The 144179-nt window shown below is 40.3% G+C and overlaps 8 protein-coding genes and 1 long non-coding RNA gene across 15 annotated transcripts in view; 3 read left to right on the top strand and 6 right to left on the bottom strand.

The window, feature by feature from the left end:
* Positions 1–589: 589 nt before the first annotated feature.
* Positions 590–10399, top strand: LOC111843069 (uncharacterized). Its single transcript, XM_072718448.1, has 11 exons — positions 590–1301; positions 3252–3316; positions 4734–4885; positions 5998–6098; positions 6319–6380; positions 6487–6626; positions 7133–7257; positions 7514–7572; positions 9446–9588; positions 9684–9793; positions 10117–10399. Exons 1-11 carry the CDS (start codon positions 705–707, stop codon positions 10231–10233), a joined length of 1671 nt encoding a protein of 556 aa, XP_072574549.1. The 5' UTR covers positions 590–704; the 3' UTR covers positions 10234–10399.
* A 14988-nt stretch (positions 10400–25387) lies between these two features.
* Positions 25388–29646, top strand: LOC111843070 (uncharacterized). Its single transcript, XM_072718447.1, has 9 exons — positions 25388–25492; positions 25862–25926; positions 26002–26171; positions 26315–26829; positions 27199–27263; positions 27339–27508; positions 28844–28908; positions 29017–29162; positions 29266–29646. The coding sequence occupies exons 1-7, from the start codon at positions 25415–25417 to the stop codon at positions 28849–28851; spliced, it is 1071 nt and encodes a 356-aa protein (XP_072574548.1). The 5' UTR covers positions 25388–25414; the 3' UTR covers positions 28852–28908; positions 29017–29162; positions 29266–29646.
* Positions 29647–46489: 16843 nt separating this feature from the next.
* LOC111843068 (uncharacterized) lies at positions 46490–52079 on the bottom strand. The gene is made up of 6 exons (XM_072697590.1): positions 51997–52079; positions 50508–50575; positions 49721–50412; positions 48850–48911; positions 48575–48735; positions 46490–47200 (listed from the first exon to the last, which is right to left on the bottom strand). Exons 2-6 carry the CDS (start codon positions 50572–50574, stop codon positions 47106–47108), a joined length of 1077 nt encoding a protein of 358 aa, XP_072553691.1. The 5' UTR covers position 50575; positions 51997–52079; the 3' UTR covers positions 46490–47105.
* A 9118-nt stretch (positions 52080–61197) lies between these two features.
* Positions 61198–74358, bottom strand: LOC111845343 (uncharacterized). Of its 2 annotated transcripts, XM_072697589.1 has the most exons (16): positions 74253–74358; positions 71686–71753; positions 69866–71593; positions 69546–69781; positions 68877–68938; positions 68608–68762; positions 67490–68499; positions 66825–66886; positions 66550–66710; positions 65809–66440; positions 65144–65205; positions 64869–65029; positions 64212–64759; positions 63547–63608; positions 63268–63428; positions 61198–61916 (listed from the first exon to the last, which is right to left on the bottom strand). In XM_072697589.1, exons 2-16 carry the CDS (start codon positions 71750–71752, stop codon positions 61822–61824), a joined length of 5202 nt encoding a protein of 1733 aa, XP_072553690.1. In that variant the 5' UTR covers position 71753; positions 74253–74358; the 3' UTR covers positions 61198–61821. The 2 variants fall into 2 exon arrangements, with proteins under 2 accessions (XP_072553690.1, XP_072553689.1); XM_072697588.1 differs by having other exon boundaries at positions 69546–71593.
* A 5431-nt stretch (positions 74359–79789) lies between these two features.
* LOC111845363 (uncharacterized) lies at positions 79790–87950 on the bottom strand. 4 transcript variants are annotated; one of them, XM_072697585.1, is made up of 7 exons: positions 87864–87950; positions 87646–87701; positions 85222–85289; positions 82098–85129; positions 81424–81485; positions 81137–81297; positions 79790–80670 (listed from the first exon to the last, which is right to left on the bottom strand). In XM_072697585.1, exons 3-7 carry the CDS (start codon positions 85286–85288, stop codon positions 80576–80578), a joined length of 3417 nt encoding a protein of 1138 aa, XP_072553686.1. In that variant the 5' UTR covers position 85289; positions 87646–87701; positions 87864–87950; the 3' UTR covers positions 79790–80575. The 4 variants fall into 4 exon arrangements, with proteins under 4 accessions (XP_072553686.1, XP_072553687.1, XP_072553688.1 ...); XM_072697586.1 differs by lacking the exon at positions 87646–87701 and having other exon boundaries at positions 82098–82893; positions 82927–85129; positions 87864–87948; XM_072697587.1 differs by lacking the exon at positions 87646–87701 and having other exon boundaries at positions 82098–82893; positions 82960–85129; positions 87864–87948.
* Positions 87951–94965: 7015 nt separating this feature from the next.
* On the bottom strand, positions 94966–104484 carry LOC111845364 (uncharacterized). The gene is made up of 6 exons (XM_072718467.1): positions 104403–104484; positions 102565–102632; positions 97589–102471; positions 96908–96969; positions 96621–96781; positions 94966–96172 (listed from the first exon to the last, which is right to left on the bottom strand). The coding sequence occupies exons 1-6, from the start codon at positions 104411–104413 to the stop codon at positions 96078–96080; spliced, it is 5280 nt and encodes a 1759-aa protein (XP_072574568.1). The 5' UTR covers positions 104414–104484; the 3' UTR covers positions 94966–96077.
* A 6003-nt stretch (positions 104485–110487) lies between these two features.
* On the bottom strand, positions 110488–128622 carry LOC111845372 (uncharacterized). The gene is made up of 6 exons (XM_072697581.1): positions 128610–128622; positions 128230–128294; positions 115206–126400; positions 114769–114833; positions 111697–111842; positions 110488–111586 (listed from the first exon to the last, which is right to left on the bottom strand). Exons 2-6 carry the CDS (start codon positions 128273–128275, stop codon positions 111465–111467), a joined length of 11574 nt encoding a protein of 3857 aa, XP_072553682.1. The 5' UTR covers positions 128276–128294; positions 128610–128622; the 3' UTR covers positions 110488–111464.
* A 1131-nt stretch (positions 128623–129753) lies between these two features.
* LOC140577664 (uncharacterized) lies at positions 129754–135038 on the bottom strand. Its single transcript, XR_011981801.1, has 3 exons — positions 134171–135038; positions 133899–133952; positions 129754–133325 (listed from the first exon to the last, which is right to left on the bottom strand). It is a non-coding gene; the product is annotated as an uncharacterized lncRNA (long non-coding RNA).
* Positions 135039–138812: 3774 nt separating this feature from the next.
* LOC111845344 (uncharacterized) overlaps positions 138813–144179 on the top strand; it is a 9103-nt gene continuing 3736 nt past the window's right edge. The window contains exons 1-7 of one of the 3 annotated variants that reach the window (XM_072697582.1): positions 138813–140146; positions 141035–141066; positions 141184–141309; positions 141705–141762; positions 141876–141995; positions 142929–142985; positions 143984–144118. In XM_072697582.1, coding sequence (XP_072553683.1) covers positions 139746–140146; positions 141035–141066; positions 141184–141309; positions 141705–141762; positions 141876–141995; positions 142929–142985; positions 143984–144118 — 929 coding nt within the window. In that variant the 5' untranslated portion in view covers positions 138813–139745. The remainder of the gene's footprint in view (positions 140147–141034; positions 141067–141183; positions 141310–141704; positions 141763–141875; positions 141996–142928; positions 142986–143983; positions 144119–144179) is intronic. The other 2 variants (XM_072697583.1, XM_023814698.2) reach the window with 2 other exon arrangements.

Below are 144179 nucleotides of genomic sequence, written 5' to 3'. Positions count from 1 at the left end.
ACATTACTGGAAGCACCCTACCACAAAATATCACAAGACCGACAGTTACAAATTTCACTGCAATCATACGACCCAACCCTACCACAAAAACTACAGTCATGAGCTCAACTGCAATTACACCACCCAAGACCAGCACAGACATAACTATTACAAACACTACTGTAGTCACACTAGCCCACAGTAACACAGAAAGAGCAGTCACAAATACTGCTGTAGTTTCCTTACCTAAAAGTACCACCCAACATGTGGTTAAAAATATTACTGAATTCACCCTGTCCAATAATGCCACTTACAATATCATTAAAAACACTACTGTAGTCACACTACGACACAGTATGACAGAAAGACCAATCACAAATGCTGCGGTAGTTTCTTTACCTAAAAGCACCCTCCGACCGATGGTTAAAAACATTACCACATCCACCCTGTCCAAGAATACCACAGATATTATGGCCAAAAACATTACTGGAAGCACCCTACCACAAAATGTCACAAGACCTATAGTTACAAATTTCACTGCAATCATACGACCTGACCCTACCACAAAAACTACAGTCATGAGCTCAACTGCAATTACACCACCCAAGACCAGCACAGACATAACTATTACAAACACTACTGTTGTCACACTATCGCACATTATCAGAGGTACACCAGTGCCAAATATTGCTGTAGTCACCTTTCCCAAACCTATCACCCAAATTATGACTAAAAACATTACTGCGCTTTCCCTATCAAGTAATATTACAGGAACTATGGTTAGAAATATTACTGCAGAGACCCTATGCAAGAATGTCACAAACCCTACAGTAAGAAATTTAACTGCAGTCACTCCATCAAATGCTACCACAAAACCTACAAGTGTTCCTATAATCACTCCACCCAACCCTACCACGAAAACTGTAGTTATAAACTCTTCTGCAATCACACCACCCAAGAACAGTACAGAAACAACAATTACAAGCGCTAGTTTAGTCACACTACCCCACATTGTCACAGAATCAGTAGTCACAAATACTGCTGTAGTCTCCTTACCCAAATCACTCACCCAAACTACAGTCACAAATACTCCATTCAGCTTATCCTATAATTTCACTGAAACTACAGTTACAAACGTCTCATTCACCCATACAAAAACCTTGAAAACATCAACAACACAGCCTGGGGAAACAACTCCATCTCCACCAGGTTTAACAAGATCTGTGATGCTACAATTCAGACTTAATGAAACATTCACAGCTGACCATTTGAATTCATCTTCACTGAAGTACCAAAACATTGTGAGGAGGATCACACGTGAAGTGAGTGTATTTGTTTTTGTTTTGTTTTTTTAACAAATCTGTTTTATGAATAGCAAATACATCAATTGACCAAATGACTGAGTTTCCAATTATATTTAGCTTTTGATGTTGCTTTGATTGCAAAAACCACTTTTTTACATAGCTGCTGTATTTTTTATACATTTTGCACATAGAGCCATGGAAAAAATTTAGAGACCACATTATATTTTCAAGAAAATCTGCATTTTTTTTTTCCTGGTTTAACCGTGGTTCTGCTGGCAGAAGGCTACGCTGAGCATCAGGATGCTTCCAGGTTCAAAATTTGTAAGACAGCAGTACACAAAATTAAGGTGAAGCAGGAGACACAGGGACCAACCAGAAACCAGGCAGGTAAAGGGCAGAAGCGACTTTCTAATGCTAGAGATGACTATTAACTCATCTCACAGTTTCTCATGAATCACAGGATGACATCATGTGACCATAAAATTGAATGGGAAACATTAAATGCAGGTGTGAAGTGCACTGCTACGATGGGTCAGATCAGGTTCCTAGAAGCAGGACTGAAATTCCCATAGAGCAAGGAAGGAGCCCTTCATTAATGAGAAACAGAGAAGAACCAGGCTACAGTTTGCAAATAAAATACACTATATTGCCAAAAGTATTGGGGCACCCCTCCAAATCATTCAGTATCCCACGGTCAACTGTTAGTGGTATTATGACAACGTGAAAGTAATTGGTAGGCCACGTGACATCACAGAGCGGGGACAACGCATGCTGAGGTGCACAGTGTGCAGAAGTCTCCAACTGTCTGCAGAGTCAATAGCTACAGACCTCCAAACTTTGTGTGGTGTTCAAATTAGCTCAAGAACAGTGCATAGAGAACTTCATGGAATGGGTTTCCATGGCCGAGCAACTGCATCCAAGCCTTACATCACCAAGTGCAATGTAAAGCGTCAGATGCAGTGGTGTTAAGTATGCCGTCACTGGACTCTAGAGCAGTGGAGAGGTGTTCTCTGGAGTGACAAATCACACTTCTCTGTCTGGCAATCCGACGGACGAGTCTGGGTTTGGCGGTTGCCAGGAGAACGGTACTTGCCTGACTGCATTGTGCCAAGTGTACATTTTGGTGGAGGGGGGATTATGGTGTGGGTTGTTTTTCAGGGGTTAGGCTTGGCCACTTAGTTCCAGTGAAAGGAACTCTTAATGCTGCAGCACTTAAAGCCATATTGGACAATTTCACGCTCCCAACTTTGTGGGAACAGTTTGGGGATGGCCCCTTCCTGTTCCAACATGACTGCACACCAGTGCACAAAGCAAGGTCCATAAGGACATGGATGAGTGAGTCTGGTGTGGAGGAACTTGACTGGCCTGTACAGAGCCCTGACCTCAACCCGACAGAACACCTTGGGGATGAATGCGAGCCAGGCCTTCTCGTCCAACATCAGTGACTGACCTCACAAATGCTCTCCTGGAAGAATGGTCAAAAATTCCCATAAATACACTCATAAACCTTGTGGACAGCCTTCCCAGAAGAGTTGAAGCTGTTATACCTGCAAAGGGTGGGCCAACCCCATATTAAAGCCTATGTATTAAGATATTAAGAATGGGATGTCATTAAAGTTCATGTGTGTGTAAAGGCAAGTGTCCCAATACTTTTGGCAATATAGTGTGTGTACTGTATGTATATATATTATTCACAGATACAGACCCATAGATTGAGAAATGAGTGAAACAAAAAATTGTCCTGTGGTCGATATCAATTTTTTCCATGGCTGTGTATATTCACTTCGACTCTATGTAACCATTTAGTGTGACGATGATATTAGAAACCTTTTCTGGAATTCTCTTAAGTGTAATGAAGTAGCAGAATGAGCAGGCAAATATAAATCAAATGTAACTTTTTCAAACTATAGTTTCTGTAGCATTATTGGATTCATACTGTATGTTAACCATATGAATTTTTATTCTTAGGTCGACAAATTATATTCACTGCATTTTCCCACAATCTACATCAAATCAAGTGTTCAAAGTTTCAGGTAGTGTGTGTGTCTGTGTGAATGTTGTGCATATGCTAAATACATATACACACACTAACAGTCACATTTTTTTGCACACACTGAGATTTTCTACATTTGCATGCTACTCACTTAACATTTACTAAAAATACACTCAATGGGCCTCATTCACCAATATTTTGTTAAGGTAAATGCAAACACACAAATGTTATTTAGTAGCGTAACCAGTGGATATAAAGCCCCCAAGAAAGCTGATATATGGAGAGATATCACCTTCTCTGTGAATGCTGTGTGCCAAATAAATCTAAATGATCTTCAAACATGCGTTCCCTTCTCAGAGCAGGATTGGCAAGCTGTTCAAGAAGTAACAAATGGCATTTTGATGGCAAGGTCAATGTGCAGAAACAGACCAATTTATAATCATGATCGCCGTTATTACCATGAAAATAATTTTTACATAAAATTAAATTATTTTTCATATTTTACTTTTATAAATTATTCAAATACTATCATTTTATGAACTGTAGAATGAACAAAACTGCTATAACCGATTATTTTGAACAAACTATCATTAAATGTGCGTATGAATGGTCTTGAGTGTGCATAGATTCTGAGTGTGCTAAAAACAAATTCAGATAAGAAAAAATTGGTGAATGTCAGAATCTTCGTAAAAAGGTGCGTACGTGGGGTTTAAAAAACAAATTTGTTTGTAAGAACGGTTGGTGAATGAGGCCCAATACTCTTTGATAGCAATGACATTTACAGTATGTTCACAATTTAAGTACCTTTATTACCATGAAAATATATCTTTAATTTATCAAAGTAACCTCCTCTAGTATAACAGCAGGGAAAATTCAAGGCATTCTTTCTACAAGGGACATTAAATACTGCTGTTTCATGGAATGCCATCACACACAACCGGTTAATAGGATGTCAGACATGCACTGTTACATACTCTTTCCTTGTCATAAAGGAAACTTGTTTTGTTTGACTTATCTTTTCATTTATTGTTGTTCACTCAACTTTGCAATGCTTAACAAGAATAAAAATCTGCAGTTTATGAATTAAATGGAAAATTGGTAAAATCTGTGGTGTACAAACACTTATGACTGGTAGTATTGCATATCAGACAGAGCTAGGCAGTGTATAATAACCAAGCCGTTATAATGTGTAACTGTCATATTTAAGACTGTATACACCAGAATACAGATTGTTAAAAACCTTGCCCATTGATGAATTTCATAATGTTTTTTGATTATTTATCTTCCTAGAAGACAGAGAAAGCACTCTGCACCCACCCATTGGCTATTTTACAAACAAACAATGCTGGCACGATCGTACAGGGGACTCACCCGTAAAGGGATAGCGCTTCAGGACGGACTTGTTCTCTCACTCTGTCTTGCTGGTCTGGTTCAGCCACCTCTCTCTGTCTTTCCAGAAACGACTCAATAGTAACACACATGGATCTCGTCTTCAGAGACAGCAAAGAGGCAGTGGTCAGTGAAGCAGCCATCCCCAGGCTTCTGCTGATGGCCTTGGCCAACAACACTGTTAATCTTAGCGTCATCCCGGATTCTGTACAGACGATGGGTAATAATGACATGGGAGGAGATGGACAAAAACACATCAAAATGCATTTTGATACAAAATACAGTGTTTCAAAATAAACTACAAAATACAGCCACCAAGCAACGTATCAAATTAAATTACAGCATTTTGTATTTTAAAAATGCAAAAATACATTTCACATACTTCTATTCTCATATAGCAGCTGGCTCCTTCATAAGCATACTGACTCAAATGGCCAAGCATAAGAGCAACATTTTTTCACGGCTTAACGAGACACAATACAAATATGAAACCAAACAAAAGATAAAGTATTCTGAAGTGTCTTAAATATATCCCAAATATTCACATGAACATAATGGAAAGTGAACTAAATGAAAAAGTAATAATAACAAACTCAGAAAGAATTCCTTTTTTGTAATTTAATTGACAAAACTGCTTCATTTTTTGCACCACAGACTACAGATGCAAATAAACCAAAACAACAAAATTTAAAATTAAAAATTATAAACGAATTTTAAATGCTTCATTCACCACCATCTTAAAAACTTCAAACACAAATAGTCTGAAAGGAGCTTGTAAGTCTTTCAATTGAACACAAGAGAATAACTATTGTCTCTAATGACCATTCATTAAAATGACTGAAAAAACTAAACTTCCTCCATGTGTATGCACAAACGTTTTGTACACATAACATTGTCATCCATACATTATGGAGAAATTATTTAGTGTATTTTCAAAATACAAAATACCGAATACTAAAATATTTTGATATACATTACATAATAATTTTTAATGAAGTCAAATACAAAATAAAATTTTGTATTTAAAATATGTATTTTAATACATGTTTTCGAAATACTGCCCATCCCTGGAGATGGGCCTGCATCCATATCAAAAGAAGTGTTGAAATAGGCTTGGAACTAGTCAGAATATATTCTGCTTAATCAACAGTTCATATAAAGTTAGTGTTATTTAATATTTGTGTGCTTCACTTGGATTTGTATAAATATCAGATAACACTTTCTACATATTAAAAATTCAGACACCAATATGTTAAGTAATTTTTAAAAGTAATTTTTGACCTGTACAAATTTGTGAATATGCTTAACTTGTACACTTTCGTATTCTGACAGAGAAGATCTCAGTTTCCCTCTGCCTCATTCTCTCCTATACATCTGTCTTGGATACAAAATCCTCATCATACAAATGGATTAGCACTAAACTATACAAATGGGTGAGTGTTGTAGTGAATAGTGCTACCTTTTTATATCTGATTCAGCTCCATTAGCTTTTTCACCCCTATCATCTATTAGCTCTGTGGTCTGTATCTCTTTGTGGGCTATTTAAAAAAAAATATCTGTTCTTAGCTGTCTGCGGTCTTTTATTTTCCGTGAATGTGAATAAGCCATGATGAGGAGATTAATGTAATTTGATTGTATCTTTCCATGAACTAGCTTGAAGCGGTATTCTATGAACTGGTTATGACTCAGAGTATGCAGTCAAACATGACATTATGGTATGTATCTGCTTTGTTATTTTGTGCAAATGATCCTTTATAGAAAAAGAGTAGTGACCTTCAACACGTTGTGCCACATATATAATCAAATTTGCCTCTCTCTTAGGAATGAAGATGGATGGGTGGGTGTGCTTGTGGAATTTCATTACAACACAAGGTTTCTTATAAGCAGTGATGTTCTGACTGCTGCTGTCCTCAAATCCAGGAGCCCTTTTCTATATCTAAAGCACACGCTTTCAGTAAATGGTCAGTCTATAGACACACGTGTACAGAATCTGTAAACTGACGTATCACATCAGTATCACATACGCATACCTATAAATGCACATACACGCACCATTTATCATTTGTAAATCAACCCTTTGTAACCAAATCTCAAGAATTTACTATCAAAGATAATTTATATTCTGATGTAAATATAATCAAGTAAACCAAGCTTTATATTATCTTCAGATGTGGAGCATGATAATGAGTTTGTGGTGCAGGGAATTTCCACATTATGTTTGCACAGCTGTTACAGTATTGATGCTGATCACTTAGTGTCTGCGCAGGTGTGTAATTTTAAATGTTACTCTTATGTCTTATAGGGTTACTCTTATGGTTATAATGTTACTCTCATGGTTATATGGTTTCTGAATTAGTTACAGGAGTTCCTGTGTCGATGGCGTTCATCTTACACATGTGCTCATGTGCGGATACTATTCGCTTTGTGTAGGAGTTAGGATGTCAATTTTGCTCATCTGTTGATGCAGGTGTTGAGGCGCAGGTTGATTACTTCAACCTGTCTATGACGATAACCAGCCTAACTTTCACAGAGGATCTTTCTGAGCGAGGATCTGACCTCTTTCTTGTTTACAGCTCTTACATACGTGTATCTGTAAGTGAATTTCTATACACAAAATCACTACAAATGCAAATGAACAGCTCATGCACCTATCGTAAATTCAAATTAGAAAAAGAAGGTATCTATATCCCAACTTTGACATCCTTAATCCCTACCCAGCCCTAACCTTAACCATAAGTAAGCAAACAAAACAAAATTCACAACTGAGTTGTGCTCCTCCCCCCCCCCCCACACACAAAATGAAACAAAGATCATTCATGGCATAATTCTATTCCTCTGGCTTTTTCAGGTGAGAAAGCTCTATGAAGACATTGAAGGATTTATCGATATCTATGTTACCAACATGACGTAAGTGGTGTACAAACCATTGCCGCAGCAACACATGTGAAATATATATGCTTTGCTTGCCACATAATTCAGCTCATGCAATACCAGAAATCAGACACTGCATTTAACACTACAACACGTGAAGTACATTGGCTGACATACTTTCATTTCAATTCAGTTTATTTTTATATAGTGCCTTTCACAACAGAATTGATCCAAGGTGCTTTACTTGGATGTTTTGTGATACAACATCGCTAAGAGAGCATAATACAAAAATGGGAAAAACGAAACACAAAGAAATGACAGAAATAGAGCCAGATGGTTTTTAAAGTCTTAAAGTATTGCTATTTATTAGTGATGCACCAACTGGTATTAATTGTTAATCCTTCATTTGGAGGTATACCACAAAGGCTTTCTGTTTCCATGTCATTAACAATTAAAAATACAAAACTTTTCGAAATATCAAACTATACTACTTATTCACGTGCTTCTAAGTTTTGTAATATTTCTAGTGTATCATTAATTTCTATTTTATTTATGAAAACAAGGCTAGATCTCTAGTTTAATAAATGCAACATTCTACATTCAGACCTGGTAGTTGTTTTGTTGTCCATTTTCATTTTTTCTTTTGTTAGTACTTATTAACAAGGAATCAGTTTCATTTACGGTAATGAGAAAAAAACAGGTTTTTCTTTTTAAATTTTCTTCCTGCTTTTGGAAGGATAACTTCAGCTTCCTTATAGGGTTCATAGATTAGTATCGAATGCAGTCTTATACAGATGAAACAGTTACATTTGAATAATTTATAATTATCGTTTAATTATATTAAAATATTTATAACATAAAATAATATATTAAATTATTAATGTAAATTATTTCTTTCTATCACCATTTTGCTGTTATCCAATATTCATGTATTTAAAGAGAGAAAAGTTTGTGGACTGAAATATCACACATCAAAAAATTATTTAATCATTAATGTGAAATGTGTATTTAGAGTGATGTGTGTGTTTTAATTTGAATAATCATCTACCAGTTACTGAGAGATGTTGCAAGACATGCTGTTATCCACTGGTCCCTTATTTCCATGAACACATTCTCTGCACATTGGTCATACCAAAGAGAGGAACCAAACATAAGAGAGGAACCCAAAAAAAAGTATGGAGAAAAAAACTTCTGGGGGTCCAAGGTCAACTGGCATCCCAACCCCCCCCCCCCCCCCCCCGGGCATACTAATGTTATTGAAAAAGAAGGAGTGTTTTTTCTTCACTAAACAACTTACTTTATCATTGTGGTAAGATACTTTAACAATTGAACATAAGTGAAATCATAGCCCCTGCCCTCTCAGATGTCATTTGCCACGATTGTCCTACAGCTGGGTTTTCGGCCCTGGGCATTAAATACGCTAAACTTTTGCCGTGCAAAGACGACAAATTTAGGTGACACCTGACATATGGAAACGAACTGCAATTTACAGATCTGACACAAGCTGCAGACAGCAGTTGAGACACAGCTCATGTAAGATGTGGTCCACATGTATAAAGGCTGCAGACATCTCCCAGACTTCTCTGCTTCAGGGAAGCTGGAAACTCAAGGGAGGGGCTGCAGCAGGATTAACCCATGTACACTGGAATGAAGTAAATACAGAAAAGTACACAGCAGTGCCTTTTTAAACTGTGCCTGAGGCTGTTGTTTTTTTGTGCATTATAAATGACATGGACTGTTACTCCACAACACGCTAGGTATGAGTTTTGGAAGCAAATAACAGTAAATTAGATCTCTTAGAACAGTTAGTCATAACAAATTACAATTATTTGAAATAATTTTACCCATACAAAAAATGCTGTGCATGTCATAGACCTGCTTTTTCCCCCCCCTTTCCCCCTCTCTGCAGCGCTGGGTCAGTAGCAGTAAAGATGGCTGTGGATTTTCAGAAGGGAAGAATTTCTTTGCCCTCAGTTTTACAGGTTCTCAAGTTGGGTTTGTCCCAGCTGGAGATGGACGGCCTCACGGTGGACCCAGACTCCTTGAACCTTGGTACTGAATATCTGCAGGGCGAATGTCACTAGTACAGTTAGCAGTGTAGCATTTTGCTAACACCTCTTCCATATTTCTGTAAACGTCCACCTCAGAGCACCCTACGTTAGCTCCTGCTGAAGAGATGCCATTACCAGGGTATGCCGATGCCCTTATTGTCATTTGTGGCCTGGCTGTCGTTCTTATTCCTGTAGTGACATATGTGGTAAGTATTAAGGAGGGTGATTGTCTGACCTCGTCCACTATTAAACACTAAATTTTAACATCAGCTACATAAATAATAGATCCAGACACCAAAAATTGAACAGATACTTAACCAGAAAACCTTTTCATCTAATCCTCTAATTCACCCATGATGTCTCCATCATTTGCTCCCACTCTTAAAGAATCTTTACTCATCTAACAAACCATGGTATTTACCAAAGACGCCCCATAACCCTAGTTCGTTATAAGCGCATAGAATGACAAAATACACGGATAAATGGAGAAATACATGAAAACAAAACTATTCTCCTACTCTTGTTTCAGGGTTTGAAGACTGCAGTGTGGAGAAGGTTAAAGGGGTCCCCTTTTAACTCTCAAACCTACACTGTGGCTGACACACCGAGTGGAGTCTCGACAAGCTACACTGGCGTAATTATATAAGCTAAATGATTTGTTGTGAAGGAGCTGCATGTGGGTGCACCAGCTAGCGTGATGTCACAGAAAATTCCACTTCAGTGGCAGTGGAGACATACAGCTTTGTGAATGAATATTCATTGTCTATGAAATCATACTTAAAATTTGAACATTAAAGTATTTTCTCTGTGAAGCAGAATGAAGTTTTAAAAGTTATTTAATTTGTGCACAATGTTACTGGTGAAAAGATCCGCACATATGATGATTCAAAAGTACTATGAGTTTATGGATTCTGTTTGGCACATCAAGATTTGAACAGTGCTCAGAAAGAAAACAGAATCCCCCAACACTGCCTAAACTGGTACAGATAAGTGTTGTTGTGCAGTGAGTATAACGCTCACGGAGTATACTTTCCTGACAGCTGGCCCTACCCATCCTTAGTGGGGTAGTCCTACCAGGGCCATCTGACCTCATTAAGAGTTGGCAGTCTTCATGGTGATGATAACACATCACTTATGTATATATACACACAACATAAATTCCCTATGAATATGTATAATTATAAAGAAAACTATTTAAAAAGACCAGTGAATCCAACATCAAACATGACATGTCTATACATTGCTTAGAACAAAGTGAACTATATATCCAAGTAACATTTATCAGTTTTGGTGGCTCTTATCTGTTATATGCTGCTTTCTCTTCAATAATTATGTAGCTTCTTTCCTGAGCTAAAGCCACAACCCAGTCCTGAAAACTGTTAGGTAACATTTATCTGGTTTTTAAAGTCTTAAAGTATTGCTATTTAGTAGTGATGCACCAACTGGTATTAATTTTTAATCCTTCATTTGGAGGTATACCACAAAGGCTTTCTGTTTCCATGTCATTAACAATTAAAAATACAGTAACTGTTAGAAATAATTTCATCAGTTAATATTAAACTATACTACTTATTCACGTGTTTCTAACTTTTGTAATATTTCTAGTGTATCATTAATTTCTATTTTATTTATGAATAGGCTAGATCTCTAGTTTAATGAATGCAACATTCTACATTCAGACCTGGTAGTTGTTTGGTTGCCCATTTTAATTTTTTCTTTTGTTAGTACTTATTAACAAGAAATCAGTTTCATTTACGGTAATGAGAAAAACAGGTTTTTCTTTTTAAATTTTCTTCCTGCTTTTGGAAGGATAACTTCAGCTTCCTTATAGGGTTCATAGATTAGTATCGAATGCAGTCTTATACAGATGAAACAGTTACATTTGAATAATTTATAATTATCGTTTAATTATATTAAAATATTTATAATATAAAATAATATATTTAATTATTAATGCAAATTATTGCTTTCTATCACCATTTTGCTGTTATCCAATATTCATGTATTTAAAGAGAGAAATGTTTGTGGACTGAAACATCACACATCAAAAAATTATTTAATCATTAATGTGAAATGTGTATTTAAAGTGATGTGTGTGTTTTAATTTGAATAATCATCTACCAGTTACTGAGAGATGTTGCAAGACATGCTGTTATCCACTGGTCCCTTATTTCCATGAACACATTCTCTGCACATTGGTCATACCAAAGAATCAAAGACAACCAGACAAAACAATACCTTCTCACCATATTTGACACTGACAAGAAAATGGCCAATTACATTTTTTAGAACGGGAAAAACTACCTGTCTATCACACATTCTTTAGAATATTTAATACTGCCCACAACTTCCTCTTAAAAACTACATCTTTCAGTTACAATTTCTCACAATCTCACTGTACATTAGCAGCTGAGGTGTTTGCCATCTTCATACCAGACTCCAAGGGACTTCTACTTCATGCCAACTAAAACAAACTGTAAGTAATTATTGTCACTGATTAATTTATTAACCATAATAATAATAATAATGATCAATTAGGATACTCCGCATATAAAACCTGCAACACCAAATGTAAAATAGGCAACATAATACATTTTAATCATAGTTTAAAATCGTATTTGAAATAATTTGAATACATATTAATTCATAATTTTTTATTTCAGGAAGGGAAAAAAATTATCGTTTCACTTTTTTTTCATTAACTCTTTCTTACAAAATACAACTTATCTTATTCCATACTTAGAAATCAGTGGGGAAGTGATACTCCATGACTTATGAAATATGAATGAAATATGACTAGTAACCCATCAGTCAATCTTCTAACAGTTGCAGTGGTGGGGGGAGAGGAGAGAGGGGACAGGCTTGACAGTAAACCATTTTTGTGAAAACATTTGTATCTGAGTTTCTAATTAATTTCTTCACATTTTTTTATTGTGAGTCATATACTATGCGGGCACTCTAATCTCAAATTACAAAAGCACAAATATAACATCTCATCTCGATATGACTTCAACATTATACACAATACTAGTAGGGAACAGTAGAGATTGAAGCATTTCAGGCTACATGGAGCTGTGAAATAATTTTGCTGGTTTGTGTTTTCATCTCCAGCTCCTTTAAAATGTCTGGGTTTTAATGTAATTCTGTGATTCGTTTATCCTATGTAATTCTTCTGAAAATAGACCTGGTATTATGGAACACAGGATAAATGAGATACAACACAAAATATTTCTTGGCAGCCTGGTGGCTCCCACATAATTCCTCTGAATCTGATTACTGGCTCTGCTGTGTGTGTCTGAAGTTTGCATATTCTCCCCAGATCAGGCAGGTTTCTTCCTGCAGTGCAAAGACATCTGGTTAGGCAAACTTATGTTCAATTAATGTGCACATGCAGCCTAAATTCTAGACCTGGAAGATGTATGAATAAAATATACCTTTAAACATCAGTGGCCTGTACTACGAAGTGGGGTTACTGGCTTATCGGGGTAACTTGTCGGATTTAAGGTAGTCTAGGCAAAATGTAAGTGAACAAATATGAAGTCCATTTAAACTGTGGTACCTTAAATCCAACAAGTTACCCCGATAAGCCAGTAACCCCGCTTCATAGTACAGGCCACAGACATTTAAAATACTTCAGCTTTAAACTTAACCAATTTAATGTAATTCTTGCATTTCTGCCTTCAGAAATGCCTGTAAATATGTATGTGCTGGACACTTCTCAACTGCGGAATCAATATATTTTAAAATTATATTTTAATTCCTGGTTACTTCATGAACTGAAACAATGTTGTAATACAAATAAGAGATAAGACACTATGTTAATTTCTAATGTCCAATAAAGCTGTTGATATTTTAGGCAACAAATAAATAATCACAAAGAAATGAATACACAAATGCCTCTGTATTGTAATTCCAGTAACTGATATCCAACGTACACCACAAGCTACATCTCTTTGGAGACAATGAAGTCGTTTATTTCTCTACTCCTCCTACTTTTTGGTGAGAATTGAGCTATTTCTTCAGTTCCAGAATATAATGTCAAATTTTTGTTTTTTTTTTGCTACTTCATGATTTTTAATGTGTTTGATTCTGGGTGGGGTTACAGGAAGCCTGACATCTATAACCATCAAATGCCAGACTGTCTCTCCAGCAGTAGATGTTGCTAGAAAAGTAACAATGGCAACCACAGAGACAACACATCCTTCATTGAACAAGCAGATCAGGATGGAGTTTGTCATATTGATGAATTTTACTTCGGATCTTAGCAACCCTTCCTCTGATGAATTCCGAAATCTTGCACAGAACATCACCACTGAGGTCCTGACAGCCTTTCCTTTTGGGCAGTATAATATTATACCATGATGGGTGGCATCAGTGTAATGGTCTGTGCCTCTCCTTCATGGTGAGAGAGGTGACACATTATGGTATGGTTCAGCTTTTGATGCATGTTTTATCATTTTCTTTGACTCCACAGATTGATACGATTTTCATCAGACAGTATCCAACATCGTTCAATAACTGCAGGATTAACCGTTTCAGGTGCTCATTAATATATCAGTATCTCCTGTCCATAAGACATTTACTTTTTCCAGCCCTTAATATATTGTTAGAAATTCTACAACATTTGAGTGATTTATCATTTCCTTTGAAATTGATTGCTTGACCCATGCCTATACTAACCCAGTTAACAGTATCTGAATGACCAAGATTGTACTCATTACTTGTAAATTGGGTTTTACAGGTATGTCTGAGAAGCTTGAAATTTTAGTTGTGTAATCACAGAACTGTATGAATATTTGTCATTTTGGGTCTTCTGTCGAAATGTATTAGTATAGTGTTATTGAATTGGTGTTTCTTTCATTAATCTGGATAATCTCACCATACAACTCTCTCCACCAAGCAAATTCTGTAGTGTTGTTCAAATTGTAAGATCAGGGGCCTCATGTATAAACGGTGTGTACGTCCGTTTCCACGCTCACGTCGAGATGTATAAAAACGAAACTTAGCGTACCACTACGCACATTCTCAAGGCAGCTCCAGACATGGCGTACGCACGTTTCTGTTCGGTTTCGTAAACGGACAGCACTTAGTGGCAAGTCATTGCTACTGTGGTTTCCCTTTTTAAACTCACAATCATGACGCTGACTTTATCCAATACACCGACATTAATTGTATGTTGTTTACAAATGTACGGCACCTGATTTTTAATCAGTTTGTAACAATTAAACGGTGCAGAATATGACCAAACTATTACAACTACCATGGCAGCTCTTGCGTTATTAGAAAACATATCTTATGGAAGAATTAGAAGAGAGCGCGTATTCAGGGATCATAGTGATCTCTTGGCCCATGATGATGACTGGCTTCTAAGTCGATTCAGATTTCCAAGAGCAATGCTTTTGGAGCTGTGTGCTGAACTGGGGCCAGCATTACAAAGGCAGACGATGAGGAATTGCGTTATACCTGATCCTTTACAAGTTCTGTCCATTCGTGGGTTCTTAGCCACAGGTGCTTTTCAGCGAGAACATGCGGACCGATCGGGTATTTCTCAGTCAACATGCCAGCTGTATTTCTCAGTCGCGCCATGCCAGCTGTATGGGACGGCATAATCCGCTTGTCAGCCAGATATACAAATTTAAATTTCCTTACACTGTGGTTGAACAGGCAAACATTAAAGCGCAATTTGCAGCAATGTCCGGTTTTCCCAATGTAATTGGAGCCATCGACTGCACGCACATTGCTATAAAGGCACCTCCAGAGAACGAATTTGCTTATGTTTATGTAAATAGAAAGCACTTTCACTCAAATTCAATTATGTGCGATTCGAACATGCGTCTCATTAATGCATGGGCGTCGCTGCCATTAAATCTGAGGGAGCGTGTCCCCCTCACATTTTATAATTATTCACTTGGATCCCCCCACATTTAACATAAAACATTAGTTTTATGCCAGTGTGTCCCTCCCCCATTCAAAATGCTTCTGACGCCCCTGCATTAATGTTGTGACTGGATGGCCTGGCTCAACCCATGATTCGTTCATTCTCAGAAACATTAGTGTTAGAAACAAACTTGAAAATGGGGTGGTACGTGATGGCTGGCTGCACGGTCAGAAGATTTTTCCCATTTTATTATTTGGCTCAATACTGTAAGCTTTGTTTGATTTAACCATTTGACAACTTAGGGGACAGTGGGTACCCACTGAAGTCGTGGCCTCTCACGTTGCTCACAAACACACAGAATGAACAGGAGCGGCATTATAATGCTGCCCCCCATTCTCGGGCAGTGGTGGAGCGCACTGTAGGGCAGCTTTAAGGCTGTTGGCGCTGCATGGACAAGACCGGTGGGGTGCTGCTATACATGCAGTCAGCAAAAAGTGTGTCGCATTGTACACGCATGTAGCGTGTTGCATGATCTGGCACAAAATTGTGGCTTGCTGGTATGAAAAGAGCTTAGGCAAGATGAATCTGACCTTGAGCCACCAAATTTTCCACCAAATGGAACAGCGTTACAACTTCAGTATCACACAGCGTATCATTTAAATGTTTTAATTCATTGGCAAAATCTTACAGCATTCACGAGTTCTTTTTGTGACTGCAGCACAGCTTCAGTCAGCACACGGTCAGTTTCTGAGGCTCGGGAATGTGTGCAGTCAGCGCCCAAAGATGTGCTCGGCCCAGCAGCACCAGTACTGCCTGTGTCGTCCTCAGCACTGGAGGCACCTCTTGTACTATTGTCTGTAAGAATAAGCAAAAGTAACACCGCATCTGCGCCCTACGTGTTATTCATAAACATGCAAGTAATTCAAACAAGTATGGTACGAGAAAAACTCACTCGCGCTGATATCGGCGTCCCCCTCCCCCGATAAAAGTGTCCCTGGTCATTGCAGCAACTCGTTGCTTAAACGGTTTGAGACCGGGAATTCCGCCACCTCCGCCTGTGCTGTTAAGACTGTTACGGTGAGTGGGCGCTCGTTTTTTCATGTCAATTTAAATGTCCGACCACTTCTTTTTAATTTCGGCCACTGTGTGAATTTCGGAACCAACACTTTTAACTGACTCCGCCACGCTGTGCCACTCCGTCAACTTTAATTTATTGCTAATGCCACTACTTAAACCACCAAATAATATCACTTTTCTTTTCTTGATTTCTGTTAACATGACGTCCACTTCGCAGTCGCTGAAATACGTCTTTTTCCCACGAGGTTTATCCGTTGTTAAGAAAAACATAGAACAAAGCGGGTATTTATAGAGATTTACATATGCAAATATATATAATTATGGGCAGGTCGGGGGGGTGGCTGTGGGCTCATTCACGTACGTAAAATTTCATGCTCATTGGGATTTATGAAGGGAATGTGTGTAACTGTGCTTATGCAAATTTTTATGCAGCTGGATTTTTTCTTGCTTATGCACATTCCTAGTTTTGTCCGTACACCATGTTTTAGTGTGAATTCTACGCATGTCTTTATACACGAGGCCCCAGGTCAAAGCTCTTTTGTTGTGTGTAGCCAGATGAGATTCTGGTTGTTGAAAGGACCACTGCAATTATGGGCTAAGTAAATTATATTTTCTTACAGGAATGATTCAGCATTGGTGGGTGTAGATGTTGACCTTCAGTTTGAAAATCCGAGCCCAAACCTGTGTCAGGTCACAACCACCCTTTTTTCCCTTGCATTTATCCCCTCCTTCTTCAGCTTTCCTGTAGATCCCTGGACAATAATGGAAAGGAGTAAGTGTCCCACTAATTCTTTATAATAATGCATTGCAATATGCTTGTGTCTCTGTGTTGTATTAATATAGCTGCTTCTAAGAAAATTATTGCTAATCAAATGTAGAGTTTACATTAAAATAGAGTATAGACAAAAGGAAAATACATAGCACACAGAAATAAGTATCTTAGAGAGGATGTTTTTCAGGGAGCAAAATGTTACATTTTAAATGCATCAATAAATGCAAGAAATAAAACGACATTTTCTTTACAGCTACAGCAACAACCAAAACTACAATGGAAGCAATTGGTAATATGACAATTGATAGAGAAACTACAACTGCAAAAAGAATTTTTTCTACAATAAAAGCAACAACAGTAGAAATAGGCCAAATGATGACTCAATTTACAAGCAAAGGAGTGACGACAGCCTTGAATGAAACGATAATTGCATCTACAGCAAAAAGTACAACTGCAGCTACAGCTGGAAAGACTGCTCGTTCTACAACTGAAGCAATGACAAATTCAAGTGAAATAACAACTGCTTCCACAACAAAAAGTACAACTGTAGCTACAGCTGGAAAGAATGCTCGTTCTACAACTGAAGCAATAACAAATTCAGGTGAAATGACAACTGCTTCTACAGCAGAAAGAACAACTGCTCCGACGGCTGGAAAGACTGCTCGTTCTACAACTGAAGCAATATCAGATTCAAGTGAAATTACACCTGCTTCTACAGCAGAAAGTACAACTGCAGCGACCGCTGGAAATACTGCTCGTTCTACAACTGAAGCAATAACAGATTCAAGTGTAATGACAACTGCTTCTACAGCAAAAAGTACAACTGCAGCGACCACTGGAAAGACTGCTCATGCTACAACTGAAGCAATAACAGATTCAAGTGAAATGACAACTGCTTCTATAGCAAGGAGTACAACTGCTGCGACCGCTGGAAATACTGCTCATTCTACAACTGAAGCAATAACAGATTCAAGTGTAATGACAACTGCTTCTGCAGCAGAAAGTACAACTGCAGCGACCAATGGAAAGACTGCTCGTTCTTCAACTGAAGCAATAACAAATTTAAGTGAAATTACACCTGCTTCTACAGCAGAAAGTACAACTGCAGCGACCGCTGGAAATAGTGCTAGTTCTACAACTGAAGCAAAAACAGAATTAAGTGAAATGACAACTGCTTCTACAGCAAAGAGTACAACTGCTCCGACGGCTGGAAAGACTGGTCGTTCTACAACTGAAGCAATAACAAATTCAAGTGAAATTACAACTGCTTCTACAGCAGAAAGTACAACAATAGCGACCGCTGGAAATACTGCTCGTTCTACAACTGAAGCAATAACAGATTCAATTGTAATGACAACTGCTTCTGCAGCAGAAAGTAAAACTGCAGCAACGGCTGGAAAGACTGCTCGTTCTACAACTGAAGCAATAACAGATTCAAGTGAAATTACAACTGCTTCTACAGCAGGAAATACATCAACAGCGACTGCTGGAAATACTGCTCGTGCTACAACTGAAGCAATAACAGATTCAAGTGAAATGACAACTGCTTCTATAGCAAAGAGTACAACTGCTGCGACCGCTGGAAATACTGCTCATTCTACAACTGAAGCAATAACAGATTCAAGTGTAATGACAACTGCTTCTGCAGCAGAAAGTACAACTGCAGCGACCAATGGAAAGACTGGTCGTTCTACAACTGAAGCAATAACAAATTCAAGTGAAATTACAACTGCTTCTACAGCAGAAAGTACAACAACAGCGACCGCTGGAAATACTGCTCGTTCTACAACTGAAGCAATAACAGATTCAAGTGTAATGACAACTGCTTCTGCAGCAGAAAGTACAACTGCAGCAACGGCTGGAAAGACTGCTCGTTCTACAACTGAAGCAATAACAGATTCAAGTGTAATGACAACTGCTTCTGCAGCAGAAAGTACAACTGCTCCGACGGCTGGAAAGACTGGTCATTCTACAACTGAAGCATTAACAAAGTTAAGTGAAATTACAACTGCTTCTACAGCAGAAGGTACAACTGCAGCGACCACTGGAAATACTGCTCGTTCTACAACTGAACCAATAACAGATTCAAGTGTAATGACAACTGCTTCTGCAGCAGAAAGTACAACTGCAGCAACGGCTGGAAAGACTGCTCGTTCTACAACTGAAGCAATAACAGATTCAAGTGTAATGACAACTGCTTCTGCAGCAGAAAGTACAACTGCAGCGACCAATGGAAAGACTGCTCGTTCTTCAACTGAAGCAATAAAAAATTTAAGTGAAATTACACCTGCTTCTACAGCAGAAAGTACAACTGCAGCGACCGCTGGAAATACTGCTCGTTCTACTACTGAAGCAAAAACAGATTTAAGTGAAATGACAACTGCTTCTACAGCAAAGAGTACAACGGCTCTGACGGCTGCAAAGACTGGTCGTTCTACAACTGAAGCAATAACAAATTCAAGTGAAATTACAACTGCTTCTACAGCAGAAAGTACAACAACAGCGACCGCTGGAAAGACTGCTCGTTCTACAACTGAAGCAATAACAGATTTAATTGAAATGACAACTGCTTCTACAGCAAAGAGTACAACTGCTCCGACAGTAGGAAAGACTGGTCGTTCAACAACTGAAGCAATAACAAATTCAAGTGAAATTACAACTGCTTTTACAGCAGAAAGTACAACAACAGCGACCGCTGGAAAGACTGCTCGTCCTACGACTGAAGCAATAACAGATTCAAGTGAAATGACAACTGCATCTACAGCAAAGAGTACAACTGCTCCGACGGCTGGAAAGACTGGTCGTTCTACAACTGAAGCAATAACAAATTCAAGTGAAATTACAACTGCTTCTACAGCAGAAAGTACAACTGCAGCGACGGCTGGAAAGACTGCTCATTCTACAACTGAAGCAATAACAGATACAAGTGAAATAACAACTGCTTCTACAACAAAAAGTACAACTGTAGCTACAGCTGGAAATACTGCTCGTTCTACAACAGAAGCAATAACAAATTCAAGTGAAATGACAACTGCTTCTGCAGCAAAGAGTACAACTGCAGTGACGGCTGGAAATACTGCTCGTTCTACAACTGAAGCAATAACAGATTCAAGTGTAATGACAACTGCTTCTGCAGCAGAAACTACAACTGCTGCGACGGCTGGAAAGACTGCTCGGTCTACAACTGAAGCAATGACAAATTCAAGTGAAATGACAACTGCTTCTACAGCAAAAAGTACAACTGTAGCTACAGCTGGAAAGAATGCTCATTCTACAACTGAAGCAATAACAAATTCAAGCAAAATGACAACTGCTTCTACAGCAGAAAGAACAACTGCTGCGACGGCTGGAAAGACTGCTCGGTCTACAACTGAAGCAATGACAAATTCAAGCGAAATGACAACTGCTTCTACAGCAGAAAGTACAACTGCAGCGACGGCTGGAAAGACTGCTCGTTCTACAACTGAAGCAATGCCATATTCAAGTGAAATAACAACTGCTTCTACAGCAAATAGTACAACTGCAGCAACGGCTGGAAAGACTGCTCGTTCTACAACTGAAGCAATGACATATTCAAGTGAAATGACAACTGCTTCTACAGCAAAAAGTACAACTGCAGCGACCACTGGAAAGACTTCTAATTTTTCAACTGAAGCAATAACAAAGTTAAGTGAAATTACAACTGCTTCTACAGCAGAAAGTACAACTGCAGCGACCGCTGGAAATACTGCTCGTACTACAACTGAAGCAATAACAGATTCAAGTGTTATGACAACTGCTTCTACAGCAGAAAGTACAACTGCTGCGACGGCTGGAAAGACTGCTCGGTCTACAACTGAAGCAATGACAAATTCAAGTGAAATGACAACTGCTTCTACAGCAGAAAGTACAACTGTAGCTACAGCTGGAAAGAATGCTCATTCTACAACTGAAGCAATAACAAATTCAAGCGAAATGACAACTGCTTCTACAGCAGAAAGTACAACTGCAGCGACGGCTGGAAAGACTGCTCGTTCTACAACTGAAGCAATGACATATTCAAGTGAAATAACAACTGCATCTACAGCTAATAGTACAACTGCAGCAACGGCTGTAAAGACTGCTCGTTCTACAACTGAAGCAATGACATATTCAAGTGAAATGACAACTGCTTCTACAGCAAAACGTACAACTGTAGCTATAGCTGTAAAGAATGCTCGTTCTTCAACTGAAGCAATGACATATTCAAGTGAAATGACAACTGCTTCTACAGCAAAAAGTACAACTGCAGCGACCACTGGAAAGACTTCTCATTTTTCAACTGAAGCAATAACAAAGTTAAGTGAAATTACAACTGCTTCTACAGCAGAAAGTACAACTGTAGCTACAGTTGGAAAGAATGCTCATTCTACAACTGAAGCAATAACAAATTCAAGCGAAATGACAACTGTTTCTAAAGCAGAAAGTACAACTGCAGCGACGGCTGGAAAGACTGCTCGTTCTACAACTGAAGCAATGACATATTCAAGTGAAATGACAACTGCTTCTACAGCAAAAAGTACAACTGTCGCTATAGCTGTAAAGAATGCTCGTTCTTCAACTGAAGCAATAACATATTCAAGTGAAATGACAACTGCTGCTACAGCAGAAAGTACAACTGCTGCGACGGCTGGAAAGACTGCTCGGTCTACAACTGAAGCAATAACATATTCAAGTGAAATGACAACTGCTTCTACAGCAGAAAGTACAACTGTAGCTACAGCTGGAAAGAATGCTCATTCTATAACTGAAGCAATAACAAATTCAAGCGAAATGACAACTGCTTCTACAGCAGAAAGTACAACTGCAGCGACGGCTGGAAAGACTGCTCGTTCTACAACTGAAGCAATGACATATTCAAGTGAAATAACAACTGCATCTACAGCTAATAGTACAACTGCAGCAACGGCTGTAAAGACTGCTCGTTCTTCAACTGAAGCAATGACATATTCAAGTGAAATGACAACTGCTTCTACAGCAAAAAGTACAACTGCAGCGACCACTGGAAAGACTGCTCATTCTTCAACTGAAGCATTAACAAAGTTAAGTGAAATTACAACTGCTTCTACAGCAGAAAGTACAACTGCAGCGACCGCTGGAAATACTGCTCGTTCTACAACTGAAGCAATGACATATTCAAGTGAAATGACAACTGCTTCTACAGCAAAGAGTACAACTGCTGCGACCGCTGGAAAGACTGCTCGTTCTACAACTGAAGCAATGACATATTCAAGTGAAATGACAACTGCTTCTACAGCAAAGAGTACAACTGCAGCGACCACTGGAAAGACTTCTCATTTTTCAACTGAAGCAATAACAAAGTTAAGTGAAATGACAACTGCTTCTACAGCAAAAAGTACAACTGCAGCGACCACTGGAAAGACTTCTCATTTTTCAACTGAAGCAATAACAAAGTTAAGTGAAATTACAACTGCTTCTACAGAAGAAAGTACAACTGCAGTGACCGCTGGAAATACTGCTCGTTCTACAACTGAAGCAATGACATATTCAAGTGTAATGACAACTGCTTCTGTAGCAGAAAGTACAACTGCAGCGACGCCTGGAAATACTGCTCATTCTTCAACTGAAGCAATAACAGATTCAAGTGAAATGACAACTGCTTCTACAGCAAAGAATACAACTGCAGCGACGGCTGGAAAGACTGCTCGTTCTACAACTGAAGCAATATCAGATTCAAGTGAAATAACAACTGCTTCTACAGCAAAGAATACAACTGCAGCGACGGCTGGAAAGACTGCTCGTTCTACAACTGAAGCAATATTAGATTCAAGTGAAATAACAACTGCTTCTACAGCAAAGAATACAACTGCAGCGACGGCTGGAAAGACTGCTCGTTCTACAACTGAAGCAATAACAAATTCAAGTGAAATGACAACTGTTTCTACAGCAAAAAGTACAACTGCAGCGACCACTGGAATGACTGCTCATTCTTCAACTGAAGCATTAACAAAGTTAAGTGAAATTACAACTGCTTCTACAGCAGAAAGTACAACTGCAGCGACCACTGGAAATACTGCTCGTTCTACAACTGAAGCAATAACTGATTCAAGTTTAATGACAACTGCTTCTGCAGCAGAAAGTACAACTGCTGCGACGGCTGGAAAGACTGCTCGGTCTACAACTGAAGCAATGACAAATTCAAGTGAAATGACAACTGCTTCTACAGCAGAAAGTACAACTGCTCCGACGGCTGGAAAGACTGCTCGTTCTACAACTGAAGCAATGACATATTCAAGTGAAATGACAACTGCTTCTACAGCAAAGAGTACAACTGCAGCGACCACTGGAATGACTGCTCATTCTTCAACTGAAGCAATAACAAATTCAAGTGAAATGACAACTGTTTCTACAGCAAAAAGTACAACTGCAGCGACCACTGGAATGACTGCTCATTCTTCAACTGAAGCATTAACAAAGTTAAGTGAAATTACAACTGCTTCTACAGCAGAAAGTACAACTGCAGCGACCACTGGAAATACTGCTCGTTCTACAACTGAAGCAATAACCGATTCAAGTTTAATGACAACTGCTTCTGCAGCAGAAAGTACAACTGCTGCGACGGCTGGAAAGACTGCTCGGTCTACAACTGAAGCAATGACAAATTCAAGTGAAATGACAACTGCTTCTACAGCAGAAAGTACAACTGCAGCGACGGCTGGAAAGACTGCTCGTTCTACAATTGAAGCAGTGACAAAGTTGAGTGAACGTACAACTGCTGCGACCCCTGGAAATACTGCTCGTTCTACAACTGAAGCAATAACTGATTCAAGTTTAATGACAACTGCTTCTGCAGCAGAAAGTACAACTGCTGCGACGGCTGGAAAGACTGTTCGGTCTACAACTGAAGCAATGACAAATTCAAGTGAAATGACAACTGCTTCTACAGCAGAAAGTACAACTGCTCCGACGGCTGGAAAGACTGCTCGTTCTACAACTGAAGCAATGACATATTCAAGTGAAATGACAACTGCTTCTACAGCAAAGAGTACAACTGCAGCGACCACTGGAATGACTGCTCATTCTTCAACTGAAGCAATAACAAATTCAAGTGAAATGACAACTGTTTCTACAGCAAAAAGTACAACTGCAGCGACCACTGGAATGACTGCTCATTCTTCAACTGAAGCATTAACAAAGTTAAGTGAAATTACAACTGCTTCTACAGCAGAAAGTACAACTGCAGCGACCACTGGAAATTCTGCTCGTTCTACAACTGAAGCAATAACCGATTCAAGTTTAATGACAACTGCTTCTGCAGCAGAAAGTACAACTGCTGCGACGGCTGGAAAGACTGCTCGGTCTACAACTGAAGCAATGACAAATTCAAGTGAAATGACAACTGCTTCTACAGCAGAAAGTACAACTGCTGCGACGGCTGGAAAGACTGCTCGGTCTACAACTGAAGCAATGACAAATTCAAGTGAAATGACAACTGCTTCTACAGCAGAAAGTACAACTGCAGCGACGGCTGGAAAGACTGCTCGTTCTACAACTGAAGCAATGACATATTCAAGTGAAATGACAACTGCTTCTACAGCAAAGAGTACAACTGCAGCGACGGCTGGAAAGACTGCTCGTTCTACAATTGAAGCAGTGACAAAGTTGAGTGAACGTACAACTGCTGCGACCCCTGGAAATACTGCTCGTTCTACAACTGAAGCAATAACAGATTCAAGTGTAATGACAACTGCTTCTACAGCAAAGAGTACTACTGCTGCGTCGGCTGGAAAGACTTCTCGTTCTACAACTGAAGCAATGACAATTTCAAGTGAAACAGCAACTGCTTCTACAGCAAAAAGTCCAATTGCAGTTACAATTGGAAAGACCGCTCATTCTACAGCCAAAGCAATGATAAATTCAAGTGAAATGACAACTGCTTCTACACCAAAGACAGAAGCTGCTGCTACCAAGAATACTTTTTCTACAACCATTGCAAAAATGGTAGCTACACGTGAAATGAAAACTACTTCCACAGAAATTGCAGCTACAGCTGTAAAGACTACTTCTTCAACAACTAATGCTGCAGTTCATCCAGAAAAAGTTTTACTTGTGTTTGCCATTATGACAACATTTACATCAGATCTTACTGATAAGAACTCAATGGTTTACAAAGTATTAGAGACTACAGTGGTTACTGAGGTAGGTCTTACCACCTTACACTGAAAAAAATAAACCTATCTTAAGGTGAAAATATCGCATGGTGAAAATGTATTTTAGTACAGTACACCTAACCTAACAAACATCATAGCCTAGTCTATAGCCTACCACATGCTTAGACCACTTACATTAGCTTACAGTGGGGGGAAATCATTGACACAAAGCCTATTTTGTAATAAAGTGTTACATGAATATGTCATGTTGTTTATTGAATAATGTACTGAAAGCCAATACATTTACCCACCCTAAAGTGAAAATATCATATGTTATATATCACAACATAGTTCCAAAACAAAACCATTGTTATTGAGTGTTGTGCATTCTATTTATTTTATTTTCTGTCATATTCAGCTTAGCAAAATTTTTGAGAAGCAATATGGTGATATTTTCATTGGGGTGATTATACTACAATTCAGGTAAGAATCCTCTGTTTCTTCCAGTAATTGTATAATACACAGTTGGTATTCAGTAACAATCAAGCTGATATTTAGGCCTGGATCTGTCTTCGTGGATTCGGAGGTGAAGCTGAACACCTCTGCATCAATATCTCCGTCAAGTGGATTTCCCACTCCAAAGGACTTGAAGGAAGTGCTGGTGGAAGCCATCACAAACAATACCATCTCTAGCTTTAACATTAGTGTTGAAAGTATATCCTCCCAAGGTATGTGTGAGTCTATGTTTGGTGTAGATATCATGGATAGCAAGATATTTGTGTCTCTCATTTCAATATTTCTGCCTTCTCAGATTTATTTATTCTTGTTTGGTTTTCAGTGCCACATTAACCATCTCCTTTTTTTAAAACAGTTTTAATACAAACTACACTGCAGCCCAGTACAGGAAGAACTACTACAGTGTCTCTTTCCACTAAAAAATCCAACATTGCCACTATTGTTCGGCGTAATGATTCCACTGTCACAGCTTCTACCAGCACTGCTAGCCTTCCAACTACAACCTCACTCACCACTACTGCCAGATTGCAGTTTTCCAAGTCACAGACTTTTGTTCAGGAATTAAATAACAACAGTTCACTGCCAAATTCAAGTGAAATGACAACTGCTTCTACACCAAAGACAGAAGCTGCTGCTACCAAGAATACTCTTTCTACAACCATTGCAAAAATGGTAGCTACACGTGAAATGAAAACTACTCCCACAGAAATTGCAGCTACAGCTGTAAAGACTACTTCTTCAACAACTAATGCTGCAGTTCGTCCAGAAAAAGTTTTACTTGTGTTTGCTATTATGACAACATTTACATCAGATCTTACTGATAAGAACTCAATGGTTTACAAAGTATTAGAGACTGCAGTGGTTACTGAGGTAGGTCTTACCACCTTACACTGAAAAAAATAAACCTATCTTAAGGTGAAAATATCGTACGGTGAAAATGTATTTTAGTACAGTACACCTAACCTAACAAACATCATAGCCTAGTCTATAGCCTACCACATGCTTAGACCACTTACATTAGCTTACAGTGGGGGGAAATCATTGACACAAAGCCTATTTTGTAATAAAGTGTTACATGAATATGGCATGTTGTTTATTGAATAATGTACTGAAAGCCAATACATTTACCCACCCTAAAGTGAAAATATCATATGTTATATATCACAACATAGTTCCAAAACAAAACCATTGTTATTGAGTGTTGTGCATTCTATTTATTTTATTTTCTGTCATATTCAGCTTAGCAAAATTTTTGAGAAGCAATATGGTGATATTTTCATTGGGGTGATTATACTACAATTCAGGTAAGAATCCTCTGTTTCTTCCAGTAATTGTATAATACACAGTTGGTATTCAGTAACAATCAAGCTGATATTTAGGCCTGGATCTGTCTTCGTGGATTCGGAGGTGAAGCTGAACACCTCTGCATCAATATCTCCGTCAAGTGGATTTCCCACTCCAAAGGACTTGAAGGAAGTGCTGGTGGAAGCCATCACAAGCAATACCATCTCTAGCTTTAACATTAGTGTTGAAAGTATATCCACCCAAGGTATGTGTGAGTCTATGTTTGGTGTAGATATCATGGATAGCAAGATATTTGTGTCTCTCATTTCAATATTTCTGCCTTCTCAGATTTATTTATTCTTGTTTTGTTTTCAGTGCCACATTAACCATCTCCTTTTTTTAAAACAGTTTTAATACAAACTACACTGCAGCCCAATACAGGAAGAACTACTACAGTGTCTCTTTCCACTAAAAAATCCAACATTGTCACTAGTGGTCGGCATAATGATTCCACTGTCACAGCTTCTACCAGCACTGCTAGCCTTCCAACTACAACCTTACTCACCACTACTGTCAGATTGAGGTTTTCCTTGTCACAAAATTTTGTTCAGGAATTAGCGAACAACAATTCACCTCAATTCCTAGAATTAGCAGCAAAGGTGACCTTGTTGGTAAGTCCAGTGTATGATGCCATGTAACAAGAATTTGCTTGGTCAATGTGTAATAGCACACAAAGTTTGGTCTTGGGTTCAGTTTGATGCAATTTCAGTATAGCAGGGAAAATAGAACTTAGAAATTATCATGAACACTGTAAACACAAACAGGCTATATGGATGGATGGATAATGAAAATACAGCTCTAGAAGAAATTAAGAGACCACAGCAAAATTTTTGTTTTACTCATTTGTCAATTTATGGGTATGCGCCTGTGTAAAATATACATTTTTTATTTTTTGTTTGCAAACTCCAGCCTGGCTCTTCCCTGCTTCTCATTGATGAAGGGCTCCTTCCTTTCTTTATGGGTCATCAGTCCTGCTTCTATGAGCCTGTTATGAACCATCCTAGCAGTGCACCTCACACCACTTAATGTTTCTCATTCTTGAAGGTCACTTGATGTCATCCTCCAATTTGAGTCACTGCCAGATAAGTTGACAGTCATCTCTGGCATTAGAAAGTCACTTACCTGGCTGGTTTTGGTCATTCCCGGTGTCTTCTGCTTCACCTCATTCTTGCGTACTGCTGTCGTATAAACTTTGAGCCGGGAAGGAGTCTGCCTCGTAGTGTAGCCTTCGGCCAGCAGAATTAGGATTAAACCAGGATTTAAAATTGTAGATTTTTTTAAAATATACAGTGGTCTCTTTATTTTTTCCAGAGCTGTATTGTCACATTAAAATAAACAGATTAGGAACTATATACTGTATACTGTATTGGCATACTTACATACAACCTGTGAATCTAAGTTGAAGTGACTCAGTCTTGACTCCAGCATTCCGTGCTGTGGTACAGTGTGTTGACATAGTTCATTTATGGAACGGATTTAAAGAGCCTACCTTTTTCTTGAATTGCATATTTTACAAGTTTAAATGTATGTTTTTCCACAGCTCAATAAAGTGTACACGGACAAATTTGGTAGTCAATATAGAGACAGTAAAGTGATTCGATTCAGGTAAGACACCGATTTAGTAAGTTCATTCTTCCAGTTAGTACACACAGACCTTGTGCCATGAAGGAGCATGTTGTGTGTATTGCTGTAACTTTGCCCCTCTCTCTTCAGTCGGGGATCAGTGGTCACAGATGTACATCTAACATTCAGCACCACAGGTGCACCACCAAGCTCATCCCAAGTAATAAATACCCTGGTAATGGCAAACAGCAGTATCAGCTCTCTCACCATACTGCCTGGCTCCATCCAAGTCATGGGTAAGTCACGGACACTGTCAGTAACTTTCCAGCATACTGAGGCAACGTTGCATTCTTTTGTTACTCTAACGTTTTTTGGTCTTTTTTCATTTTCCTTTGACAGAATTGCCAGACACTCCAGCTGCAGGAATCAGGCCTCAAGGGTCCTTGTTGCTGGCCATTGGCATTTTCCTCCTTGCCAGCAATCTCTAGATATAACTGATGTGTTCACCATGGTGTACCAAGAGCAAAGAAATGATCTTAATTCCTTCATGTATTACTGACTATGTATATTAATTTCTTTAAATATTCTGCTCTGTTACCTCTTAATACTGCACTTTAAGTAATCACTGATATGATTATTAGCCTTTCTGGGCTATTGTTAGTTTTTCTATACAGAATATTTGGAGTTATAATTTTGTGACATGATTGTAGGTTGTAGTTTTTAACAATATGACACTTAAGAGATTTGGCATTACAACAAATGAATAGTATCTGTCACTTTGTGTAGCATAATAAATTGTTTAAATCAAGCAATACAAAGTATGTCTTATAAATAGCATAAATAAACTAAGAACATAAGAAATTTACAAACGAGAGGAGGCCATTCAGCCCATCAAGCTCGTTTGGGGAGAACTTAGCTAATAGCTCAGAGTTGTTAAAATCTTATCTAGCTCTGATTTAAAGGAACCCATGGTTTTAGCTTCCACTACACTAGCAGGAAGACTATTCCATACTCTAACTACACGCTGTGTAAAGAAGTGCTTCCTCAAATTTGTTTTAAAATGCTCTCCCGCTAATTTCCACTTATGGCCACGAGTTCTAGTATTTAGACTAATATTGAAATAGTCATTTGGCTGAACAGCATCCAGACCCGTTAGAATCTTATAGACCTGAATCATAATCCCCCTTAGTCTCCTTTGCTCAAGGCTAAACAGATTCAGTTCCGCTAACCTCTCCTCATAAGACATTCCTCTAAGACCAGGAATCATTCTCGTAGCTCTTCGTTGCACCTTTTCTAAGGCAGCAATGTCCTTCTTGAGGTATGGTGACCAAACCTGCACACAGTATTCTAGGTGGGGTTTTACCAAGGAATTATATAAGTGTAACATCACCTCCCTTGACTTAAACTCCACACACCTAGAGATATAACCCAACATTCTGTTCGCCTTTTTTATTGCTTCCCCACATTGGCGAGAGTGGGATATGGAAGCATCAACATACTGTACATACCGAGATCTTTCTCGTAATCAGCTACCTTTATTTCAGTGGAACCCATAAAATATCTGTACTGTATATTTCTGCTCCCTGCATGGATTACCTTACATTTATCTGTGTTAAATTTCATCTGCCAAGTATCAGCCCATTCGTAATTAAATCCAGATCCCGTTGAAGCCTCTCTGCTGCTAGAACTGAGTTATTTGTGTTTCTTTTATTGTCACCATTTCAGCTATCATTCCTAATTCAGAGCCATTCATTTCTCCAGCATGTTAACTACATGGTAATGACATTACACCTGGAGAAACACAGTAACATTCTGTTTTTTCTGAGTAAGCACAAAAACCATGAGGCTGATTTATAATTACTCCGAAAAAGAATTTTATTAGAAAATGTTTTGTTCCAAAGGGACCTTTCCAGGACGCATGTGCATACAGCTAAGGAGCAAAGCTGCACATTTCTGTACTCCACCGATCTTTCTAAGCTTAATCAAATCTTATCATTGGCAGCTGCATTGGAGCAAGAGAAATATTACTCCCTGTCACATACAGCACCTCTTTGGAAAGACATGAATAATGTGGCTCAGAATTTCATACGTCAGTGTTTTGTTCACATTGCACAGTTGGTTTCCCTTTTGACAACACAATCCACCTCGCGGCTCCAAGACTACAAAGAGGTTTATTAAGGAAACTGAACAAAACTAGGAAGGGACACAATAAAGGGACCATGAGGGGTCAAAAAAGCAAAATGGGGAAAACAACAAATAACGACAAGAAACAATAGGATAATACAAATGGGGAGCAGATCAACATGGGGAGCAGAAATGGGCAAAGGAGCAGAGTAACAACACACATTGTAGCACAATAACCCGCTGAAGAAATGAAAGGCAGGAACTTAAATACACAAACTGAACATGATTGAACTTAATCAAGGAACTAAGAAGGAAACTAAGAAACAGAACCTAACACTAGGAATATACTGTAACAAAGACAAGTAATATATAACCAACAAGGCACAAAACAAAAGCCAAAACAGAATGCAAACCACAAACTAGGAACAAGAAAACTAATAGAAAAAAACACTCAGGAAGAAAAATCTAATAAATACAAGTAAACAGAGCAGGCTGGCTTCAAACTGATCACCAAAGGGTTTCCAGCCACACACTCAGCCCACAGAGCTATGCAGCAGTCCCGGGATTTGGGGAAACACATTAAGGACTTGAAGGACAAGAGACAGGTTGGAGAACAGGATGGCCAGCAGCACCTGCTGGCTAAACAGGGAGGGGACATAAAGGGCAGGGTTGGACATTACAGACCCTGACACAGTTAAGATTAGGAATAGGATACCCCATCAAAATGTATCAATATTTATTTTTAATGTCTTTAATGAACCTGCCAAGAACTCCATGCCTCTGTTGTTTAGCCAGCATCTCTCAGCATTCTGCTCGACTAGCAGACCTTCAGACCTGTTCTCTCAGAGCCTCCAAATCCACCCCTTGTATGTCCTCCATTAAACCAGATTAATGAGAAGCTTGGGATGTTTGGAGTGACACACACCTTGGCAGTTGATGGCTACAGCAGTAAAACTGTTGCCAGTTCGACCATGCCAGTGAAAAACAACCTTGTGATTTATGATGAAGTTTACAGGTGAGTTATTTATTTGTGTGCTCTGTTTATTGTCTTTTAATTAAATGTAATGCCTTTTTCATATTGGATCATTACGATCATCATAGCCTTGTACATATTATTTTATTCCAGACCTGCAGTGATCAACCATGGGATGTGGGACCAGCTCAGGGAGTTTTACATTTGTCTGTACATGCAAGAAAAGCTGTCAAGACACAGACACAACTTCCACAGGCCACCATACCTCCAAACAACATCAACAAGGCTGAGGTTTTTGTAATACTGAAAAAGAACTGAAATCATTAGTAATGTTTTTTTTGAGAAACTTTTACAATCTACAATTACATTCAGCTGTTGTATTTTCATACCATCTAGAAACATGCTTTGCGATCCACAGAATCTTCAAGTGGAAAGAATCTGGCCAGAGGTGAACAATCGAGTGAACTACCCATTGAAACAGGCCCTTGTACACCCGCTGGACCAAGAAGTAATCAGAATCAGCTTTATTCGCCAAGTGTGCTGGGGCACACAAGGAATTTGTTTCTGGCAGCTTGAGACTCTCTCATACACAGACAATAAGTGACACTATACAAACAAAGTACACTATACAAGAAATGCAAATGTGAAAAACTATAAATATACACACGTGGGTAACACTGTGCAGGTTTAAGGTGTGAGGCAGAGTGCAAACGGGGTAAATTTACAGAGGGCAGGTGACGCAGCTTAGCTGTTTATGAGGGTGATGGCCTGAGGGAAGAAGCTGCTCCTGTGTCTGGTGGTGTTTGTGTACAGAGTTCTGTAGCGCCTGCCAGAGGGGAGGAGCAGGAAGAGATTGTGTCCGGGGTGTGACGGATCTGCAATGATTTTGAATGATTTCCTAGTCCTTGAGCAGTACAAGTCCTGGAAGGAGGGCAGGGGGGGAACCGATGATTTTTTTCCGCTGCCTTTCCGCAGAGTGTCCAGTGTCTTCACAGAAACTGATATACAGTATATGTTCTTTTTGTATGTGTGTGTGTACAGTATGGGGGTAAGGGTTGGGTAAGGGACTGCCATTTGTTTTCTGCGTGTACGGCGTTTTTGTCCCTGTTTTGTGATTAGCGAGGGTTAGGATAGCGTTTGTCTTTTGTTTCACTTTTTTTTTGGGTTAGGGAAGTTCGTTGGTACGCGGGTAGTTAATTCACTGGATTTTGTTTATTGTTTTGGCCGGTGTCACTCCTGAAGCTCACCTTTTCCCCTGAAATACACAGTGTTATCATCTTCATCGCCTTGGGTGTTGATTATTCCCTCACCTCCTTCTCCTCTACCTCCCGACTCCCTGCTCCCCGTTCCCCGAACCTTATCACTGTTTACGCCCCGTCCCTAGACCGGGACGTAACAAAAGTAATACAAAATATCTATAATCTTGCATACAAAAACATAAAACCATAAAAGGTATTGCACCAATACTGTCAAGTTCTTTAAAGTCAAACAAAAAAATACAATGCCCTGGATGTGCATCCCACAAATCTCCATCAACTGCAAGATGCTATCCTATCAATATGGGCCAACATTTCTAAAGAATGCTTTCAGCACCTTGTTGAATCAATGCCACGTAGAATTAAGGCAGTTCTGAAGGCGAAAGGGGGTCAAACACCGTATTAGTATGGTGTTCCTAATAATCCTTTAGGTGAGCGTATATATAAAACAATATAAAACAAATTATTAAAATATACACATCAAAGAGTGTTTCACATGTAGACTTTGAACATTATTAATCTTGACCTTTCATTAAGGCAAAACAGAGAAATTAAGCACAGCAATGTTTTGATTTCACATGCTTTAACACTGCAATATCACTCACAAAATAAGTTTCCCAGTGCAGCCAATGCATCAGAGTGTTCAGTGACTCTTTGTATGTTATCAGCTCGACATTTTGGACAAAGGCTAGAATTGTTCTGCCACTCCTCAGTGCAGCTCCTGCAGCCAATAAGGCTTTGACAGCATGATCTTGGGAAAAGGGTTAATTAGTTGCAGTGATATCTCTATTAAGATAACCAAACTTTGTGTATTTTATGTAGTCTTTATTTTGTATGTAAATAGTAGCTTTTGAGTTGCAGGTAAAACAGGTTTTTAAGAAAACATTATTTAAGCAGTTACCTTTGCAGAAAACACAGGCAAAGGCATCTTTAATAGATGTTGCGTGAGCTTCTGTCAGGGAAACGGTTTGACTTTGCTAACTCCATCAGTTCCTTCATTGGAACCTCTTCAATTTTATCTAAAACATCATCAAGGCCAGTATCTTCCTGTCAACTGAAAAACAAGAAAAATTAGCTCCTACTTATTCTCAACAGGACCTAAATTGTTTGAATTATTTTTGATAATTCTCATGCAGTGTGTTTCCATACATCCCAGAAACTGGAAATAAAATGCATTGCATAACACCTACACAAAAATGTTCATCAAGTGTGAATCTTGAAACAATATGTGACTAGTTGTAATACAAAAATAAAATAAAAGTTACTCCTCACTTATCAATTTAGGAGAACTTAAATGCAAATATATAGCCATTATAATGTTGTGCAAAAAATGTTAATCCAGTTTAAGTACCTCAGTCTCCTCTTTTTACTCCCTTGTAACTGCAGAAACTCTTCTTCCTTCACCAGCAAACACTTTTCTTGCATTTTGCTTCCAAAATGCTGATCCTATGTGGAAAATAGTCAATTAGCAGTGCAAATGATTGACATGACTCAGGAGAGCACTCTATCTGGTTTTCTTAGAACAAGAATGTTTTAAGGGGTCCAAGGCTAATATGAAGTATAAGAAGGGCTGGGCAATATGGACCGAAAATCAAATCTTGATATTTTTAGCTGAACCGCAAAATACGATATATATTTCAATATTGTTTTCCCATAAAGTAATTGTCAGCTTCGGAGGTGAACGCGAGCACGGAAGCAGGCGAACGAAGCCAAAAGGTCCGGTGAAGGGTTTATTGAAGGCAAAAGGACAGGTGCAGACAACGACGGACCATACAACGATGACAGATCTGGGGAATACAGACTGAGACTCGGACTAAATACACAGGACTAGGCAACAGATAACGAGCTACAGGTGGGAACAATTAGGGCGAAACAGGAGGTAATGAGGTGGGCGTGGCACACATCGGGAGCGGACGGAGCGGGGCGTGACATAACCCCCCCCCAAAGGCGCGCCCACCGGGCGCGCCCGAGAGGAGGCGACGGACGGGACGAGGGAACAGGACCTGAAAGACAAAACAGAACGTCAACCAAACCCAGGGAACAGGACGGAGACGCAAAACACGAACAGGGACGAAAAGAAGGACAAGACCTGACAGAGGACAGGGAAGGCGGAGAGACAGGCCCAGAAGGGAGACACAGGGGGAACACCCACAGGCGACACGAAAGGGCCAGGGGTGCCAAAAGGAGGAACAAAGGGACCAGAGGGAGAAACAGGCGGGACGAACGGAACGGGAGGAGGAACAAGGGGAGCACGAAAAGGCCCAGGCGGGCGACGGGCAGCGGCCGGAGGGGCCGCAGGGGAGAGGGAGAAGGGAGCAGGAGGGGACCACCCAGGGACCAAGGGGACGGGACGAGGGAGTGACGGAGGGGACCAGGAGGGAGCAGGAGGGAACACCAGGGAAGGCAGGCAGGAGGGGGAAGCCGCGGCAGGCGGAGGCGCAGCCGAAGCCGGCGAAGGCGCCGTCCGACGCCAAGCCGGAGCAGGGGGGCCCGGAGGCGGCCGACCGGGAGCCGGAGGCGGGACCGAGGACCGGCACCCAGGGACCAGGGGGGGACCCGGCGGCGACCGCCGACCCCGAGGCGCAGGACCCGCAGGCAGCCACCGAGCCACAGCTAGGGGCCGAACGGGCGAGCCAGGGGGCATGGCGGGCGGGACCCAGGCCCGACGCCTGTGACCCCGTCCCTTACGGGACACTGACAGGCGGGGTCCTGGGCGGTGTCGGTCTGGCCGGGGTAAGGGAGAGGGAGTCAGGAGGGAGGTCGAGTCTGGGCAGACAAGTGTCTTGGCCTCCAAAGAGGCCACAGGCGGGGCAGCCGGAACCTCGGGTGTGGCCGCAGGCAGAGCGGCGGCCTCAGGCGGGGCCACGGGCAGGACTGGAACGGCAGCCTCAGGCGGGGCCGCGGGCAGGACTGGAACGGCGGCCTCAGGCGGGGCCGCGGGCAGGACTGGAACGGCGGCCTCAGGCGGGGCCGCGGGCAGGACTGGAACAGTGGCCGGCTGGACAGGTGAGCAGGGCTGGGGCGAGCGGCCCGCAGGGGGCGCCTCATTGAGCGCCACCAGCACGCGGGCAGCAGGGGACGTAACCGTGGCAACCTTAGGCAGTTCAGGTGCCGGTAGGACAGGCAGTTCAGGTGCCGGCAGGACAGGCAGTTCAGGTGCCGGCAGGACAGGCAGTTCAGGTGCCGGCAGGATGGGCGCTGCCCTCCCGTGGCCAGCAGGGGGCGCCGTCGCGGGGCAGAACCCCCCCCCAAAGGCGCGCACTCCGGGCGCGCCAGAGAGGGACGTCTCGGCGGGCGCCGTCTCCACGCGGCCAACAGGGGGCGTCTTGGCGGGCGCAGCCTCCACGCGGCCAGCAGGGGGCGCCTCGGCGGGCGCAGCCTCCACGCGGCCAGCAGGGGGCGTCTCGGCAGGCGCAGCCTCCACGCGGCCAGCAGGGGGCGCCTCGGCGGGCGCCACCAGCACGCGGCCAGCCGGGGGCGCCTCGGCGGGCGCAGCCTCCATGCGGCCAGCCACCGGGACTGCAGGTAAGCCAGGCAGGACAGGCGGTGCCGCTAACAAAGCGGCGGAAGCTGCAGCAGGCGGTGCCGCAGGCAGAGCGGCGGCAGCTGCAGCAGGGAAGACAGGCAGGACGGGCGGTGCCGCTGACGAAGCGGCGGTAGCTGCAGCAGGCGGTGCCGCAGGCAGAGCGGCGGCAGCTGCAGCAGGGAAGACAGGCAGGACTGGCAGGTCGGGCGGTGCTGCTGTCCTCGCGGCGGCTGCAGCAGGCGGAGCTGCAAGCAGCGCAGCCGCGGGCAGATCCGGAGCGGCGGCAGCAGGCAGCGCAGCCGTGGGCAGATCGGCGGCGGCAGCAGGCAGCGCAGCCGCGGGCAGATCCGAAGCGGCGGCAGGCAGCGCAGCCGCAGGCGGATCGGCGGAGGCAGCAGGCGGGGCAGCCGCGGGCAGATCCGAAGCGGCGGCAGGCAGCGCAGCCACAGGCAGATCGGCGGCGGCAGCAGGCAGCGCAGCCTCAGGCGGATCGGCGGAGGCAGCAGGCAGGAGAGGCAAAGCCGCTGGCAGATCAGCGGCATCAGCAGGCAGTGCCGCAGGCAGTGCGGCGGCATCAGCAGGCGGTGCCGCAGGCAGTGCGGCGGCATCAGCAGCCGGCGGTGCCGCGGGCAGTGCGGCGGCATCAACAGCCGGCAAGTTCGGATCGAACTGGTCCGGTGCCGCGGGCAGATCCAGAGCATGTAGGTCTGGAGCCGGCAGGAAGGGTGCTGAGCGCGTGGGCGCCCTCCCTTTCAGGGCTTTGGGAACCCGGGGAATGCCGTCTCTCGCGGCGCGTATTCCGCCTTGTCCCAGACGCTCCGGCCAATAGCAATAGGCCTCCATCGGAGGAGGCTGCTCCGGATGCGAGCTTGCCAGGCTCGTAGCGCTGGTGTCGGCGAAGGCGGGGAGGAGATAGCAAGCTCCTAGGAAGAGCGACGGAGTCTCCTCCTGTTGCTTCTCCCCACGCTCGGCGAGCCGACGTTGCAGCCGACGGAGGCATTTCCGGGCTTTACCTAGCGGGTACTCCTGCCCCGGCGGGCGCTCCTTCCGGAGCATGTCCCGGCCCCGGCTAGCCAGCTCCAGGGCTAGCGGGTCCTCCTGTACCTCGGGCTGGGCATGCCAGTACATGAAGTCCTGCAGCAGTCCGAGCCGGTGGTGCTCGGACTGCTGCTTCATGCTTTCCGAGAGATCTGTCATTCTGTCAGCTTCGGAGGTGAACGCGAGCACGGAAGCAGGCGAACGAAGCCAAAAGGTCCGGTGAAGGGTTTATTGAAGGCAAAAGGACAGGTGCAGACAACGACGGACCATACAACGATGACAGATCTGGGGAATACAGACTGAGACTCGGACTAAATACACAGGACTAGGCAACAGATAACGAGCTACAGGTGGGAACAATTAGGGCGAAACAGGAGGTAATGAGGTGGGCGTGGCACACATCGGGAGCGGACGGAGCGGGGCGTGACAGTAATAACAAATAGTTCCAAGTCAGAGCCAAATGTCCTTAACTTCACACGGCACTTTTATTTACAGACAGCTGTACATGTACATGATAAAATGGCTCAATAATGCTGATTTGTCCTACTTTACTGCTATCTATCGATCGGTGCTACCTTACTGAAAAAGTTATTGTCATTTTTATAGGCTGAAACTGAAAGTGGATAATCCAAAAAATAAATACGTAACTTGTCTACAAAACACAAACTAATGTAATGTAAGCAGGCATTGCGAGTCTGAAATACCTTTTAAGATTAAGTGTTAAAACATGTCAGGTAATTCGACATACAACATAGTAAATCAGCGTGATGCTCACAGTAAAGTGTGATTAATGTATTTCATAAATATTTAAAATGTATGAACATTGAAAACGCAGAAATAAGCCATAACTCTAACGCAAGGTAGGATAGATCCATGGGCAGTTCTACAAGCACGAGAAAAGTGGCTTGATTTCTTTGTGCGCACACGCAGTACCCAAAGGTAGGATGTTTCCATAGATTAGGATGAAATGTTAGAATACCAGCATATATTATTTTACCAACCAGGGGGGTATTTCACTAAGCAGGATTTATTGCTTAGCTGGATAACTTGTTGGATTTATGGTAATCTGGGCTAAATGGACTATATAATTGTCAACTTAAATGTAGCTCAGACTACCCTAAATCTGACAAGTTATGCGGCTATACAAGAAATCCAGCTTCGTGAAATACCCCCCAGCTCCTCTTCGCTAGCTTGCCTCGTGTCTGTGCCTGTCTCCATGTTGTTGCTGCATGCAGGACTTGTGAGTGAGTGAGTGGGAGGGGTGGGTTGTGTTCGAAGAGGGATAGGGGCGGGGCAGGGCACAGTTTTGTAAGAGACAGACAGGGTGAGGATAAATAGGCGAAGTGGAGGCGCTATGAATATAATTTTAAAGCAACAAACTATATCGATATATATGATATTGTCTCATCATATGTCTTGTATGAAAATATATCCATATATCGTAAAAATCCGACATGTCGCCCAGCCCTAAGTATAAGTAAAAATTAATTAGCATATGTCCCTGGACAATTACTCCCAATACAAATTAGTTAACTTGAAGGAAACGTGAAACTAGGCTGGATTTATATGTCTTATGCCTGAGAAAGTCATGTAAACAATAGTAAGTGTTCAACTATACCTCTGGTTCCTTCAGAGTCCAAAATTTTGTTTCCCTGGCTATCAGTGAGGATGAGTGAGTACTCTTGTTCAATGGCATCATTGACTTTACTAGTGATTCCCATGACAGAAGCCTCAAATTCAAAAAAACGCACTGTTAGCATTTCCCTCGTCTCCTACTTGCCATCCAGAAGTTCAGCGATGAAGATGTTCCTGAGTACAGATATGAAAAACATTTTTACTTTTTGGCCTCATTCCTCTAATACAGCCAGTGCATCTGTGTACGAGACATAATATAAGCATTGCATTGCTGTTGCAGATATATTATCAATATCAAATATGCTCTTCACATTTGTTCATACATGTTGCTAGGCATACTCTTTGTAGGTATTACTCGCATAACAATTTCATTTTTGCTTCAACGCAAGGGTAATTATATAACAATCTAACTGGCATTGTGCACTAGCACAAACAGTAGTTGCATATGAGCAATTAAAGTGTAATATTTTTTTTTTCACCTTTGAAATATTTTTGCAATGGTGGCTCTTGGTAGTACAGGTGCTCTTGTAGCAGAACCTGCAGCAGAGCTCGGTGGACAGTGGAAGGAGAATTGCGTGGGATTGGTGGGGGTATGTGCTATTGGCACCCTAGGGGAGTCCTCTATGCTGTCAGTGTCGTCATGCACCTTGTAATGCCCCCTTGCTATGAGGCTGAACATGCTGAAGTGGCCATCACTCTCAGGAAATATGGCTACATTGCCGTCATCGGTAATGTAGACACTGGAGCTATCAACTGTTTTACGCATTAATAGAGCAAGGTTTTTGTTTTTTTTTTAATACTTTGGCAGTTATAAAATAACGTGAATCTGTACAGTTATTTGTATCTATATGTAATTTATTACAAATGAATTACATATTTTACTTAAAAGTACAATACCTGGAATATTCTGCCGATTTTTTCGGCTGTCATATGGTCTTCTTTTAGAGTTAAACGCTTAGCTCCCCTGAACAGCACATACTGTAACTCACCATCGCCATGATTTTATCTGTTCAACCAACCATATATCTTGATTGCGAGTGCAAGACGTCAATAACTTCCAGGTCACCCAAATCGGAGAAATTAAATATCGAAATGAAGTTCTGCCTATTAACGCATAAAACCTCACTTTTTCATTTCATTTTTTTAATCTCAACCTAAAAGCAAAACTACGAAAAACAACATTTGTTTTTTGGTATCAGATTAACAAACAAGTGAAATAATGAATTGTTTTTTGAATTTCCGATTTTTGTTTCTCAATTGAATATGGAAAGAACGAATGATACACGGATTGTGTTCTGTAGGTGTTTTTTGTTTATTTTTTTGGCCTCAGTCACTCCCTCTATGTGAACTGCACGGCAAGCAAGACAAGTAAAGATGACGCCATATCTTTTTACAGTTGTCCTGCCACGTCTTATGGCAAATGGACCAAACAGATCGACTTCTGTTCTAGTGAATGGTGGCTCATCTGGGATGATTCTGTTTCTAGGCAAATCTGCCATCATCTGCTGGCCTTTCCTGCCATGGTGCCTCCGACAGGTAATACACTTGGATAGTACATGTCTGATTAAGGAGTTAGTGTTGGGAATCCAAGTTCGAAGTTCAGATAAAACCTGATTACGCCCACCATGACCTATATTTTTGTGGATCTCATGTAGAATTAGCTCAGAAACGTTACTTTTCTTGAGCAAGATAGCTGGGTGTTTGGCTTCTATGGGCATGGCAACTCGACTGAGCCTGCCACCAACACGGAGTATTCCATTCTGCAATACTGGATTTAGACTGGATATGCAACTGCCCTTCTTGATTGGTTCCTCTCTTTGTAGAGATGATAACTCCTCATGAAAATCCTTTCTTTGACAATGCCTAATGATCTCTAGCTCAGCATGATGAATATCGTCAGGTTTTTTTACAGATGATGTGCAGATGATTTTTACAGATGATGTGCTTCTTAAAGTCTATCATTTCCTTGTCTACTTCATGTTTTTCCTGAACTTTGTCCATTCCTAATGCAAAAAAGGCTACATTTCATTGGTTTCGTTTATTTATTATGCTCAACATAAGCTCCTTTTTTCTAAGAAGCCATGCCACAGCCCGTTTCAGCCGCATCCAAGAAGAAAAGTGTTCTATCAACTTTTGCATTATGTCAGGTCTTTCTTCAACAATGGTGGAATTGATCCAAATACCCTTCTTAACTTCAGGGTCTGCTGCAGTAAGCTCTCCCAGCTGATTGCAATCCTTTGGCCATTCATCAGATGGCTTGAAAAGAAAGTCAGGTCCCAAGATCCATGTCTTGTTTTGCATAAATGTGCTCACCTTCTGCCCCCTGGATGCATAATCAGCAGGATTCATGTGAGAGCGAACATACTTCCACGGACTCACCGTTGAGGTCTGTGAGATCGTCGAGACCCAATTAGCCACGAATGTAGGGAATCTGGATGTTTCATTGGCTATATACTTAAGCACAGCTGTATTATCAGTCCAAAACATGGAGTCCTCCAGTGGCATCTGTAACTCCTTTTTTAGCATGTGGTCTATACGTACTGATAAGGTAGCTGCTGTCAATTCTAAGCGAGGGATTATTGTAGGCTTTATTGGGGCAACTCTAGCTTTTCCCAAGACAAAAACACAGTGAATTTGTTTTCTGCTGTTCTGCTGAACCAGGTATGTTGCTGTTCCATAGCCTATTTCACTTGCGTCCGATAAATGGTGCAATTGAGCAGAAACGATATTTCCAAAGTTCCCAGGCTTAAAGCATCAATCCACAACCATACTCACGAAGCTGATGAAGATCTGCCACCCACTTAGACCACTGTCGGGCAAGATGTTCCGGTATGGCATCATCCCAATGAGTTTTCAACCTACATAATTCCTGTAGGATGTTTTTTGCAGGCAATAACACAGGTGATAAAATCCCCAAAGGGTCATACACTGAACTCATCATAGAAAGGATTCCTCGTCTGGTTAGAGGCTTCATCTGGATGACTACTTTAAACTTAAAACAGTCAGATTGGATACACCACTGCACCCCTAATGCTCGTTCCATAGGAATCGAGTCTTGGTCAAGATCAAGGTCTTTTATGTCGACAGCCTTCTCCTCTGGTGGAATATTCACTAATATGGCAGAACTGTTGCTTGTCCATTTAGTCAGCCAGAAACCTCCTGCCTGACAGATAGCTCTCAGGTCATGATATAAACACATAGCCAACTCAACAGAGTTGACTGATTTTAAACAGTCGTCTACATAGAAGTTGTGTAAAACCGTAACAACGGCAGCAGCATCAAACAGATATTGATTGTCTTCAGTGCATCGTCTCAGTGCATAGCTAGCACAACTCGGGGATGAGGTGGCACCAAATAAGTGCACTTCCACCCGGTACACCTCCAAACCCTGGCTGATGTCACCACTTGGCCACCACAAGAACCTAAGCAGGTCTGCATCCTCAGTGGGAACCTTTACTTGGTGGAACATGGCTTCCACATCAGCCATCATTGCCACAGGTTCTTGGTGAAATCTTGTCATGACTCCAATCAAGGTACTCGTGAGATCTGGCCCTTGAAGTTGTTGTTCATTCAGTGAAGTCCCTTGATACGAAGCCCCACAGTCAAATACTACGCGTAGTTTATGCTTCTTGGGGTGATACACCCCATGATGTGGGATATACCACACCTTTCCATCAGAACAGTTGCGTTCTTCATTGGGAACCTTCATTGCATAGCCCTTAAGCTTTGGAGAGTCATTTGAGTTTAGCATACTGCAGCTGAGCTAACAAGTGGAAACGTATGTTGAACAACATGGATGATAATTCAGAGCTTGCAACAGTGGAAAAACGGAAAATTAAGCCCACAGGTAAAGCTATGGAGGATGCGTTACAAAGGCAAATAGGTTGGAGAAGAGCAAAATTGAGTCAGCTAACAGGAAAGAGAAATGAGATACTTGCCTTAATGGATGACAACGCCAATGTGCACGTAGTAAGCACGGCATTGATTACAGAGCTCAATCAGCTGTTTGGAAAATGTTGTGATTTAAACACTTCTGTTAAAAAGCTTTTGTGTCAAGTTATGTCAGAAGACGATATGGATAATTATCAGTGGAGTTGGTTTGAGCCTAAGGCAAATTTACTCAGTGAGTTCATAAAGGATGTTGATATTTGGATTAAAGGTGTAGTTAAACGTAAGGAAGAGGCAAAAAAAAAATGAGGATGTTTGCCCTGGAGACAGTATCTTGTTGGTATCTTCAAAGAGGTATAGCAAATGTTCAGCAAGTTCTGTGCATTCTACAGCATCTACAGCTTCCTCTGCACGGTTAAAGGCTGAATTGGAGAAGGCTGCTCTGTTAGCTAAAGCAGCAGTATTAAGGCAGAGGCAAGCTTTGGAGGAACAAGAAATTAAGCTTAAAGCAGTAAAAGAAGAATTTGAATTGAGAGCTGTACTAGATACAACTGATGCACGACTCAAAGTTTTACAGAAATACGAAAATTCCCAGGTGTCAAATGTTGCACAAAGAATAGAAACATATTTTCCTGTGCTTCAGACAACTGAAAATATGGCTGCACGTGACGCTGAGGATGTAAGCGTGCATAACTTACAGTCCTGTTTCCGGTTTGGGCATGCAGCATTTTTACACAGCTGGGAGAATTGCAGGTACCAACACTGCACACGCTGGTCATGGTACTCTGTCGAAAAATTCTGTAAACTCAGAGAATTTGTTGACTGTAGTCCAACGGCAGAATGACATAACAGAATGCCTAGTAAAACAACAGAGACTCTCTACTTTGCCGCCTCAAAATATTCCTGTATTCAGAGGGGATCCATTGGAATACCGACTTTTTATGAGAGCGTTTGAACATGGCGTGGAGAGTAAAACTGACAGCAACAGGGATCGTCTGTATTTTATGGAACAGTACACCAGTGGACAGCCCAGGGATTTAATTCAAAGTTGCTTTCACATGGATCCTGACCAAGGTTACAATGAGGCCAGATGACTTCTGAAGGAGCATTTTGGGGACAAGTATAAAATATCTGTGGCATATATAGATAAGGCTTTAGGCTGGCCGTCCATTAAAGCAGATGATGGTGCAGCCCTCAACTCATATGCTCTTTTCTTATCTAGCTGCAGTAACGCAATGGCAGACTTGGAGTATAAGGATGAGTTAAATAGTGCTGCCAACACGTGTGCAATCATATCCAAGCTCCCATATAAGTGGAGAGAGAGGTGGAGGAGCACAGCTTGTGACATTCAGGACGAACACCGCCGCAGAATTAGTTTTAAAGACATTGTGGAGTTTGTGAGTAGACAAGCTAAGATGGCAATGCATCCTGTGTTTGGTGACTTAAGGGATAAAGTTCAGGGACAAATAAAGTTTCAATCAGACCACAGGTCAGACAGGATAAGAGAGGAAAAAGGCTTCACAACAATAACAACTCAAACAAGCACGTCCACATCCTACAGTCCTGCATATAAGGCATGCAGATAAAACTATATACAAGGAGCAGCCACCCACAGATGGGGGAATCCAAAACTGATTAGTGCTTTTGTTAACACAGAGGATGAATGTGATCACACTAGCATCTATATATATATATATATATATATATATATATATATATATATATATATAACCACAAATACAAATCACAATTGACTATAATCAACATAGTTTTGCCCATAATAGATAACTAACTATCCCATATAACAGTACTAAATTACACCTGGCTCATGCACTGATACCAGGCAGATTAAATTTAACGTAGATAAATGTAAGGTAATCCATGTAGGGAACAGAAATAAAAAGTACAGATATTTTATGGCTTCCACTGAAATAAAGGTAGCTAATTATGATAAAGACCTCAGTGTGTATGTTGATGGTTCCATGTCCCACTCTCGCCAGTGTGGGGAAGTAATAAAAAATGCCAATATGATGTTGGGTTACATCTCTAGGTGTGCTGAGTTTAAGTCAAGGGAGGTGATGCTACGATTATATAATCCCTTGGTAAGACTCCACCTAGAATATTGTGTCCAGGTTTGGTCACCATACCATAAAAAGGAAATTGCTGCTTTGGAAAAGGTTCAACGGAGGGCTACGAGAATGATTCCTGGTCTTAGAGGAATGTCTAATAAGGGGAGGTTAGCTGAGCTGAATCTGTTTAGCCTTGAGCAAAGGAGACTAAGGTAGACATGATCCAGGTATATAAGATTCTAACTGGTCTGGATGCTGTTCAGCCAAATGGCTACTTCAATATTAGTTTAAGTACTAGAAATTGTGGCCATAAGTGGAAATTAGCGGGAGAACATTTTAAAATGAATTTGAGAAAATACTTCTTTACACAGTATGTAGTTAGAGTATGGAATAGTCTTCCTGTTAGTGTACTGCAAGCTAAAACCCTGGGTAACTTTAAGTCAGAGCTAGACTGTGAGCTATTACTTAAGTTCTCCCCAAACGAGCTTGAAGGGCCGAATGGCCTCCTCTCATTCGTAGATTTCTTATGTTCTTATGTAAATGATAGATTATTCTACTTCAAGTTTGAAACATACCTCAAAATATTCTTGTCCTACACTGATGAGTATTAAGAGTAAATATGAATGTTTTCAGACCATATTTAACTAATAATTCAGTAATAATAATTTATCACTACCCCTTTCAACCCAAACATGATGGCCTGCTATTTGTCCACAGTTACATTAATTTTCAGTTGTTATAGTTAAGATAATTGTGAACTTCATAATGGACCATTAATACTAACAATGAAAAATTACAATGCATATGACAACCTGTCACGATCCGCTCCGTTCGATCCCGATGTGTGCCACGCCCACCTCGTTACCTCATGTTCAGCCCTGATTGTGATCACCTGAGTCCTGTTATGTCTAGCTTGTCTTTTGTATTTAGTCCTCGTCTGAGTCAGTCTTCCCGTCATTGTATTGTTATGCGTTTCGTGAGTGTCTGTCTTCCAAGTTTGATTAAACCCTGTTTACCCGGTCATCTGGCTTCTCTCGCCTGCTTCCCTACTCGCCCGCCCGCCAGTCGTAACACAACCCCACTTAGGTGTCACACAAACATATTTAACACGTAGGATTTTGCTTTATTTTCACATAACTAGCACAGTATTAGCTGTTTAGTAACAATTCATTCATTTGTAAGCACATTATTAAGAACCCATTACCCTGCCTTATAAACATTTGTAAACCATTTGCAAGTGTGTGTATAAACAGTAAGTGATCATTCAGAAGCATATTAATAAGAAACCATTAACCTGCCTTACAAACATTAGTAAACCATTTATAACTGTCCTTATAAACAATAAGTAATTATTCATAAGCATGTTATTAAGAACACAGTAACCTGTGTTACAAACATTTGTGAACCTTTTCTAAGTGTGCTTATAAACATAAGGCAAGCATTCATAATTCATATGTATACTATTAAGAACTCATTTGCTTGCTTCACAAACATTTGTAAACCATTTGCAAGTGTGCTCATAAACAATGTGTAACCATTTGTTAGCATATTATCAAGTGTTAAATTATAGTTAATTTACTGTTAAAGAGCAGACTTTAATATAATGTGTTACTAAGAACTCTATTGTTTTGACTTTTTACATTTTCAATCATTCTAGGCAAATTAGATGTTTGGCTCAATGTCACAGTCATCTGATTGTCTTGCCCCTTGTCCACGAATGTAGTAGAATTTCAGTTCAGCAACTTGTTCAACAGCAGTGACAACGATGCTAAACAGGAAGCAGTGAAGACACTGGCTTTGCTGATGGTGCTGGAGCTGGTAATTGCTAATTGAGATATAAAAACAGAGGACAGAGGAAAAAGACTTAATGGTAAACAGTGGCAGAGTTTCACATTTCTGTCTTTTTTCATATAACAGTCTATAAAAGCTAAATTGGATGCCCACAAGTGGACTGCCCCTTTGCTGTGACCCCCCAGGCTTGCTCTCACCTGTATGGACAGCAAGATGGGGCTGAAAAATGAATTTCCTCATGGGAATTAGGGATGTAACGATGTGAGACGATTCACGATTCTCAGTTCACGATACGATTTTCTCACGATTTTTTAACGGAATGAGCTGCAGACAAATTTATTCAAAAATATTCCTTTTTCTTTCTAAACTGTGCAAAATGTGTCCTATTCTTAACAGTGAAACTGAAATTGAATAATATTCTATTTAAAAAAAAAAAATCCCAAATCAAAATAAATGTAAAAAATCTTCAAATAAGTAGAGTAACGCTTTACATTAACTGAACCTTCATAATGCTTTTATATTGCATTCCTAAAACGTTCAGTACACCTTCATAATGTATTCATTAAGTATTCAGAAATCATTCATAAACATCATGCATGTATACCTTTACATCCTAACATTCCTTAACAGCTGTAATATAAATTAATAACAAACATTACATGATTATAACAAACATTATAATTGTATAATCATGTAATGTTTGTTATTAATGTATATTAAAGCTGTTAAGGGATATTAGGGTGTTAAGGTGTACTTGCATGCTGCTTATGAATGTTCTATGAATGCATTATGAAGGTGGACTGAATGTTTTATAAATGCATAATGAAGGTGCACTCAATATAAAGCGTTACCAAATAAACTAAGGCTTGCATGTGCAGCTTTTTAGCATGGTTTGCCCTTTTAATAATCGTCAAATTCACTCGTCATCTCGCGTTTGGTCAAAACCAAAAAATAATGTACGACGTCGACGTGAATACACAGTGACATCTGACATCAAACTGACGTTGTGAAATCAAAGGTAATATTACATTTAGTAATATTAGTGTTTCTGTTAAGTAAAGTACCGTGAAGTACTCCTAAAGTAGCGATTCATTTTCCACATCATACGGTTTCAATCGTCATATATTTACATCAATTTTTAACCGATTCGCGATTCATCGTTACATGCCTAATGGGAATAAATAAAATATCACTATTCTTTTCTGTTTTCTGGGATAATTGGATAGGCCAAAACACCAGAAACATTAGTATATAAGCTGCATTAAAAAACAATACTGACCTTGGAATTACATAATATTATGTTTTAAGTTGGTCGATTATTTAAAATGAATATTATCTTAGGTTGCATCAAAACACAATAATCAAAAATCAATCAATACTGTCAGAGTACTTTTAAAGTATTACCTACCTGTACCATTAACTTGAATGCTGCTGGCGGTAATGTTTAGTCCAGGTAGTTGTGAATTTGACACTGCGTTTACCAGTGTCTGTCCTGTTTCTTGGCTGCTAGGTACAGTTCCATTAGTAGTATCGAATTCCAGTTGCACCTCAGTTATGACTGATCCAGGCCTTCAGACATAGAATGAAACAAAAATTAGCACGTGTTTCAAAAGGTTTGAAGACTCACACTCTCATCACACTCCATGTCTTTCTCCCACACACAAATGATTTTAAGAATTTTACCTGAAACTTAACACAATCAACCTCAAGAAATTCCAGAAAGCTTTCTTATAAATGGGCTCCATCTACAGAGAAGTAAAACATTCAATACGTTTGTGTTAATATTTTTGCATCCAGAAAAATGAGCATTTCAGCTGTTAGTTTTTTATGATATGCAGATCACAGTGTTTACCACAAGTACAAATTGGTACAGCTGTTAGTGAAATATGGCACAAATCGCTGTTGTATGTTTAATATAAGTATTTCAATATACAATACTTAAATTGAGATTTGAAAATACTGATGATTTGTGCGATTGACAAATTTTATTCTACAATGACAAATAGAATTTGGAAAAATATTTTTTAATTGGAAAATAATGATTAAATGTTTTGAATATATAGGACATCATCTGTAAGGCAATTATCATCAAGGATAAGTGTTGTTAAATGCAAATAAAGAAAGGCTGTCTGTCTGTCTGTACTACTTTCACTGAAATGTAGGTGGATTTTCTGTGTAACTTCTTCAGGATTTTGTACACTACGATCAAGTTAGTGATTTAAAAGAAAACAACGTGAGATTTTATACTAATCATTTCATACTAGGAAGCATTATTATTTCTTCTTATTAAACAAAGATCCTACAGAATGATTTAAGAAATACTCTATAAATCAGGGGTAGCCAATCTTATCCACAAAGGGCCGGTGTGTATTTAGGTTTTTGGGACAACCTGTAAGTCAGCTGTTCAAACCCAGGTGTCAGGACTCTTTCAGCCAATCAGTCCTTTAATTAGTGATCTAATTAGGGAGTTGCAGCGAAAACCTGCATACACACTGGCCCTTTGCGGATAAGATTGGCTACCCCTGCTATAAATGATACTGGGAATAATTCTTACCCGTGTCGTAATCAGGTTTGCTCTATTGATGTAAATCTGTGAGGTGGGATCCGAAAGTGCAGGGACAAATGTGTCAGTGGAGGAAAACTGCATCTTCACAAAGGCAGCAGCAGAAGTCGTTGTGGTTGTAGTGGTTGTTGTAGTCAGAGTGGTTTTTGATGTTGATGTGGTTCTTGTGTTTGTTGTGGTTGGAGTGCTTGATATAGTTGAATTGGTTGTAGTTCGAGTGGTGGCAGAGGTGACAGAAACGGGTGTACTGGTGGCTGTAGTGGTGGCAGAGGTGACAGAAACAAGTGTACTGCTGGCTTTAGTGGTGGCAGAGGTGACAGAAACAGGTGTACTGGTGGATGTAGTGGTGGCAGATGTGACAGAAACAGGTGTACTGCTGGCTTTAGTGGTGACAGAGGTGACAGAAACAGGTGTGCTGCTGGATGTAGTGGTGGCAGATGTGACAGAAACAGGTGTACTGCTGGCTTTAGTGGTGGCAGAGGTGACAGAAACAGGTGTACTGCTGGCTTTAGTGGTGGCAGAGGTGACAGAAACAGTTGAACCAGTAGCTGTTGCTGTGGCAGAGGTGACAGAAACAGGTGAAGTGGTAGCTGTTGCTGTGGCAGAGGTGACAGAAACAGGTGAAGCGGTAGTGGACCCAGAGGTAACAGATGAAGTTGAACTGAGATCTTCTGTGGCTGCATCTGTGGACGTAATAAAAATAGAGTGTTTCACTGGCAGTTAATATACAGTCTGACTTCAGTTGGAAGTCTACAGTTACATCTGATGGATAACTCACCAGTCATGAAGATAAGTAAAATTATCATTTTTATGGTCAGCCAGTTAGTCTTGTTTCTGGAAGACATTCTGAAGAAGAGAGAAAGTAATGAATTAAGTAAAAATGACGTAAGCATGACTGTACATGAAGTCATAATATAATTCTAACCCTTGATATTCCAAGAAGTATAACTATTGGCAGAATCAGTATTGGGGGAAATGACATCTGTATTAAATAATTTAATAGTAACTGTTACAACTCAAGGCAAAATGAAAAAGGAAAAGGTAAACTATTTTGATTGTGACATCAATAAAACCATTCTGTGGGATTTTCGCAAACTGGTTATGTGTACAAATTAGAATCCATAAGCACATAACAACAAATTTAAGCTAATAACTATGCTAATAAGCTAATAACATTTACTTAAATTCAAATGTTATACCTAGCATTTTAAAATCAAAGGAAGTTTGCCTCTCATAATGCTCTCCTTGATAAAAACTGGAGGTGTTTTTCAAAGACTTACAAACACATAGGTGTGCTTATTACAGACCATAAGTAAATATTGTACGTTGCCTAACCACCAAGATTCTCTCAATTTTTCACAACAAAGATAACATTGTCAGAAGCATTCCTCCCCAGAAATGATCAAGAGGAATATATGGATAATATAATCTATATATGTGTGATACATATGAAAATGTTTTTTTTTTTTTCAATTAAGGTTCTATATAAGGATTAAGTTCAATTGAACCTTTATGAAGCTAGCAATATTATATTGTAGCTATTTATTTAGTTTCTCATGTACTGCTTCTCACTAACTGATTATTTTTGCAATATACGAGGAATAACGCATGGAGAACCTTGTGTGAAATGCTAGTAGAACACAGTTCACTTGCCATTACTAATGTTTTCTCAGTTGTGGTTCTCATTTTGAATTGATATACATAGGTAGTCTGAATGGCTGATTAATAGCACCACATACGTAATACCAGGTAGAAGCCCCTGTCTGACAAACCAGTTTAAGGCTAGATGAGTTTTTACACACCATGGTTGTACCAAGCTGTTATTTTTTGCACCATTCTCTGAAAATTCCAGATACTGTGGTGAATGAAACACTGAATGTAGCTGTTTCTGAGATGCTGGAACCGCCATGCCTGGTACCAGAATTCACACCATGTTTAAAGTCACTTTAGATAATGCGTCTAACCATTCAAATGCTTAGTAATACAATAACCGAATCACATTACCCTGCCTACATGCTGTATGTATTTAGCTGTACCCTCATGATTTAATGTTTGCAGAGGCTAACCATTAATTAAAAAATCATTAAATCAGAAATATTTACCAAAGACTCAGTTTCATTTTAAGCAGTATTAATAGGTGGAATGGACACATGAAAGTATGTCATATAGACCTAATTTTGTAGATTGTTATAATGAAAAGAACCACTACAAAAAGAAATGAATAAATTCTGTGTGTTCATCTTGTAATTACCAGCTTTCACACTTACCTTGTTAATGTATCAGTTAACCGTTAATCTTCTGTTACATGCGTATGTAAGTCCACCTGTTCACAAGTATATGTGTAGTCGTGTGAGTGGCATGTCACAAAGCAAACTGTCTCTCATTTTATATCCAGAGGTGACGTCAGTTTATTTCTTCCTTGGAAAAGCAAATATTTCACTGTTGAAGTCACTCCCATCATTTTTATGTCCTTGTGTGCGTTGTGTAAATGGTGGCATTGTTTATTCTTGTTCAACCTTGAAAACACACTTTCTAGGATGTTTTGCGATGATATCATGACTAGTGAGTGAGTTACACAGTTAGAAATGAGTATAACTAAGGAACATTGAACTCTGATAAGAGTTTTGATCCCTATCAGAATTTTAGAAATAGGCGGAAATGTGTAACTTAAATATATTCCATTAAAATAATAAATGTCAAAAAAATTCTGCATATTGAGGTAACATTGCATCCTTTTGTTACTCTAACATTTTTTGGTCTTTTTTCATTTTCCTTTGACAGAATTGCCAGACACTCCAGCTGCAGGAATCAGGCCTCAAGGGTCCTTGTTGCTGGCCACTGGCATTTTCTTCCTTGCCAGCAATCTCTAGATATAACTGGTGTGTTCACTGTGGTGTACCAGGAGCAAAGAAATTATCTTAATTCCTTTACAAATGAATGACTATGTATATTAATTCCTATAGATTAGCAGACTGGGGTGGTTGCCCTGTAAGAAAGGGGACTGGAGGATGTGTTCCATCTTCAGGGGGATCACACTCCTCAGCCTCCCTGGGAATGTCTAGGCTGGGGTACAGGAGAAGAAGATCCACCCATTGGTCAAACCTCGGATCCAGGAGAAGCAATGCAGATTCCATCCTGGTCGCTAAAACGTTGGAAAAGCGCTTTGCCCTCACAAGGATGCTGGAGGGTTCATGGGAGTTTGCCCAACCAGTCTACAGGTGTTTTGTGGACTTGGAAAAGGCATACGATCATGTTTCTTGGGGGGTCCTGTGGGAGCGGGGCTTGAGCTGTATGGGGTACGGGGTTTGATTTTATGGACCATCAGGTCCCTGTATAACCGAGTGAGAGTTTGGTTCGCATTGCCAGTAGTAAGTCAGACTGGGTGCTGGATTCTGTCAGGGTTGCCCTTTGGCATTGATTCTGTTCATTGTTACGATCCCCAGTCTAGGGTTGGGGATCGCCAGAAAGGTAAGGGAGAGGGAGAGGGGGAGACGAGACAACCAGGGAATGGGAAAAAGGGAACACGGGAAACAAGAGGGATCTTTTTTTGTATTTTTTTTTTATTTTTCACAAAGACTTTCACAAACACCAGGTGTAACCGACTTCAGGAGTGACAAGGCCAAAACAACAAACAAAACACCGCTAACGAAAATGTCCCAAACTAAGCTACTGTAAGTGCAACACAAGGAAAACAAAAATACAACACCAGATTCTGACTCCCTAACCAAACATACAATAAACCACGGCTCGCAAAACAAAAAGGCAGTCACTCCTTACACACACCTGGTACAAACACACACAGTAAGCATACAAAACACAGGCAAAGGTATCAAAGGGAGAAGGCAAAGAGAGTAGTCCAAAAACAAGCGGAAGATCAAATAAACCATGAAACCAAAACAAACCAAAGCGACAGTACCAGAAAGGGGCGAAGCGAAAGTCTGAGTCCAGAACAAAACAGTCATACACGGATAGTCACAATCAATAAGCAAACCAATCACACAAATCCAAAGAAACGAGCAGAGCTCCCAAGGGATCTTGCTTTCCGGCTTTTCACTCCGGGAACAGGAAGTAAGCAGGCTGTCCGACGTCTCGTGGGCGGTGTCCTGGTCGAGGGGGCGGAGCGAACAACAGCGGCACGTGACATCATAAACGTTATGGACAGAATTTCTAGGCATAGCCAAGGGGTGGAGGGGGTCTGGTTGGGGGGCCTCAGGATCGCGTCTTCGCGGTTTGCAGATGATGTGGCCCAGCTAGTGTTGTTGGCCTGTGACCTTCAGCATGCACTGGGGTAGTTTGCAGCTGAGTGTGAAATGGCCAGGATGAGGATCAGCACCTCTAAGTCTGAGGTCATGGTTCTCGACCGGAAAAGGGTGGATTGCCCTCTCCTGGTGGGGGATGAGTTGCTGCCTCAAGCAGAGGAGGTTAAGTATCTTGGGGTCTTGTTTACGAGTGAAGGAAGAAGGGAGCTGGAGATCGGTGCAGAATGGGCAATAATGTGGATGCTGTAACATTCAGTAATGGTAAAGAAGCAGCTGAACTGGAAGGCAAAGCTTTAGATTTTCCGGTCGATCTACATTCCTACCCTCGCCTATGGTGATGAACTGTGAGTATTGACCAAAAGAATGTGATTGCAGATACAAGTGGCAGAAATGAGTTTCCTCCATAGGGTGTCTGGGCTCAGCCTTAGAGATAGGGTGAGGAGCTCGGACATTTGGAAGGATCTAACAGCAGAGCCGCTGCTCCTCCGCATTGAAACGAGCCAGTTCAGGTGGTCTGAGTATATAGGAAGGCTGCCTCCTGGGCGGCTCCCTGGAGACGTGTTTCGGGCATGTTGATACCCAGGGCATGCTGGAGATATTATATCTCTGGGCTGTACTGGGAATGCTTTAGTAACCCCCCAGTGGAGCTGGAGAAGGTGGCTGGTGAAAGAGAGGTCTGGGTATCCCTGCTTAACACTAGGGCACTTAAGAGATTTGGCGTTACAACAAATGAATAGTATCTGTCACTTCGTGTAGCATAATAAGTTGCTTACATCAAACAATAAGAAGCATATCTTATAAATAGCATAAATTAACTGAGTTATTTGTGTTTCCTTTACTGTCACCATTTGAGCTATCATTCCATATTCAGAGCCATTCATTTCTCCAGAATGTTAACTACATGGTAATCAAAGTCAAAGTCAAAGTCAGCTTTATTGTCAATTTCTTCGCATGTACTAGAAATTACGTTTCTCACTGTCCCATGCGCAGACAAGACACGACAAGACATGACCGGATAGGACAAACAGTAAAGTGCAGAGGCATAACAAAAAACACATTGTAACTACTGAGTAACAGTATATAAAGTGCAGGTAGCTTAAGGCATATACTTTGGTACTAAAATGGAGATATAAGTGCAATAGTATTTCCAGTATTATAAGAGTGTTTCTGTGCTGAGACATTCAATAATAATAATGACAGTAATAGCAGCTGTAATAGTAATAATAATAATAGTAACAGATGTGTGCAATTTGCATAGTGCAGAGGTAGTCGTTCCTGTGGGTCAAAGTCCAGGGTGTTTTCTTTTGGGGGGGCGCAGATTCCTAGTCACTTGCCAGTCTGGTGGCTCTGTTGGCTGGTGCTGAGTGTGGGGGGGGAGAGAGTTTAGTAGTCTCACAGCCTGGTGGATGACGCTGTTGCTGAGTCTGGTAGTGCGGGAGCGGAGGCTCCTATACCTCCTTCCAGAGGGCAGGAGGCTGAACAGATTGTGTGCGGGGTGGCTTGCATCGCTCACAATTGTGATGGCTTTGCGGGTGAGGCGGGTGGTGTATATATCTTTCAGGGAGGGAAGTGGTGCACCAATGATCCTCTCAGCTGTGCTCACAATGCGCTGTAGGGCTTTCCTGCTGTATTCAGTGCAGCTCCCTCCACACACAGTGATGCAGCTGGAAAGGACGCTCTCATTGGTTCCTCTGTAGAAGAAGGTCATGATGGGTGGTGGAGCTCTTTCCTGCTTGAGTTTGCGCAGGAAGTAGAGGCGTATATAAGTATATAAGTAGAGTGTAATGACAATACACTTTTATTAGACTTTTATTAGAAAATGTTTTGTTCCAAAGGAACCTTTCCAGGACGCATGTGCATACAGCTAAGGAGCAAAGCTGCACATTTCTGTACTCCACGGATCTTTCTAAGCTTAATCAAATCTTATTATTGGCAGCTGCATTGGAGCAAGAGAAATATTACTCCCTGTCACATACAGCACCTCTTTGGAAAGACATGATTAAAGTCGCTCAGAATTTCATACATTTGTGTTTTGTTCAAATTGCACAGTTGGTTTCCCTTTTGACAACACAATCCACCTCGCGGCTCCAAGACTACAAAGAGGTTTATTAAGGAAACTGAACAAAACTAGGAAGGGACACAATAAAGGGACCATGAGGGGTCAAAAAAGCAAAATGGGGAAAACAACAAATAACGACAAGAAACAATAGGATAACACAAATGGGGAGCAGATCAACATGGGGAGCAGAAATGGGCAAAGGAGCAGAGTAACAACACACATTGTAGCACAATAACCAGCTGAAGAAATGAAAGGCAGGAACTTAAATACACAAACTGAACATGATTGAACTTAATCAAGGAACTAAGAAGGAAACTAAGAAACAGAACCTAACACTAGGAATATAACAAAGATAAGTAATATATAACCAACAAGGCACAAAACAAAAGCCAAAACAGAATGCAAACCACAAACTAGGAACAAGAAAACTAATAGAAAAAACACTCAGGAAGAAAAATCTAATAAATACAAGTAAACAGAGCAGGCTGGCTTCAAACTGATCACCAAAGGGTTTCCAGCCACACACTCAGCCCATAGAGCTATGCAGCAGTCCCGGGATTTGGGGAAACACATTAAGGACTTGAAGGACAAGAGACAGGTTGGAGAACAGGATGGCCAGCAGCACCTGCTGGCCAAACAGGGAGGGGACATAAAGGGCAGGGTTGGACATTACAGACCCTGACACAGTTAAGATTAGGAATAGGATACCCCATCAAAATGTATCAATATTTATTTTTAATGTCTTTAATGAATCTGCCAAGAACTCCATGCCTCTGTTGTTTAGCCAGTATCTCTCAGCATTCTGCTCGACTAGCAGACCTTCAGACCTGTTCCCTCAGAACCTCCAAATCCACCCCTTGTATGTCCTCCATGCCCTTTCTACATGCTGTGTGCGGGTCAACAAAATACTTGCTGTGGTTGACCATGAAATGATTAAATACCAAGCTTGGTACTCTAGTGCAGCCACACCACTCATCAGGCGTAATTGTAGAAGTTTAGAGCTATATAAAAAACAGGAAAGTACCAAAAGTACGGTGCTTCAAGGTGTTGGTTTTCCACTGGTGGAAAAACTGGTACTGACACTGAATGACATCACAGTGCGAGGCAAGGTATTTTTACTGAATTTGAAAAATTGCTGTAGTACATTATAGGGCTGGACGATGTGCGATATTAATGCCAACATCGCATGTTGTGCACATGCAATTCTTACTTCGCCAGTCAGCTAGATTAAGATTGGGCTTTTTCTAACCTTCAGTTCTGTAAATGGATAGCGCAGGCAGTTTAGGTTCTGCTAAAACATTTTTACTCTGTCATAGGGAAAAAAAATCTGAAACGTTTGTAATTTTAACTATCATTCCTTTTCAAGAATATCTAGTATATGTTTAAAAACCATTTTAAGGTTTACCTCCGCTGCTTTTGCATGAGCACTGGATGCATTCTCCAAGACGATCATCTTCATCCCAGGTCACTAGGACCCCAGGCGGCCGGGGGCCGACCAGCCCACGCCGGAGAGGCCCGAGCCCCCCCCCCCACGGGCCACCACCCCAAGGAACGGGGCCAGCAACCATGCTCAGGAGGCCAACCCCGCCCAGGACGGAGCAGCAAGCCCCGGACCCAGGCCCCCACCAGCCACACAGACACCTCGCAGACACACCTCTCAGCCATGAACATAGACCATACACACATCCCCACAACATACACAGACACCCACACGCAGAGACAAAAAGACATAAGCCCATCCACTCCGGACTGCCCTCCAACGTGCGGGAGAACGGATGCGACTCCCAGCGCTAGCCGCGACCCCAGGATGCCGTCAACCGAGCGACCACCCAAGCGCCCCCCCCCCCACCCCACCAACTCCAGCAGGGAGCAGGGGTGTAGGAAGACCCACCCGATCTCCTCCCCCACGCATCTGTCTGAGAGGTAGAATGTTGGATGCGTGTGGTGGTATATGTGACTGTATGTAGTGTAGGGGGAGGATTACTGTATGTGCGCCTTATTTTCTTCAATATCTAATTCACTTGTATCACCTAAAATGCACAATGTGGGTGAGGTTGGGATACAACAATTAAACCATGTTGATAGATCTTCACATATCCTCTGCCAGAACTTCTGCACCAGTGTGCAGGACCATATGGCATGCATGTAGTTCTCTACAAAGTTACCTGAGCAGTGGGTGCATAAGTTTATAAGGCCCATTTGGAACATCCTTTGTCCTGTGAAGTGTATTCTATGGAGAGTTTTGTATTGTACAAATTTTAAGTTGGGACTTTTAGTCATTTGGAAAGTGTTTAAACATATTTGTTTCCAAAAGTTTTGCTCTGGATCAATGGATAGATCTTGCTCCCATTTTGAGGTTGGGAGGAGACTGAGTCATCTATTTTTGACAAGAACTTATACAATTTTGATAATAATTTGGGGCAAGAGAGATTTAAAAATTCTAGTACCCATGGAGGTATTTCCATATGAAGCTGATTAGGATTAAACCTTGCCTGAATAATGGACTTCACTTGCTGATACTCAAGAAATTTACTGTTGCTAATTTCATATTTTGAGACAAGTTCATTGAATGGGATAACTATCCTGTTTTGAATAACATGTTCTAGATTTATAATCCCTTTATTGCGCCATAAGGGAAAGATCAATGCTTTCTTTTTCTGGCAAATATCTGGATTGTTCCAAATGGGTGTTAGTTTACAGGGGATAAGTGCAGACCTATTTATTTTTTAAAATTCCCACCAGGCTGTCAAGGAGGTGTTAATACTAAGGCTTTTAAAACAGTTATAACGCTTAATGGTAGGACTTATAAAGTGTAGATCAGAGATTTTTACTTCTCTGCAGATTGCTTCTAAGTCCAGCCATGGACTGTCTACTGGGCTTGATTTAATCCAGTTTGATACATACTGCAATCTGTTGGCTAAGAAGTAGTGATAGAAATTTGGTAGTTCTAGACCACCATTACCTTTAGCTTTTTGTAGGGTTTTTAAGCTTATTCGCGATGGTTTGTTCTTCCATAAAAATGACGAGATGCTTGAGTCTAGTGATTTAAACCAAGCAATAGAAGATTTATTAGGGATCAGTGAGAACAAGTAACTGATTTTAGGCAGGACCATCTTTTTAATGGTGGCAGTTCTACCCATCAATGATATAGGTAGAGATTTCCATCGCATGAGATCATCTTCTACCTTTTTTAATACTGGAATGTGATTCATCTGTACCAAGTCTGAGAGCCTGGTGGAAAAATGTATACCTAAGTATCTAAGGTTACCTGACTGCAAAGGAGTAGCAGTTGTGTTTTAGAAATTACAATTCAAAGGCAAAACTGTTGATTTGCTCCAGTTGACGGAGTAGTCTGATATAGATGAAAACTTATCTATGAGTGATATTGTCTTAAGAAGAGAGGTTGGTGAGTTCCTAAGAAAGAGTAATACATCATCTGCATAAAGGCTTATCTTATGGTGTATTTTTTCTGTTTGAATTCCTTTGATATCTACATTTTGTCTAATTGCCGCTGCTAGTGGCTCAATGAAGATAACAAAAAGCGAGGGAGAGAGTGGGCAGCCCTGCCTGGTGCCCCTCTGCAAACGGAAGCTTTGAGAAATTAGTTCATTCGTCCTAGCACGTGCATTTGGAGAACTGTATAGTGTTTTAATCTAGTTTATGAAGGATGAACCAAATCCAAATTTATGTAGAACTGCAAATAGAAATTTCCAATTTAGCTAATATTGGCACAGTTCATGTTTGGAGATAGCGAGTGATCATTCTGAATTTGAGTAACCATTCTGATAAAAAATACTTTGTAGAATTCTGCTGGGAAACCATCCGGACCTGGGTCTTTCTTATTTGGAAGATACTGTAAAGCTTCATTGAATTCAGATATTGATAAAGGAGAGTTTAAAACTCTAATCTGTTCAACATTTAGCTTTGGCAGATTTATGTTGCTAAGAAATTAATGATATTGACACCAATACATACAGTAAACTGGTTAAATTTGCAGATGACACCAAGGTGGGTGGTGTAGCAGATACTGATCTAGCAGCACAGAGGCTACAATGGGATCTTGATTTAATTATTGACTGGGCTGATACCTGGCAGATGGAATTTAACATAGATAAATGTAAGGTAATCCATAAAATATCTGTAAAAATTAGAGATATTTTATGGCTTCCACTGAAATAAAGGTAGCTCATTATGATAAAGACCTTGGTGTGTATGTTGATGGTTCCATGTCCCACTCTCGCCAGTGTGGGGAAGCAATAAAAAATGGCAATATGATGTTGGGTTACATCTCTAGATATGCTGAGTTTAAGTCAAGGGAGGTGATGCTACGATTATATAATCCCTTGGTAAGACTCCACCTAGAATATTGTGTGCAGGCTTGGTCATCATACCATAAAAAGCTTTGGAAAGGGTGCAACGTAGAGCTACAAGAATGATTCCTGGTCTGAGAGGAATTTCTTATGAGGAGAGGTTAGCTGAGCTGAATCTGTTTAGCCTCGAGCAAAGGAGACTAAGGGGGGACATGATCCAGATATATAAGATTCTAACAGGTCTGGATGCTGTTCAGCCAAATGGCTACTTCAATATTAGTTTAAGTACTAGAAATCGTGGGCATAAGTAGAAATTAGCGGGAGAACATTTTAAAATGAATTTGAGAAAGCACTTCATTACACAGCATGTAGTTAGAGTATGGAATAGTCTTCCTGTTAGTGTACTGCAAGCTAAAACCCTGGGTGACTTTAAGTCAGAGCTAAACTGTGAGCTATTACTTAAGTTCTCCCCAAATGAGCTTGAAGGGCCGAATGGCCTCCTCTCGTTCGTAAATTTCTTATGTTCTTATGTAAATGATAGACTATTCTGGTTCAAGTTTGAAACATACCTCAAAATATTCTTGTCCTACACTGATGAGTATTAAGAGTAAATATGAATGTTTTCAGACCATATTTAAGTAATCATTCACTAATAATAACTTATCACTACCCCTTTCAACCCAAACATGATGGCCTGCTATTTGTCCACAGTTAAATTAGTTTTCAGTTGTTATAGTTAAGGTAATTGTAAACTTCATAATGGACCATTAATACTAACAGTGAAAAATTAAAATGCATATGACAACCCCACTTAGGTGCTACACAAACATATTTAACATGTAGGTTTTCTGAGATTTCGCTTTATTTTCAAGTAACTAGCACAGTATTAGCTGTTTAGTAACAATTCATTCATTCGTAAGCACATTATTAAGAACCCATTACCCTGCCTTATAAACATTTGTAAACCATTTGCAAGTGTGTGTATAAACAGTAAGTAATCATTCAGAAGCATGTTAATAAGGAACCATTAACCTGCCTTACAAACATTAGTAAACCATTTATAACTGTCCTTATAAACAATAAGTAATAATTCATAAGCATGTTATTAAGAACACAGTAACCTGTGTTACAAACATTTGTGAACCTTTTCTGTGTGCTTATAAACATTAAGCAAGCATTCATATCTATACTATTAAGAACTCATTTGCTTGCTTCAAAAACATTTGTAAACCATTTGCAAGTGTGCTCATAAACAATGTGTAACCATTTGTTAGCATATTATCAAGTGTTAAATTATAGTTAATTTACTGTTAAAGAGCAGACTTTAATATAAAGTGTTACTAAGAACTCTATTGTTTTGACTTTTTACATTTTCAATCATTCTAGGCAAATTAGATGTTTGGCTCAATGTCACAGCACAGTCATCTGATTGTCTTGCCCCTTGTCCACGAATGTAATAGAATTTCAGTTCAGCAACTTGTTCAACAGCAGTGATAGCAATGCTACACAGGAAGCAGTGAAGACACTGGCTTTGCTGATGGTGCTGGAGCTGGTAATTGCTAATTGAGATATAAAAACAGAGAACAGAGGACAAATACTTAATGGTAAACAGTGGCAGAGTTTCACATTTCTGTCTTTTTTCATATAACAGTCTATAAAAGCTAAATTGGATGCCCACAAGTGGACTGCCCCTTTGCTGTGACCCCCCAGGCTTGCTCTCACCTGTATGGACAGCAAGATGGGGCTGAAAAATGAATTTCCTCATGGGAATTAGGGATGTAACGATGTGAGACGATTCACGATTCTCAGTTCACGATACGATTTTCTCATGATTTTTTAACGGAATGAGCTGCAGACAAATTTATTCAAAAATATTCCTTTTTCTTTCTAAACTGTGCAAAACGTGTCCTATTCTTAACAGTGAAACTGAAATTGAATAAAATTCTGTTTAAAAAAAAAAAAAAAGTAAAGAGTAACGCTTTACATTAACTGCACCTTCATAATGCTTTTATATTGCATTCATAAAATGTTCAGTGCACCTTCATAATGTATTCATTAAGTATTCAGAAATCATTCATAAACATCATGCATGTATACCTTTACATCCTAACATTCCTTAACAGCTGTAATATACATTAATAACAAACATTACATGATTATAACAAACATTATTATTGTATAATCACGTAATGTTTGTTATTAATGTATATAAGCTGTTAAGGGATATTAGGATGTTAAGGTGTACTTGCATGCTGCTTATGAATGTTCTATGAATGCATTATGAAGGTGGACTGAATGTTCTATAAATGCATAATGAATGCATTATGAAGGTGCACTCAATATAAAGCGTTACCAAATAAACTAAGGCTTGCATGTGCGGCTTTTTAGCATGGTTTGCCCTTTTAATAATCGTCAAATTCGCTCGTCATCTCGTGTTTGGTCAAAACCAAAAAATAATGTACGACGTCGACGTGAATACACAGTGACATCTGACATCGAACTGACGTTGTGAAATCAAATGTAATATTACATTTAGTAATATTAGTTTTTCTGTTAAGTAAAGTACCGTGAAGTACTCCTAAAGTAGCGATTCATTTTCCACATCAGCCGGTTTAAATCGTCATATATTTACATCAATTTTTAACCGCTTCGCGATTCATCGTTACATGCCTAATGGGAATAAATAAAATATCACTATTCTATTCTGTTTTCTGGGATAGTTAGATAGGCCAAAACATCAGAAACATTAGCATATAAGTTGCATTAAAAAACAATACTGACCTTGGAATTACATAATATTATGTTTTAAGTTGGTCGATTATTTAAAATGAATATTATCTTAGGTTGCATCAAAACACAATAATCAAAAATCAATCCATACTGTCAGAGTACTTTTAAAGTATTACCTACCTGTACCATTAACTAGAATGCTGCTGGCGTTAATGTTTAGTCCAGGTAGTTGTGAATTTAACACTGCTTTTATCAATGTTTGTCCTATTTGTTGACTGCTAGGTACAGTCGCATTAGTAGTATTGAATTCCAGTTGCACGTCAGTTATGACTGATCCAGGCCTTCAGACAAAGAATGAAGCCCAAATTAGCATGTGCTTCAAAAGGTTTGAAGACTCACACTCTCATACATCACACTCCATGTCTTTCTCCTACACACAAATGATTTTAAGAATTTTACCTGAAACGTAACACAAACAACCTCCAGAAATTCCTGAAAACATTCCTAAAAATGAGCTCCATCTACAGAGAAGTAAAACATTCAATAGGTTTGTGTTAATATTTTTGCATCCAGAAAAATGAGCATTTCAGCTGTTAGTTTTTTATGATATGCAGATCACAGTGTTTACCACAAGTACAAATTGGTGCAGGTGTTAGTGAAATATGGCACAAATTGCTGTTGTATGTTTAATATAAGTATTTCAATATACAATTTTTAAATTGAGATTTGAAAATACTGATGACTTGTGCGATTGACAAATTTTATTCTACAATGACAAATAGAATTTGGAAAAATATTTTTAAATTGGAAAATAATGATTAAATGTTTTGAATATATAGGACATCATCTATAAGGCAATTATCATCAAGGATAAGTGTTGTTAAATGCAAATAAAGAAAGGCTGTCTGTCACTACTACTTTCACTGAAATGTAAGTGGATTTTCTGTGTAACTTCTTCAGGATTTTGTTCACTACGATCAAGTTAGTGATTAAAAAGAAAATAACCTGACATTTTATAGTAATCATTTCATACTAGGAAGCATTATTATTTCTTATTATTAAACAAAGATCCTACAGAATTATTTAAGAAATACTCCATCAATGATACTGAGAATAATTCTTACCCGTGTCTTGATCAGGTTTACTCTATCGATGTAAGTCTGTGAGGTGGAATCCGAAAGTGCAGGGACAAATGTGTCAGTGGAGGAAAACTGCATGTTCACACGGGCGATGGCAGCAGCAGAAGTCGTTGTGGTTGTAGTGGTTGTTGTAGTCAGAGTGGTTTTTGATGTTGTTGTGGTTGGAGTGCTTGATATAGTCGAAGTGGTTGTTGTAGTTCGAGTGGTGGCAGAGGTGACAGAAACAGGTGTGCTGCTGGCTTTAGTGGTGGCAGAGGTGACAGAAACAGGTGTGCTGCTGGCTGTAGTGGTGGCAGAGGTGACAGAAACAGGTGTGCTGCTGGCTTTAGTGGTGGCAGAGGTGACAGAAACAGGTGTGCTGCTGGCTTTAGTGGTGGCAGAGGTGACAGAAACAGGTGTGCTGCTGGCTTTACTGGTGGCAGAGGTGACAGAAACAGGTGTACTGCTGGATGTAGTGGGGGCAGAGGTGACAGAAACAGGTGTACTGCTGGCTTTAGTGGGGGCAGAGGTGACAGAAACAGGTGTACTGATGGCTGTAGTGGCGGCAGAGGTGACAGAAAGAGAATTATCTTAGGTTGCATCAAAACACAATAATCAAAAATCAATCCATGCTGTCAGACTTACTTTTAAAGTATTACCTACCTGTACCATTAACTAGAATGCTGCTGGCGGTAATGTTTAGTCCAGGTAGTTGTGAATTTAACACTGCGTTTACCAGTGTCTGTCCTGTTTCTTGACTGCTAGGTACAGTTCCATTAGTAGTATTGAATTCCAGTTGCACGTCAGTTATGACTGATCCAGGCCTTCAGACAAAGAATGAAGCCCAAATTAGCACGTGCTTCAAAAGGTTTGAAGACTCACACTCTCATCACACTCCATGTCTTTCTTCCACACACAAATGATTTAAAGAATTTTACCTGAAACGTAACACAAACAACCTCCAGAAATTCCTGAAAGCTCTTATATAAATGGACTCCAACTACAGAGAAGTAAAATATTCAATACATTTGTGTTAATATTTTTGCATCCAGAAAAATAAGAATTTCAGCTGTTAGTTTTTTATGATATGCAGATAACAGTGTTTACCACAAGTACAAATTGGTGCAGGTGTTAGTGAAATATGGCACAAATCGCTGTTGTATGTTTAATATAAGTATTTCAATATACAATTTTTAAATTGAGATTTGAAAATACTGATGACTTGTGCGATTGACAAATTTTATTCTACAATGACAAATAGAATTTGGAAAAATATTTTTAAATTGGAAAATAATGATTAAATGTTTTGAATATATAGGACATCATCTATAAGGCAATTATCATCAAGGATAAGTGTTGTTAAATGCAAATAAAGAAAGGCTGTCTGTCACTACTACTTTCACTGAAATGTAAGTGGATTTTCTGTGTAACTTCTTCAGGATTTTGTTCACTACGATCAAGTTAGTGATTAAAAAGAAAATAACCTGACATTTTATAGTAATCATTTCATACTAGGAAGCATTATTATTTCTTCTTATTAAACAAAGATCCTACAGAATTATTTAAGAAATACTCCATCAATGATACTGAGAATAATTCTTACCCGTGTCTTGATCAGGTTTACTCTATCGATGTAAGTCTGTGAGGTGGAATCCGAAAGTGCAGGGACAAATGTGTCAGGGGAGGAAAACTGCATGTCCACACGGGCGATGGCAGCAGCAGAAGTCGTTGTGGTTGTAGTGGTTGTTGTAGTCAGAGTGGTTTTTGATGTTGTTGTGGTTGGAGTGCTTGATATAGTCGAAGTGGTTGTTGTAGTTCGAGTGGTGGCAGAGGTGACAGAAACAGGTGTGCTGCTGGCTTTAGTGGTGGCAGAGGTGACAGAAACAGGTGTGCTGCTGGCTTTAGTGGTGGCAGAGGTGACAGAAACAGGTGTGCTGCTGGCTTTAGTGGTGGCAGAGGTGACAGAAACAGGTGTGCTGCTGGCTTTAGTGGTGGCAGAGGTGACAGAAACAGGTGTGCTGCTGGCTTTAGTGGTGGCAGAGGTGACAGAAACAGGTGTACTGCTGGCTTTAGTGGTGGCAGAGGTGACAGAAACAGGTGTACTGCTGGATGTAGTGCGGGCAGAGGTGACAGAAACAGGTGTACTGCTGGCTTTAGTGGTGGCAGAGGTGACAGAAACAGGTGTGCTGCTGGATGTAGTGGGGGCAGAGGTGACAGAAACAGGTGTACTGATGGCTGTAGTGGCGGCAGAGGTGACAGAAAGAGAATTATCTTAGGTTGCATCAAAACACAATAATCAAAAATCAATCCATGCTGTCAGACTTACTTTTAAAGTATTACCTACCTGTACCATTAACTTGAATGCTGCTGGCGGTAATGTTTAGTCCAGGTAGTTGTGAATTTGACACTGCTTTTACCAGTGTCTGTCCTGTTTCTTGGCTGCTGGGTACAGTTGCATTAGTAGTATTGAATTCCAGTTGCACCTCAGTTATGACTGATCCAGGCCTTCAGACAAAGAATGAAGCCCAAATTAGCACGTGCTTCAAAAGGTTTGAAGACTCACACTCTCATCACACTCCATGTCTTTCTCCCACACACAAATGATTTTAAGAATTTTACCTGAAACGTAACACAAGCAACCTCAAGAAATTCCTGAAAGCTCTTATATAAATGGGCTCCATCTACAGAGAAGTAAAATATTCAATACATTTGTGTTAATATTTTTGCATCCAGAAAAAAGAGCATTTCAGCTGTTAGTTTTTTATGATATGCAGATCACAGTGTTTACCACAAGTACAAATTGGTGCAGCTGTTAGTGAAATATGGCACAAATCGCTGTTGTATGTTTAATATGAGTATTTCAATATACAATTTTTAAATTGAGATTTGAAAATGCTGATGATTTGTGCGATTGACAAATTTTATTCTACAATTACAAATAGAATTTGGAAAAATATTTTTTAATTGGAAAATAATGATTAAATGTTTTGAATATATAGGACATCATCTATAAGGCAATTATCATGAAGGATAAGTGTTGTTAAATGCAAATAAAGAAAGGCTGTCTGTCTGTACTACTTTCACTGAAATGTAAGTGGATTTTCTGTGTAACTTCTTCAGGGTTTTGTTCACTACGATCAAGTTAGTGATTAAAAAGAAAATAACCTGACATTTTATAGTAATCATTTCATACTAGGAAGCATTATTATTTCTTCTTATTAAACAAAGATCCTACAGAATTATTTAAGAAATACTCCATCAATGATACTGAGAATAATTCTTACCTCTACCGTGATCAGCTTTGCTCTGTCTGTGTAAGTCTGTGAGGTGGGATCCGAAAGTGCAGGGACAAATGTGTCAGGGGAGGAAAACTGCATGTTCACACGGGCGATGGCAGCAGCGGAAGTCGTTGTGGTTGTAGTGGTTGTTGTAGTCAGAGTGGTTTTTGATGTTGTTGTGGTTGGAGTGCTTGATATAGTCGAAGTGGTTGTTGTAGTTCGAGTGGTGGCAGAGGTGACAGAAACAGGTGTACTGCTGGCTTTAGTGGTGGCAGAGGTGACAGAAACAGGTGTACTGCTGGCTTTAGTGGTGGCAGAGGTGACAGAAACAGGTGTACTGCTGGCTTTAGTGGTGGCAGAGGTGACAGAAACAGGTGTGCTGCTGGCTTTAGTGGTGGAAGAGGTGACAGAAACAGGTGTGCTGCTGGCTTTAGTGGTGGCAGAGGTGACAGAAACAGGTGTGCTGCTGGCTTTAGTGGTGGCAGAGGTGACAGAAACAGGTGTGCTGCTGGCTTTACTGGTGGCAGAGGTGACAGAAACAGGTGTGCTGCTGGCTTTACTGGTGGCAGAGGTGACAGAAACAGGTGTGCTGCTGGCTTTAGTGGTGGAAGAGGTGACAGAAACAGGTGTACTGCTGGCTTTAGTGGTGGCAGAGGTGACAGAAACAGGTGTACTGCTGGCTTTAGTGGTGGCAGATGTGACAGAATTATGTGTGCTGGTGGTTGTAGTGGTGGCAGAGGTGACAGAAACAGGTGTACTGCTGGCTTTACTGGTGGCAGAGGTGACAGAAACAGGTGTGCTGCTGGCTGTAGTGGTGGCAGAGGTGACAGAATTATGTGTGCTGGTGGTTGTAGTGGTGGCAGAGGTGACAGAAACAGGTGTACTGCTGGCTTTACTGGTGGCAGAGGTGACAGAAACAGATGTGCTGCTGGCTTTAGTGGTGGCAGAGGTGACAGAAACAGGTGTGCTGGTGGCTGTAGTGGGGGCAGAGGTGACAGAAACAGGTGTGCTGGTGGCTGTAATGGGGGCAGAGGTGACAGAAAGAGAATTATGTTCGGTTGCATCAAAACACAATAATCAAAAATCAATCCATACTGTCAGGGTACTTTTAAAGTATTACCTACCTGTAACTTGAATGCTGCTGGCGGTAATGTTTAGTCCAGGTAGTTGTGAATTTGACACTGCGTTTACCAGTGTCTGTCCTGTTTCTTGACTGCTAGGTACAGTTCCATTAGTAGTATTGAATTCCAGTTGCACGTCAGTTATGACTGATCCAGGCCTTCAGACAAAGAATGAAGCCCAAATTAGCACGTGCTTCAAAAGGTTTGAAGACTCACACTCTCATCACACTCCATATCTTTCTTCCACACACAAATGATTTAAAGAATTTTACCTGAAACGTAACACAAACAACCTCCAGAAATTCCTGAAAGCTCTTATATAAATGGACTCCAACTACAGAGAAGTAAAATATTCAATACATTTGTGTTAATATTTTTGCATCCAGAAAAATAAGAATTTCAGCTGTTAGTTTTTTATGATATGCAGATAACAGTGTTTACCACAAGTACAAATTGGTGCAGGTGTTAGTGAAATATGGCACAAATCGCTGTTGTATGTTTAATATAAGTATTTCAATATACAATTTTTAAATTGAGATTTGAAAATACTGATGATTTGTGCGATTGACAAATTTTATTCTACAATGACAAATAGAATTTGGAAAAATATTTTTTAATTGGAAAATAATGATTAAATGTTTTGAATATATAGGACATCATCTATAAGGCAATTATCATGAAGGATAAGTGTTGTTAAATGCAAATAAAGAAAGGCTGTCTGTCTGTCTGTACTACTTTCACTGAAATGTAAGTGGATTTTCTGTGTAACCTCTTCAGGATTTTGTTCACTACGATCAAGTTAGTGATTTAAAAGAAAATAACCTAACATTTTATAGTAATCATTTCATACTAGGAAGCATTATTATTTCTTCTTATTAAACAAAGATCCTACAGAATGATTTAAGAAATACTCCATCAATGATACTGAGAATAATTCTTACCTCTACCGTGATCAGCTTTGCTCTGTCTGTGTAAGTCTGTGAGGTGGGATCCGAAAGTGCAGGGACAAATGTGTCAGGGGAGGAAAACTGCATGTCCATACGGGCGATGACAGCAGTCGTTGTGGTTGTAGTGGTTGTTGTAGTCAGAGTGGTTTTTGATGTTGTTGTGGTTGGAGTGCTTGATATAGTCGAAGTGGTTGTTGTAGTTCGAGTGGTGGCAGAGGTGACAGAAACAGGTGTGCTGCTGGCTTTAGTGGTGGCAGAGGTGACAGAAACAGGTGTGCTGCTGGCTTTAGTGGTGGCAGAGGTGACAGAAACAGGTGTACTGCTGGCTTTAGTGGTGGCAGAGGTGACAGAAACAGGTGTACTGCTGGCTTTAGTGGTAGCAGAGGTGACAGAAACAGGTGTAATGCTGGTTTTAGTGGTGGCAGAGGTGACAGAAACAGGTGTGCTGCTGGCTTTAGTGGTGGCAGAGGTGACAGAAACAGGTGTGCTGCTGGCTTTAGTGGTGGCAGAGGTGACAGAAACAGGTGTACTGCTGGCTTTAGTGGTGGCAGAGGTGACAGAATTATGTGTGCTGCTGGCTTTAGTGGTGGCAGAGGTGACAGAAACAAGTGTACTGCTGGCTTTAGTGGTGGCAGAGGTCCCAGAAACAGGTGTGCTGCTGGCTTTAGTGGTGGCAGAGGTGACAGAAACAGGTGTACTGCTGGCTTTAGTGGTGGCAGAGGTGACAGAATTATGTGTGCTGCTGGCTTTAGTGGTGGCAGAGGTGACAGAAACAGGTGTACTGCTGGCTTTAGTGGTGGCAGAGGTCCCAGAAACAGGTGTACTGCTGGCTTTAGTGGTGGCAGAGGTGACAGAAACAGGTGTGCTGCTGGCTTTAGTGGTGGCAGAGGTGACAGAAACAGGTGTGCTGCTGGCTTTAGTGGTGGCAGAGGTGACAGAAACAGGTGTGCTGCTGGCTTTAGTGGTGGCAGAGGTGACAGAAACAGGTGTGCTGCTGACTTTACTGGTGGCAGAGGTGACAGAAACAAGTGTACTGCTGGCTTTAGTGGTGGCAGAGGTGACAGAAACAGGTGTGCTGCTGGCTTTAGTGGTGGCAGAGGTGACAGAAACAGGTGTGCTGCTGGCTTTAGTGGTGGCAGAGGTGACAGAAACAGGTGTGCTGCTGACTTTACTGGTGGCAGAGGTGACAGAAACAAGTGTACTGCTGGCTTTAGTGGTGGCAGATGTGACAGAATTATGTGTGCTGGTGGCTGTAGTGGTGGCAGATGTGACAGAAACAGATGTACTGGTGGCTGTAGTGGTGGCAGATGTGACAGAAACAGGTGTGCTGCTGGCTTTAGTGGTGGCAGAGGTGACAGAAACAGGTGTGCTGGTGGCTGTAGTGGTGGCAGAGGTGACAGAAACAGGTGTGCTGGTGGCTGTAGTGGTGGCAGAGGTGACAGAAACAGGTGTGCTGGTGGCTGTAGTGGTGGCAGAGGTGACAGAAACAGGTGTGCTGCTGGCTTTAGTGGTGGCAGAGGTGACAGAAACAGGTGTGCTGGTGGCTGTAGTGGGGGCAGAGGTGACAGAAACAGGTGTGCTGCTGGCTTTAGTGGTGGCAGAGGTGACAGAAACAGGTGTGCTGCTGGCTGTAGTGGTGGCAGAGGTGACAGAAACAGGTGTGCTGGTGGCTGTAGTGGGGGTAGAGGTGACAGAAACAGGTGTGCTGGTGGCTGTAGTGGTGGCAGAGGTGACAGAAACAGGTGTGCTGGTGGCTGTAGTGGGGGTAGAGGTGACAGAAACAGGTGTGCTGGTGGCTGTAGTGGGGGCAGAGGTGACAGAAACAGGTGTGCTGCTGGCTTTAGTGGTGGCAGAGGTGACAGAAACAGGTGTGCTGGTGGCTTTAGTGGTGGCAGAGGTGACAGAAAGAGGTGTGCTGGTGCCTGTAGTGGGGGTAGTGGTGACAGAAACAGATGTGCTGGTGGCTGTTGTGGTGGCAGAGGTGACAGAAACAGGTGTGCTGGTGGCAGATAAAGTTGAACTGAGATCTGCTGTGGCTGCATCTGTGGACGTAATAAAAATGTGTTTCACTGGCAGTTTATATACAGTCTGACTTCAGTTGGAAATCTACAGTTACATTTTATGGGCAACTCACCAGTCAAGAAGCACAGTAAAATTATCATTTTTATGGTTAGCCGGTTAGTCTTCTTTCTAGAAGACATTCTGAAGAAGAGAGAATGTAATTAATTAAGTAATAACTACATAAGCATAACTGTACATGCAGTCATAATATAATCCTAATCCTTGATATTCCAAGAAGTATAACTATAGGCAGAATCAGTATTGGGGGAAATGACATCTGTATTAAATAATTTAATAGTAACTGTTACAAGTCTACATAGCAAGCTGAAATGAAAAAGGAAAAGGTAAATTATTTTGATTGTGACATCAATAAAACCACTCTGTGGGATTTTCGCAAACTGGTTATGTGTTCAAATTAGAATCCATTGTGTTCCTCTCCTAAAACGCATAACAACAAATTTAAGTTAATAACTATGTTCTCCATTTATTTAAAGATTCATATGTTATACCTAGCATTATAAATTAATATTTAACACTTTTTTTATTATTTATTCAGCACAGTTCTGAAACTTTTGAATAAAGCACAATATTTTCCTAGTCTTACACCATAAACAAATAAAGTTTTGCAAGGAATTGCCTGATGAGACATCAGTTAACAGAACTGAATTGTCATACTGTAGTTCACCTAACATAAAAATATTTTGGAAAAGTTGTTTATTAAGTTTTTTTTTCTTTATGTCACGACTGAGATTGCGGAAGCAGGAACAGGGAGACGAGGGATCAGAAAACGGGGGATTTATTAGAAGTCAATCCTAATGCAAGACAACGAAACACGTAATGTCAATGGCTAGACTGGGGAAACATACTTGAACGTGGACTGAAATACACAAGACTAATTCCAGGAAGCGTAGAACAGCTGGTAAACATAGGGATTCCACACAAGGTTAACGAGGGGGCGTGGCACACAGGAGGATCAGACGAGCCGGGCGTGGCAGTTTAAAAGGAAGTTTGCCTCTCATAATGCTCTCCTTGAAAAAAACTAGGTGTTTTTCAAAGACTTACAAACACATAGACGTGCTTATTACAGACCATAAGTAAATATTGTACGTTGCCTAACCACCAAGATTCTCTCAATTTTTCACAGCAAAGATAACATTGTCAGAAGCATTCCTCCCCGAAAATGATCAGGAATGCCGATTATTGCATTGCTCGCATACCATGTACTCTATGTACATTTCACTTTTATCACTATCTAATTAGTCAATCATCCAAAAAATACTTAAAAAAATCTGGAAATGTACATCATAACCATGGCTAATTTATAGGGAAGTTTATATGGATAATATAATCTATATAAGTGTGATAAATATGAAAATGTATTTTTTTCTATTAATGTTCTATATAAGGATGAACTTCAACTAAACCTTTATGAAGCTAGCAATATTGTAGGTTTTTATGTATCTGATTAGTTTTGCAATATACATGGAATATATGTGTATATATGTGTGAAATGCCAGTAGAACACAGTTCACTTGTCATTACTAATGTTTTCTCAGTTGTGCTTCTCATTTTGAATTGATATACATAGGTAGTCTGAATGGCTGATTAATAGCACTACATACGTAATACCAGGTAGAAGCCCCAGTCTCACAAACCAGTTTTTACACACCATGGTTGTACCAAGCTGTTATTTTTTGCACCATTCTCTGAAAATTCCAGATACTGTGGTACAGGAAACACTGAGTGTAGCTGTTTCTGAGATGCTGGAACCACCATGCCTGGTACCAGAATTCACACCATGTTTAAAGTCACTTTAGATAATGCGTCTAACCATTCAAATGCTTAGTAATACAATAACCGAATCACATTACCCTGCCTACCCTGCTGTATGTATTTAGCTGTAGCCTCATGATTTAATGTTTGTAGAAGCAAAGTATTTGTGTTAATAAACAGGTTTTGCTAGTTTAGTGACTACAAACTGCATTTACAAACCCACAGTAACCTTTGAAGGCTTTATGTAATACTTTGATGCTAGCTTATTTTCAGTTTTGAATCCAGTATTCCCTGTATTGTCATTGTTAGAATGCTCAATGTACTCTCTCAACATATTGAAGTAAATGAAGTCCTGGGATGTATTTATCAGCTAATATGCATACGGTGTTTCTTAAGTAGTTCAGTCAACATCTAAGCAAGTAAAAAAACATTACTAAAAAAACTATTTCTAATATATAAAGAAAAATAAAAACTCTATCAAATCCAAGAAGGCTGACATTGTCCCTAAATCTAACATTTATTATGAGTAATAGCACATTTTTCGTTACATTTAAATTGTAACTGGTCAGTGATCACAGAATTTTTTTTTTCTTTTCATTTACTCAGTACATCTAGTCCGCATAGAAAAAAAAACTTCTGGTTCACTTTTATAATTTAAAAATACTGCCATTAATTAAAAATTAATTAAATCAGAAATATTTACCGGTGACTCAGTTTCATTTTAAGCAGCATTAATAGTTGGATGGATGCATGAAAGTATGTCATATAGACCTAATGTTGTAGATTGTTATAATGAAAACAACCACTACAAAAAGAAATTAATAAATTCTGTGTGTTCATCCTGTAATTACCAGCTTTCACACTTACCTTGTTAATGTATCAGTTAGCCTTTAATCTTCTGTTACATGCATATGTAGGTCCACCTGTATATGTGTAGTCCTGTGGAGGGCATGTCACAAAACAGACTCTCCCTCATCTTATAAGTAACCAGGGGTGACGTCCTTTTTTTTCTATATTGCAAAAGCACATATTTCATTGTGGAAATCACTTCCTTCATTTTTGCATTGGGCGTGTGAGCGCTGGCATTGTTTACTTTTGTTCAACCTTGAAAACATACTTTGTAGAATGTTTTGTGATGCTATCATGACTAGTGAGTGTGTTACACAGTTATAAATAAGTATGACTAAGGAACATTGAACTGATAAGAGTTTTGATCCCTATAAGAATCCTTAAAAATAGGATGAAATGTGTAATTTAAATACAGTTGAAACCAGATATTTACATACACTTCAGCAAAAAACACAAAAACTTTTTTTTCTTTACTGTCAAACATTAAATCAGAGTAAACTTTTTCTGTTTTAGATCAATAAATATTAACATATATTTTGCATTTCTTAAATGTCAGAATAAAGAGAGAGATTTTTATGAATTTTTTTTTCAGTCAAAAATTTACACACACTTTCTTAGTATTTGGTAGAACTGCCCCAAAACTGTTTCACTTGGGCCACCAGCTTTCTACAATAGTTTGCTGGAATTTTGGCCCACTCCTCTTGACAAAACTGGTGTAACTGGGTCAGGTTTGTAGCCCTTCTTGCTCGCACTCGCCTTTCCAGTGCCGCCCACAAATTTTCAATGGGATACAGATCAGGGCTTTGTGACGGCCACTCCAATACACTGACTTTGTTGTCGTTAAGTCACTTTGTCACTAATTTGGAGGTATGCTTGGGGTTATTGTCCTTTTGGAAGACCCATTTGTGCCCAAGCTTCAACTTCCTGGCTGATGTCTTCAGATGATGCTTCAATATATCCATAGAATTTTCTTTTCTCGTGATGCCATCTATTTTGTGAAGTGCACCAGTCCCTTCTGCAGCAAAGCAGCCCCACAACATTATACTGCCACCCCCAGACTTCACAGTTGGGATGGTTTTCTGAGGCTTCAAAGCTTCCTCCATTTTTCCTCCAAATATACCATTTATCATTATGGCCGAATCGTTCAATTTTTGTTTCATCAGACCACAGGACATGTTTTGTCCCCATGTGCAGTTGCCAACTGTAGTCTGGATTTTTTATGGTGCTTTTGAAGTAATGGCTTTCTCCTCCCAGAGTAACCTTTCAGTTCATGTCGGTCCTCGTTTTACCAGTTTCAGCCAACACCTGCACAAGGTCTTTTGCTGTTGTCCTGCGGTTGATTTGCACATTTCGCACCAAAAAATGTTCCTCTCTGGGACTCAGAATCCGTCTCCTTCCTGAGCGGTATGACGGTTGTAGATTCCCATGTTTTTTATACTTGTGTATTATTGTCTGAACGGATGAACGTGGGACCTTCAGGCATCTGGAAATTGCACCTAAGGATGAGCCACACTTGTGGAGGTCCACAATTCTTTTCCTGATGTCTTGGTTGATTTCTCTTGATTTTCCCATGATGTCAAAGAAAGAGGCTCTGTGTTTTAGGCGTGCCTTTATATGCATCCACAGGTGTGCCACCAATTAACTCAAAATGAATCAATTAACCTATCAGAAGGTTCTCAAGCTCAGAATGGAATCATCTGGAGTTTTCTTTTTGTTTAAAGACACAATAAACTTAGTGTATGTATACTTCTGACTTTGATGAAAGTGATAAAAAATACATAAAATCTCTCTATTCTGACATTTAACAAATGCAAAAAATATGTTAATATTTATTGATCTAAAACAGAAAAAGTTTACTCTGATTTAATGTTTCACAGTAAAGAAAAAAGTTAGTTTTTTTCTGAAGTGTATGTAAGTATGTAGTTTCAACTGTATATCCCATTAAAATAGTGCAGAGGAGTTTAAATATCTTGGGGTCTTGTTTACGAGTGAAGGAAGAAGGGAGCTGGAGATGGGTGCAGAATGGGCAATAATGTGGATGCTGTAACATTCAGTAATGGTAAAGAAGCAGCTGAACAGGAAGGCAAAGCTTTAGATTTTCCGGTCGATCTACATTCCTACCCTCGCCTATGGTGATGAACTGTGAGTATTGACCAAAAGAATGTGATTGCAGATACAAGTGGCCGAAATGAGTTTCCTCCATAGGGTGTCTGGGCTCCGCCTTAGAGATAGGGTGAAGAGCTCGGACATTTGGAAGGATCTAACAGCAGAGCCGCTGCTCCTCCGCATTGAAACGAGCCAGTTCAGGTGGTCTGAGTATATAGGAAGGCTGCCTCCTGGGCGGCTCCCTGGAGACGTGTTTCGGGCATGTTGATACCCAGGGCATGCTGGAGATATTATATCTCTGGGCTGTACTGGAAATGCTTTAGTAACCCCCCAATGGAGCTGGAGAAGGTGGCTGGTGAAAGGGAGGTCTAGATATCCCTGTTTAAACTGCTGCCCCCACAAACTGACCCCGGATAAGCGTCAGAGAATGGATGCATGACTGGATTTCTATATACAGTACAGTGGTACCTCAGAACTCGAATTTAATCCGTTCAGAACTCTGGATCAAATCCTAAAAAGTTCGAGTTGTGATCGAATTTTCCCCATATAAGACATAATGGAAAACCAATTAATTGGTTCCCCGCCCCAAAAAATTACACTTAAATATGTTTTTTTAGCATTTAAACACAAAATGAACCGGATAAAACAAGAGCATATACTGTACTAAACACACCTAAGCACATTTATCAAAACAGTAATTTGTAAAGTAAGAAAATAAATGTATCCAAACAATGTGTCCTGCCACGGTCGTCTGCTCCTTCCTTGTGCCACGCCCCCTCGTTAACCTTGTGTGGAATCCCCGTGTGATCAGCTGTTTCTGGTTGTGGAAAAGACAACATAAAGTACAGGTAACTAGATAACTCATTCATGCTGTATTGAATGCCAGGGCATAAAAATGGGTTTTAAGATGAGATTTAAAAACAGCCAAGGAAGGAGCCAGGCGGATGTGCAATGGCAGCTCATTCCAGAGCTTAGGTGCAATCACTGCAAAGGCCCGATCACCTCGGCTTTTTAGCCTAGAGGGAGGAATGAGTAGGCGGATTTGGTCAGCTGACCTAAGAGCCCTGGATGGTGTATGAACTTTTAAAAGACCTGATATGTACAGATGAGGTGCCAGACCATGTACAGATTTAAAAACGAATAAAAGAATTTTGAAATGAATCCTATAATGGACAGGGAGGCAAAGAAGGGCTGCGAGCACAGGTGTAATATGCTCACGCCTTCGCGTTCTGGTTAGAAGACGGGCTGCAGCATTCTGGACTAGTTGAAGACGGGATAAGGAGGAGTGACTAATGCCCGCATACAGGGCATTGCAGTAGTCTAGACAGGATGAAACAAAGGCATGTATAACTAGTCCTCTGTATTTCATCCGCGTTTCAGTTTGTTTCCCCAGTCCGGTCATTTTTGGGGCCATTCACGGCCCCAAAAAATTACACCTAAATATGTTTTTTTTAGCATTTAAACACAAAATGAACCGGATAAAACAAGAAGAGCATATACTGTACTAAACCCTCTGCCTCCCCTTGTTTTAATTGCACTTTAGTCATCACATATCAGTATACACACAGGGCCTTGGGGGGTGGGGGCACTACTCAGAGGTTGGTGGGTGGGGCCGCTGAGGTGGTCTCACTCACCTCTTCACTGCTGCCCACCCCTCAATTTTACTTACACCATATACATTGAGGGTCCTGGCGAGGGGGGTGATGGGGAGGAGAGCTGTTTGCAAGCCTCCCTCCTCCTCCTGCTGGGGTGGGGACCCGGATGTCGTGGGGACGTGCGGTCTTGGCTCTTCCGTGCTCATGGGGGGCTGCGGACGCCTTGGGTCTCCTGGGCCTGTCTCCGCCGGCCTCTGGTTCCTGTGGGGTGTGGTTGCGGCCCCCCACCCTCGCTATCAAGGACATTCCATGGAAAAATTCACACACACCCAACACACGCATACATGTTCAAACACCTCCCCCAAACAGATGAACACACATGCAAATACACCTCCACGCTCCCTTCCAAGCACATGATACAACTTTATACTGTATGTCTGTGTATCTGTTTTATTTTCTTTATTTCTGGTTGTGTCTTTGTATTTGTCCTTTTTTGGTTGTATTTCAAATGCATTTTATTTTATTTTTTTTTTGCCTTATGTGTTAATTTCTTAGCCTCTCTGTCCCAGTTGTCTCCGCCTTTGTTTGTGTTTTTTTGTTTTTTTTCTCCCTCTCTCTTTCCTTCTTTCTCTTTCATTTCTCTCCCTATGTCAGGGTATCGGGGAATAAGGGGTTTAATTACAGGTAAGGCAGGCAAAACGCAGACGGACAATACAATGACTGGAATGGGGAAACAAACTGAAATGCGGAATAAATGCAGAGGACTAATGACAACAACCAGAAACAGCTGATCACACGGGGATTCCACACGGGTTTAACGGGGGGGCGTGGCACACGGAAGGAGCTGAGGATCAGGGCAGGGCACATTGTTTTTTTTAACTTTACACACTGTTTGGATGCATTTATTTTCAAATTTTACAAATTACTGTTTTGATAAATATGCTTAGATGTGTTTAGTACAGTATATGCTCTTCTTGTTTTATCCGGTTCATTTTGTGTTAAATGCTAAAAAAAACATATTTAGGTGTAATTTTTTGGGGCCGTGAACCAATTAATTGGTTTTACATTATTTCTTATGGGGAAAATTCGAGCACAACTCCAACTTTTTAGGATTCGATCCGGAGTTTTGAATGGATTAAATTCGAGTTCTGAGGTACCACTGTATATGTATTCAGCTAGTGTAAACATGCACGATGCTATCACAGCGAATGCGGGGCTGAGACTGAAGCATTACCATTTCTTTCCGCTGAGAGACATGCTGCATGACTCATTTCCCCACGCGTAAAAGTTATCTTAGGTCGCCGTTCACGGTTTGACTTCTGAGATTCAGATCGAGCTCTAGGTAATTTTTTTTCAAACTGGTTGGTTCGACTTTTAAGAAATTCGAGTTATAATGAGTTCAAGAACTGAGGTACCACTGTACTTTATATTATGGTCTGTTACCTCTTAATATGGCACTTTAATTAATCACCAATATAATTATTAGCTTTTCTGGGCTATTATTAATTTTTCTGTACAGATGATTTGGAGTTATACTTTTGTGACATGATTCTTATGCCGTAGTTTTTAACACTAGGACACTTAAGAGATTTGGCATTACAACAAATGAATAGTATTTGTCACTTCGTGTAGCATAATAAGTAGCTTACATCAAGCAATACAAAGTATGTGTTATAAATAGCATAAATTAACTGAGTTATTTGTGTTTCCTTTACTGTCACCATTTCAGCTATCATTCCTAATTCAGAGCCATTCATTTCTCCAGAATGTTAACCACATGGTAATGACATTACACCTGAAGAAACACAGTAACATTCTGTTTTTTCTGAGTAAGCACAAAAACCATGAGGCTGATTTATAATTACTCCGAAAAAGAATTTTATTAGAAAATGTTTTGTTCCAAAGGGACCTTTCCAGGACGCATGTGCATACAGCTAAGGAGCAAAGCTGCACATTTCTGTACTCCACCGATCTTTCTAAGCTTAATCAAATCTTATCATTGGCAGCTGCATTGTAGCAAGAGAAATATTACTCCCTGTCACATACAGCACCTCTTTGGAAAGACATGATTAAAGTCGCTAAGAATACGTCAGTGTTTTGGTCACATTGCACAGTTGGTTTCCCTTTTGACAATGCTCAATATATATTAAAATATATAATTTACATTCATTCATTGCAAATAGTTTTATTCATAATTAACATAGACTGAAAGGTATGTAACACTAGAAACTAAAAAAAGTGTACTACACGGTAATTTCACAGGGTCATTTATAGAAAATACTCATGAGTGCCATCAGAACTGTCACTGGATGTAAGAAATATATTCCTATGTAGGATACAATATCCTAATATACCAGGACCAAGATACAGTTCTTTGTATTTGTCTCTTTCTGAAGAGACATTATATCCCAGTGCCACAGAAAAGTAGACAGTAGGACTTATGCTAAGTTAAAGTTAACTTCAGTTATGCTAAGATAAGTTTGAATTAAACTCAATGTCATTTTCTTTCAGTAGAAAGAACTCTATCATGCTGACTTTCTGAATCTTCAATCATTCCAGGCATATTAGATGTAGATGGATCCATGCCCTAGTGAAGTATTTTGATTGTCTTGCCCGCTTCTCCACAAATGCAGTAGAATTTCAGTTCAGCAACTTGCTCAACAGCAGTGACAACGATGCTAAACAGGAAGCAGTGAAGACACTGGCTTTGCTGATGGTGCTGGAGCTGGTAATTGCTAATTGAGATATAAGAACAGAGGACAGACGAAAAAGACTTAATGGTAAACAGTGGCAGAGTTTCACATTTCTGGCTTTTTTTCCCTATAACAGTCTATAAAAGCTAAATTGGATGCCCACAAGTAGGCTGCCCCTTTGCCGTGACCCCCCCCCCCCCCCAGGCTTGCTCTCATCTGTATGGACAGCAAGGTGGGGCAAAGCAAAAAAGATTTCCTCAAAGGAATGAATAAAATATAACTATTTTATTCTATTCTATTCTATTCTATTCTATTCTATGGGATAATTAGATACGCCAAAACACCAGAAACATTAGCATATAAGATGCATTAAAATAAACAACTTGATATTAAATAACTTCGCGTTTTAAGTTGTTTGATCATTTTACATGATTATTTTTGCTTGCATCAAAACACAATTATCAAAAATCAATCAATACTGTCAGGGAACTTTTAAAGTATTACCTACCTGTACCATTAACTTGAATGCTGCTGGCGTTAATGTTTAGTCCAGGTAGTTCTGAATTTAACACTGCTTTTATCAATGTTTGTCCTGTTTCTTGACCGCTGGGTACAGTTCCATTAGAAGCATCGAATTGCAGTTGCACCCCAGTTATAATTGATCCAGCCCTTCAGACAAAGAATGAAGCCCAAATTAGCATGTGCTTCAAAAGGTTTGAAGACTCACACTCACATACATCACACTCCATGTCTTTCTCCCACACACAAATGATTTTAAGAATTTAACTTTGTTACCTGAAATATAACACGATCAACCTCAAGAAAGACCTGAAAGCTCTCCTAAAAATGGGCTCCATCTACAGAGAAATGAAACACCCAATAAGTTTATGTTAATATTTTTGCATCCAGAAAAATGAGCATTTCAGCTGTTAGTCATAATTTTCTATAATATACAGATCAATATACAGTGTTTACCACAAATACAAATTGGTGTTGCATGTTGATCAGTGAAATGTGGCAAAAACCACTATTCTGTGTATAATGTAAGTATTTCAATATGCAATTTTTAAATTGAGATTTGAAAATACTGGTGATTTGTGTGACGGATTTTATTCTACAATTACAAAAAGAATCTTAAAAAGTATTTTTAAATTGGAAAATGATTAAATGTTTTGGATATATAGGACTTATTATCCAGGATAAGTGTTGTTAATTGCAGACAAGCGTGAATTCAAATAAAGAAAGGCTGTCTGTCTGTACTACTTTCACTGAAATGTAAGTTGATTTTCTGTGTAACCTCTTTGGGATTTCGTACACTATGATCAAGTTAGTGATTTAAAAGAAAATAACGTGAGATTTTATACTAATCATTTCATACTAGGAAGCATTATTATTTCTTCTTATTAAACAAAGATCATACACAATGATTTAAGAAATACTCCATCAATGATACTGAGAATAATTCTTACCAGTGTCTTGATCAGGTTTACTCTATCGATGTAAGTCTGTGAGGTGGGATCCAAAAGTGCAGGGACAAATGTGTCAGGGGAAGAAAACTGCATGTCCACAATGGCGATGACAGCAGTCGTTGTGGTTGTAGAGAGTTTTGTGGTCTTAATGGTGGTAGAGATTGTTGTACTTGTTGTTGTTGTACTTGTTGTTGTGGTTGTTATTGGAGTGGTTTTCATTGTTATTGTAGTCGGGGTGGATTTTGTTGTTGGAGTGGTTGTTGGAATTGGAGTGGGTTTTGTTTTTGGTGTGGTTATTGTGATTGTTGCGGTTGGAGTGGTTATTATAGTTGGAGTGGTGGCAGTGGTGACAGCAGCAGATGTATTGCTGACTTTCGTGGTGGAAGTGGTGACAGAAACTGATGAAGTGATGGCTGCAGTGATGGCAGTGGTGACAGCAAAATGGGTATCGTTGGCTGTGGTAGCAAAGGTGACAGAATTATGTGTGCTGTTGGCTGTAGTGGTGGCAGAGGCAGTGGTGGCTGTAGTGGTGGCAGAGGCAGTGGTGGCTGTAGTGGTGGCAGAGGCAGTGGTGGCTGAGGTGGTGGCAGAGGCAGTGGTGGCAGAGGTGGCTGTAGTGGTGGCAGAGGCAGAGGTGGCTGTAGTGGTGGCAGAGGCAGAGGTGGCTGTAGTGGTGGCAGAGGCAGTGGTGGCTGTAGTGGTGGCAGAGGCAGAGGTGGCTGTAGTGGTGGCAGAGGCAGTGGTGGCTGTAGTGGTGGCAGAGGGAGTGGTGGCTGTAGTGGTGGCAGAGGCAGAGGTGGCTGTAGTGGTGGCAGTGGCAGAGACAGAGATGGCTGTAGTGGTGGCAGTGGCAGAGACAGAGATGGCTGTAGTGGTGGCAGTGGTGACAGCAGCAGATGTATTGCTGACTTTCGTGGTGGAAGTGGTGACAGGAACAGATGAAGTGATGGCTGCAGTGGTGACAGTGGTTCTTTCTGCTTTAGGGGAGGAAGTGATGATGACAAAATGTGTACTAGTATCTGTAAAGGCTGAAGTTAGAGATTCAGATACCCCTGTTGTGATTTCAGTTACTGATGTAGAATGATCCTCAGTGCTTGCTGTTGTTGAGTGTTCAGCTTCGGTTGAAGTTGGGGTATCTGGGAAGTTTGAAGTTGAAGATTCAGACATCTCTGTTGTTGTGATTTCAGGTACTGAAGTAGTTTGGACTTCAGTGACTGGTGTTGTTGAGCCTTCAATTTCTGGTAAAGTTGGAGTATCTGTGAAGGCTGAAGTTGAGGATTCCGTAATATCTGTTGTTGTGATGTCAGTTACTGATGTAGAATGATCCTCAGTGCTTGCTGTTGTTGAGTGTTCAGCTTCGGTTGAAGTTGGGGTATCTGGGAAGTTTGAAGTTGAAGATTCAGACATCTCTGTTGTTGTGATTTCAGGTACTGAAGTAGTTTGGACTTCAGTGACTGGTGTTGTTGAGCCTTCAATTTCTGGTAAAGTTGGAGTATCTGTGAAGGCTGAAGTTGAGGATTCCGTAATATCTGTTGTTGTGATGTCAGTTACTGATGTAGAATGATCCTCAGTGCTTGCTGTTGTTGAGTGTTCAGCTTCGGTTGAAGTTGGGGTACCTGTGAAGGCTGAAGTTGGAGACTCCGATTCCCAAGTTGTTGTGATTTCAGTTACTGATGTAGGTTGGTCTTCATTGATTGCTGTTGTTGATTGCTCAGCTTCTGTTGAAGTTGGGGTATCTGGGAAGGCTGAAGTTGAAGATTCAGACACCTCTGTTGTTGTGATTTCAGGTACTGAAGTAGTTTGAACTTCAGTGACTGGTGTTGTTGAGCCTTCAATTTCTGGTAAAGTTGGAGTATCTGTGAAGGCTGAAGTTGAGGATTCCATAATATCTGTTGTTGTGATGTCAGCTACTGATGTAGAATGATCCTCAGTGCTTGCTGTTGTTGAGTGTTCAGCTTCGGTTGAAGTTGGAGACTCCGATTCCCAAGTTGTTGTGATTTCAGTTACTGATGTAGGTTGGTCTTCATTGATTGCTGTTGTTGAGTGCTCAGCTTCTGTTGAAGTTGGGGTATCTGGGAAGGCTGAAGTTGAAGATTCAGACACCTCTGTTGTTGTGATTTCAGGTACTGAAGTAGTTTGAACTTCAGTGACTGGTGTTGTTGAGCCTTCAATTTCTGGTAAAGTTGGAGTATCTGTGAAGGCTGAAGTTGAGGATTCCATAATATCTGTTGTTGTGATGTCAGTTACTGATGTAAAATGGTCCTCGGTGACTGGTGTTGTTGATTGTTCAGTTTCTGTTGAAGCTGGGGTATCTGTGAAGGCCGAAGTTGGAGATTCCGATTCCCCTGTTGTTGTGATTTCAGTTAATGATGTAGTTTGGTCCTCAGTGACTGCTATTGTTGAATATTCAACTTCTGTTGAATTTAAGTTAAGTGTGCTGGCTGAAGTTGGGGATTCAGATACCCCTGTTGTGATTTCAATTGCTGATTTAGTTTGGTCTTCAGTGACTGCTGTTGTTGAGCCTTCAGTTTCTGGTACAGTTGGAGTATCTATGAAGGCTGAAGCTGGAGATTCTGATACATCTGTTGTTGTGATTTCAATTACTGATGTCAAATGGTTCTCAGTGATTGCTGTTGTTGAGTGTTCAGCTTCTGTTGAAGTTGGGGTATCTGGAACTGAAGTTTCAGACACACCCGCAGTAGTACCCTCAGTTTCTGGGGTACTGTTATTCTCAGTGACTGTTGTAGTAGTGTCTTCATTTTGTGTTGTAGAGGAGGTATCTGTAGAAAAGGATCTTGTGGATTCTGATACACTAGCGTCATTAGTCAGTGGTGTTGTATTGTCTGTAGTTACTATATCAATGGTGTTTGCATCTTCAGTTGGAGTTGTTGCAGGAATGCTGGTTCCAGTTGATACAGAGGTACCGCCAGTAGTTGTCAGCTCTTCAGTAGTCAATGTGGCAGGTTTTGTTGTAACAGTGTCTACAGTTGGTTCTGAAGTACCAGTGGCACTGCTAGCAGTTGGTGCCAATACTGCAGCCGTGGAAGCAAAAAATAATATTTCAATGTAAGTTAATATTCAAATTCAGTTGGATGATTATGGTAATAAATGATGGATAACTCACCAGTCAAGAAGCACAATAAAATGATAATTTTTCTGGCTAGCTGGTTAATTTTGTTTCTGGAAAACATTCTGAAGAATGGAAAAGGTAATGAATTAAGTAATAATGACATAAGCATAACTGTACATGCAGTCATAATATAATCCTAATCCTTGATATTCCAAGAAGTATAACTATAGGCAGAATCAAGTATTGGGGGAAATGACATCTGTATTAAATAATTTAATAGTCACTGTTACAAGTCTACATATCAAGGCAAAATTAAAAAGGAAAAGGCAAACTATTTTGATTGTGACACCAATAACACCACTCTGTGGGATATTCAAACTGGTTATGTGTTCAAATTAGAATCGATTATGTTCCTCTCCCAAACCATATAATAACAAATTTAAGCTAATAATTATGTTCTCCAGTTATTTAAAGATTTAAATTCAAATGTAATACCTAGCATTTAAAATTAATATTTAGTTTATTGCTTATTACTTTAACAAAGTTCTGAAAGTTTCAATAAAGCATACAATTTTCTTAGTCTTACACCATAAATGGTGTAATGGTTAGGGAAGCGCACTCGTAATCGGAAAATTGCAGATTCAAATCCCCGACCAGCAAGACACCACTGAGGTACCCTGAGCAAGGTACCGCCCCCAAGCACTGCTCCCCGGGCGCTGAATTAGCTGCCCCCTGCTATGTCACGAAAGTCACATATGGGTCAAATGCAGAGGACACATTTCGTTGTTGTGTGCTGTGGTGTGTCAACAATGACAAATAATCACAAATAAAAAGAAATAAATACCATAAACAAATCAAGTTTTGCAAGACATTGCTTGATAAGTCATCAATTAACAGACCTAAATTTTAATAGCTCACCTGAAATAAAAATATTTTGGAAAAACAAAAATTAAGTTTTTTTCTAATTATACTTGTCATGTCATTTTTCCTCCGTTTTCCCCGTGGTGTGGTGCTAACGAGCCACACCTGTTCCTCGTTTAACCCCGCCTCTCATTTCAGCCCTCGTGTGGATGATCCCAGGTGCCTCTTGTTTCAGCCCTCGTGTGGATGATCCCAGGTGCCTCTCGTCTGCTCCCTCATCTGTGGTGTCTGTAGTGTCTCCTCGCCCTGAGCTCCTTAGTCATTATATTGTTATGTGTGTGATATTGCTACCTGCCTGCGCTCCCCAGTCTGCCCTGTGCCCTGTCTTCTCTCTTGATTGACCCCTCCCCATTTTGACCCCTCTGGGTCCTTTTTTCCCTACTTGTTGTGTTTTGTTTTAATAAAGCCCCCTTTGCTTTTCCCCATACCTGCCTTAATTTCCATCCTTCCCGATACCTGACAATACTTAATTGTGCTTTACAATTAATGTTCTTTATATGGCTTAGCTTCAACTGAACCTTTACAAAGCCAGCAATATTTATAGCTGTTAATTTAGTTTCACCTGTACTGCTTCACAATAACTGATTTTCTTGCAATATATGAGGAATAAGACATGGAGAAGCATGTGTGGAATGCCAGTACATTACAGTTCACTTGTCATTACTAAGATTATCTCAGTTGTGCTTCTCATTTTGAATTGATATACATAGGTAGTCTGAATGGCTGATTAATAGCACCACATACGTAATACCAGGTAGAAGCCCCCGTCTCACAAACCAGTTTAAGGCTAGAGGAGTTTTTTACACACCATGGTTGCATCACCAAGCAATTATTTTTATTCCAGTCTCTGAAAATTCCAGATACTGTAGTGCAGGAAACACTGAGTTTAGCTCTTTCTGAGATGCTGGAACCGCCATGCCTGATACCAGAATTCACAACATGTTTAAAGTCACTTTAGATAATGCGTCTAACTATTCAAATGCTTAGTAATGTAATAACCAAATCACATCACCCTGCCTACATGCTGTATGTATTCAGCTGTAGCCTAATGATTTAATGTTTGTAGAGGTTAATATGCATATGGTGTTTCTTAAGTAGTTCAGTCAACATCAGTTAAAAAAAACTCATGGTTTCCCCATTTTTTAAAACTAGTTCTAATATATAAAGAAAAATAAAAACCCACTATCAAGTCCAAGAAGGTTGACATTGTCCCTAAATCTAACATTTATTATGTGTAATAGCACATTTTTCAGGTTACATTTAAATTGTAAATTATCAGTGACCACAGGGAAAAAAAACATATTTTTCACCTACTCAAGACATCTAGACCGCATGAAAAAAAAAACTTTTATAATTTAAAAATACAGCCATTAATTAAATCAGAAATATTTACCGGTGACTCAGTTTCATTTTAAGCAGTATTAATAGTTGGATGGACGCATGAAAGTATGTCATATAGACCTAATGTTGTAGATTGATATAATGAAAACAACCACTACAAAAAGAAATTAATAAATTCTGTGTGTTCATCCTGTAATTACCAGCTTTCACACTTACCTTGTTAATGTATCAGTTAGCCTTTAATCTTCTGTTACATGTGTATGTAGGTCCACCTGTATATGTGTAGCCCTGTGAGTGGCATGTCACAAAACAGACTCTCCCTCATCTTATAAGTAACCAGGGGTGACGTCCTTTTTTTCTATATTGCAAAAGCACATATTTCAAATTAATAAATTCTGTGTGTTCATCCTGTAATTACCAGCTTTCACACTTACCTTGTTAATGTATCAGTTAACCGTTAATCTTCTGTTACATGCGTATGTAAGTCCACCTGTTGACATGTATATGTGTAGTCCTGTGAGTGGCATGTCACAAAGCAAAATCTTCCTCATTTTATAACCAGGGGTGACGTCCGTCTTTTTCTTTTTTGCAAAAACACATATTTTACTGTGAAAGTCACTCCCTTCATTTTTGTGTTGGGCATTGTGAGAGCGGTGACATTGTTCCCTTTTGTTCAACCTTGAAAACACACTTTGTAGAATGTTTTGTGATGCTATCATGACTAGTGAGTGTGTTAGACAGTTATAAATAAGTATGACTAAGGAACACTGAACTCTGATAAGAGTTTTGATCCCTATCAGAATCTTTCATTTAGTTGAACATGTACTGCTTCTCAATAACTGATTATTTGTACAATACACAAGGAATAAGACACGGAGAACCATGTGTGAAATGCCAATACACTTTTTAAGGGGATGGTGTGTGGCTCAGTGGACTAAGCCTTTGTGCCTGTAATTGCAAGGTTTCTGGTTCAAACCCAGCCTTAGCATTTCTGCAGGTCCTTCAGCAAGGCCCTTAACCCCCCAACTCCTTGGGTCCTGCTACAGGTGGCTGCCCTTTGCAGACAACTTACTCTACAAAGAGTAAGTTGAGGGTGGTGTAAAAACAATTTCCCCACAGGGATCAATAAAGTATCAATTATTATTAAAAACAGAATGAAATGTGTAATTTAAATATATTCTATTAAAATACTAAATTTAAAAAAAAATCTAGTATATTGAGGCAACATTGCATTCTTTTGTTAGTTTTTCGGTCTTTTTTCATTTTCCTTTGACAGAATTGGCAGCCACTCCCCACATAGCAGACAGGTCTGGCCCGGATCTGGTGTCAAGCCGGCACTGTTGGCTGAGTTCTCCAATGGCAAGTGGTATGTCAACCAGATATGGGCCAGGTCTGGCAATGATGGCACTGTTTATGTGATGGCATGCCATATCTGGCCTGATTGTGGTTTGGCTTATGTGTCCCAGATCCGGGCCAGTATGCATAATTCTTCTCAGATTGAAGTGAGTAATTATTTGTCATTGTGAACACAGCACAGCACGCAGTGCACCACAATGAAATGTGACCTCTTGCATTTGACCCATCCGTGAAGGAGCAGTGGGCAGCTAACAAGGGCAGTGTCCAGGGAGCAGTGCTTGGGGATGGTACCTTGCTCATAAGTACCTCAGTGGTAACTTTACCAGCGTTTATTCATGTCTGAATCCTTGCTGAAGCTCATGCTCATCACAGTATGGATAGCTTAGATCTATCTGATTTGATTTTGTGTTAAACAGACTTTTTCGTTTCAATTCAAAATTCATGTAGGCCTAGCGCTTGTCATGTTGAGAGGTGCATGAAAAAAATAATTGTGTGTAATTTATCACGGCGCGGGTGCAGATTTTACTTTGAAATAATCACGGGTGCACGGGCGGGTGTGGTGCTGTACTGTGCGGGTGCAGGTCTCATTATGGAGTTACAGCACAACGTTTGTGTGTTGAGAAATTAAATCTCTCACATATGAAGGCTTGCCCACTGATGCCTGCCTGACAACTAATCAAGTGTAAAGGACAAGATTGGTTGGTTGGTTGGTTGCCATGGCTATCCACCTGGCAACCAACCAACCAACCAATCTTGTTCCTTACACTCATTGGCCATCCGTCAACATGTGACTCCGTTTACTACTCTCTCATTGGCTCTAGCTACATTCTGTTGCAAAGAGCACGAAGAGGAATAACAGATGCGCATTTCGAACGATGCCATTTCGAGCGGAGAGACAAGTCAAGGTGAGTTTACAAATTTATTTCTTTAATTTGTATAGAATATGTTTCACTAAGAAATAATTTAGTATTTTTAGCTGTAACTAGGCTGTTACATTTTTCCCTGCTTCATCTGTAAAGCGAGGATAAAACAAATGTCACGTTTGCTACTTGGCATCGTACGTATTGTGCTGACTCTACCAGAGCAGCTTGACTACCTGTCAGTGATGCCAACATAGCCACTTTGTCGATATATTTAGCAACTTTTTCCTAGCCACAAATCTAGCGACTTTTTCTGGTGTTATTGGAGACTTTGGGAGACTAACGTGAAAACGCGTATCATTATTACTCTTCTCAACGAGCAGCAGGTGCTGCAGTGGATATCTCCCCTGACAAAGCACTCACAGGCGGACAGTCCTGGCGCAGCAGTCACTCCCAGCTGCTGTCAGAGCAGGAGATGTTCACTCCTGCCCGTCCAATGAATCGCGCTTGCGCCATTTATTCACATTAGCGACTTTCAGCTTGCAGCCAATATGACTTATTTACTGAAAAGTTGGCAACAGTGCTCCCTGTTTACGCTCGCTTGGTATCAGGGGACACGCATTCCCCACTGGCTGCTAATGTATATCTGGCTAGGTACAGACATTTTTAAAATAAAATATGGCAACTGTGAAGTGAATCAATATGAATCAATTATTCCATTATTACAATTAATCCACAATTTTATTTTCTTGCAGGGCTGTGTTTAGATTTGTCTCTTGAAGTAGAACAGGGGTGTAAGTGACATGGAGGGGAACTGGGCTTACAATGAGTGGAGCAATATGAGAAGACAAGCACTGAAAAAGGTACAAAAACTTGTGGAATCGTTAGAAAATGACCAGGATAAAGTGAATTTTAATAGGAATGTGGAGGTTTCAGGTGGGTGTGAAGAGATGCACACTGATAGTGAAGAAGAGAGTGCGCTTAGTCTAACTATAGAGGCAGAACATACAGTACTGTGCAAAAGTCTTAGGCAGGCAAAGAAAATGATGCACTGTAAAAAAAAAAAAAGTTGAGTTAACTTTAAATAAGGCAACCTATCACAAGCACTTTTATGAGTTAACTGAACAAACAGGGTCTGAAGACAAAGCAACACAAAGTATTTTGTTAAAATCCTTAGTTCTCACAGCATAAATATATTTGTTTACCTAACAAATAACAGAACAAAATATTTTTTGTTTGCTGAAGGCAATTACGACAGATTGATCTATTATGTATTCATGAATATTTTCATAATTAAAATTTAATAAACCACAAAACAAATTTCTCTCCCTCTTTTTTTAATAGTTTGTCCGAACACATTACAATAGTCTACCATATGCCATACACGTCTTCTGCATTAGGCATGTTTGTAGAAAAATAGTACAGAAATGTTAATCATTGGCAAATTTGTAAATTATAAAAGCAACTTTTTTCAACATAAATTGAAAGATGAAAAAAAAAAGAGTAATATTTTGCCCAAAAACCCAAAACAAACAAAAGTAAAAGCATCCGAGCAAAACCTTGAACCACAGTGTATAAAGCATTCTTATTTGGCAGAACAGCAAAGTACATAAAATCCAAAACAAACATGAAAAAAAGAAACTGAGTATACGTCAAAATATACTAGATTCAAACACTGCATAAAGAATTTTGTATTATTTCAGCAGATCAACACTGAGAATACATTAACATCACATCTGAATAAACCTCAAACCTTAGTAAAGTACAGTATGATTCATATACAACATGAACTATTTTACTGCATGTAACAGTGTATCAGAAAAAAAAAAAGTTAGCTTGTACCGTTACAGCCAGATAAAAACAAAACTCAAAGATTCAGTATTCTTTAAGGCTGCAAAGATTGAACCAAATTATACATTGTAATAAATCAGTATGTACTACTAAATTTTGATTGCAACAATCATTGTCCCATTTGCCATAGCTCCAATAACATCCGCAAAATGGTCAACTAAAACAATTTTAATTTTAGTGACTGGACTCTCGCAGAGCAGGTATCACCAAGATCCATAAAGATTTTCTAAATGACTTCAAAAGTATATTTCAGTTCTTTTGGGTATTCCATATTGAGTGCATACAAGAGACTGAACAAGTAAGCAAAGGCTTCAGGCAGATCTGGAATATCCTGAAGAACAATGGCCTCTTCCAGGATTATTGCACGGTTGATCACAGTGGCCAGTGAAGCAGGAATGCCAACATCATCCTCAACCACAGTGAGGATTCCGATCTTTACACCTCTGGTGCTGTGGTCTTCAGGGTCAACATCCTATGAGATTAAGTGATAGGAGGGGGCATTAATTGACATGTAAACATAATTACTTATTGTTATTAGGGCTTGAGCAATGGTGGTGGCTTGCAGCTTTAATTATTATTTTTATAATGTGCAAACAAAATGAACAAAGCATGCTACTAAGCATGAACTAAGCATGCTAACATATTACAAATAAGGTATGGAAAGGGCAACTTACCAGACACATCTTGAGCAAGAAAGCTGAATTTTCACGCAGAACGAGTGGCAGTCCCTCAAGAGCTGCTCTTTTTCTGTGTGTGACAATATCACTGGCCTGAAAAAAAAAAAACAAAAGAAGAAAGTTTACAAAGGGTGCAGATGCTTTACCACCTTAAGACTTATGGATTAAATGGATCTCAAATTGAGAGTAAAAAGGATCATTTGTGATTAATTGCACAATGCTTTCACAGTGGGGAACAATTATATAGTTTATAATTATTATACAATTATTCCTAAAATTAACCAGTTCAATTGGATTCCCACACAACACATACGAAAGATATGCAAACTTGTTTTAATTACCCTATTCAGGAAGGTACTTCAGTATTTTAAATATGTGTATTGTATGTTAAAGAATCTTAAAGAGTACCTGCTCATCCAGCTTGTCCAAAAGTGTCTTCATTTCTGGACTACTAATTTGCAAAAACTTTTTTTTTTTCTTCAGCCATTTCACATATTTAAAATGTAATTTCCAGCTAGCGACCTGTCTTGAGGTAAGTTAAGGTGGCCTGGATAGCCAGCGCCACAATACAATTTATTGGCCGTTTAGTCGAGGTAACCGATTAACAAACGTCTCAAGTGATGTACATTGCCTGAATGTCACACGATGTTCTTGATATACTTAGTTCTCACTGTCTGTTCCACTGTCAAAACCGTTAAGAATATGCGCGACGTTTAAACAGTGCCGACAGGCATCCGGATAGACAGTAGAGTTGTGACGTTCGCGAACGAACCGATTCTTTTGAACGGCTCATAAACATGAACGATGGGAGCCGAGTCGCGGCTGGAGGGGAGCCGTTCTTTCTGTCGTTCTTTTTTTCCTATGCGTGTTTCACACAGATGCACACAAATTAGCTCCTCCGCGAGACAGAACAGTTATAGGGGGAGGGGCGCACCCAGCGCAGGGGTGCTACTGCCTAACAGCATGATGATAGTTGTGCACGCATCCTTCACTTCCACATTGTGTGGAAGTGTTTGTAGTAAAAGCTGTTTTGCACAGAAATTCATTGCAGCCGGCTTTGTTTTTGATGTTTATTTGTGAGTAGGTATTGTATGAATAACATAAGTCAACGTAGCTTTACACATACACACACTTTGTACTAAAGGTAAATCCAAAATAGTGATGTCACTGTCTAAGCAGAGGGATGTTGTGCAACCATATGGAATATAGTACACACATGACAAATGAGGTAATAATCAATATTTCAGAATAATTCAAACTCAGATATTGGTGTGTGATAGGATCCCCTCAAAGAGCCATAAATCCCATCACTATTAGTGATGGGATTTATGGCTCTTTGAGGGGATCCAGATCTTGGCGATCCGTTCCTTTCAAAGAGCCGTTCAAAAGAACGGCTCTTTTGGCTCTTTTTAAATATTTAGTCAGTTTTAAGAAGCCAGCTTGGGGGCATCTCAGTTTATCCTGGAAATAATCACTGGGAGGAATGATGAGGTGAGATTTGTAGTCAAATAATTAAAACTCAGATATCACACACCAATATCTGAGTTTGAATTATTCTGAAATATTGTGGTCTGTTCTGCCAGATAGACACACCTTTAAACTACAGCTGAATTTTGACAGTCTTCCACTTTTTAAGAGCACTGGTACTCTTGGCACGTTGGAGGGGTACATTTAGAACCCAGTGCTGATTGGCCTTTTTGTGGCAATTCTAAACCTAATTCTTTGTCAGAATATTTGCAACATTTGGTGAATGAATTAAAAATGCTGAGCAGTGGATTTGTTTTTGAGGGAAAGACATTCATGTTGAATATCAGCTCTGTTGTGTGTGATGCCCCAGCCCGAGCCTTCATCAGAGCTGTTAAATCACATACTGCATACCATGCCATCAAAGTGGTGTTTGAATAGGTAGCCGGACGACATTCCCTGAGGTCAGTGCAAGGCGAAGAACTGACAAATGTTTTAGACAAGCCACCCCCATGTCTTGAGAATTACTGAATCCCTCATACACTCGCTTTGACTGCATTTTCTATGGCTGGATTTATACTGCAGGTCTTGATGAATTTTTGCCTATATCCAATTTTTGAAAAGTTGCATGTGTGTGTTTTAGCGGCTGTGCGACATAATCGTCTCACTTCCGATGCCACAGACCAAGCAGCTGAGATGAGGATAACCAAATGGCTGCAAAACGCACTTGGTAAGAGTGGCGGGCGAAGTCAGAGAATGAGAAAGGATCTGTGAAAGTGAAACTGTTTGTTGGTGTGCTCCAGTGTGTTTTTGCAATGTTAAATTTGACTTGTTTGTTTTTTTTCCACAAATTTCAGTGTTTGAACTGTGTTTGCATTGTCAATGTTTCAGTTTACAGTTAAATGTTTCTTGAATTTGATGTTGTTGATTGATTTCCATTTAATATATTATTTTATATATTGTTACTTATAATAAGTTATTCAATTCAAAATAAATATTTGTATAACTGAATCACCTTTGTTGAGGCATTTTTAATTTGCCAAATATGGCACGTTATTACATGACTTAATTGATTAAGGTACTGTACACATAGGCTGACATTTAGTGCCAGAGCTGAAACTGTTCTGGATCAGAACAGGGCCACCGACATGTCTGCATCTGGCTTTCTGCTGGCCCATAGAACTTTTGCACTATTTGTTTATTGTTTCTTGTGTGTTCTACATACATGTTTGCACTGGAAGAGCTGCTTTTAATCTCATTGTACATGTGCATAGTGACAATAAAAGACATTCATTCATAAAAGGCATTCATAAAAACCATGAGGCTGATTTATAATTACTCCGAAAAAGAATTTTATTAGAAAATGTTTTGTTCCAAAGGGACCTTTCCAGGACGCATGTGCATACAGCTAAGGAGCAAAGCTGCACATTTCTGTACTCCACGGATCTTTCTAAGCTTAATCAAATCTTATCATTGGCAGCTGCATTGGAGCAAGAGAAATATTACTCCCTGTCACATACAGCACCTCTTTGGAAAGAATAAAGTCGCTCAGAATTTCATACGTCAGTGTTTTGGCCACATTGCACAGTTGGTTTCCCTTTTGACCATGCACAATATATATAAAAATACATAATTTGCATCCATTGATTGCAAATAGATTTATTCATAATTAACATAGACTGAAAGGTATGTAACACTAGAAACTAATAAATAATGTACTACATGGTAATTTCACAGGGTCCATCCATCCATCCATCCATTGTCCAAACTGCATATCCTACTGGGTTTGGGGGGTCTGGAGCATATCCTGGAAGCAATGGGCATGAGGCAGGGAACAACCCTGGATGGGAGGCCAGCCCATTGCAGGGCACACTCACACACCATCCACAATTTAGCAACTCCAATCCATCTTTGGATTGTGGGGGGAAACTGGAGTACCCAGAGAAAACCCCATGATGACACGGGGAGAACATGCAAACTCCACACACATGTGACCCAAGGGGAGACTTGAACCCAGGTGCCAGAGGTGTGAGGCAACAGTGCTAACCACTGCACCACCAAGCCACCCCTTTCACAGGGTCATGTATAGAAAATACTCATGAGAGACAGAGTGCCATCAGAACTGTCACTGGATGTAAGAAATATATTCCTCCTTAGGATACAATATCCTAATGTACCAGGACCAAGATACAGTTCTTTTTATTTGTCTCTTTCTGAAGAGACATTATTTCCCAGTACCACAGAAAAGTAGACAGTAGGACTTATGCTCCAAACATAAGTTTGAATTAAACTCAATGTCATTTTCTTTCAGTAGAAAGAACTCTATCATGCTGACTTTCTGAATCTTCAATCATTCCAGGCATATTAGATGTAGATGGATCCAAGCCGTAGTGAAGTATTTTGATTGTCTTGCCCGCTTCTCCACAAATGCAGTAGAATTTCAGTTCAGCAACTTGTTCAACAGCAGTGACAACGATGCTAAACAGGAAGCAGTGAAGACACTGGCTTTGCTGATGGTGCTGGAGCTGGTAATTGCTAATTGAGATATAAGAACAGAGGACAGAGGAAAAAGACTTAATGGTAAACGGTGGCAGAGTTTCACATTTCTGGCTTTTTTTCCCTATAACAGTTTACAAAAGCTAAATTGGATGCCCACAAGTAGGCTGCCCCTTTGCTGTGACCCCCCCCCCCCCCCCCAGGCTTGCTCTCACCTGTATGGACAGCAAGGTGGGGCAAAGCAAAAAAGATTTCCTCAAAGGAATGAATAAAATATAACTATTCTATTCTATTCTCTGGGATAATTAGATACGCCAAAACACCAGAAACATTAGCATATAAGATGCATTAAAATAAACAACTTGATATTAAATAACTTCATGTTTTAAGTTGTTTGATCATTTTACATGATTATTTTTGCTTGCATCAAAACACAATTATCAAAAATCAATCCATACTGTCAGGGTACTTTTAAAGTATTACCTACCTGTACCATTAACTTGAATGCTGCTGGCGTTAATGTTTAGTCCAGGTAGTTCTGAATTTAACACTGCTTTTATCAATGTTTGTCCTGTTTCTTGACTGCTGGGTACAGTTCCATTAGAAGCATCGAATTGCAGTTGCACCCCAGTTATAATTGATCCAGCCCTTCAGACAAAGAATGAAGCCCAAATTAGCATGTGTTTCAAAAGGTTTGAAGACTCACACTCACATACATCACACTCCATGTCTTTCTCCTACACACAAATGATTTTAAGAATTTAACTTTGTTACCTGAAATATAACACGATCAACCTCAAGAAAGACCTGAAAGCTCTCCTAAAAATGGGCTCCATCTACAGAGAAATAAAACACCCAATAAGTTTATGTTAATATTTTTGCATCCAGAAAAATGAGCATTTCAGCTGTTAGTCATAATTTTCTATAATATACAGATCAATATACAGTGTTTACCACAAATACAAATTGGTGTTGCATGTTGATCAGTGAAATGTGGCAAAACCCACCATTGTGTGTTTAATGTAAGTATTTCAATATACAATTTTTAAACCGAGATTTGAAAATACTGGTAATTTGTGTGACGGACAAATTTTATTCTACAATGTCAAATAGAATCTGGAAAAGTATTTTTAAATTGGAAAATAATTATTAAATGTTTTGGATATATAGGACTTATTATCCAGGATAAGTGTTGTTAATTGCAGACAAGCATGAATTCAAATAAAGAAAGGCTGTCTGTCTGTACTACTTTCACGGAAATGTAAGTGGATTTTCTGTGTATCCTCTTTGGGATTTTGTACACTATGATCAAGTTAGTGATTTAAAAGAAAATAATGTGAGATTTTATATTAATCATTTCATACTAGGAAGCATTATTATTTCTTCTTATTAAACAAAGATCTTACAGAATGATTTAAGAAATACTCCATAAATGATACTGGGAATAATTCTTACCAGTGTCGTGATCAGGTTTACTCTATTGATGTAAGTCTGTGAGGTGGGATCCAAAAGTGCAGGGACAAATGTGTCAGTGGAGGAAAACTGCATCTCTACAATGACGATGACAGCAGCAGAAGTCGTTGTGGTTGTAGGGAGTTTTGTGGTCTTAATGGTGGTAGAGATTGTTGTACTTGTTGTTTTGGTTGTTTTTGGAGTGGTTGTTGTTCTTCGAGTGGTTGTGGAGGTTGTACTTGTTTTTGGAGTTGTTGGAATTGTTGTTGTGGTTTTCGTTGTTATTGTAGTCGGGGTGGATTTTGTTGTTGGAGTGGTTGTTGGAATTGGAGTGGGTTTTGTTTTTGGTGTGGTTATTGTGATTGTTGTGGTTGGAGTGGTTATTATAGTTGGAGTGGTGGCAGTGGTGACAGCAGCAGATGTATTGCTGACTTTTGTGGTGGAAGTGGTGACAGAAACTGATGAAGTGATGGCTGCAGTGATGGCAGTGGTGACAGCAAAATGGGTATCGTTGGCTGTGGTAGCAAAGGTGACAGAATTATGTGTGCTGTTGGCTGTAGTGGTGACAGAGGCAGTGGTGGCTGTAGTGGTGGCAGAGGTAGCTGTAGTGGTGGCAGAAGCAGAGGTGGCTGTAGTGGTGGCAGAGGCAGTGGTGGCTGTAGTGGTGGCAGAGGCAGAGGTGGCTGTAGTGGTGGCAGAGGCAGAGGTGGCTGTAGTGGTGGCAGAGGCAGAGGTGGCTGTAGTGGTGGTAGAGGCCATGGTGGCTATAGTGGTGGCAGAGGCAGTGGTGGCTGTAGTGGTGTCAGAGGCAGAGACGGCTGTAGTGGTAGCAGAGGCAGTGGTGGCTGTAGTGGTGGCAGAGGCAGAGGTGGCTGTAGTGGTTTCTTCTGCTTTAGGGGAGGAAGTGGTACTAGTATCTGTAAAGGCTGACGTTGGGGATTCTGATGCCCTGGTTGGGGACTCAGATACTCCTGTTGTTGTGAATCCAGTTACTGATGTAGTTTGGTCTTCAATGAGTGGTGTTATTGAGCTTTTAGCTTCTGTTGACGTTGGGGTATCTGTGAAGGCTGAAGTTGGAGATTCAGATACCCCTGTTGTGATGTCAGTTGCTAATGTAGAATGTTCCACAGTGACTGGTGTTGTTGATTGTTCAGTTTCTGTTGAAGTTGGGGTATCTGTGAAGGCTAAAGTTGGAGATTCAGACACCTCTATGGTTGTGATTTTAGATACTGATGTAGTATGGTCTTCATTGATTGCTGTTTTTGAGTGTTCAGCTTTTGATGAAGTTGGGGTATCTGTGAAGGCTGAAGTTGGGGATTCTGATATACCTGTTGTTGTGATTTCAGTTACTGATGCAGTTTGGTCTTCAGTGACTAGTGTTGTTGACCTTTCAGCTTCTGTTGAAGTTGGGATAACTGCCAAGGCTGAAGTTGGAGATTTGGATACCTCTGTTGTTGTGATATCAGTTACTGATGTAGAATGGTCCTCAATGACTGGTGTTGTAGAGTGTTCAGCTTCTGTTGAAGTTACGGTATATGTGGAGGCTGAAATTGGGGATTCTGATATACCTGTTGTTGTGATTTCAGTTACTGATGTAGTTTGGTCTTCAATGACTGGTGTTGTTGAGCTTTCAGCTTCTGTTGAAGTTGGGGTATCTGTGAAGGCTGAAGTTGGAGATTGAGATGCCCCAGTGGTTGTGATTTCAGTTACTGGTGTAGTTTGGTCTTCAATGACTGGTGTTGTTGAGCTTTCAGCTTCTGTTGAAGTTGGGATAACTGTGAAGGATGAAGTTGGAGATTGAGATAGCCCAGTGGTTGTGATTTCACTTACTGATGTAGTTTGGTCTTCAGTGAGTGGTGTTATTGAGACTTCAATTTTTGGTAAAGTTGGAGCATCTGTAAATGCTGAAGTTGGGGATTCTGATACACCTGTTGTTGGGATATCAGTTACTGATATAGTTTGGTGTTCAATGACTGGTGTTGTTGGGCTTTCAGCTTTTGATGAAGTTGGGGTGTCTGTGAAGGTTGAAGTTGGGGATTCTGATATACCTGTTGTTGTGATTTCACTTATTGATGTAGTTTGGTCTTCAGTGAGTGGTGTTATTGAGCCTTCAATTTCTGGTAAAGTTGGAGCATCTGTAGATGCTGAAGTTGGGGATTCTGATGCACCTGTTGTTGTGATATCAGTTACTGATGTAGTTTGGTCTTCATTGACTGGTGTTGTTGAGCTTTCAGCTTCTGTTGAAGTTATGGTATCTGCGAAGGCTGAAGTTGGAGATTGAGATGCCCCAGTGGTTGTGATTTCAGTTACTGATGTAGTTTGGCCTTCAATGACTGGTGTTGTTGAGCTTTCAGCTTCTGTTGAAGTTGGGATAACTGTGAAGGATGAAGTTGGAGATTGAGATAACCCAGTGGTTGTGATTTCACTTACTGATGTAGTTTGGTCTTCAGTGAGTGGTGTTATTGAGCCTTCAATTTCTGGTAAAGTTGGAGCATCTGTAAATGCTGAAGTTGGGGATTCTGATGCACCTGTTGTTGTGATATCAGTTACTGATGTAGTTTGGTCTTCATTGACTGGTGTTGTTGAGCTTTCAGCTTCTGTTGAAGTTGATGTATCTATGAAGGCTGAAGTTGGAGATTGAGATGCCCCAGTGGTTGTGATTTCAGTTACTGATGTAGTTTGGTCTGCAATGACTGGTGTTGTTGACCTTTCAGCTTCTGTTGAAGTTGGGATAACTGTCAAGGCTGAAGTTGGAGATTTGAATACCTCTGTTGTTGTGATGTCAGTTACTGATGTAGAATGGGCCTCAATGACTGGTGTTGTAGAGTGTTCAGCTTCTGTTGAAGTTACGGTATATGTGAAGGCTGAAATTGGGGATTCTGATATACCTGTTGTGATTTCAGTTACTGATGTAGTTTGGTCTTCAATGACTGGTGTTGTTGAGCTTTCAGCTTCTGTTGAAGTTATGGTATCTGCGAAGGCTGAAGTTGGAGATTGAGATGCCCCAGTGGTTGTGATTTCAGTTACTGATGTAGTTTGGTCTTCAATGACTGGTGTTGTTGAGCTTTCAGCTTCTGTTGAAGTTGGGATAACTGTGAAGGATGAAGTTGGAGATTGAGATAGCCCAGTGGTTGTGATTTCACTTACTGATGTAGTTTGGTCTTCAGTGAGTGGTGTTATTGAGACTTCAATTTTTGGTAAAGTTGGAGCATCTGTAAATGCTGAAGTTGGGGATTCTGATATACCTGTTGTTGTGATTTCACTTACTGATGTAGTTTGGTCTTCAGTGAGTGGTGTTATTGAGCCTTCAATTTCTGGTAAAGTTGGAGCATCTGTAAATGCTGAAGTTGGGGATTCTGATGCACCTGTTGTTGTGATATCAGTTACTGATGTAGTTTGGTCTTCATTGACTGGTGTTGTTGAGCTTTCAGCTTCTGTTGAAGTTGATGTATCTATGAAGGCTGAAGTTGGAGATTGAGATGCCCCAGTGGTTGTGATTTCAGTTACTGATGTAGTTTGGTCTTCAATGACTGGTGTTGTTGACCTTTCAGCTTCTGTTGAAGTTGGGATAACTGTCAAGGCTGAAGTTGGAGATTTGAATACCTCTGTTGTTGTGATGTCAGTTACTGATGTAGAATGGGCCTCAATGACTGGTGTTGTAGAGTGTTCAGCTTCTGTTGAAGTTACGGTATATGTGAAGGCTGAAATTGGGGATTCTGATATACCTGTTGTTGTGATTTCAGTTACTGATGTAGTTTGGTCTTCAATGACTGGTGTTGTTGAGCTTTCAGCTTCTGTTGAAGTTGGGGTATCTGTGAAGGCTGAAGTTGGAGATTGAGATGCCCCAGTGGTTGTGATTTCAGTTACTGATGTAGTTTGGTCTTCAATGACTGGTGTTGTTGAGCTTTCAGCTTCTGTTGAAGTTGGGATAACTGTGAAGGATGATGTTGGAGATTGAGATAGCCCAGTGGTTGTGATTTCACTTACTGATGTAGTTTGGTCTTCAGTGAGTGGTGTTATTGAGACTTCAATTTTTGGTAAAGTTGGAGCATCTGTAAATGCTGAAGTTGGGGATTCTGATATACCTGTTTTTGTGTTTTCAGTTACTGATGCAGTTTGGTCTTCAGTGACTAGTGTTGTTGACCTTTCAGCTTCTGTTGAAGTTTTGGTATCTGTGAAGGCTGAAGTTGGAGATTGAGATACCCCAGTGGTTGTGATTTCACTTACTGATGTAGTTTGGTCTTCAGTGAGTGGTGTTGTTGAGACTTCAATTTCTGGTAAAGTTGGAGTAAATGTAAAGGCTGAAGTTGAGGATTCCGATATATCTGTTGTTGTGATGTCAGTTATTGATGTAGAATGGTCCTCAGTGATTGCTATTGTTGAGTGTTCAGCTTCTGTTGAAGTTGGGGTATCTGTGAAGGTTGAAGTTGGAGATTCTGATTCCTCTGTTGTTGTGATATGAGTTGCTGATGTGGTTTGATCATCAGAGTCTTTTGCTTCTTTTGAAGTTGAGGTATTTGGAACTGAAGTTTCCAACACACCTGCAGTAGTACCTTCAGTTTCTGGGGTACTGTTATTCTCAGTTTCTGTTGTAGTAACGACTTCATTTTTTGTTGTAGAGGGGATATCTGTTGAAAAGGATGTTGTGGATTCTGATACACTGGAATCATTAGTCAGTGGTGTTGTATTGTCTGTAGTTACTATATCCATGGTGTTTGCATCTTCAGTTGGAGTTGTTGCAGGAATGCTGGTTTCAGCTGATACAGAGGTATCCCCAGTAGTTGTCAGATCTTCAACAGTCAATGTGGCAGATTCTGTTGTAACAGTGTCTACAGTCGTGTCTGAAGTAACAGTGGCATTGGTAGCAGTTACTGCCAATGCTGCAGCTGTTAAAGTAAAATATAGAGTGTTTGAATAACAGTTAATATACAGTCCAAATTCAGTTGGATGATTATAGTAATATCTGATGGATAACTCACCAGTCAAGAAACACAATAAAATTAACATTGTTCTGGTTGGTTGGTTAGTTTTGTTTCTGGAAAACATTCTGAAGAAGAGAAAAGGTAATGAATTAAGTAATAATGACGTACGCATAACTGTAAATGCAGTCATAGTATACCTTTATGCCTTTTTCCCCCATGTTCCCCGTGGTGTGGCACTAACGAGCCACACCTGTTCGTCGTTTAACCCCGCCTCTCGTTACAGCCCTCGTGTGGATGATCCCAGGTGCCTCTCGTTTCAGCCCTCGTGTGGATGATCCCAGGTGCCTCTCATTTCAGTCCTCGTGTGGATGATCCCAGGTGCCTCTCGTCTGCTCCCTCATCTGTGGTGTCTGTAGTGTCTCCTCGTCCTGAGCTCCCCAGTCCAGTCATTGTATGGCTAAGTGTGTGATATTGCTACCTGCCTGCACTCCCCAGTCTGCCCTGTACCCTATCTTCTCTCCTGATTGACCCCTCCCCATTTTGACTGCTCATTGTCCTTTTCCTATTGCCCTACTTCTTGTGTTTTATTTAAATAAAGCCCCCTTTGCTTTTCCCCACGTCTGCCTTCATTTCTGTCCTTCCTGATACATGACAATACTTAATTTTACTTAACACAATTAATGTTCTTTATATGGCTTAACTTCAACAGAACCTTTACAAAGCCAGCAATATTATAGTTGTTAATTTAGTTGAACATGTACTGCTTCTCAATAACTGATTATTTTTGCAATATACAAGGAATAAGACATGGAGAACTATGTGTAAAATGCCAGTACATCACAGTACATCACAGTTCACATGTCAGTTGTGCTTCTCATTTTGAATTGATATACATAGGTAGTCTGAATGGCTGATTAATAGCACCACATACGTAATACCAGGTAGAAGCCCCTGTCTGACAAACAGTTTAAGGCTAGATAAGTTTTTTACACACCATGGTTGCATCACCAAGCAATTATTTTTATACCAGTCTCTGAAAATTCCAGATACTGTAGTGCAGGAAACACTGATTGTAGCTGTTTCTGAGATGCTGGAACCACCATGCCTGGTACCAGAATTCACAACATGTTTAAAGTCACTTTAGATAATGCGTCTAACCATTCAAATGCTTAGTAATACAATAACCGAATCACATCACCCTGCCTACATGCTGTATGTATTTAGCTGTAGCCTCATGATTTGATGTTTGTAGAAGCAACGTATTTGTGTTAATAAGCAGGTTTTCCTAGTTTAGTGACTACAAACTGCATTTACAAACCCACACATGAGTACACTGCCATAAAGTCAATTGGTTTATCTTATGGGAAGTCACAGTAACCTTTTAACACAATCACATCAAGGCTTTATGCAATACTTTGATACCAGCTTATTTTCAGTTATGAATCCAGTATTCATTAATTATTTTATGAAACTAGTTCTAATATACAAAGAAAAATAAGTCTATCAAGTCCAAGAAGGCTGACATTGTCCCTAAATCTAACATTTAATATGTTTAATGACACATTTTTCATGATTCATTGAAATTGTAACTGTTCTGTGACCGCAGAAATAGCCATATTTTTATATTTACTCAATATATTTAGTTCACATGGAAAAAAAAAACATGGTTCATTTTTATAATTTAAAAATACAGCCATTAATTAAAAATTCATTAAATCAGAAATACTTACCAGTGACTCAATTTCATTTTAAGCAGCATTAATAGCTGCATGGATGCATGAAAGTATGTCATATAGACCTAATGTTGTAGATTGTTATAATGAAAACAATCACTGGGAAACAGAAATGAATAAATTCTTTGTGTTCATCCTGTAATTACCAGCTTTCACACTTACCTTGTTAACATGTCAGTTAATCTTTAATCTTCTGTTACATGCGTATGTAAGTCCACCTGTTCACATGTATATGTGTAGTCCTGTGAGTGGCATGTCACAAAGCAAACTCTCCCTCATTTTATAAGTAACCAGGGGTGACGTCCTTTTTTTTCTTTCTTGTAAAAGCACATATTTCACTGTGGAAGTCACTCCCTTAATTTTTATGTCTTTGTGTGCTTTGTGTTATGAATGGTGGTATTGTTTTATTATTTTTTGTTCAACCTTGAAAACACTCTGTTGGATGATTTCCGACGCTATCGTGACGAGCGAGTGCGCTACACGGTTATAAATAAGTATGACTAAGAAACTTTGATCTTCGATAAGAGTTTTGATCCCCAACAAAATGTTTAAAATAGGTTGAAATGTATAATTTAAATATATTTCTTTAAAATAAGGAATAAAAATCTGTTTTATTAGTAATAAATAATAATATGAAAATTCTTCTTCATCTCCTTGCTTATTATTATTATTATGTCCCTTTTCTCAGTGGAATTCACAGTTTCACTATTATAATGGTGAACTTGCATGGTTAGAAAATTAATTTATTCCTTGATTAATGAAAGGCTTTATTATAGTTAGCTATGCTAGTGGATATGTTATGCTAAATTAATTTGTGTTCATTACTTATGTCTGGATTTCTTTCTGTGAGTAAATCACTGTAAGGATGAAACTAACTGCACTATATTGCCAAACACATTGGGACACCTGCATATACACACATGAACTTTAATGACATCCCATTCTTAATACATAAGGTTTAATATGGAGTTGTCCCATCCTTTGCAGTTATAACAGCTTCAACTCTTCAAGGAAGGCTGTCCACAACGTTTAGGAGTGTGTTTATGTGAATTATTCTTCCTGGAGAGCATTTGTGAGGTCAGGCACTGATGCTGGACGAGAAGGCCTGGCTCACATTCATCCCGAACATGTTCTGTCAGGTTGAGGTCAGGGCTCTGTGCAGGCTAGTCAAGTTCCTCCACACCAGACTCACTCATCCATGTCTTTATGGACGTTGTTTTGTGCACTGGTGCATAGTCATGTTGGAACAGGAAGGGGCCATCCCCAAACTGTTCCCACAAAGTTGGGAGCATGAAATTGTCCAAAATGGCTTTGAATGCTACAGCATTAAGAGTTCCTTTCACTGGAACTAAGTGGCCAAGCCCAACCCCTGAAAAACTACACTACACCATAATCCCCCCACCACCAAACTTTACACTTGACACGATACAGTCAGGCAAGTACCGTTCTCCTGGCAATCGCCAAACCCAGACTCGTCCATCAGATTGCCAGACAGAAAAGCGTGATTTGTCACTCCAGAGAACATGTCTCTACTGCTCTAGAGTCCAGTGGTGGCGTGCTTTACACCACTGCATCCGACGCTTTGCATTGCACTTGGTGATGTAAGACTTGGATGCAGTTGCTTGGTCATGGAAACCCATTCCATGAAGTTTTCTATGCACTGTTCTTGAGCAAATCTGAAGGTCACACAAAGTTTGGAGGTCTGTAGCTATTGACTCTGCAGACAGTTGGTGACTTCTGCACACTGTGCACCTCAGCATGCGTTGTCCCCGCTCTGTGATGTCACGTGGCCTACCACTTTGCGGCTGAGGTGCTGTTGTTCCCAATTACTTTCACGTTGTCATAATACCACTAACCGTTGACCATGAACTATTTAGTAGCGAGGAAATTTCACAGATGGACTTATTGCACTGGTGGCATCCTATCACGGTACCATGCTTGAATTCACTGAGCGCCTGAGAGCGACCCATTCTTTCGCAAATGTTTGTCGAAGCAGTCTGCATGCCTAGGTGCTTAATTTTATACAGCTGTGACTATGGAAATGATTGGAACCCCTGACTTCAGTGATTTGGAGGGGAGTCCCAATACTTTTGGCAGTATAGTGTAGATGTAAAATTGCTAAAAAAAAAATGTAAGTAAAATGTAAACATGCTTAATTATAGGAAATATTTTGTTTCAATGGTAATATGCTGTTTTTTCAGTGAAAGTGATAAAAAATCTCTTGTAAAACAGCTTTTAAACAAGATTGTCTTAGTTATTAAAATAAAACTCACTATTGGAATCACAAATGAGCCTCTATTATTATTATTATTATTATTAATCATCGTCCAACCATTTCCTATATCCTCTTGTTCTATGCAAGGTTGGGGGGCGGAGCCTATCCCAGAAACTACAGGCACAAGGCAGGGAATAATCCAGGATGGTACGCCAACCCACCACTATTATTTTTATTGTTGTTGTTGTTCTTGTTCTTATTCTGTTGTTTTTATTGTTATTATCCTTATGTTACGTATACCGTAACGTCATTTGTTCCCTTTCATAAGGTCACTGCGTCAGGGGGAGCACGGGATTGTGTGATATTTCTCTGCACGTCAGTTCTGTAAAGTCAAACTGGCATCCAGTGTCATTTAGGTGATTGCTGTGTCAGATAGAGAATGCTTCACTGCACGCCAAATTCTTTTGAAATCAAACCCATGTGACGTGAAAGGCAGGTTTCTGGTTTTCAGCATTCTTTCTTTTGTTAAAACCATCGTTGACCCTCAGCAAATTATCCTAATGCAAGACTGAGACTTTACTGCAAAAAAGCTAAAGTCTGTTCCCAGTGAAAGATTATAGGAAATGTCAAGACTGTCTTACTTCTTCCTAGTTGTCATTCAGTTGCTTGTATCCCTATTTTTGAAAATTCAACTGAATGTATGTTATTTCTGTCACGTTACGGGAACAGGCGAACCGGCAAGCAGGCGAGAGCAGCCGGACTGACGGGTGAACGAGGTTTATTTAGCAAACAGGACCGGGGAAGCACGACAGCAAACATCAGCAAACATTACTGACAAGTCTCGGGAAGACTGACTCAGACGAGGACTAAATACACAAGACAAGCTAAGGGTAACGAGCAACAGGTGAGAACAATCAGGCAGAAACAGGAGGTAACGAGGTGGGCGTGGCACACATTAGGATCGGACGGAGCTGGGCGTGACAATTTCTGTGTTTTATTGTTATATGTTATCATCATTATATTGACAATATAGTTAACCATAATTTTATTTTTTATATATTTTTAAGATTTCTGGGATTTTAATTCACCAAATGACTAATGTGAAGAATAGCACTTGCTCAGGAAGTTCAGGAAGTAGATATCCTTATAGAAATGTCTGGTCTTGGTATTTTAAAAATCTTCTGGTGAGACAGCAAACAAAAATTATTTAAAAAGAATAAAACGATTATTCCGTGCATCATCTGATGAAAAGTATTTCTCTTAAGTAGGGTCTTGAAACATCCCTATGTGCTCAAGGTGCAGGGTAGTGTCAGCAGATTGGGTTGGTATTTTACTGTGGTAAAATTCTTCCAGTACAAGACGTCATACTTGCATTGTGAGATGCTGAAATCTATCATTTTCCCCTTTGTGAGGATCCAAGGCTTGTTTGTTGTTGCTGTTTGTCCAGGGGCCTGTACTACGAATCTGGATTACTGGCTTATCGGGGTAACTTGTCGGATTTAAGGAAGTCTGGGCGAAATGTAAGTGAACGAATACGATGACCATTTAAACTGTGGTACCTTAAATCCGACAAGTTTCCCCGATAAGCTAGTAACCCCGCTTCGTAGTACGGGCCACAGATGGCCGAATTAGTTGTTTGAATCTTTCTGCGGTGACACAATTACATTCTTGTTGTACCTTCTTTTTTCCTAGCTTTTTTTGAACAGCAATACCTGCTATTTGCATTCAGAAGAATATAGCTTCTCATTTATTTTAATGGTGAAGATATTAAAATATACTGCAGACACCTTCTTCTCCAAAAACAACAGTTTTACAGTTTCTGCAGTGGCTAAGTCAGCTCCACAGCAATGCAAGCATACTATGTATCAACAGACTGAGCAATGCTATTAAATGAAAATCTGACAGTTAAACATCAAAATGGATTAGCAATTCAAGAATGAATAAATATTATTCATTGACAGTCAGTTGTACAACAAAGAACTAAATTTTAATTAATTTATTTATTCAATGTTACTTTCATTATATGTTTCAAAAATTTAAATGAGCAGGAACATTTTCAGTCATATGTACATTTCCATCATGAATACTTTCTTTTGATAGTTGTCCATTGAATAAATAGGCATTTCCTTTAAATTGCACCATTCAGTAAGAATCATGAATGAGTCTTTAATTCTGATTTTGAGAAGTACTTGCCTTTGAAAGACAACTATATCGTCATAGCAGAATTCTCTTTATTCTAATCACATTATGTCAAAAACAAAATTTACAGATTAATCAAACTCTGTTATCTACAATGAAGCTCCAGGAAATTCATTGTAATCAAATGGATGAGAATCTTACCTTTGATATCTGTACAACCCCGTTTCCAAAAAAGTTGGGATGCTGTGTAAAGTGTAAATAAAAACAGAATGCAACGATTTACAAATCATATAAACTCATATTTAATTGAAAATAGAACAAAGACAACATATCAAATGTTGAAACAATTTTTTCTCTGCATCCACAAATGCCCGAGCTCAGGGCCCAAGCTCATTTAAGATGGACTGAGGCAAAATGGAAAACAGTCCTCTGGACTGATGAATCAAAATTTCAAGTTCTTTTGGGAAATTATGGATGCCTCTTCCACCGGGCTAAAGAGGAGAGGGACCGTCCAGCTTGTTATCAGTAGTCAGTTCAAAAGCCAGAATCCATGATGGAGGTGCATTAGTGCCCATGGCTTGGGTAGCCTGCACATCTGGGAAGGCACCAGTAATGCTGAAAGATATATACAGGTTTCTGGGCAACATATGCTGCCATCCAACATCTTTTTCTGAGAAGGCATTGTATGTTTCAGCAAGACAATGACAAACTGCATTCTGTGTGTATTATGAGAGCATGGCTCCATAGTGGAAAAGCCCGGGTGCTAGACTAGCCTGCCTGTAGTCCAGATCCTTCACCCATTGAAAACATTTGGTGCATCATGAAATGAAAAATATGACATAGGAGACCCAGAACTAAATCCTATATCAGTCTAAATCCTATATCAGGCAAGAATGGGAAAACATTTCACTTTCAAAATTCCAGCAACTGGTGTCCTCAGTTCCCAAACATTTACAGTGTTGTTAAAAGAAGAGGAGATGTAACACGGTGGTAAACATGCCCCTGTCCCAACGTTTTGAAACATGTTGCTGACATCAGCATATATTTGTCATAAAACAATACAAATTTCTCAGTTTCTTTTTTTTTTTTTATATTCCCTCCTCCACCCCCCCTCTGTGGAGGACTACTTTATTTGTATTTATTTATTTATTTTATCATTTATTTACTTATTTTATATTTTTATTTACTTCCTCAAAAGAAGGAGAGGGAGGAGGGGGGAAACAAAGGAGAAGAAGGGGGGAAGAGAGAGAGAGGGAGAGAGAGGAAAAGAGAAAAAAAAAGGGAGAAAAGAAAAAAACAAAACAGATAATCTGCTTCCATGTCTGCTGAAAAGAGAAAGACAACATACAACATCTGTACTAATCACAACGACCATCAAACGTTAAATGTTGTTGAACAGCACACACACAACCAGCATTACAACACATGCCCAGAAGCAACAGCCGATCAAGACAGTGTGTGTCCGTGAGCACGTGTCCGTGAGCACCTGTGTGTCAGCGCGCTGGTGTTCCTAAGGTTTCTCCATGTAAATGTCTAGTAGTGTGTGTGGGGAGCCACAGCCCCGCCCACCCAGGACATGAAGTCGACACGGAGGAGACCCGGGCCCCAGACATCCAGAGGCCCCCCAGGGCACGGGAACCCCAGGAGGACCACCGCAGGGACAACTGCAGCCCCCACCCAGAAAAGGGCAGAGGAGCGCTCCGGAGGGGGGGCATCCGGCAGCCACATCGCAGGAGCCCCAGGGGGCCGTGGCAGCGAGCACGCAGGCTCCGTCGGCGGCCGGCCACACCAGGGCAGACCGGACCCCGGGCCCAGAGGTCCAAGGGCCCCACCCCCCAGCCGGGACTCGACAGAGCCGGAAGGACCAGGCCCCGACAGGCAACCGCCGAGAGTGAGCCAGCACACACCAGAGCATCCAGCCCCGGACATCGAGAACCACCAACGCATCGGCAGCCGGGGGCCTCATCCACCAGCAGGGAGTGTGGCGGGGGGCAATAGAGCCTGAGATGTTATTTCAGGTGGAGTCTAAGACCCAACCTGACACATGCGTATAGACAAACAGGCGTACACATACACAAGCATACGTTCCCACCCTCATGCGCACATAAACAAATATTCACCGTACACACACTCACACTCCCCATATATACTCTATACTCCGAGATCCAGGCACCACCACCCCCAGAGGGGCAATCCAACACCAGACCCCAGAGATGGATCCCTTTTTTCCTCTGGCATGGGGACAAGAAGACCACCCCGGACCCCACCGCAGCCGAGAAGCCCACCAGCTCAGACCCCGACCGGACGGCCAGCCCCCCCCCAGCCCCCGGCTCCAGATGGCGAACAGAGAACGGGGGTGTGAAAAGACCCCACGCTTCCCTCCGCCCGCTCATATGTGGTGTTGGTGCGTTTTTTTTAAAACTGGGTTGTATTTATGTTAGTATGCATGAAAGATGAATGAAAAGTAGGAACAGTGCGTTTATTTGATGTCATGAGGTATAACAAAAGCAGCAGTGAGGAATAAAAGAAAATGAAATAAAATAAAACTTTTTTGGCATAAATATGAGAGAATACAAATACATGGCATCAGGGTCAGGGTACATTTACGGGAAGTAAGAGAAAATAAAGTCTTATATAACAATTGGGAACAAGAAACATTTGAACTATATATTACATATTGTGTACAGAATCTGGGGCACCTCTGTCTAGGTGTAAATGTCTGTAACTGTGCCCTCTACCCCTACAAAAAATTGAAGTGGAAACTGAAACCAAGGCAGCCTTTATTGTGTTGTGTAACGTTCAGTTTTTGAAATGGTATGCTATTGGGTCCAAATGTTTTATCACCCTTCCTGTGAACTGTGCAAATACACTCACGAGAGTGTACCCAATCTGATAGGTTGTTGTGAAACCCCAGGATGAAAAGTCTCATGTTTTGAAGTATGGGAAACATCAATAGCCTGTCTTGTGGTGGTAATGCTTCCACTTGTTTCACCTGGAATAAAAAAGGCACATAGGCAATGATGTTGCAGTAACGCAAAGGGATTGTAAAAAGTTTTAGTAGAGACTCTTGCCTAGGATTTGCATACAGGAATAATGACCCACCTGCAACAATGCTGCCAGATATAACTTGTAGTGCACACTGGCCCAGATGCAGGGCTTGTTCCAGTGTGGATTCTGCATCAGCGCCACTGGGCACGACAGTCGTATTTTTGAACACAAGAGTCATATCAATGCCCACTGATCCATTCCTGTGAAAAGAAGATTTATCAAGTAAAGCTTGAGAATCAACATCATTAAGAATACCTGGGGCCTCATGTATAACGATGTGCGTAGAATTCACACTAAAACATGGTGTACGGACAAAACTGGGAATGTGCGTAAGCAAGAAAAAATCCAGATGCATAAAACTGTGCGTAAGCACAGGTCTACGCACATTCCCTTTATAAATCCAAATGAGCGTGAAATTTTATGTACGTGAACGAGCCCACAGCCACCCCCCCGACCCGCCCATAATGATGTATATTTGCATATGTAAATCTGTATAAATACCCGCTTTGTTCTGCGTTTTTCTTAAACAACAATGGATAAACCACGTGGGAAAAAGAAGTATTTCAGCGAGTGCAAAGTGGAGGTCATGTTAACAGAAATCGAGAAAAGAAAAGTGATATTATTTGGTGGTTTAAGTAGTGACATCAGCAATAAACGAAAGTTGACGGAGTGGCACAGCGTGGCGGAGTCAGTTAAAAGTGTTGGTTTCGAAATTCGCACGGTGGCCGAAATTAAAAAGAAGTGGCCGGACATTAAAATCGACGTGAAAAAACGAGCGGCCACTCACCGTAACAGTCTTAACAGGAGGAGGTCGCGGAATTCCCGGTCTCACACCCTTTGAGCAACGAGTTGCTGCGATGATTGGGGACACACTTTTATCGGGTGAGGGGGACGCTGATGTCAGCGCGGGTGAGTTTTTGTCGTACCATACTTGTTTGAATTACTTGCATGTTTATGAATAACACGTAGGGCACAGATGTGGTGTTACTTTAGTCTATTCTGTTTGTTTATTCTTACAGACAATAGTACAAGAGGTGCCTCCAGTGCCGAGGACGACACAGGCGGTGATGGTGCTGCTGTGCCGAGCACATCTTTGGGTGCTGGCTGCACACATTCCCGTGCCTCAGAAACCGGGAAGCGACCATCCGGCCGTGTGCTGACTGAAGCTGTGCTGCAGTCACAAGAAGAAATCGTGAATGCTGTAAGATGTTGCCAATGAATTAAAACATCTAAATGATACGCTGCGTGATACTGAAGTTGTAACGCTGTTCCATTTGGCGGAAAATTTGGTGGCTCAGTGTCAGGTTCATCTTGTCTAAGTTCTTCAGATACCAGAAAGCTACGATTTTGTGCCAGATTATGCAACACGCTACATGTGTGTACAATGCAACACACTTTTTGCGGACTGCATGTATAGCAACAGCCCACTGGTCTTGTCCAGGTAGCGCCAATAGCCTTTAAGCTGTCCTATAGTGCGGTCCACCACCGCCGAGCCCAAGAATGGGGGGCAGCATTATAACGCCGCTCCTGTTCATTCTGTGGGTTTGCGAGCGGCTTGAGAAGCCACGACTTCAGTGGGTACCCACTGTCCCCTAAGTTGTCAAATGGTTAAATCAAACAAAGCTTACAGTATTGGGCCAAATTATAAAATGGGAAAAATCTTCTTACCGAGCAGCCAGCCATCACGTACCACCCCATTTTCAAGTTTGTTTCTAACACTAATGTTTCTGAGAATGAACGAATCATGGGTTGAGCCAGGCCATCGAGCCACAACATTAATGCAGGGGCGTCAGAAGCATTTTGAATGTGGGATAAAACTAATATTTTTTGTTAAATGTGGGGGGATCCAAACGAATAATTATGAAATGTGAGGGGGACACGTCCCCCTCAGATTTAATGGCGGTGAAGCCCATGCATTAATGAGACGCATGTTCGAATCGCACATAATTTGTACATTAATAGAGTGAAAGTGCTTTCTATTTACATAAGCATAAGCAAATTCGTTCTCTGAAGGTGCCTTTATAGCAATGTGCATGCAGTCGACGCCTCCAGTTACATTGGGAAAACCGGACATTGCTGCAAATTGGGCTTTAATCTTTGCCTGTTCAACCACAGTGTAAGGAAATTTTATATATCTGGGTGACAAGCGGATTATGCCGTCCCATACAGCTGGCATGGCACGACTTGGTGTTGACTGAGAAATACTGGATCGGTCCGCAAGTTCTCACTGAAGAGCACCTGTGGCTAAGAACCCGCAAGTGGACAGAACTTGTAAAGGAATAGGTATAGCCCAATATCTCATTGTCTGCCTCTGTAATGCTGGCCCCAGTTCAGCACACAGCTCCAAAAGGATTGCTCTTGGAAATCTGAATCGACTTAGAAGCCAGTCATCATCATGGGCCAAGAAATCACTATGATCCCTGAATACGCGCTCTCTTCTAATTCTTCCGTAAGCTATGTCTTCCAATAACGCAAGAGCTGCCATAGTAGTTGTAATAGTTCGGTCATTTTCTGCACCGTTTCATTGTTACAAACTGATTAAAAATCAGGTGCCGTACATTTGTAAACAACATACAATTATGTATGTTGTATTGGATAAAGTTAGCGTCATGATTGTGAGTTTAAAAAGGGAAAACACATTAGCAATGACTTGCCACTGAGTGCCGTCCGTTTACAAAACCAAGCAGAAACATGCGTATGCCATGTCTGGAGCTGCTGTGAGAATGTGCGTAGCTGTACACCAAGTTTTGTTTTTATACATCGCGACGTGAGCGTGGAAACGGATGAACGCAACATTTTCGTGTGTACTCACCATTTATACATGAGGCCCCTGGTCACTAACTGTCAAACTAAAAGAGTGAATGGCATAATTCCTTGATAATAGCATTCTGTGAGAATTTTACAAATTGTAAAAATGACATATTGAAGACAACAGTGCATTCAGTATTGTATATTAAAGTAGGGTTTCCCAAGCTTTTAATGTCTGTGGATTGTTGTACAAAAATGTCATGGACTTTATAATTTTATACTTAATTTATAATTAAATCAGAATAATTTATCAAATATAATGAGGAACAAATTTTATTCATAAAAGAAAGACATAATTTAGCCTGGCTCAGCGCTCACCAGAATCTGTTAACTCCGCAGCCAATGAATGTGTTGGGATATTTCAGACGAAAGGCTATGCTCACCTGCATACAAACATCCAGATATGCACAGATATGTAAACTGACACACTAAAATATATAATATTATCTTAATAAATAAAATAATATAATATTTAACTAAAATAATATCATAATTATTTTTTCATTCATTAATATGTAATCCAGGGATGGGGAACCTGATCCATTGAGGGCCAGTGTGGGTGCAGGTTTTTGGGATGACCTCTCAATCAGCTAATAATAAAACAGTGCTTCTCAACTCCAGTCCTGGGGACCCACTGCTGATTGAGAAGTCGTCACAAAATCCTGCACCCACACCGGCCCTCCATGAATCAGGTTCCCCACCCCTGATGTCAAGAATGCTAAAAAATAAATTTCTTAAAGAATGTCATCACCCACCTCCTCTGTGACATTCTTGGTTAAGTCGATGTAGACGGGACTGTTGGGATCAAGGTATGAGGGTTGGAAAACCCCTTCGACTTGCATCTTCAGCGGCAGTGTGCCACATGTCTTGTTGCATCCCATGGAAAAAATGCCTGCCCTGTGATAACTGCCTACTTTGGAAGGAGGTACTGTGATAGTGGCACGTGACACAACAGGGTAAGAGAATGTAATAGGCTTAATGATTTGGAGTTTTGGTGCATGAGCAAAAAAGATTATGGTTTCCTTGAAAGAAGGGGAAGGGATTGGTGTAGTTGATTCTTGGGAATATGATGATGTAAGATATCCTATGCTTGGTCCTGAGGTTGCTTCAGTCATATTGGTAGGCATTACAGTTGTATTTGAAGAAACAGTCTTGGGAATAGTACCATTTTCAAAACTTGCTGAACTTGCTGATGTCATATGGTTATCTTTTAAAGGAATTGATATTGGTTTAGCAGAAATTGATGTTACAGTTGTTTTCATAAAGGATGGAGTAGTAGCAATTGTGACAGGTGATGAAGTTGCGCTTGAGGTTGAATGCATTTTTATTGAGGATGATTGTGTTGGAACTGTCATGGTAAACAATGATGTTACAGGAGTTGTAATGGATGAAGGTGTAGATGTTGTTGTGATTGAGTCATGTGGGGTTGATACTGTAATAGAGGATGAACTCCTATGAATTGCTATGGAAGGGACTGAAGTTGAAAGTAACCCAGAAGGGGCTAATGAGTTGTTTGAAGTTAATGAGTTGTTTGAGGGAGATGAAGGTGAAAATATTATTGTGGTGTAGGATGAAAGAGGAGAAATTGTGATAGAGGAAGAAGTTATAGGTATTGATGTCACTGGAACTAAAATGGAAGGTATTGTGGTTGATGTTGGTAAGTTTGGGAGAGATGTTGAAGTTACAGGCATTGGTGTAGAGGAGGAAAGTGTAGATATTATTGAGGCAGAGTCCGGTGCTGTACGTGGAGTGACAAAGGATGATGTTAGAAGCATTGCTTTGGTAGAGTCTGGGGGTGCAATGATTGCAGTAGAGGCTAAAGATGTTGGTCTTGTTTTGGGAGAAGCTGAGAATGAAGGAGTATATTTTATCACGGTAGAGACTAGTGGGGCAGATGTAGTATTAGAGGGTAATGGTCTAGTTGAAGTAGATTCTACTACTGTAGCGATTGCGGTTGATGAAGTAGATATTGGTATATTTCTGGTAGAGGTTGCAGGCATTGTGCTAGAAGTAACATGTGGAAGGGGAGATATAGTGATAGAAGATGCTATATGTACTGTTGTAGTAGGATCTGGGGGTGCCATGTTGGTGGTTGAGGCTGAAGACGTCAGTATTGTTGTGGGAGTTGAGTATAAATGAACTGATGATGCAGACAATGAAGGAGTAAATTTTGTTGAGTTAGAATCTGGTGGGGCAGATGTAGTAATAGAAGGTAATGGTCCTGCTGAGGTTGATGCTGAGGTTGATTCTGTTGGGGTTGTGATTGTGGTTGATGAAGTAAATATCAATACATTTCTAGTAGAAGTTACAGGTACTGTTTTAGAGGATGGCTTTGTAGATTTTGCTAAGGTTAAATCTGAAAGGGGAGACATAGGATCAGAAGATACATTTATAGGCACTGTTATGGTAAGTTCTGGAGGTGTCATGTTAGTGGTTGAGGCTGAAGATGTTGGACTTGTTGCTGTAGAAGCTGAGGATAAAGAAATTGATGATGTAGATATTGAATAAGTAGATTTTGCTGAGGTAGAGTCTAGTAGGGCAGATGTAGTAATTGATGAAGTAGACATTGGGCTATTTCTAGGTGATGTTACAGTTAATGGCATTGATTTAAGAGATGAAGTTGTAGATTTTCTCAAGCTAACATCTGGTAGGGGAGTTATAGGATCAGAAGATACATTTATAGGCACTGTTGTGGTAGGTTCTGGGGGTGTCATGTTTGTGGTTGAGGCTGAAGATATTGGACTTGTAAAAGCTGAGGATAAATAAATTGATGATGTAGAAGATGGAGATTTTGTCAAGGTAGATTCTGGTGGGGCAGTTGAAGTAATAGAAGATGATGGTATTGTTGTGTTAGATTTGGGTAGTATACTAATTTTAGTTGATAGAATGAATGTTTGTAGATTTCTTTTTGAGGTTACAGTGGTATTTATTGTTTTAGAGTATGAAGTTGTAAATTTTGTCATGGTAGAACCTGGTAGGGGAGATAAAGTAGCAGAAGATGTGTTTATAGATAATGCTATGGTGGGTCCTGGGGGTGCAGTAATTGTGGTTGAACCTGAAGATGGTATTGTTTTGGTAGAAGCTGAAGTTAACGGAATTGATGATGTAGAGGATGAAGGAGTTGATTTTGTCATGGTGGAGTTTGGTGGGGCAGATATAGCAACAAAGGGTGATGGACTTGTTGTTGGAATTGTTTGTGCAGTACTAGTAGTTGTTTTCTCAATTGTCATTGATATTGTACTAGATTGAGCTGCTGTACTTGTAGATGCAAATGTCAACATGGTGGTATGAGTCAGGGCTTCACTGGATTTTGATGGAGGAGAAGCAGAAGAGCTTATTGATGTATTTTGACCAGTGGATGAAGATGATGCAGAAATTGAAGGGATAATGAGTGTTGTACCAGTACCAAATGTTGCAGATGTCGATGTTGTGTGTGATCCAGCTGCTGGAGTTATATATATAGACGGCAAAACAGTAGCCTGGGTTAGGGATTCACTTGTCATTGATGGAGGTGTGGCTGAAGAAAATGGAAAAATGTTTTCAGTACTTTTAGCTGCTGTTATAGATGTTGTTGATGTTGTAACAGATCCAGGATCTGGTATTTCAGACACAGATGTCAAGAATGTGGTATGTGTTAGGGATTGACTTGCCCGTGCTGCAGGAGAGACTGAAGAGCTTGTTGGTGCAGTTTGAGTAGGAGATGAAGATGATGATGATGATGCAGATACTGGGAAAATGTTTGAAGTACTTTTAGCAGCTGTTGCAAGTGTGGATGATGTATTAGATCCAGCTGCTGTAATTTCAGACACAGATGTTGAGACGATGGAATGGGCTGAGTATTCACTTTTCTTTGATGGAGGAAAGGCTGAAGAGGTTGAAGCAGTTTGAGTAGGGGATAAAGATGATGCAGAGACTGGGAAAATGTTTGCAGTACTTGTAGCAGCTGTTGCAGTTGTTGAGGTAAGAGATCCAACTGCTGAAGTTTTAGGCACAGATGTTGATAGAGTGACATGAGTTAGGTATTCACTTGTTTTTGATGGAGGCATTGTCACTTTGATGGATGATGATGATGATGATGGTGCAGAAGCTGAAATGATGTTTGCAGTACTTGTAGCAGCTGTTGCAATTGTTGGGGCATGAGATCCGGCTGCTTTAGTCATGGGCACAGATGTTGAGATGGTGGCATGGGTTAGGGATTCACTTGTTTTTGATGGAGGCAAGGATGAAGAACTTGTTGATGTAGTGTGACTAAGGGATGATGATGATGGTGCAGAGGCTGATATGATGTTTGCAGTATCTGTTGCAGTTGCTGATGATGTTATACTGGATGCAGCTACTATAGATTTAGACACAGACATCGAGATGGTGGAATGGGTTTGGGAATCACTTATCATCGATGGAGCAGAGGCTGAAGAGCTTGTTGATGTAGTGTGACTAGGGGATAAAGATGATGTTGAAGACATTTTTCTTGAAGCTTGACTAGAAGATGAAGATGATGACATGGAGTCTGGGAAAAGGTTTGCAGTACTCATAGCAGCTGTTGCAATTTTTGTGGTACGAGATCCAGCTGCTGTAGTCATGGGCACAGTTGTTGAGGCAGTGACATGGGTTAGGGATTCACTTGTTTTTGATGGAATCAAGGCTGAAGAACTTGTTGATGTAGTGTGACTAAGGGATGATGATGATGGTGCAGAGGCTGATATGATGTTTGCAGTATCTGTTGCAGTTGCTGATGATCTTATACTGGATGCAGCTACTATAGATTTAGACACAGACATCGAGATGGTGGAATGGGTTTGGGAATCACTTATCATCGATGGAGCAGAGGCTGAAGAGCTTGTTGATGTAGTGTGACTAGGGGATAAAGATGATGTTGAAGACATTTTTCTTGAAGCTTGACTAGAAGATGAAGATGATGACATGGAGACTGAGAAAAGGTTTGCAGTACTCGTAGCAGCTGTTGCAATTGTTGTGGTACGAGATCCAGCTGCTGTAGTCATGGGCACAGTTGTTGAGGCAGTGACATGGGTTAGGGATTCACTTGTTTTTGATGGAGGCAAGGATGAAGAACTTGTTGATGTAGTGTGACTAAGGGATGATGATGATGGTGCAGAGGCAGATATGATGTTTGCAGTACCTATTGCAGTTGTTGATGATGTTATACTGGATGCAGCTACTATAGATTTAGACAAAGACATCGAGATGGTGGAACGGGTTTTGGAATCACTTATCATCGATGGAGCAGAGGCTGAAGAGGTTGCTGATGTAGTGTGATTAGGGAATGAAGATGATGTTGAAGACATTTTTCTTGAAGCTTGACTAGAAGATGAAGATGATGACATGGAGTCTGGGAAAAGGTTTGCAGTACTTGTAGCAGCTGTTGCAATTTTTATGGTATGAGATCCAGCTGCTGTAGTCATGGGCACAGTTGTTGAGGCAGTGACATGGGTTAGGGATTCACTTGTTTTTGATGGAATCAAGGCTGAAGAACTTGCTGATGTAGTGTGACTAAGGGATGATGATGATGGTGCAGAGGCAGATATGATGTTTGCAGTACCTATTGCAGTTGTTGATGATGTTATACTGGATGCAGCTACTATAGATTTAGACACAGACATCGAGATGGTGGAATGGGTTTTGGAATCACTTATCATCGATGGAGCAGAGGCTGAAGAGCTTGTTGATGTAGTGTGATTAGGAAATGAAGATGATGTTAAAGACATTTTTCTTGAAGCTTGACTAGAAGATGAAGATGATGACATGGATTCTGAGAAAAGGTTTGCAGTACTCGTAGCAGCTGTTGCAATTGTTGTGGTACGAGATCCAGCTGCTGTAGTCATGGGCACAGTTGTTGAGGCAGTGACATGGGTTAGGGATTCACTTGTTTTTGATGGAGGCAAGGATGAAGAACTTGTTGATGTAGTGTGACTAAGGGATGATGATGATGGTGCAGAGGCTGATATGATGTTTGCAGTATTTGTTGCAGTTGCTGATGATGTTATACTGGATGCAGCCACTATAGATTTAGGCACAGACATCGAGATGGTGGAACGGGTTTTGGAATCACTTATCATCAATGGAGCAGAGGCTGAAGAGCTTGTTGATGTAGTGTGACTAGGGAATGAAGATGATGTTGAAGACATTTTTCTTGAAGCTTGACTAGAAGATGAAGATGATGACATGGAGTCTGGGAAAAAGTTTGCAGTACTCGTAGCAGCTGTTGCAATTGTTCTAGTACGAGATCCAGCTGCTGTAGTCATGGGCACAGTTGTTGAGGCAGTGACATGGGTTAGGGATTCACTTGTTTTTGATGGAATCAAGGCTGAAGAACTTGTTGATGTAGTGTGACTAAGGGTTGATGATGATGTTGCAGAGCTTGGTATAATGTTTGCAGTAACTGTTGCAGTTGTTGATGATATACTGGATCCAGCTGCTGTAGTTTTAGACATAGATGTTGAGATGGTGAAATGGGTTTGTGATATGCTTGTCACTGATGTAGCAGAGGTTGACGAGCTTGTTGATGTAGTGTGACTAGGGGATAAAGATGATGTTGAAGACATTTTTCTTGAAGCTTGACTAGAAGATGAAGATGATGACATGGAGTCTGGGAAAAGGTTTGCAGTACTCGTAGCAGCTGTTGCAATTGTTGTGGTATGAGATCCAGCTGCTGTAGTCATGGGCACAGTTGTTGAGGCAGTGACATGGGTTAGGGATTCACTTGTTTTGGATGGAATCAAGGCTGAAGAACTTGTTGATGTAGTGTGACTAAGGGATGATGATGATGGTGCAGAGGCAGATATGATGTTTGCAGTACCTATTGCAGTTGTTGATGATGTTATACTGGATGCAGCTACTATAGATTTAGACAAAGACATCGAGATGGTGGAACGGGTTTTGGAATCACTTATCATCGATGGAGCAGAGGCTGAAGAGCTTGCTGATGTAGTGTGATTAGGGAATGAAGATGATGTTGAAGACATTTTTCTTGAAGCTTGACTAGAAGATGAAGATGATGACATGGAGTCTGGGAAACGGTTTGCAGTACTCGTAGCAGCTGTTGCAATTTTTATGGTATGAGATCCAGCTGCTGTAGTCATGGGCACAGTTGTTGAGGCAGTGACATGGGTTAGGGATTCACTTGTTTTTGATGGAATCAAGGCTGAAGAACTTGCTGATGTAGTGTGACTAAGGGATGATGATGATGGTGCAGAGGCAGATATGATGTTTGCAGTACCTATTGCAGTTGTTGATGATGTTATACTGGATGCAGCTACTATAGATTTAGACACAGACATCGAGATGGTGGAACGGGTTTTGGAATCACTTATCATCGATGGAGCAGAGGCTGAAGAGCTTGTTGATGTAGTGTGATTAGGAAATGAAGATGATGTTAAAGACATTTTTCTTGAAGCTTGACTAGAAGATGAAGATGATGACATGGATTCTGAGAAAAGGTTTGCAGTACTCGTAGCAGCTGTTGCAATTGTTGTGGTACGAGATCCAGCTGCTGTAGTCATGGGCACAGTTGTTGAGGCAGTGACATGGGTTAGGGATTCACTTGTTTTTGATGGAGGCAAGGATGAAGAACTTGTTGATGTAGTGTGACTAAGGGATGATGATGATGGTGCAGAGGCTGATATGATGTTTGCAGTATCTGTTGCAGTAGCTAATGATGTTATACTGGATGCAGCCACTATAAATTTAGACACAGACATCGAGATGGTGGAACGGGTTTTGGAATCACTTATCATCGATGGAGCAGAGGCTGAAGAGCTTGTTGATGTAGTGTGACTAGGGAATGAAGATGATGTTGAAGACATTTTTCTTGAAGCTTGACTAGAAGATGAAGATGATGACATGGAGTCTGGGAAAAAGTTTGCAGTACTCGTAGCAGCTGTTGCAATTGTTCTAGTACGAGATCCAGCTGCTGTAGTCATGGGCACAGTTGTTGAGGCAGTGACATGGGTTAGGGATTCACTTGTTTTTGATGGAATCAAGGCTGAAGAACTTGTTGATGTAGTGTGACTAAGGGTTGATGATGATGTTGCAGAGCTTGGTATAATGTTTGCAGTAACTGTTGCAGTTGTTGATGATATACTGGATCCAGCTGCTGTAGTTTTAGACACAGATGTTGAGATGGTGAAATGGGTTTGTGATATGCTTGTCACTGATGTAGCAGAGGTTGACGAGCTTGTTGATGCAGTGTGACTTGGGAATGAAGATGATGATGCTGAAGAGTTTTTTCTTGAAGTTTGACTAGAAGATGAAGAAGATGACGTAGAGCCTGGGAAAATGTTTGCAGTACTTCTAGTGGCTGTTGCAGTTGTTGAGGCATGAGATCCAGCTGCTTTAGTCATGGGCACAGATGTTGAGATGTTGGCATGGGTTAGCGATTCACTTGTTTTTGATGGAGGCAAGGCTGAAGAACTTGTTGATGTAGTGCGACTAAGGGATGATGATGATGGTGCAGAGGCTGATATGATGTTTGCAGTATCTGTTGCAGTTGTTGATGATGTTATACTTGATGCAGCTACTATAGATTTAGACACAGACATCGAGATGGTAGAATGGGTTTGGGAATCACTTTTCATTGATGCAGCAGAGGTTGAAGAGCTTGTTGATGTAGTGTGACTAGGGGATGAAGATGACGTTGAAGACATTTTTCTTGAAGCTTGACTAGAAGATGAAGATGATGACATGGAGACTGAGAAAAGGTTTGCAGTACTCGTAGCAGCTGTTGCAATTGTTGGGGCATGAGATCCAGCTGCTATAGTCATGGGCACAGATGTTGAGATGGTGGCATGGGTTAGGGATTCACTTGTTTTTGATGGAATCAAGGCTGAAGAGCTTGTTGATATAGTGTGACTAAGGGATGATGATGATGATGCAGAGGCTGATATGATGTTTGCAGTATCTGTTGCAGTTGTTGATGATGTTATACTGGATGCAGCTACTATAGTTTTAGACACAGATGTTGAGATGGTGGAATGGATTTGTGATATGCTTGTCACTGATGTAGCAGAGGTTGACGAGCTTGTTGATGCAGTGTAACTTGGGAATGAAAATGATGATGCTGAAGAGTTTTTTCTTGAAGTTTGACTAGAAGATGATGATGTAGAGACTAGGAAAATGTTTGCAGTACTAGTAGTGGCTGTTGCAGTTGATGTTGATATACTAGATCCAGATGCTGTACTGTTAGGCACGGACATTGAGATGGGGGCATGGGTTACGGATTCACTTGCCGTTGATGGATGAGAAGCTGAAGAACTTGTTGATGCACTTTGAGTAAAGGACGAAGATAATGAGGGAGTGAGTGGAAAAATGTTTGTAGCACTTTTAGCAGCTGTTGCAGATGTCACTGATGTTGTAATTGATCCAGGCACTGTAGTTTTAGACATATATGGTGAGACATTGGCATGGGTTATGGACTGACTTGTCATTGATGCAGTGGATGATGTAGAGACTTGGATAATGTTTGCAGTACCTGTCACCATTGTTGATGGTGTTACACTGGAGCCAGCTGCTGTAGTTTTTGAGGCGGTGGCATGGGATGGGGATTCACTTGTCATTGATGGAGGAGAGGCTGAAGAGACTTTTGATTTGATATGAGAAAGGAATAAATTTGATGATGCAGAAACTGGAGAAATGTTTGCAGCACTTTTTGCAGCTGCTGCCGTTGTCCTTGATGTTGTCCTAGATCTAGCAATTGTAGTTTTAAACACAGTCCTTGGGATGGTTGCATTGGTTACGGATTCACTTGTCAGTACTGGAGGAGGACCTGAAGAAATTGTTGGTTTAGAGTGACTAGTGGATGAAGATGTTGATGCAGAGACTGGAAACATGTTTGCAGTTCTTGTCACAGTCGTTGTCGATGTACTTGATCCAGTTGTAGTTTTTGACACAAATTTAGTAAAGGCTGGTGGTGTAGTGATCGTGATTGATGAAGCAGATGTAGCTATATTGCTGGCAGACATTATAGTTACAGACATTGGTCTAGAAGGTGAAGCTGATGATGTTGCTATAGATGTGGGTGATGCCGAGGATGAAGGAATTGATGATGTTGACAATGAATGAACAGGTTTTGTCAATGCAGACCCTGGTGGAGTAGAGATAGTAACAAAGGTTGATGTTTTTGTGTTTGATTCTGGTGGTATAATGATTGTACTTGATGAAATAGATATTGGAATATTTCTTTTTGAGGTAACTGGTATTGGCATTGTTTTAAGGGATGAAACTGCAGATTTTGTCATGGTAACATCTGGTAGGGGAGATGAAGAGATAGAAGTTGCATTTATATGTATTGTTGTGGTGGGTTCTGGGGGTGCATTTGTTGTGGTTGAGGCTGATAATGTTATTGTGGATGTAGGAGAAGCTGAGGATAAAGGAATTGATGATGGTGACAATGAATGCCCAGGTTTTGTCAATGCAGAGTCTGGTGGAGTTGAAGTAGTAACAGAGGTTGATGTTCTTGTGTTTGATTCTGGCGGTATAACGATTGTGCTTGAAATAGATATTGGAATATTTCTTTTTGAGGTTACAGGTATAAGCATTGTTGTAGAGGGTCTTTTTGTCAAGACAGATTCTGGTGATGTAGGTAGAGTGACAGAGGATGATGTTAGAAGCATTGTTGTGGTAGAGTCTTGGGGTGCAGTGATTGTGTTTGAGGATGACCTCATCGTTTTTGATGTGGTAATAACTAAAGTTGAAGGTTTTATCATTGAGGCTGAAGATGATGGTAATATGGAGGCAGAAGTTACAGACATTGATCGCGTGGAGGATGGAGGTATAGATATTGTTGTGATAGAGTCTGGAGAGGTAGATATTGTGATAAAGGATGATGTTATAGGTGCTGTGCTAGATTCTACATTTGCAGTGATTTTTGTTGATGTTGTAGATGCTGCTATATTTCTAGTAGCTGCTACAGTTACAGGTATTGTTGTAGAGGATGAAGGTGTAGATAGTGCTGATGCAAAGTCTGGGTAGGGAGAAAGAGAGACACGAGATGCATTTATAGGTATTGTTGTACTGGAATATGGGGGGGCAGTAATTGTGGTTGAGGATGAATTCTTATTTATGGATGTGGTTGGAACTAAAATTGAAGGTCTTGTTGTTGAAGCTGAAAATATTGGTATTGTTGAGGTCAAGGCTGAAGTTACATGCATTGTTGATGTAGAATATGGAGGCACTGATAATTTTGTTACTGAGTCTGGTAGGGTAGCTACTCTGACTGAGGTTGAAATAATAGGTATTTTTGTGGTAGATTCTGGGGGTCCAGTGGTCATGGTTGAAGATGAATTCATAATGGTATATGTCATAGAGCCTAAAGACATTGATGGTGTAGAGTTTGTAGGTTTAGATGTTGTTGATTTGTAGTCTGGTGGGGCAGATGTTGTGACAGATGATGATGTTGTAAGAACTGATGTGGTAGATTCTGTTAATGCAGTGATTGTGGGTAATGATGTGGATGTTGGTATTTTTGTGGTAAAAGTTGCAGTTCCAGTTCCAGGCACTGATGTTGTAGAGATTGGAGGTGCAGATATTGTCAATGTAGAATCATCTGGGGCAGAGATTTCGGGTGAGGAAGAAGTCATAGTTCTAGATGTGGTAAGAACTAATATTGTGTTTGAACCTGAAGATAATGGTAGTGTTGTGGTAGGAGTTGCCGTTACAGACATTGGTGATGTAGTAGATGAAGGTGGAATTGTTGTTGTAGTAGTGTCTGCAGAGGATGATATTGTTATGGAGGCAGACATTCTAGGCATTTTTGTTATTGTGTCTGAAGCTGTAAACGTTGTGGAAGGTGTGCATACAACACTTGTGGCTTGGTACAGTTGGATGATTCCCTGAATTATTGTAGTTACTAAGGCGCTGACCTCAGATTTTGCAGATGGAATCGATCGCTGGCCAGAAAGAGATGTCCAACTAGCCACACACACATCAGCTGTTGCCACTTTGTGGGGAGAAAAAAATATATATCTTTTGCTTGTTGTGCTGGGAGAATTAAATGGCATAGCTTACTAACTTTGATTAAATTAAACTTCTGTCATTGGTATAGAAAATTGAGCTTGTTCTCTTGTCACACAATTCCCAAGTAATATTATTTTTCTATTTAAGAAATAAGCTGAAATGTAAATCTGAATTGGTTATGGTGTACACTCACCTACAGGATTATTAGGAACACCTGTTCAATTTCTCATTAATGCAATTATCTAATCAACCAATCACATGGCAGTTGCTTCAATGCATTTAGGGGTGTGGTCCTGGTCAAGACAATCTCCTGAACTCCAAAATGAATGTCAGAATGGGAAAGAAAGGTGATTTAAGCAATTTTGAGCGTGGCATGGTTGTTGGTGCCAGACGGGCCGGTCTGATTATTTCACAATCTGCTCAGTTACTGAGATTTTCACGCACAACCATTTCTAGGGTTTACAAAGAATGGTGTGCAAAGGGAAAAACATCCAGTATGCGGCAGTCCTGTGGGTGAAAATGCCTTGTTGATGCTAGAGGTCAGAGGAGAATGGGCCGACTGATTCAAGCTGATAGAAGAGCAACTTTGACTGAAATAACCACTCGTTACAACTGAGGTATGCAGCAAAGCATTTGTGAAGCCACAACACGCACAACCTTGAGGCGGATAGGCTACAACAGCAGAAGACCCCACCGGGTACCACTCATCTCCACTACAAATAGGAAAAAGAGGCTACAATTTGCACGAGCTCACCAACATTGGACAGTTGAAGATTGGAAAAATGTTGCCTGGTCTGATGAGTCTCGATTTCTGTTGAGACATTCAAATGGTAGAGTCAGAATTTGGCGCAAACAAAATGAGAACATGGATCCATCATGCCTTGTTACCACTGTGCAGGCTGGTGGTGGTGGTGTAATGGTGTGGAGGATGTTTTCTTGGCACACTTTAGGCCCCTTAGTGCCAATTGGGCATCGTTTAAATGCCACGGCCTACCTGAGCATTGTTTCTGACCATGTCCATCCCTTTATGACCACCATGTACCCATCCTCTGATGGCTACTTCCAGCAGGATAATGCATCATATCACAAAGCTCGAATCATTTCAAATTGGTTTGTTGAACATGACAATGAGTTCACTGTACTAAAATGGCCCCCACAGTCACCAGATTTCAACCCAATAGAGCATCTTTGGGATGTGGTGGAACGGGAGCTTCGTGCCCTGGATGTGCATCCCACAAATCTCCATCAACTACAAGATGCTATCCTATCAATATGGGCCAACATTTCTAAAGAATGCTTTCAGCACCTTGTTGAATCAATGCCACGTAGAATTAAGGCAGTTCTGAAGGCGAAAGGGGGTCAAACACCGTATTAGTATGGTGTTCCTAATAATCCTTTAGGTGAGTGTATATATCCAGGTTCTGCACCAACTAATAAACTTCATTACTTGTATACACCTGCATACCACTTTCTATGACAACCACAATGTCCCTTCCAGGAACTAAACCAAAACGAAGCAAGTTACAATGCTCATAAACTACTACTACTACTACTACTACAGTACTAGTAGTAGTAGTACTACACACACACAGACCTATATATATAGACGCTTATACTTGCAGTCATGTCAGATTTCCAAGACATTTGTACATTTATATTAAAATATAGTTAAATATCTCAAAAGAAACAGGGGTCATATTCTCATATCTGAACATTTAAGTAAGCTCATTTCTGGTTTTCTTTAAACATGTCCAGAATACACAGAATGAAAATAGTCTGTTTTATGCTGTTGATCGGGGTGTCATAACTCACCAATTAGGAAAACGATGATCAAATCCCTCATTTTATATGATGTCATTTTGATCCTTCGTTGAACTCTGAATTTAAGAGACAACCAATACATAAAGTAGCCAGCATTTAAGTACAAAAATATGATCAATTCTTCAAGTAAATTTTATTCAATACTATTCCTTTATAACATACAATACTTATGTATAGGAAGATTAAAAATCACACAGAAATGTACATGGGAGTATTTTATTAAATGTAACAATAAAAAAATTGTAAAAATAGGATATAAGTAACATACAAGTATTTGTACTAACCTATCTTGGCAGATTTCTTAAATTCATAAAGCCAGAAAACTGAGACTGAAGAGATAAGAATATAAGAGGAAATGTGAGAAGTCTTACTGCGAAGCTTGTCTTTCAGTCCTGCCTTCAAATTCTGCTTAGTAAATTTTCTGCCTGAACCTGTTCTACAAGTTCTTATTTCCAAATAGCCTCTCGTAAGCCTTTGTCTATATATAGTGCAACTTACATGAAGATTCACGCTACGGCTAATTCCTGTAACATCATTGTCTACATAAGCAAAACCATACTTTATTGACAATACGGATAGTCAAGAATTTTCAAAGTGCCAGACACTGCATGCATACCACCTCCATAGAACCCCGGTGTAACAGTGATCTACTGATTCACAGATATTTCACTGATAATTAGTCTTGCAGCTACAGAGCTACTAGTGAATTCTGAGGAATGGCAGGCTTTTATCCTGCCCACCACCCCGGTCTCATAGGATGGCAGGATGGTACATGTATGTAAATCTTGCACAACAAGTGGAAATTAAGAAATGTACACAAAGATAAAACTCACCTGTACTTGTTTGTTTGTCCCAATGAAATGGAGTGAGAGAACGCATTTCAAAATTCTTTAAGAATGACCTGATTAACAATGAAAGTGAAGGAAACCCAAACTAATGACTAAACTTATGACCCCTGTCCATACTTCAATCCCTTAGAAAGTATATATATGGGACAAACTGAACAGAGGAACAACCAGCAAGTACATTAAACCTCTGAAAATTGCGTTAGAAGAGCAGGAAAGATGCTGGGCGATTTATAGCTGAACCTCTATTGACTGGATGCCTTCTGTAGTTTTCTTTAGTAATCCAATATTTAGAGCATTTTCAATTTTATTGAGCACTGCTTTTGTACTGCATTTGTGTTGTGTGATACATTTTAATTTAGAAGTATTTACAGAGAGATATATGCCTTTTAATGAAAAACACGTATGCACTAATATACACAGTAAATGTAATGTTTTGTTGATATTGCAAATTACGCAGCATTTAGAGCAAAAGGAAAGGAATGGTACCAATCCAGGCTGACTACAATCCTGTGAGTCTACAGGTGCATCAGGTAACATTCCTTTGAGCAAGTTAAAGGTGTGGTTGTTAATTCTATTAACTCAAGGACACTTTTAACTGAAGGACACTTTTGTTTCTTTGGAGAAGTCACAGTTTAATTATATTGATCCAAAGACCCATACACTTTAATTTCTAACTCAAGCTGTAGCTTTAAAACAATTTAAGTATAATTAACAAGCTTTCATATGGAAATTTGATACAATAGATATAGAGGCTGTGCAGGAAAGAAATATGGGAGGTGTCACCATTTGCCATAATGTACATGTTGCCTGTAGGCCAGTCAGGTGCTCGTGCTGTGAGCATTGCCTATAGTGAGGAATATTTCAAGCTTTCCAGCTCTGCATCCGATGACATCCTTCGAGCAGAAAGAGTCCATCTGATGTGGAACGCATAAGTCTGACATGGATAGGGAAAGCAGAATTCAAGCTTGTTTACATAATGTTCATTTGTGTTATTTACTCAAACTAGTCAACAACAGCCCAGTGTAAGTTTAAATTGTGCACGGTAATTCAATATTAGTCAATATTAGTCAATATTAAATTTAACATTAAAGTGCAACCTGCGAATTTCAGATATCCCTTTATATTAAAAATAATTCATGGTGAAAAAGGAGAATGCAAAAGGTTAACTTCAATATGGTGAATGAAATAAAACCAGTTTAGCAACAAGTCAGAATAATCCGGAAATCACGTCAGATGTTGTCTTCTCGCTGCTGGGAAACCATGGAATACACTTGTGAAAAACAAAGACTGAAGTTGCAAAACTGATGAAAAGGAACCAATTAAAAGAACATTTTAAGAATCGCATTTTAATTAATCACGTCTAATTTAATTGATTTTATTATAGGAATCACCTTAAAGGCACTATATAGATGATAGAAAGATAAGTAATTTAACTTGGTAATTACTAATTAATCTTTGTTCCTTAGCTTTATAATTATGATTAGGTGCTTTAAAAATATAAATAATGATACTATAATAGCTATACAATAATACAGCAAAGGTTTTTTCAGTACTTATACATTTACATTTAATTGGACACTTTTGTCCAAGGAGACATACAATCTTTATAACAGGGTCATCCAGCCCCTAGTGCAATTGGGCCTTGCTCACGGGCGTAACAGTGACATCACTCTGCTAGCCATGTGATTTGAACCAGCAACTTTCCGATCGCAGGCACGAGTCCTAACCCAGAGCCATATTCTCATTAACATGACTGCTAATACTTACAGTATTATGAGTTATATACGTATTCTGTTCTTTTCTTTCTTTTTAATTTCTTTGTAATTTACTTATTTTATCCTTCTTTATTTTAGAAACAAATGTGGCTGTTTCCTATTCCCTAAACAGAGGTAAGTACAAATACTCAATGTATGTATATTTGATGTGAAGAATACATTATAAAGTTTGGAAAATGTAATAAACATGGTGGGGGAATTTACTCTGGAGCATTCTGATCACATATTTGTTCCACTATTATCAATAGATTCAAGTGATATTTCAGCTGACTTGTCACAGACAGGTAAGGAACATTGCTTTTCTCAGTCACAGGTAATCTTTACTGGAATGTTTTACCCCTGTATAATAATACTCATTTGCTCAACTAGGACTTTTATCCAAAACACATTTTACTCTTTACAAAGCTAAAGCAATTCAGCAATTCAATTTTAAGTTCTGTCCAGGTAAGTACAACAGCACAGAAGCTTTCATTATGCTTTAGCTGCTGTGTATTGTCTGTTCTTCATGGTCCGTCATATATGTTTCTGCCTTTTACTCATTTGATACTGAATATAGACTAGTTCCAGTGCCCTAACAGAAGAGGCATAAGCACTGAAAGAAACATTATAGTTGACTTGTTTAATTCCATTGTGCGATACCCTGATACTGATGTTTTTATGTCTGTTGTTGCTGCTGCTGTTTCTGTTGTTGCTGTTGTAATTGCTGAGATTATTGTTGTTGCCACTGCTGCCGTTGTTACCAGTGCTGTGGTTGAATGTGTAACTGAGGTTATTGATTCAGCTGCATCTGATGTAAATGCATCCGTGGGAACTTCAGATGAACTTGGTGAACCTGTGCATGGTTCAGTATCTGTAGCTGAATTCTCAGTTGGTGAAATCTCCATGGTAAATGTTCCTGTTTCTGTTGGACTTGCAGAGATTCTGCTTTCTGTGGGGAATTCGGATGGACTTGGTGAAGATACGAACGATTCTGTTATTGAAGGTTCTGATGTAAAAACGTCTTCTGTGGACAAATGTATTTCTTCTGAAGTTGTAACTTCCACAAGTATACTTGTGCTTAGTTCAAAGTCTGTAGATGAACTCTCAGAAGTTGATAAAATATCCATGGTTGATGTTTCTGATTCAGTTGGATTTGTGGAGAATTGACTTTCTGATTTCAAATCATTGAGTAAAGTGTGGAATTCAGATGGACTTGGTGAAGATATAAACAATTCTGTTGTTGAAGGTTCTGATGTAAAAACTTCCTCTGTGGACAAATGTGTTTCTTCTGAAGTTGTAAGTTCTACAAGTATACTTGTGCTTAGTTCAAAGTCTGTAGATGAACTCTCAGAAGTTGATAAAATATCCATGGTTGATGTTTCTGATTCAGTTGGATTTGTGGAGAATGGGCTTTCTGAATCCAAATCATTGAGTAAAGTGTGGAGTTCAGGTGGACTTGGTGAAGATATAAATGATTCTGTTGTTGAAGGTTCTGATGTAAAAACTTCCTCTGTGGACAAATATGTTTCTTCTAAAGTTGTAAGTTCCACAAGTATACTTGTGCTTAGTTCAAAGTCTGTAGATGAACTCTCAGAAGTTGATAAAATATCCATGGTAGATGTTTCTGGTTCTGTTGCATATGAGGAGAAAGTGCTTTCTGAATCCAAATTGTCAAATAATGTGGGTAATGCAGATGAACTTGGTGAAGATACAAACAAATCCATTGTTGATGGTTCTGATGTAAAAACTTCTTCTGTGGGCAAATGTGTTTCATCTGAAGTTATAAGTTCCACAAGTATACTTCTGCTTTTTTCAGAGTCTGCAGCTAAACCCTTAGAAACTGATAAAATGTCCATGGTAGATGTTTCTGGTTCTGTTGGACTTGTAGAGAATGTGCTTTCAGAAAAGGAATTACCGTGTGATCTGGGGACTTCAGATGAACTTGGTGAGGATAAAAGTGATTTTGTTGTTGAAGAAGGTTCTGCTGTAAAAACAACTTCTGTGGACAAATGCATTGCATTTGAAGTTTTACCTTCCACAGGTATTCTTGTGCTTTGTTCAGCGTCTGTAGCTAAACTCTTAGAAACTGATGAAATATCCGTGGTAGATGTTTGTGTTGTAGAATCTGACGTTAAATCTTTTCCTGCGGTCAAATGCATTTCCCCTGTTGGACTTTTAGAGGTTTTGCTTGCCAAGTCCAAAACTGTGAGTGGTGTGGGGATTTCAGATGAACTTGGTGAACTTGTGAATGATTCTGTTGTTGAAGGCCTTGGTTTAAAAGCTTCTGCTGTAGATGAATGCCTTTCATCTATCGGATTTGTAGATGTTAGATTTGATGTCAGTGGATCTTTTGTACTTGCTGATTCCAAGATGGCATGTGATGTGGGCACTTCAGTTGACTTTGTTGAAGTTATAAGTACTTGTGTTGATGAAGAAGCTTGTGATGTAGAAGATGCCTCATCTGAATTTAAAGGATCTGCTAAAACTGTAAATTGTAAGATGATGAACACATAGGAACAACTAAAAATTGAAACTTGGGGAAATGAAAATGGATATTGGACACATTTGAAATTACATAATATGGAAATGGCAATATTAACATATTAAAATGTAATTAATCAAAAAGTCTTGTTAAATAATAAATAAAATTCACGTGCTCTATATAATTTGCATCTTTAGTAAATGAATCCTAGTTGCAAATGATGTATTCTTGTAATGTTTCTTGTAAAAAATTGAATATATCAGTGTTTTCTTAGGTTATTTTCTTTTTCAAAGGTAGAAAATGATTAATAATGGCTAATAATTTCCTTAATACAATCTCACATTTCACCTCAAAAAATACATCAAATGGATATTTAAATTGCGGTGTACTGTGTATCTTTTTATCCAACTGAGTTGAGTTTTTTATAATTAATAAATGAATTTAACTTTCTTATTTTGCAAATCCAAACTGAATATCATTGGGAGTGATGCATCATTTCTTAAGTGCATCTTTTGCTATGTTTGTATGGAAAACTTGAGCTGATTTTAGAAACGTTGTACAGTAATGAATACTTACCAAACAGCCACATCAGTATCAACAGCATTTTTGCGTTGGCTTGTTCTGAAGACCCTACAGAGGAAATACTAGTTTAAGATTAGCAGTTTTCACTCTTTGCACTGTTTATAATTTCCTCACTATTTATAATTTCCTCATATTATAAGTTTATCAGCATGGACATCTGAGAGACACTAATACAAAAATAAGTGCATCAGTTACACAATGTCTATTTGAAATGGTTTAAGAAACTATCCTCAGAGAATTTACTGTAGTCTAATATATGAGCTTACCTTTATGAGAGAAGCAAACCATTACAGATCATATGTACCAAAGACAGGCTTTCTTCCTCCCTTACTGCCACAAAGCACTTAAGGGCAATAGCATCACTCTTGTATTTATACCCGCTAGGAGGGAACTGTTTCTCATCCGCTTACTACGCTAACCACACCCAGATGCCCACCCAAAAATCTAACAATAGCTGAATCGTCTGTCATACTGAAATTATAAAACGCTATTATGTTGCTCTATGCTACAGAAAGGCCCGAGGCTTTCTTCTAGCTCAGCAATTGCACCTGTGACCAAAGGGCACTTTTAAGCTTTACTTAATAAAAAATTGTTTTGGTGAAAAACTAAGCTGTAAAAAAATAGTTAATTCACTACATTTAAAGTCATCATTGTACCATTTTCTGTTTCCATCACTTTTAATGTTACTTTCGTCCCACTACAGCAGTATGGAGCTGTGCTGAGTTAATAGATTTGTCTGCAAATTCCAGATGGGTTATAATAGCACTAATGCAAATACACTGGGGCCTATCATGCAAGCAGCATTTATTTCTTTTGTAAAGATTCGTGTATTGCACATGAGAGGTTAGAACAAATTATGGTACCAACGGGCATGCTTATTAGAACTGGAAAAAGCCATTTCTTAAACTAGTGGTGAGCTATGATTGGGTAACGTAAGTGGTGAGGCTGAGTTCAGCTTTAGAGCAATCGTAATGATCATACTATTTACTAGTGCATACAAGACAGAGTGGAGATATTGGTAATTGGTCTGTAGGAATAGTGGATGAAAAGAATTATGCCATACAATGGACACATACAATTACAGAAGCTACATTTATTCATTGATCTGACACTTTCTCCAAAAAGACTTAGTAGAGGGAAGTGTTACAATTTATGTATACTCCTCATACCTCCATGGTTGTGGGTTCAATTCTTGCCTAGGCTTGGTGAGTGTGGAGTTTGCATTCTCTCCCAGTCAGCAAAGTGGTTTTAAAAACATGAGGTTTTAGTGAATGTCCTACAATGCATTTGCATCCCATCCAGTTTGCACCTGTGTTTGCTAAGGCCTAAGTATGATAAACAGTTATGAAAAATGAATAGATGCATGGAGAGATGAGTAGAATTTTTGTGTAGCTAAGATAAAGCTAATATGTTAAATAATAACTTGGTGGTATATACAATCAAACACTTTCTGTTAAAAACAAAAGGATATATGAGACCGTTTATTTTTCTGGGTGTGTCTATGAGTCACAGTCTGGAGAGTCAAACAGTATATAATTACAGTGGCAACATAACATACTGCTATAATTATTTTTATTACAAAGAAAGTATAAATGATCTTAATACTTTGTCAGAATGGTAGCTGTATTCCTTTACTATGTGAGTATTGCAGTTCCAATCCCAGGAAATCCAGGAATCCATAACATTGCTGCAGCTAAGCAAGGAATGAATTTGCACATTTTAGATAAGACAAGAGTACTTTCTGGTGGCATTTACATAATCTACCATATTAGAAAACAGAGCAAATATGTACAAAAAACTCTAACATGTGACAGACGGCCACGCCTGACATATGGCACGTGTGAATTCCATTGAGATGTTGTCTGTGGTATTCCAAAGGCAAAAAAAGTAAAATGTCAACCAACTTCATTAACACTTCATTAGCCCCTGAGGCCCTTGAAATGCACCTTTGCAAAAAACACAGTGACCTGTTCTACTGAAAAGGACAACATGCACCCAGCACCTTAGACTTCTGCCACGTCATGAGGGGCCATTCGTAACAGTAATAGACTTTGGTTGTTAGCAGATTATTCATGAGTTCGATGACATCAGTGAGTCCCTGCTAAAGGTCTGATGACACTGACATCTACTGTAGTGCTGGCACCCCTGTAATTGAAATGATTTTGCACATATTAATTGGATTGAGGGTAACTGTCAGTCCAGTAAAGCCAATTCGCTGCTCTTTGCAAATCACCTAACAACTTATTACAGCCTTGAAAGGTTAGGCAGTACAATTGTGGTTTTAGTCTCAATTTTAGTCTCATGGATGGTCTGTAATATTTATCCTTTTAAATTGCTGCTAATATGTGTAATTTCTACTCATTTTCTGAATACTTTATCCATCCATCCATCTGTAACCACTTGTCCTATTCAGGGTTGCAGGGGTCGGAAGATTATCCTGGAAGCTATAGGCGCAGAGCTGGGAACAACCCAGGATGGAGCGCCAACCCTAAATACTTTATATTAGGCATAATTTCATTGCAGTCATAAAGAAAAAAAATAAAATAAACGTAAACATACAAACACAGCAAATCAGGTGGGTGGAACCAAATATTTCTTAATAGGTCTGTGGTTATCTGGAACCTTGCACTCACAAGACATTAACACATACTCACATAGAGATTCACCGTTAACAGTGAACAAAACTGAAACTACAACACTTAAACACCATTGTGCACCAAGGGCATTGTACATGCACTACTTTGTATTCAATAGTTCCAAAAGTAACTAAAATAATAAAGTAAATGACTGAGTAAATGAGAAGTACAAAGACACAAATTTAAACAGGTGCTACCACACAGCTGTGGTTTCTGGGGTATTGAGACAATGAGTGTCCATAATTGTCCATAATTTTGGTCAGATGAATAAATCTAGATGCCCTTAGCAGAATCAAAAGTAGCATAACATCATTTGTTTGTGTTTGTTTCCTCAAAATAATCCTTCGAATAGATTTGGCCTTTCAGAATTTTCAGTTTTATGAAATCTGACAATGGGAGCTTTATTTTATTTAACATTGTGTGTACAATACCAGTCAAATCTTTTTGCACACACTGATATTTTCTGTACTTACATGCTGCTCACTTAATATTTACTAAAAATACACTCAATATCCTTTTCTAGCAAATACATTTACAGTACATTCACCCTTCGAGTGCATTTTTTAGCATGAATAATGTCATATCTTTGATTCATCAAAGTAATCTCCTCTAGCAGTTATAACAGCAGAGCAAATTCGAGGCATTCTTTCTACAAGAGACATTAAATACTGATCTGTAAGCTCATTCCAACACTCATGGAGCATTGTCCACAAATGTGGTACACTAGTTGGCTCCTTCATCTTTACCTTCCTGTCCAGTTCATCCCAAACTAGCTCCATTGGGTTCAGGTCAGGTGACTGTGGTGGCCAGGCCATAAGTTTTAGCTTCTCTTCGTTTTCTTTCCTTTTCAAATAGTTGTGACACAATTTGGGGTCATTGTCCTCTTGCATAAAGAATGGCTGACCGATGAGTCTGTTACCTGATGGAATAGCATGTCGCTGCAGGATTCTCAGGTAGCCGTTTTCATTCAAAATTCCAGTCACTCTATGCAGATTTCCAACTTTAGATCCAGCAAAGCACCCCCAAACCATCACACCGCCTCCTCCATACTTAACAGTGGAAGTCATACACTGTGGCAGCATCTTCTCTCCAGTGTAACAACGCACATAACACCTCCTGGAGGAGCCACAGATCTCAAACGTTGATTCAGAAGTCCACAGCACCTTACACCAGTCTTCTACACACCAGTTTCTGTGTTCTTTGGCCCACGCCAACCTTTTCCTCTTGTTAGGAACCTTCAAAAGTGGCTTTCTGGCTGAAACACAACTGTTTAACCCCTCCTCCCTCAGTCTTCTGAGCACAGTTGAAGTTGACGTTTTGGTGCCATGGCAGTCATTCAGTTGCGCTTTGATTTCTGGTGCACTTAGCCTTCTGTTACATAAACTGGTGTCTCTTATGAACTTGTCTTGTGCCTTAGAAGTGGACCGAGGCCTACCAGCCCTCTTCCTGTCCAGATTAGATCCAGTTTGTTGGTGTCTCTTGATGGTATATGCAACAGTGCGGAAAGGAATTTTCAATTTCTTTGCAATTACTCTGTAACTGTAGCCTTCCCCTCTCAGTGTGACAATTGCTTGTCTTTCCTCTGTTGTTAGCTGACATCCGCCACCCATAATCAATGCTTCAGACGCACAAAATGTCTCACTACTGAACTACAAAAAGCCCCTAATATCATTTTAATGTGAATCACCAGACAAGTGTTAGACAATTAATGAGCTATTAAGTGACTGCCAATGGGGTGAACTAGTGCATGTGAAGTTAAAGGACAGCCTAGAATTTGACTATGTCATCAATTAATAAGGATGCCAGACATGCACTGTTACATACTTGTTCCGTGTTATAAAGGAAATGTGTTTTATTTTACTTATATTTTCATTTATAGTTGTTCACTTTATAGTTGTTCACTTAACTGGTGGAAAGCTGTTAACTTTCCAATGCTTTCCAATGCTTAACAAGAATAAAAAATCTGCAGTTTCGGAAACAAATGGAGAAGTGCTAAAAACCTGTGGTGTGCAACAAAATGTTGACTGGTAGTGTATTTCAAGTATGTCTTAACAAGTTATTGGAAAATAACGCTTTTATATTGAATATATACGTCACTATGTATATTTGATGTAGAAAATCAATGAATACGCACAGGTTCAGTCCAAGGCACAAGTAAACTAAGCAACTTCTTAGGGCCCAGCGGCCACCAGGGGGCGGCCCATCTGTTTAGCCTCTAAGAATGGAAGAAGACGAGAAATGACAACTAGTTTAATCAAATTTCCTTAGGGATGGGCCGCCCCAAATGCAAATCTGCTGCTTTATCTTAAGTTGCGTTTGGACTGTTTTCCCTAAATGCATCCTCTAGGTGTAGCTGATTTACAGTATTGTAAATCTGTGATTCGCCTTATTGTGTACTTTGTGCCCACTGATCTATCTTTACTGTGACTTTTGTACAGGAAATTATTACTATTGTTTCTCTTTTAGTTCTTAAAATATCTGAATCGTCTTCATGTAATTACTAAAATATTAAGTCTCCTGATAGATGACAGATGCATAACATGCATAATAATAAATCAGAAAAATTTATAATAGAAGATTCTAAATGTTACTTGTTATATAAGTACATTAAAAATACAAAATACGTATTTCTCAAAGTATATCTTAAAATTAAATTTGGGTTAAAAGATTTGGTAGCTTCTGGGGATTGTAGTCCTAGAACAAAATAATATCAGGGGTTAAGAACGAACGACAGGGTTTATATGAAAGCGCGAAAGGACTACATAGCCCATAAGTACACTATAGCTTTGTTAGTTTCAAAAGATCTGAATGTGCGGTAAAAGGCAGGGGGGCGACGAAGAGAACAAATTTGCGCTGATTTAGCCTTAAAGGAGACGCAACACTGAGTGTATTTCACCGGTTCACGTTTAGACTAGGCAAGAGAAGAGGTTTACTATAGCTTTAAGAAATAATAAAGTAGTGGCTGGGTCTTTAAAAATAAAAATATTGAAACTAATAATATTGCAATTATTAATTGCCGGCGGGAATTGAAATCGGTTTTGTAGCATACTTTTTTGTAAATGTTTTGTGCGGCTGACATACAGCTAGAATGCGTCGTTCTTTATAACTGTGCCTTTGTATTTCTAACCCGTTTCACTTAAAAAAATTAAAAAAAAACAGATAAACGACTTCAGCGAGAGACCGAGTAAAAGTTAATCAAACGGGGATGGACCGGGACGCTCCCCGGGCCGCAGATTCTAGCACGAATGCAGGTGGAGACACTAAGCTCGTTGGCGAGAAGGCCTCTGCAGCATCCTCGGGCCCCCGTGTTGTTCCCGGCGCGGGAAGAGTCCTGAGAGAGCGCGGAACCAGTCGTTCACAGACCGTGGCTTCTTCGCCGGTCCACAATAACTCTAGGTCAGACTCGGGACGAGTCTTACGGGACCGATCTTCTCGAAGGACAACGGCGTGGAGGGATTCCGAAAAAAGCAGTAAAGCTAGTGGCCAGGTCCCGAGTGCTGTAGCGAAAAGCCGGAGGAAACCTGAACACCCACGCCGCAGGAGGAACACTGGAAGCCGCTCGGAGACATCAAGAGACACCGGGGATGACAGCGGCCTACCTATGGAGTGAGTTTGTCTTATTAGTTAGAGCTCAAAATATAACTTAATATCAGGGTCTAAATATAGCGTGCATTAAGCAAAGAGTCTGATTTCCCAGGTAAAATTCACTGTTTGGATTTAGACATCATTAATCCACAAGGCTGATACTTAAAGGCCATTGGATGACTACTCCAGAGGTTAATAACTGAGATGCACTGAAGCAGGCTGGGCAGGTTCAGCCGCTCCTGTGAAACAGGAGAGATGCAGACGGGACGTACACTTCCTCCTACACAAGGAGAAATGCTCCAATATAAGACGTCTTTCTCCGATGAGTGTGGGGGCGATCTTTTCCAACGGGGGAAATCTGAACATATCCGCATAAATATTTTAATGAACCATCAACAGTGCAGACAAAAGCCCGGTACATCGCAGCTTGTCGTAGACTTCAGTGCGTGGGCTGCACCCACAGAGATATCCCGCATGAACCTATCAATTTTACTCGTGTCGGATTGTATTGTTGTTTTCCAATTTTGTTTTGACTTGTGGTCCGAGATGTAAATGCCCAGATATCCGTGTCCATTCGCATTTATCTAAGATGCAAATTCAAAAAAGTTTCGAAAGCAGTAGTATATAATCTACATGTTATCTTAGTTACATCCCAGTATATATTTCTGCATTAATGTGATTTTTGAACATATAACCAAGTTTGCACACAATCATCTATAAAAACGTGAGAAGTCACTGGAACAGGTTATTTTCCTCACTGTATCTAGCTTGATAAGTTACCTTGTCTTTTAAAGTAGTGTACATACTATAAATTCGTTGCTGGCCAGTTATTAAATGCATGTCAACTGAACATTCTTGCATGGTCTCCTGTATGTATTTACAGTGTTTGTGATCATTTCTCTTACTCAGTTCTGAAGATAAGAAAGAGTCCTTGGATAAAGGTAGGCCGAAACATTTTTCTTGGGTTTATATTGTATATTCAGATGGGTTAACAGCAGTAGGAGGTCGCTTGTTTCATATTCTGTTCTGTGAACTGCCATCTGGCCAACCTGCTGCAGACACTCGGGGATGCAGAATACGACGGCCCCAGGCTGCCCCACGAGAGCGTGCTGCCCCCATCAGGGCGCCACGTGCCACAGCCACCCTGGTGTGCAAAAGTGAACCGGAGTCAGAGCCCCAACACAGTAAGGGAGGGGGTAAATATACTGTGTGTTTTTGTGGGAGAGGCTGCAGTCTGCCCGTGATGTATCCTCATAGTGTCTTTCCGTCTGTCCCTAGTTATATATTTTGATAGATCTTTCACCTTTGAATGAAAGGCAACAGTAGATTTTGTCAAGATTAGCAGGTTCCATATTCTTCTGGCACTATGTTTTAATCCAGGAGTCTTTTTTCTGAATCATTAGATTATCTGCACAGTCTAGAGTATGAATTTAGAAGTTAGTTGTATATAGCTGAAAATCAGTAAACCGTATGTGCTGATGATGGAGGGACTGAGAAGAGATGGCCTGTAGTTGTTGGGGGGGGGGGGGGGGGTGAGAGGTTTGCCTGTTGCCTGTGTTTACTGCAGTGCCTTTGTCAGATGAGCTGTATTTGTCTGCAGAGTCAGCAGACAATGTAGTGAACAAGAGTGGCGGCAGGTGAGTAACTGCATCACACACACTCATGCAGTACGGCTGAGGTCAGATTCTCATACAGTACAGATGAGATCAGATTCTATTTGGTGACCTCATGCAGTTGTGATTTATTTCAGTGAGGATGACGAGCGTGGTGGTGGTGGTGGTGATGATGAAGATGAGGTACTTATTTCTGAAGAGGATCCTCCTTTTAGAGATGACCCAAGTGACCTGAACTACAAACCTGAGGATGAAAGGTGTGTTTATTTGAGTGAAGCAGGGCTGCAGGATATCACACCGCGATGTGTGATATATGGCACATGTGCAATAATCACCAGGGCTTTTGACGACGGGCAAAACATTTGTCCGGATACTGGCTTTTTGGTACTATGTACATGTTTATCCGTGATATCGCCCCTTTTAAAAGATGCTACGGCTGCTGAGCTGTCCCTTTCTTCAACGCCATTTTCGTGCCACTTATCGCTTCCATGATATACCAAAATAGTAGCATGTAGCACTCCGCTAAATGACTTTAGTAAGCATAAGGATACACTGAATTTATACAGATTTCTAACTCATGAGAGTCACAATATACACTCACCTAAAGGATTGTTAGGAACACCATACTAATACGGTGTTTGACCCCCTTTCGCCTTCAGAACTGCCTTAATTCTACGTGGCATTGATTCAACAAGGTGCTGAAAGCATTCTTTAGAAATGTTGGCCCATATTGATAGCATAGCATCTTGCAGTTGATGGAGATTTGTGGGATGCACATCCAGGGCACGAAGCTCCCGTTCCACCACATCCCAAAGATGCTCTATTGGGTTGAGATCTGGTGACTGTGGGGGCCATTTTAGTACAGTGAACTCATTGTCATGTTCAAGAAACCAATTTGAAATGATTCGAGCTTTGTGACATGGTGCATTATCCTGCTGGAAGTAGCCATCAGAGGATGGGTACATGGTGGTCATAAAGGGATGGACATGGTCAGAAACAATGCTCAGGTAGGCCGTGGCATTTAAACGATGCCCAGTTGGCACTAAGAGGCCTAAAGTGTGCCAAGAAAACATCCCCCACACCATTACACCACCACCAGCAGCCTGCACAGTGGTAACAAGGCATGATGGATCCATGTTCTCATTCTGATTATGCCAAATTCTGACTATACCTTTTGAATGTCTCAACAGAAATCGAGACTCATCAGACCAGGCAACATTTTTCCAGTCTTCAACTGTCCAATTTTGGTGAGCTCGTGCAAATTGTAGCCTCTTTTTCCTATTTGTAGTGGAGATGAGTGGTACCCGGTGGGGTCTACTGCTGTTGTAGCCCATCTGCCTCAAGGTTGTGCGTGTTGTGGCTTCACAAATGCTTTGCTGCATACCTCGGTTGTAACGAGTGGTTATTTCAGTCAAAGTTGCTCTTCTATCAGCTTGAATCAGTCGGCCCATTCTCCTCTGACCTCTAGCATCAACAAGGCATTTTCGCCCACAGGACTGCCGCATACTGGATGTTTTTCCCTTTGCACACCATTCTTTGTAAACCCTAGAAATGGTTGTGCGTGAAAATCCCAGTAACTGAGCAGATTGTGAAATACTCAGACCGGCCCGTCTGGCACCAACAACCATGCCACGCTCAAAATTGCTTAAATCACCTTTCTTTCCCATTCTGACATTCAGTTTGGAGTTCAGGAGATTGTCTTGACCAGGACCACACCCCTAAATGCATTGAAGCAACTGCCATGTGATTGGTTGATTAGATAGTTGCATTAATGAGAAATTGAACAGGTGTTCCTAATAATCCTTTAGGTGAGTGTACATCTCATTGATATTTTAGGCATACTACTACACATCTGCTTACCAAATTGCAGGCGTAAGAAAACGCCCATATAGTACCGAAAAGCTGGCGTTCAGAAAATGTTTTGCTCGTCATCTAAGGCCCTAGTGATTATTGCATATGTGCCATATCTTTGTGAATATAGCACAATGTGATATTGTGCAGCCCTATACTGAAGGGCATCAAGGAGTTCTTTTGTTCTTTTTCTCCTACAGTAAATTACTTTGAACTATAATATCATTTCATTAAATACATTTATAATTATATATTTTTGCATGACATTCTATTAAAGTATACCTGGACAGTGGCCGGTTTAAAGGAAATCATTAATTTTCAGTTACATTGTTAGTCATTTGAGGTCCTTGTTAATCGTGCCCCCCCCCCACTCATATGCACCCCGTTACCGAAGGGACCCCCAGAAACCACGTCGGCGAATCCCCCGGCAGAAAGAGAAGAAGGATAAGGAGATAAAAATGGAGGAAGGAGATGATGTCAGCGTGAAGGTGGAGAATGAGTTTGGAGAAGACGAGGAGCCTCCTCGCAAGTGAGGGAACACTTCATAACCAGCAAGGATTTGTAAAGAGATTGTCTGTCAGCTGACCTCA

Source organism: Paramormyrops kingsleyae, chromosome 12 (assembly GCF_048594095.1).
Source record: "Paramormyrops kingsleyae isolate MSU_618 chromosome 12, PKINGS_0.4, whole genome shotgun sequence".
NCBI classification, from domain to species: domain Eukaryota; kingdom Metazoa; phylum Chordata; class Actinopteri; order Osteoglossiformes; family Mormyridae; genus Paramormyrops; species Paramormyrops kingsleyae.
Note: the sequence above shows the minus strand (reverse complement) of the source record. Positions and strands in the feature narration are given on the sequence as shown.

Coding starts and splice junctions, on each gene's coding strand:
- LOC111845363 (XM_072697585.1), bottom strand. CDS start 85,288: ATGTTTTCCAGAAACAAAATTAACCAGCTAGCCAGAAAAATTATCATT. Junction 81,298..81,423: donor TTGATCGTGTTATATTTCAG/GTAACAAAGTTA, acceptor CTTTGTCTGAAG/GGCTGGATCAATTATAACTG. Junction 80,671..81,136: donor CATTCAAGTTAATGGTACAG/GTAGGTAATACT, acceptor TATCTCAATTAG/CAATTACCAGCTCCAGCACC.
- LOC111845364 (XM_072718467.1), bottom strand. Junction 96,782..96,907: donor TTGATCGTGTTATATTTCAG/GTAACAAAGTTA, acceptor CTTTGTCTGAAG/GGCTGGATCAATTATAACTG. Junction 96,173..96,620: donor CATTCAAGTTAATGGTACAG/GTAGGTAATACT, acceptor TATCTCAATTAG/CAATTACCAGCTCCAGCACC.
- LOC111845343 (XM_072697588.1), bottom strand. CDS start 71,752: ATGTCTTCTAGAAAGAAGACTAACCGGCTAACCATAAAAATGATAATT. Junction 68,500..68,607: donor CAGCAGCATTCAAGTTACAG/GTAGGTAATACT, acceptor CCCCCATTACAG/CCACCAGCACACCTGTTTCT. Junction 64,760..64,868: donor CATTCTAGTTAATGGTACAG/GTAGGTAATACT, acceptor CCGCCACTACAG/CCATCAGTACACCTGTTTCT.
- LOC111843070 (XM_072718447.1), top strand. CDS start 25,415: ATGACAACATTTACATCAGATCTTACTGATAAGAACTCAATGGTTTAC. Junction 25,927..26,001: donor GTGATTATACTACAATTCAG/GTAAGAATCCTC, acceptor GCTGATATTTAG/GCCTGGATCTGTCTTCGTGG. Junction 26,830..27,198: donor AGACTGCAGTGGTTACTGAG/GTAGGTCTTACC, acceptor TGTCATATTCAG/CTTAGCAAAATTTTTGAGAA.
- LOC111843068 (XM_072697590.1), bottom strand. CDS start 50,574: ATGTCTTCCAGAAACAAGACTAACTGGCTGACCATAAAAATGATAATT. Junction 50,413..50,507: donor TTTACTTATCTTCATGACTG/GTGAGTTATCCA, acceptor TTACGTCCACAG/ATGCAGCCACAGAAGATCTC. Junction 48,736..48,849: donor TTGATTGTGTTAAGTTTCAG/GTAAAATTCTTA, acceptor CTATGTCTGAAG/GCCTGGATCAGTCATAACTG.
- LOC111843069 (XM_072718448.1), top strand. CDS start 705: ATGACTAAAAACATTACTGCGCTTTCCCTATCAAGTAATATTACAGGA. Junction 7,573..9,445: donor ATCTATGTTACCAACATGAC/GTAAGTGGTGTA, acceptor CCCTCTCTGCAG/CGCTGGGTCAGTAGCAGTAA. Junction 9,589..9,683: donor CCCAGACTCCTTGAACCTTG/GTACTGAATATC, acceptor CGTCCACCTCAG/AGCACCCTACGTTAGCTCCT.
- LOC111845372 (XM_072697581.1), bottom strand. CDS start 128,275: ATGACATCATATAAAATGAGGGATTTGATCATCGTTTTCCTAATTG. Junction 126,401..128,229: donor GATCATCGTTTTCCTAATTG/GTGAGTTATGAC, acceptor CTCCCCACAAAG/TGGCAACAGCTGATGTGTGT. Junction 111,843..114,768: donor TGCGGAGTTAACAGATTCTG/GTGAGCGCTGAG, acceptor TTCTTTTCACAG/GAATGGATCAGTGGGCATTG.